Raw genomic sequence first — 144179 nt, forward strand, 5'->3', positions numbered from 1 at the left:
CTGTCTTCACTATAGAGGATACAAAAAACATTCCAGTAATGGCTATAATTCAGGAGGTGGAAGGAAGAGAGGAACTTGGTGAAATTACAATCACCAGGGAAGTGGTACTGACCAAACTGATGGAGCTGCGGGCTGACAAATCCCTGGGTCCTGATGGGCTTCATCCTAGGATCCTAAAAGAGGTGGCTAGTGAGGTAGTAGATGCATTGGTGTTAATTTTTCAAAATTCGCTGGATTCTGGAAAGGTTCCATCAGACTGTAAAGTAGCAAATATAACCCCTCTTTTCAAGAAGGGAGGGAGGCAAAAAACAGGTAACTATAGGCCAATTAGCTTGACATCTGTCATGGGGAAGGTGTTAGAATCGATCATTAAGGAGGCTATAGCTGGGCACTTAGAAAAACTCAAGGTAATCGGGAATAATCAGCATGTTTTTGTTAAAGAGAAATCACGTTTAATCAATTTGTTGTAGTTCTTTGAAGGAGTAACATGCACTGTGGATGAAGGGAAGCCTGTTGACGTACTGTACTTGGATTTCCAGAAGGCATTTGACAAGGTGCCACATAAAAGGTTATTGTGCAAAGTAGGAGCTCATGGTGTAGGGGGTAACATATTAGCATGGATAGAAGATTGGCTGGCTGGCAAAAAAGAGAGTATGCAGGAATGGGTCCTTTTCTGATTGGCAGGATATGACGAGTGGAGTCCCGCAGGGGTCTGTGCTGGAGCCTCAACTTTTAAAAATTTATATCAATGATTTAGATGAGGGGAGCGATGCCATGGTAGCTAAATTTGCAGATGACACAAAGATAAGTAGGGAAATATGTTGTGAGGAGGACATAAGCAGGTTGTAGACCGATTTGGATTGGTTGAGTGAGTGGGCAAAAATCTGGCAGATGGAGTATAATGTGGGAAAATGTGAAGATGTTCACTTTGGCAGGAAGAATAAAAAAAGCAGAGTATTACTTAAATGGGGAATGACTGCAGAATTCTGAGGTGCAGAGGGATTTAGTTGTTCTGGTGCATGCGTCACAAAAGGTTAGTATGCAGGTACAGCAGGAAATAAAGAAGGCTAATGGAATGCTATCCTTTATTACAAGAGGAACTGAAGATAAAAGTAAGGCTTCAGTTATACAGGGCATTGGTGATACCACATCTCAAATACTGTGTGGAGCTTTGGTCTCCTTATTTAAGGAAGGATGTAAATGCATTGGAGGCGATTCAAAGGAGGTTTACTAGATTGATACCTGGAATGAGCAGGTTGTCTTATGAGGAAAGGTTGGACAGACTGGGCTTGTTTTCACTGGAGTTTAGAAGAGTGAGGGGAGACTTGATTGAAGTATATAAGATCCTGAACGGTTTTGACAAGGTGAATGTGGAAAGGATGTTTCCTCTTGTCGGTGAGTCCAGAACTAAGTGGTACTGTTTTAACATTAGGGGTCGCCCTTTTAGGACAGAGATGAGGAGAACGTTTTTCTCTCAGAGGGTTGTGCAACTTTGGAATTCTCTGCCTCAGAAGGTGGTGAAGGCAGGGTCATTGAATATTTTTAAGGCGGAGGTAAATCGATTCTTGTTCGGCAAGGGAATCAAAGATTATCGGGGGTTGATGGGAGTGTGGAATTCGAGACAGAAACAGATCAGCCATGATCTTATTAAATGGCGGAGCAGGCTCAATGGGCTGAACAGCCTACTTCTGCTCCTAATTCATATGGTCGTATGGTATGTTGACTTGGGAGACGATGTTGACCTTGGACCGCATATCCTGCCAATAAATTTGAAGTATTTTGCGGCGACAGCATTGGTGGTATTTTTTCTCCAATGCCTCAAGGTGCTTGCTGTAGATTGTTCAGGGCTGGAATTTTACGGCCCCCAAACAAGCAGGCTGGTGGTGGGGGGGTGTAAAATTGAGTGGGAGGCAGGGTGGCTGCTCCCGACACCCTCCCACCCCCGCTGCAGTTTTATGCGAGGCAGCGGTGGCAGGAATTGCCCTGCCCACCCACCCCAGGCCAATCAAGGCCCTTAAGTGGCCAATTTACTGACACTTAATGGCCTCCTCTGACCGCTGCCGGTATTTTACCCTCGGCAGCCGGACGGCAACAGCCTCAAGAACCCCACCTGGTAAAACCAGAGTCTCGACATAGATCTTGATCAATGGGGAGTGATGTTGAGCAATGGGAGTGGGTTGAAAGAGGACCTTATTTGTACCGGTGTTTGAAGTAAGGCCCATCCTCTCATATGCTTTGGTGAAGGAGTCAACAATGACTTGGAGCTCAGCCTCCGAGTGAGTACAAGCACAAGCATCGTCTGTGTACTGAAGCTCGATGACTGAGGTTGGAGTGACTTTGGTTTTGGAATGGAGGCGATGAAGGTTGAATAATTTCCCGTCAGCCCTATAAATTATCTGCACTCCTGTGGGTAGGTTGGTGGAGGTGAGGTTCAGAATTGCAGCCAGAAAGATGAAGAAGAGAGTTCGTGCAATAACACAGCCTTGTTTCACTCCAGTCTTCACTGAGATTGGGTCTGTGGTGGTCCTGTTAGTAAAGATCACAGCTTGTATGTCATCATGTAGTAGGCGAAGGATGGTGATAAATTCCTGACAGCAACCGAATTTGAGGAGGACTCCTTATAAACCCTCATGATTGATGGAGTCAAAGGCTTTTGTGAGGTCGTGCAAGGCCATATACAGTGGTTGGTGCTGCTCTCTAAATTTTTCTTGGATTCGCCGCGCAATGAAAATCATATCTGTACTGCCTCTCCGTGGGCGAAATCCACATTGCGACTCTAGCAGGAGCTCTTTGGCCACTGGGAGTAGGTGGTTGTGGAGGATCCTTGCAATGATCCTTCTTGTAGCAGCCAGCATGGAGACTCCCCTGTAATTACCACAATCGCACTTGTCTCCTTTCTTGAATGTGGTCACATTTACAGCACCACTGAGATCCCTCGGTATGTGCTCCTCTTCCCATATGAGGAATATTAGGTTGTGCAATCATGCCAGGAATATAAAGAATTCCATCTGCTCCAGAGGTCTTGTTGTTTTTCAGCTGATGAAAGGCTTTTTCCACTTCATTCTGGTTTGGGTTAGTGCCGAGACTGAGTCGGATAGTGTACTGAGGGATGGAGTTGAGGACAGTTGGGTTAAAGACAGATTCGCAGTTGAGGAATTCTTCGAAATGTTCCTTCCAGCTGGCGATTATTGTCTCTCTATCCTTGATGAACTGTCCTCCATTCTTGGCTCTCAGCGAGGTGGCCCTAGAGTGTTTGGGCCACAGATAGTCTTGAGAGCGCTGAAGAACACACACATATCATGGTTGTCTGCAAGCTGTAGGATCTCTTGTGCTCTTTCCACCCATTATTTGTTCTTTATGCCTTGGGTTTTTATAGTACCATTGCCTTAAGATGGCTATAGGCTAGCTGCTTTTCTATTCAAGTGTGGTGATGCTTCCAGTCTATAAACGCTTTGTGCTTACATTCAGTTAGCTCCTGTATCTTGGTCATTTTCACCAAACCAGTCTCTCTGTTTCATGGTACAGAAGCTAGGAACCTCTTTGCAGGTGCTGATTATGGTGGACTTTAGAGTGGACCATGCCTTGTGGACACACTGCGGCTCCTGCTGGCTGGGACTAGAGAGGTTTCCTGTCAGGCACTGGCTGAGAAGAGCTGCCTTTGTGGGATCTTTGAGACCTTCGATGTTAATTTCCTTGCGGCAGTGTTTCTGCAGCTGCTGCTGTTTAGGGGCTAAGTTGAAGGAAATAGTCGATCAGATGAGGTGGTGATTGGTCCAGCAGTCGTCAGCACCTGTCTTGGGGCGATGATACGGACATCCCTACAATCTCTTGCTAAGACAATGATATAGTCAAGCAGGTGCCAGTGCTTGAATCGTGGGTGTTGTACTTGTCTCTCGGATTAAACAGGACGTTGTTTATGACAACGTCATGTTCTAAGCATTTTGTAAAGAGAAGGACTCCATTGAAGTTTTCTTTCCCTACTCTTTCCTTGCCAATCACACCCTTCTACAGGTTCATGTCCTTCCTAACTGCAGCATTAAAGTCACTAATGAGAATTAGCTTGTTCTCCACTGGGACTCGGTTCAGAGATTGCTCAAGGTTAGAGTAGAATCCCTCTTTGGCCTCAGCTGTTGGGTCTCGGAGAGGAGCCTATGCTCAGACGACAGTGGAGTACTGATTCCTCATTAGGGTCAGCTGGAGGGTCATGAGGCGCTTGTTTCTCCCACAGGCGGAGTCACTAAAATTCCAGACAAGCTTGTTCTTTATGGTAAAGTTCACCCCATGAAGGCATCGTTCCTGTTCCAGATTGCCCTTCCAGAAAAAGATGTACCTACCCCCTTGTTCCTAGAGCTGGCCTTCTCCTGCCTGTCGTATTTCACTCAGAGCAGTGATAACGATGTCATAGAACCTGAGTTCCTGAGCTATGATAGAAGTGTGCCGCTCTCGGTCTGTCGGTGTTGGGGTTGTCCATGAGGGTCCTGATGTTCCAGGTCCCGAACTTCATGTGTGCGTGAGATCTTTTAACGTCAGGTGGTCGTTACACACCAGCTACCAATGGTTTGAACAGAGCAAGGTCTTGATTCAATGGCAAGGAAGTCCAAGATGGTAGGAAACGAGGTTCTGCTGCTTAACATTAACACAGTTGACACATAGGCATATGCAGGGTATGTAAATAGGCACAGGGACACACACATTACCGATACCCCTACCCTGATCTATCCTTAAAGCCTCTTCATTCCCTCTCCCCACACACTCACCCACACTCAAGCATACCTTGCCACCGGGACTGTTCCTCCGAACCCCTACTACCACCTCCACTGATGCCCCGAAACTCACCACTGGGAACCGGCCCCCCAAGACCAAAGAAAATCAAAAGTAACCATGAAAAAACTCCTACACACCTAACCATAACCCCCTCAAAATAAACCTAAACCTAAATCTAACATGAAAATCTTAAATCTTAAAGATCTACAAAGATCTTAAAAACATAACCCCAAGAAACATTAAAACCCTAAAACCTAAGTCCAAGAAAAATCCTAAAATCTAAAACATAGGGGAAACAGATACATTGTACTTACTAGGAAATCACAGGGATGGTCCTTGTCATTTCTATCCATTAATTTTAATGAACAGAAGGTCATAGGGAATGTTCCCAGGAATTTCTTGATATATACTCCCAACAGGCTAGACTCTCTGGCAGGAACAGGCTTTCATAAAATTGGCCCTTATATGTAAATTATGTGCAGATTATAATTGTAATTGTTTTGTTTGGGTGTTTTTAATTGTTGCATTATATTCCATTGTTCATTGGTTCTATTGGTCTCCTATTTCGTAATAAGTGTTTGAGCTGATTTTTATATGTTAGGTTTTGAATTCGGCTAGTGTAATCAAGGTTTCTAACAAGGAAAATGATGGAGCAACAGCCCCACTACACAATGTTTTAATACCATTGAGATAATGACATTGGGACACTGTCATGTTGCCCTCTTTACTATGCTGTACGATTATTTTGTTCATTTTTTCTAGTTGTACAATCAATAATTGCTTCAGCTATTTTGCACTTTTGCTCATTGCTTTCAGATTGCTAAAAGTAAATAATTAGCCAGAAGATACATGTCATGGACCAGTAGTTTAAGGGAAAACAAACACTCAGTGGCACCAGTCACATAACTCATGGGCACCGAAGGTGTAAATTATGCTGCCCTTGACATAGAATTACATAGGGGTGAAATTTGATTTCATTGCGTCCGTTTTCTGAGAGAAAATGGGTGCAAAGATGCCCAATTTAGGGGGCCAACCTGCTGTGCACTTAGTGTCAGAAACATGTGCAATGCTATATTAGTTTGGGATCTGTACTGGTATCCCATGCAGCTGCCTAAAACTGGCATTAACCCCACTGAGTATCCTAAGAAGGGGCAAATGCCTGTTTTAGGACCCAAACCAACAACTGGTTTGTATTCATCACAGCAGGTTTCAGGCCTTCTGCATTCAGGATTATTTGGAGCTGCCAGGAGAGGCCCAGCAGGTGCCTGCAGCTTGCTAGCAAATGAGACCCAAGGCCCAATATTGGATGGGCCTTGGGTCTACTCATCTGGCATAGGATTTGTTCGCTGTGCTCAGTTTACTGGTGTGAACCAATGTCTAGGCCCAGAACTCTAAGTGTGGCCTAACCAAGGTTCTGTATAAAATTAACATTACCTCCTAGCTTTTGTATACTATTCCTCTGGAAATTAACCGAAGTATTTTGTTTGCACTCTTTATGGCCTTATACAAGTAGCTTATTTCCCATAAACCAACAGTCCCTGTGGTTTAAACTTGTTTGATGGGATTACTACAGTAAAAATCCTGTGGTATATGGAGGATATTTAATGAAGGTTCATCAATCTTTAATTCATAAACATCTCTGTATTTGATGTTCCCATCCATCTACATTTTTCTGAATATGAATTTGTGTATAGTCCAAGATATATATAGAAATAATTATTACTGCAGCCTTTCACATTTCAAATGATTACATTACAGTTCTGGATGATTAGTTTCATATGGCTGACACCCACCACCATTGTTATCAAAATCATTGCCTCCACCTCCCTACATTCCTAAGGTGGAACCTGGTGGCTCCACTGGAATCCCACCCACCGATGCCCTTCAGTGCTGAGAATGCCAGAGTTTACAAGGTCAGTATGAGGGCTCCTCATTTGTATGGGTCAAGTAGTCAATTCGGGCACATCTCCTGTGCCTACCTGCCTATGCATATCAGACATTCCAGCCCCATGTGGGGGGTAGGGCAGTGGGGGTGTTATCCGCTACGTCCCGCCCCATCAATGGTCCTATTGACTCTGCGAGCAAGATCTGTCAACATTTAAATAAAATTTTTTGGAGTCCAGGCTTATTTCCTGACCTGGAGCCACTGGTGAGGCCTACATATGCCCTTGTGGAGGCTGATATGCCTCCATTCACTCAGCATATCAGTTTCTCCTATTAAGCAGCTCCTATCACAGCTGCCTTTTGTCTTATAAGAGGTGGATTTATTATAAGGTGGGGAGGAACCTCCTGAAAAGCAGGAGACAGATTTACAAATGACTGCAGAGGCAGGACTGGAAGCGGCTAGGCAGAAAAATCGCTATGGGAGAGCGGTGTGCTGGTTTGTGGACATTTTTTCTGCCTCTGAGCCATTTGCAAGGAGGCCAGGTCTGCAAGCGGCATATGGCAAATTCAAGCAATTAAAGGGCCTATTAAGAACTCTCTCCTGCGCCAACTAAAGTTGTCCAGTCGGCAGGCAGGATCTCCATGGTAGCCAAAACTTGGCCAATGAGAATGGACAGCCTCCTGGTGGCAGACTGGGAGAGGGGCAGGGCTCCAGAATAATTTAAAGCCTTGCCCCCACCACCACCACCACTTCTGTTGGTGCAGAAAGATGGCCACAGCCCTGTGGTGGCCACTTTTATTTCTAAAACTTTTAAAAGTTCTGAGAGGGAGTCTCTCTCTTCCTTACCTGCATTGGCAGGCTGCCACTCTTTCAGTTTTGGAGGGCCTTCTATTGACCTTCTAGCATCGGGAGCCCACCCGCCATCCTTAATTGGACAGCAAGCTGCCCTCTAGCCATTTATTGGCCTTTCCTTTGAAAATCAGGTCGGGTGATTATTTCCGACATGGTACGGAGTCAGGACCCTGGATTTGACCCCAGAACAAAAATCCTGCCCCAGTTGTCTGCCATAGTTCTTGGAGTTCCACCAGAGTTATGGTGACTCCTGAGGAACATTGGTCCATCTCGTGAAATGAAGGGATGGAATCTGATATAATCTTACTGGTAATTTGAGTAGAAAATAAGAAATAACATAAGAAATAGGAGTAGGAGTTGGCCATTTGGCCCCGCCAGCCTGCTTCACCATTCAATAAGATTGTGGCTGATGTGATTGTGGCCTTAATTCCACTTTCCTGCCTGCCCACGCCCCCCCCCCACCACCGCCCCCATAACCATTTACTCCCTTGTAGATCAAAAATCTATCTAACTCAGCCTTGATAAGGATTGCAAGTATAAAAATAAAAGGAAAGTATTAAAGCATAAAAGAAAGCAAATATTTCTATAACTGTATAAAACACGTGTAAGACAGCAGCTGGAGTACTGAGTACAGTTCTGGTAACCGCATTGCAGGAAGGATGTGATCACACTAGAGAAAGTACAGAAAAGATTTACAAGCATGTTGCCCAGAAATGAGAATTTTAGCTTTGAGGAAGAATTGGATAGGCTGGGTTTGTTTTCTTTGGAACAGAGGAAGCTAAGAGGAGATTTAATTGAGGCGTTTAAAATTATGAGGGACCTGGATAGAATGGATAGGAAGGACCAATTTCCATTAGATTTAGATTTAAAGTAATTGGTGGAAGGATTAGAGGGGAGTTGAGAAATGTTTTTCACCCAGAACATCGTGGGGCTCTGGAACTCACTGCCTGAAAGGGTAGTAGAGGAAGAAGCCCTCAGTGCATTTAGAAAACATTTGGACATACATTTGAGGTATCGCAACCCACAGGCTATAGAACAGGAGCTGGAAGGTGGGATTCGACTGGATAACTCTTTTTTGGCTGTCATGGACATGAGGTATACAAAATTATGAGGGGCATTGATGGGATAGATAGGAAGAAACTTTTTTCCTTAGCGGAGAGGTCAATAACTAGGGGGCATAGATTTAAGGTAAAGGGAAAGAGGTTTAGAGGGGAGTTGAGGAGGAATCTTTTCACCCGGAGGGTGGTTGGAATCTGGAATACACTGCCTGAAGAGGTGGTAGAGGCAGGAACACTCACGACATTCAAGAAGTATTTAGATGAGCACTTGAAACGCCATAACATACAAGGCTATGGGCCAAGTGCGGGGAAATGGGATTAGTTAGGATGGGTGCTTGATGGTCGGTGCAGGCGCGTTGGGCCGAAGGGCCTGTTTCTGTGCTGTAAAATTCTATGACTCTATTTGTCTTCATCACATCTGGTGGAGTGGATAAATCCCCTCAATTTTAATTTCATTGTTTTTTTTTTAAAAGGGACATATAAATGTTGCAGGCTGATGGTTATAAACAGGCATGGTAGTAGAGATTGTGGGGGTTAGGTAGAGTATGCTGTTCATGAGCTAGTATATTATAATTAAGAAAATTATTCATGTGGGTTGACACTCACAGATCTAAGTAATAGTTTTATCAATCAGTAATTGTCACACGAATATTCTTGGTTGCATGTGCCCCTCAACAATTTCCTCTTTCTTCTGCTTTGTCAAAGCTGCAAACTATCTCTCCACGTCCCCTTGTTGAACAGTTTTCCCCTGTGGAGCAAAATTATGTAACTATTCGCAGGTAATTTTTGCCGCCTTATACCAGCTATAAAGCTTATCCACCGATTGTCCAGACATTGGAATGTCTTTCAGCATGCCAGTTGCATGTTACCACAGAATTTGTGTGGTGGCATGAGCTTTATTTGTATCTGTGTTCCACCTCTGTTCAGGGCTTTCTTCATGATGTGTTTGCCTCAGCACTTCGTGTCGATTCTGATTCCCTAGAGGCCAGCATCTAGTCTGCCTGCCCCTTCAAGTAGTGATGGCATTGTGACCAGCTGCACAATGCCGGCATCATGACTGGGGTATTAAGCATTAATTTGCATTATTATGTTCCTCTGCTGCCTTACGACCCACACATTGATGGAATATTTTCCTATTCATACGTGCCATGGATTGCTGGTCGACAGAGGTGGCAACGGGGCTGTTGCTTGTTATCAGTCAGGTCCTGCACTCTTGTAAAGTCTGTACTATTACATATTCTTGCCTGATTTCCATGGGAAAGTGCTGAAAGTATTTTTTCTGGCAAACAAGGCATCTGTTCCAAAAGCAAAACACTACAGATGCTGGAAATCTGAAATAAAAACAGAAAATGCTGGTAATACTCATCAGGTCTGGCAGCATCTGTGGAGAGAGAAACAGAGTTAACGTTTCAGGTCTGTGACCTTTCATCAAAACTGGATGAAGTTAGATATGTAGAAGATAGGAGAGATGCAATTATAAAAGTGATGATGCAAGGCCAAAGAGAGTGGTAATGGGACAATTAAAGAAACAAAAGATGTGTCTAGAGGAAGTGTCATTTTAATTCTCTGCTCCACTCTCACTCTGATCTCTCTGTCCTTGACCTCCTGCACTGTTCCAATGAAGCTCAATGTAAGCTTGAGGAACAGCTCCTCATCTTTTAATTAGGCTCTTTACAGCCTTCTGGACTCAACATTGAGTTCAACAATTTGAGATCATAATCATCGGTCCCATTTTTTGTAGGGTTTTTGTTTTTGGATGGTAGCTGTTGGTAATGATTCTGCTTTACACATTTACATCTCCTCTAGACACATCTTTTGTTTCTTTACTTGTCCCATTACCACCGCCTTTTGCCTTGCACCTTCATCCCTTTTGACATTTAATTTCTCCTGTCTTCCACCCTCTCACAGACTCTCCCTTTTGTTCTTGCCCCGCTCCCCCCACCGCCCCTGACTTTCCCTGCCTCTGTACTTGCTTTAAACCTGTTACATCTCTAACTTTTTCCGGTTCTGACGAAAGGCATAGGTTACTTGTTTTACCGAAGATTGGCTAATGCAGCAAATGTTATCAACGCCGGCTGGAGTAACTGGTCATGTAAAACTTTAATGCTGTGGTAATCTTCACAACTGTCAATATAGCTGTTCTTGTGGTCAATTTTGTCTTCAGATTGGGTTTCAATAGATGGTACAATTCTGTGACAGCTTCCTTTGTAAAGTGTAGATGGTGGCATCCCATTGTAGACATCCCTATATCTTAAGGCTGAACGACTGGAACTGGACTGATGTGTGGGCATCAGTCTCCTCAGATTCAAACTAATTTGCCTTTGTTGCCTTTGGCTGAACTCTTCAGTCACCTCCAAAACCATCACTGCCTTTGGGATGTCCAATAGAATATGATTTGCATGTTGAAAATAGTGTTAACAAAACAACTACTGTCACAGTGCTGTAGCAAACGGTATCTGCTAAAGAAGCATTGAAATTCAATAATACAACAGCAAACACCAGCAGAAAGTAATGTACCAAAGATAATGCATTTATAGCTATATGAAAAGTAAACAAAAATGAGAATTTGCAGAGCTATAGCACTTACATTGTCACTCATACCTTTAGAAATCAAACCTCTGAAGGCTGGAGAATAAATAGCTATAAAAGATAGTGGTGTTTTTAACGTGTGACCAATTTAGAAAAGTATAACAGTGAAGAGGTATAATGAGGCCCATTCTGTGCAAGGCCTCCAAAAAGCACAGAAAATTCAACACTGCATAAATCGGGCACTTGGGCCAAATGGCCTGATTCAACAACCCACACTCACAGAATGTGTAGGAATGTATGATTGCAGAATTGAACCAGATATCAGAAGGCTTTTTGGAGTGGAATATTTAGGAGCAATGGCTACAGTTCTGATTTGTTTACAGACTTTTTCTAGTAATTTGACTTTTTTCTCTTCAAGTGATGAATGCTATGAAACTGAGACAAACTGGTTTACTGCCAGTCTATTGTAAGGGTTGTTGCTTAACAGAAGAGCTTGTAATAAGTTATTTATTGCTGCTAAACTAACCATGCCAAAAAAATCTCCCTTTGTCTATTTGCTTGTGGTGCACAAAGGCAGTGATAAATGTTTAAGGTTTATTTTTGACTGTTAGCATTGAAGAATTTTCTGAAATTTTAATTCAACTTTTCTGATTCTATTATGCAGTGCTTCACTGAATTTTATTTGTGTAGATGAAACATTACATCTTTAATGTAATTTACAGATACACCAAGACAAAGAAAGGTGAACACGAGCACTGGAAGACAGACTCTGGCAAGGCCTTACTGAAAATATCATGTGATGTCTGCTAGTCGCACTCACTTGCTTCACGCACTTTGTAGAGTTTATTTGTGGATAAAACACATATTTTGTCAAGGGTGGGTTAGACAGATTTTTGATCGACAAGGGAGTCAAGGGTTATGGAAGGCAGACAGGACAGTGGAGTTGAGGCCACAGTCAGCTCAGCCATGATCTATTGAATCCGAATTGAGCAGGCTCGAGGGGCTGAATGGCCTACTCCTGCTCCTAATTCTTGTGTTCTTGTGTTCTATATTTTCTGCAACAGAAAGCCAAAATCTATGCAATAGAGTTTATTGAACTTACATTAAAAACAAGATAATATATTAAAACAGAAGGTTTTCAAAAATCACTGGAGAAGAAACAATTCAGAATGTCAAATGCTTTTTTTTTCATTTGTTCGTTCAGGGGATGTGGGCATTGCTGGCTAGGCCAGTATTTGTTGCCCATCCCCAAGTGCCCTTGAGAAGGTGGTGGTGGGCTGCCTTCTTGAACCGCTGCAGTCCTTGGGGTGTAGGTACACCAACTGTTAGGAAGGGAGTTCCAGGATTTTGACCCAGCGACAGAGAAGGAACAGCGATATAGTTCCAAGTCAGGATGGTGTGTGGCTTGGAGGGGAACTTGCAGGTGGTGGTGTTCCCATGCATCTGCTGCCCTTGTCCTTCTAGGTGGTAGAGGTCACGGGTTTGGAAGGTGCTGCCAAAGAAGCCTTGATGAGTTGCTGCAGTGCATCTTGTAGATGGTACACACTGCTGCCACTGTGCATCGGTGGTGAAGAGAGTGAATGGTAAAGGTGGTGGGTGGGGTGTCAATCAAGCGGGCTATTTTGTCCTGGATGATGTCGAGCTTCTTGAGTATTCTTGGAGCTGCACCTATCCAGGCAAGTGAAGTGTATTCCATCACACTTGTAGATGGTGGACAAGCTTTGGGGAGTCAGGAGGTGAGTTACTCGCCGTAGAATTCCCAGCATCTGACCTGCTCTTGTAGCCACAGCATTTATGTGGCTGTTCCAGTTCAATTTCTGGTCAATGGTGACCCCCAGGATGTTGATAGTGGGGGATTCAGCGATGGTAATGCCATTGAACATCAAGGGGAGATGGTTAGATTCTCTCTTGTTTGAGATGGTCATTGCCTGGCACTTGTTTGGCACGAATGTTACTTGCCACTTATCAGCCCAAGCCTGGATATTGTCCAGGTCTTGCTGCATGTGGACACGGTTTACTTACCATTTTATTTAGACTATTAGTTTGATAACACGTCCATTTTTATAATTGCAATAATTGTACATGACTATCATTCTCAAATTTTAGCATTAAAAGTTAGGAAGATTACAAAGGTTAAAAGAAAATTAAAGATCATTAAATCATTAACAAAAGAGTGAATAAAACATGGTATAGTAATATTTCACACAAAAATAGATTATAACAAATAAATATTGAAGAGATATCAGGTCAGAGGAACTTTCAGTCCATTCCTGGGTAAAACTGTGGTGGATCCAGAATTGGCTCAGGGACAGGAAACAAAGGGTAGTAGTCGATGGATGTTTTTGTGAATGGAAAGCTGTTTCCAGTGGCATTCCACAGGGCTCAGTGTTGGGTCCCTTGCTGTTTGTGGTATATATTAATGATTTGTACTTAAATGTGGGAAGCATGATTGGGAAATTTGCTGATGACACAAAAATTGGCCATGTAGTTGATAGTGAAGAGGATAGCCCTAGAATCCAGAATGATATCAATGGTTTGGTTGAATGGGCGGAAAAGTGGCAAATGGAATTCAATCCAGAGAAGTGTGAGGTAATGCATTTGGGGAGGGCAAATAAAGGGAGGGAATACACAATAAACAGAAGAGGGGTAGAAGAAGTGAGAGACCTTGGAGTGCATGTCCACAAGTCCCTGAAGGTGGCAGGACAGGTAGATAAAGTGGTGAAGAAGGCATATAGAATGCTTTCCTTTATTGGCCGAGGTATAGAATACAAAAGCTGTGATGTAATGCTGGAACTGTATAAAACGCTGGTTCGGCCACAGCTGGAGTATTGTGTACAGTTCTGGTCACCACATTACAGGAAGGACAAAATTGCTGTGGCGAGAGTACAGAGGAGATTTACAAGAATGTTGTCAGGGCTTGAAAGTTGCTGCTTTGGGGAAAGATTGGATAGGCTGGGGTTGTTATCCCTAGAACAGAGGAGGCTGAGGGGTGACTTAATTGAGGTGTACAAAATTATGAGGGGCCTAGATAGAGTAGACAGGAAGGACCTGTGGCCCCTAGCGGAGAGGTCAATTACCACAGGGCACAGATTTAAGGTGATTGGTAGAAGAATTAGAGGGGACATGAGGATAAACTTTTTTACCCAGAGGGTGGTGGGTGTCTGGAATTCACTGCAAGGAACAGTGGTGGAGGCAGAAACCCTCAATTCTTTTAAAAGATACCTGGACATGCACCTGAAGTGCTGTAACCTGCAGGGCTATGGACCAGGTGCTGGAAGGTGGGATTAGATAGTGGCTAGTTTGTTCGGCCGGCATGGACATGGCAGGCTGAATCACCTCCGTCTGTGCCATAATTTTTCTATGGTTCTATGGTATTCTCCACTTAACTGACTCAGAAGTGAAAGCCTGGCTCAGTTGATAGTACATACACCTCTGAGTTGGAAGGTTATGGGTTCAAAGCCCACTCCAGGATTTGGATGTATAACCTAGCCTTATGCAGCAATGCAGATGTGTTGTCAGAAATGTTTCCTTTCAAATGAGACCTTAAATCAAGGTCCCATCTGCCTGTTTCAGTTGATGCTATTCAAAGAACAGGTGAGTTCTGAGCAAACCAGAACAAGTGACTTGAGAGTATTCACTGAAGCTCACTCCAGACGATCTGAAAAAGGTCAAACTTGAAAATGGCTGCCTTTCACACTGACAAGCATACATGAAGAAATGAATGAGCTGAAAGGGAAAATCATCTGCCTGTGTTGTCCAATTAAATTTCGAACAGATAATAGCAAGTATGAAAGCTGCAGTAAATCTGAATATAATTGGGAATATTGAGAATTTCAATTGTAGAAAGGCTAGTGGATAAGTCAAGGACAACTGGTAGAAGATTGATTACCTTTGCAAAGGCCTCAACTGAGCTTTCCCCAATTCTCAAAAACTCTTTTGGAGATGATTTCCATTGTACAGTCTCCTCCCTTTTTTTTTCCTTTCATGGAGTGTGGGCATTTGTTGCCCTTCCCTAATTGCCCTTGACAATTGAGTGGCTTGCTCAGCCATTTGAGAGGGCAGTTAAGAGTCAACCATATTGCTGTGGGTCTGCAGTCACATATAGGCCAGACCAGGTAAGGACAGTAGATTTTCTTCTCGAAAGGACATTAGAGAACTAGATGGATTTTCACAACAATCAATGATAGTTTCATAGTACTATTACTGAGACTAGCTTTTAATTCTAGATAGTTATTAATTGAACTCATTAATTAATTGAATTTTAATTCCACCTGCTGCTGTGATGGGATTTGAACTCATATCCCCAAGGCATTGGTCTGGTTGCTAGGTTATAAACCAACTGATAGTACCACTACACCACCATCTCCCTGTTTGATGTGATGTGAGCTGAAGAGCCATGTAAATCCCAGAAAAATTACATAAACACTGTTTATATTGTTTCTTTTCAATGGTTTACACAGCTCTTTCATTGAAGTTACTGTGGATGAGAAGGAGAACTTGCATTGAAATTCACCTCCAACGTGTTCACAGCTGAATATTCCAGAGGTGTAATAAGGCACATAATTGGCATTGATAGTAATAGCCTCACATTGACTGGATACTTTTATGAATGGTTAATGTTTATCATGTAATAAATTCATTTTCCTTTTACAATGTGCATTATAGATTTATCTTTGTTGAAATCCATATATGTTTCTGGACAGTGATATTAACATAAGCTTTAGTGACGTCACTGTGCCTGTGCTATAAATGTGAAATGACTTTGTTCAATGTTTTTGAAAAATATATAGGTTGTGGGGCTTAAGTCTAACAATGTGGTGATTACTGCAACATATCAAGTACCGAGGGTAGGAAAACCTTTGCAAAAACCAACTAGCCCAGGAGAGAGGGATAGATTTTCCTCTTCATTGCTTGGATGGTAATCTGTTGTAGAGACCATTCAATTTTCATTGCATTGAAAAGGAAAGATAGGAAATCAAGGGGCTTTTATAATGGGTGAGTGATCCACTCCACCAGATTAGCACCCATGCGACGAAGAGGAAAATTTACCTGAGGAAAGACTGTAGAATTGTTGTCAGTGTAAAGGTTATGGCAGAGAGTGCTTCCTTAAGATAAAGGCTTGGAGTGGAATAAACTTAGTGTTTTGGAATTGGAAGATGTGAGTGATGGGAACTGGAGCACTTTTCAATTGTTTACAGCTAGTGACATGTACAACAAGGATAACCTCAGGAAAATATTCTTTCTACTCTCCCTCAACAATGTGCTTTAACTCTAACCTCAGAACAGCAACCCAAGTGTGTGGTGATGGTCCTGCGTCTGGTACAAGCCATTCTTGTGGTCAGCCTGCATGGGACCATTTGTGCAATTTAATGCCTTACCATGGAAGTTTTGTTCTTTAGATCTGTGCGAAAAGGAGCTAGATTGAAGGTCCCCAAAATAATTTTGTCCTCATGCCCAACCTACCAGTCTGTGCTAGATTCAAAAACAAGATCGAAAAAGTAAAAGGTAGTTGATGTTTTTCAACTGCTGAAAGCCTGTTTCTTACCTGATCCAAATTTCAGATGGGGCCTGTAAGTGGTGAGCAGCTTTCCTGCCTATTTTGGGCAGGAGGTTGCTTAAATATGCAAATTGGGATCCTATGCTAGTTGCAGGACCCTGTTTGCATTTTTCAGGTACAAGTGGACAGAGTCTACCCGAATTTTGTTTGGGAGAATTTTTGTGGGCCAGAGGAGCAGAAGGACCCCATAAAAATATTGTGGCCTGCTGCCAGTCTGTGCTAGTCACCCTTCACCTCTCCTCCTGTGCCTCCACCCACCCCCCCACCCTGCCACAACCCCACAGTGCTGGGGCCAGCCGAGTTACCAATTTACTGCCCTCCTACAATGAGCAAGCTGCAGACGGCTACTTGTTTGGCTCTTGCAACACACAACAAATAGTTTGGGCCTCCCAATGCCAGCCTCAGGCAGGTGGCATGGCTGTTCCACTAACCTTTTGCCCATTTTGGGAGGAATCATAGAAGCAAAGAATTAAGTTGACAATCCACCCCTAATATTTAACACCATCATGAAATAAACGGTTCTACTAGAAATACTAAACTACTGTAGAAAAAAATGGCCATCTTAGATTTAAAAGTAATTCAGACTAATATGATTGAGGAACTTTAACCACACACTATTCTACTTCTTCAACAATGTAGTTTACACTTCTGTTGTCATTTACGTTAAATTACATCAGCCATTAATCTGCCATTTGTTTTTATCATAACAAATGTAAAATCCACGATTTTAGTATGTATAGAAAGAGAATAAGGAATTTGTTAAACTGATTGTATTGCAGTGATCAGAGACTTCAAATCAAATAGAATATATGAGAATTTATTTAGTGGAGATGGGTGACCTGTGCATTTAATTCTCCATTTTGTAAATTATTTTCTTCGACAACAACACCTTGTATTCATAAATTACCTTTGACAAAGTAAAACATCCCAATGTACTTCACAGGAATGTTAAACCAAATTTGCCACCAAGCCACATAAGGAGACATTAGGGCAGATGGCCAAAAGCTTGATTAAAGAAGTATGTTTTAAAGAGCCTCTTAAAAGAGGAAAGAGAGGTAGAGAGGCGGACAGGCCTAGGAAGGGAATTCCAGAGCTTAGGGCCTTAACAGCTGAAGGCAGGGCCACCAGTGGTGGAGCAATTAAAATCGGGGATGCTCATGAGACCTGTATTAGAGGAGAGCAGATATTTCGGAGGCTTGTGGAGTTGGAGGAGGCTACAGAGAAAGGGAGGGGCAAAGCCATGGCAGGATTTGAAAGCAAGATAAGAATTTTAAGATCAAGACATTGCTTAACCAGGAGCCAATATAGGTCTGCGAGCTAGGGATAATGGGTGAATGGGACTTGGTGCAAATTCAGACATAGGGAGCAAAGTTTTGGATGACCTCAAGTTTACGAATGATACAACATGAAACACCAGCCAGGAGTGGGTTGGAATAATCAAGTCTAAATGAAACAAAGTTACGGATGGATTTCAAAAGCAGATAAGCTGAAGCAGGGACAGAATCAGGCAATGTTACAGAGGCAGAAAAGTGCGGTCTCAGTGATGGCACGATGTGTGGTCGGAAGCTCATTTTGAGGTCAAATATGACACCAAGGTAGTGAACCATCTGGTTTGGACTCAGACAGTTGTCAAGGAAAGAAATGGAGGCAGTGACTAGGGAACATAGTTTGTGGTGGAGTCCAAAGACAACGACTTTGGTCTTCCCAATATTTAGTTGGAGAAAATTTCTGCTCATCCAGTACTGGAAGTCAGACAAGCATTCTGGCCATTTAGAGACAGTGGAAGTGTCGAGAGAGGTGGTGCCACCAGTGTACATGTGGAAACTGGTGCTGTGTTTTAGGTTGATGTCACGGAGTGGCAGTATGTAGATGAGAAATAGGAGGGGGCCAAAGGATATATCCTTGGTGGAACATCAGTGGTTATGGTATGGGAGCAGGAAGAGAAACCATTTCAGGTGATTCACTGGCTACAATAAGAGAGATAAGAATAGAACCAGGCAAGTGCCGTCTCACCCAGCTGGATGATGGTGGACAGGTATTGGAGGAGGATGGCATTAGTGGAAACCTGATTGGTAGGATTTAAACATGGAGTTCCAGGAAGGATGGGCACGGCTTTGGGAGGTGACAACATGTTCAAGTATTTTGGAGAAGGAGGAGAGATTGGAGATGTGGCGGTAGTTTGCAAGGACAGAAGGGTCAAAGGTTGTTCTTTTTAGGAGAGGGGTGATGACGGCAGATTTGAAAGGGAGATGAGCAATACCTAAGGAGAGGGAACTGTTAACAGTATCAGCTAACATCGGACCAGAAAAGGAAGTTGGGTGGTCAGCAGTTTAGTGTGAATAGGGTCAAGGGAGCAGGAGATGGGTCTTGTGGGCAAGATGAGCTCGAAGAGGGCTTGAGAGAAGGCGGGAAAGAAACTAGAGTACAATACACGTTCAGGGCTAGGACCCGGGGCAACCTTGAAGGAGGTTTGGGCCAATGGGCTAAGGAAAGGGAGAGAAACAACAGAGGCAACTGTTTGGATGGTCTTAATCTTTGTGACAAAGAAATTCATCAGCTCCTTGCACTTATTGTTGGAGGTGAGGGTGGAGGAAACAGGGGAGAGGGGTTTTAGGAAGACAGTTCTTCTGCCTCATTAACTTCTCCCATGCGGCTCCAACAACACTCAAGAAGCTCGACACCATCCAGGACAAAGCAGCCCGCTTGATTGGCACCCCATTCACAAACATTCACTCCCTCCACCACCTATGCACAGTGACAGCAGTGTGTACCATCTGCAAGATGCACTGCAGCAACTCACCAAAGATCTTTCAACAGCACCCTCCAAACCCATGACCTCTACCACCTAGAAAGATAAGGGCAGCAGATCCACCACCTGCATGTTCCCCTCCAAGCTATACACCATCCTGACTTGGAACTCTATCACCTTTCCTTCACCGTCGCTGGGTCAAATTCCTGGAACTCCCTTCCTAACTGCACTGTGGATGTACCTACCCCACACCAACTGCAGCAGTTCAAGAAGGCGGCTCACCACCACCTTCTCAAGGGCACTTAGGGATGGGCAATAAATGCTGTCCTAGCCAGCGACGCCCACATCCCATGAACGAATTAAAAAACACAATAATCTCTAACTGATCGAACAGTTAAGAAACCTGTTCCTGTACTTACAGCAATGGCACTCTTCAAGCAGTTGCTAAAAAAAATCATGGGTGAACTCATGCTGCAGTTTCCCTTTCCTCAGGAGAAGTGCACCTCACCTGGCTTGATAGTTCCCAGCTAAGAATAATAAGTCAGTGTAGACAATGTCCTGGGAAGCAACCACATTCTAGTACTCCGTGGTACAATAAGTATGCACTGCGCCAATGGACCGCCTAACTTGCTCCAAGCTTTAAGAGATATTAATGTTTAGTAAAGCAATTCTACTTAGTGATGGTATCATTAGCCCATGTACACAGAGCATGCTGGTTGGCTGATTTTGAATTTATGAAATTGACAAGTTGGCTTTTTAAAAAGGGAAATTGCAGCTTGAAGTGCTAATTATCAATAAACAGCAGTAATCACTAGGCATGAAAGCTTGTATGCATTTTATGTGATCCATTTCTTAATACCCAAATGCCTTCAAAGATTCATATTTGAATAATTATGAAGCATCAATTAAAGGCTAAGGCTTTAGTAGCCCTTTTAGAATGATCTGTCTTTCTATTTCAGGTCAGTTTCGTAAATTGAAGTATCGACTGTCAAGCAAGCTCTGTAGAGTACTTGGAAATGGGCCACCTATAAATAGGTTACTCTAATATTACTTTTAAAAGAAAAGTGATGAATATGATCACGATAAAAATAAAATGAGAAAATTATGACAAAAATTCAGAGGACAAAGCATGATTTACACCTTGGCATTCGATATAGGTCAGTTGGAAGTTTGGAAAACAGGATATTGTAAAAGTTTAAATTATAATGAAAAGATATTTTTTCTGTGACCTATTCCAATATTCTTGGTATAATTTTCATCTGATATACAAATTGGAAGGATTTCACAATGTAGACAAATGCACACAAGGCACACTGTGTTTTTGAGTTACCGTGTTTCATCTTTCAGTGGTGTTAAGGATGCAGGTGAATGCCTTACAGTTGGGAAAAAAAGAAAAGGAATTGTCCTGGAATCAAGAATTCAGCATATTAGGCAACCTTCAGAATTATTTGCCCCTGATGCATAATAGTTACTTACACAAATAACTATTGTCCTTCAAGAAGAACAAATCATCTAAGATTTGAGTCATGCTACTGATCAAAAATGTATTTTACCTATTAATAGAGCTGTCAGCCATCTCATGCTTTTTGTTCAGACATCTTTGCATTCTGAGTTGGGGATGTCATGAGAATATTCATGAATATGAATGTGCATGTGAATGATATTCACTGTGGAAACATTTGTTATGAAATAATATACAGTTAAATAAAATTGGATGGTAAATAAACAGCAAATATGATGATGTACCTGGATTCCTACAGGTGATCAAAAAGTAGTATCAAACAACTGAACTCCTGCCTTCACAGTGAGAACACACGCACAAAACACTCTTTCAGCTGATACTAATAATCTCATCAGAATGCAAAAGCACCAACTGTGTTATAAAACCAATGATCTGTTATATTCTGCAAGAATTTACTAAAGCATAATGTCATTTCCTATAGACTGAAGCCCTTCAAAGAAAACAGGACTAAAAAAATGTTTACATCAGCTAAACATAAAGAGGTTTAGCAAAACATTTCTCTAAAAGCATCGCACATTTTAGTTAATAGCTATTGTAATAGTATACATGTTACATTCACTTTGCTGGATAATGTAGTACAGGCATATAAAAATATTGCAGAGCACATACAGTATATAACAGTTTAAAATAAGGTTATCAGTTCAGGTACAGTAAGTTCCAGGATGTGCTGAAATTTATGGTACTTTGTCTACATTTTGAACTGATAATAATCCTTTCAGTTAGTGCAATAGCAGGATAAGCTCTCTGATAGTAAAATTATGATTTTATATAATATAGTCAATTCTTCTCAAGAACAATTTTACTTTTCCAAGATAAACTTGCTCTTTGCTGAAATTGGTCTTATAATGATTCACCATTGTGCTGCAGCTAATTGAGATTAAATTCAGTATCCAAGGGCAAATTGCTTTATAGACACTTGATTTTAAATCCTAAAACACAGAACAATAATGATACACAACCAGCAGAATCTTTACTAGATAGCTGTCTTGGACACTCGCATAGTTATATTGAAGTAAGATTATACATCAAAATTTGAATTCAAGTAGTAAGGATTTTTTTGTATCCAGTAGAAAATTAACAAGATTCTTTTTAAAAATGTCAATTTTCAGGTTGGATAAACAAAATGATGGTTGCTATTTGGTGTACTGTAATGTTAACAATTTTGCCACACTTTCACTTTTGGATAACGATGCAGTAAGAAGATAATAGGAATGGGTAAGTAAAAACAAGAAATGTTGGAAATACTCAGCAGGTCTGGCAGCATCTGTGGGGAGAGAAGTAGAGTTAACATTTTAGGTCAGTGACCCTTCATCAGAACTGGCAGATGCTAGAAATGTAATAGGTTTTAAGCAAGTAAAGAAGCGGTGGAGCAAGAGATAACATAAGTGAAGGTGTTGATAGGAATGGGTAAGGCCTAGTTATAAACATTAATTTATCAAATTCAGAAAATTCAGTAATGTTCTCCAACCTAAATTAAGAGCATTAGAACAAATCAAGGATCAGAAAAGTTCAATCAGTCCTCAAAGCTTGACTGTCCAATTCACTCAACTGCATTTTGAATACCCTAATGCCTTTGACTCTATGGCTAGAAAATCTGTGACCTCTCTGATGTGCTCCTGCTGTAATTTCAGTGGGTATACTGGGTCCCAGCCTTGCCCTGCACTTTCTGAAGTGTCCTCCGTCAGCCCCAGACAAGGCCATTTACATAAGTGGGTGTGGAAGCAGGATCCCTACATCAGGAGTTCTTATGTCTCTGTACTACAAAGATAGTTTGCCTATGTACGACCTACTAGAGGCAGTACTCTCCATTTTCAACAGCCCCAATGGTCTGCATGCTTCAATTACAATTTACGGCCTATTTGGTAGTCGGAAGCCTAAGATGTATCCACCATTCTGATGTTAATCAGTGGACTTGACCCCTGCGTACCTTGATGAGGTGAACGGCAGAGATCTAGAGTGGGCCCATCGTAGTATTTACACTCAGATTCCACCCTGCATCCTCTGAATTTTTGGGTTCTATAACTTTACCTGAGAGTTTACTCCAAATATTTAATCATCCTTTGAGTAATGACATTTTTTTCTAATATCAGTTTTAGGTTTACTTTAAGTTTACATTTTAATTTAAGTTTAAGTGTATCCCTCTCTTTCTGCTGCCCTGACTTAACTTGATTGTGTTGCATTGTCCTTATTTATAGCATTTAATACTTTACATACCTAAATGAGATACCTGCTTAAATTAGTCTTATTTTTGCTCCTCACTCGTCCCTTTTACACTCAGGGTCATCATTGCTGCTTTTCTGCACACTTTTGCCAATGCATGTTTGTCCATTTTTGAGGTATAATTATCACAGTAATGTACAGTTAACGACAACGTATGCCAGCCAAGAGCGACGTCTCAATTCATTCCATCTTCGCTGCCTTCGGAGAATACTTGGCATCAGGTGGCAGGACTATATCTCCAACACAGAAGTCCTTGAAGCGGCCAACACCCCCAGCTTATACACACTACTGAGTCAGCGGCGCTTGAGATGGCTTGGCCATGTGAGCCGCATGGAAGATGGCAGGATCCCCAAAGACACATTGTACAGCGAGCTCACCACTGGTATCAGACCCACCGGCCGTCCATGTCTCCGCTATAAAGACGTCTGCAAACGCGACATGAAATCGTGTGACATTGATCACAAGTCGTGGGAGTCAGTTGCCAGCATTCGCCAGAGCTGGCGGGCAGCCATAAAGACAGGGCTAAATTGTGGCGAGTCGAAGAGACTTAGTAGTTGGCAGGAAAAAAGACAGAGGCGCAAGGGGAGAGCCAACTGTGCAACAGCCCCGACAAACAAATTTCTCTGCAGCACCTGTGGAAGAGCCTGTCACTCCAGAATTGGCCTTTATAGCCACTCCAGGCGCTGCTTCACAAACCACTGACCACCTCCAGGCGCGTATCCATTGTCTCTCGAGATAAGGAGGCCCAAAAGAAAAAAAAAGAAATTATTTCATTATTTTCTGTTTCTTAACATTGAGAGTAATGATTCTATTGTCCCTTCCAAGTCTCTCTTCCTGTGTTAATTTAACTCCGTTCTTTGTATACTTATCTTGTTCATTTGTTCTTCCAATATACAATACAGTACATATATTAGTTTACAGTCAACCTGGTTGAGTGTTTTATAATTAAATGTATATGTATTTGAGTCATTTTCTGATTTCGAGCTTTCAGAAAGAGCCTTGCCTGTCTGCAACACATTTCAGACATTTGGGTGTGCTCTGTGTGTGTATCTCTCAGCCAATAATACCATTACCCTTTGTGGTATCTTGCTATGTACAATTTGGTCAACAATGATTAACTTCAAAATTAAATCAGTAGCTGTGAACAACTTTTGGACATGTGAAAGGCAATATATAAATGCAAATTCTTTCTTTAAATTTTACTAATTTGCACTCTTGTGAGGAAGTTTATTTATTGGAAGCACATATCAGGGACTTGAATGAGAAGGTAATTGAGCTTCTTGTCAGGAAAACCCTATATGCCAAATGGGAAGCTGCCTGGTTTAAATGTCAAACAAAGCTTGGCAGTTAACTGTCAGTCAACATAAACTGGTGCATTCTCCATGGCAATGCCTCTACCAATCAGAGTCCACTTGCCAACCAATCAGCACTCTCTTCTCATCTAGTATAAATTTGTTGCTTCCCTTACATTGGTATTCTTGTGAATTATCCTGGTGAGTGCAAGATAAAAAGCTTAAACAAAATACCTCTGTTTTCAGCAATACTCAAATGTGAAATATTAATTTAATGGGTTGAAAACTTACCTTAGACTTTAAATGAAAAAAAACCCTACAAGTAACATTTTAAAAACTAGCAGCCAAGATGGCCACTGCCATTTACATCTGAAATATCAGAAGATTGGACTGGAGACAAAAAGTCTAACAAGAAGCCCAGCCAGGATTATGGCTTGCTCTAAGTGATTGAATTACCTAGAATGGCTTCATTAGCATGGCAATCAAGGCCATCCCCACCCATTTACTTTGAAAGAGACAATGCCTCCAAGTGTGAATGGACACCCTGGGGCACGTAGAACCTTGAATTTCATTGGAAGATTCCATAAAAACCTCATTAGAAACAAAGGGAATTGAGAAGAACCATGTGACTGCCTGTTCATTCTGAAGAAACACCTTTTGTTCCACAGCAAAGAGACAAGGAGTAACTGAGCATACAGCAGCAAAGAAGGCTGCTGATCCCCTGTCTCTCTCTCTCTCTTCTTTCTCTGTCCCCAGAAAACATCAAGGAAAAAACTGTCTGTAACTGGGGCACCCTCCAAGCCTACAGACTGCTACAGCCAGCAACCAGGGGAAGAGAACAAACTACAAGTTCTGCCTTCAGGAAAACCCTGAGAACAGCAAGCCAGCCAAAATACACTTTGACCAACCAAGAACTTCAAAAATACAGCCTCAGCTGAGGACTACTGGATCACCCACTTTACAGACTGTATTTAAGTTCCATTTATTCTGGACTTTAATCCAACCACCAAATCTGTTTCAATCTGTAATCTATTTGTGTATGTGTGTGTGATTCTCATGTGAATGTATGCATGAATGTGTAGCGCATTTTTAAATAGGGTTAGAATGTTAGGTATAATAAACTTATCTCTTTCTTGTTTAAACTCAAGAAAACCTGTCCAATTGGTTCTTTCACGAGCACAGTAAAGATAAAAGGTAAAATACTCAGAGGCAGTAAGCACAACCAATGTTTAAAAGGAATAAACCCTGTTGCGGTCAAACAAGAGGAAGGGCAAGAGGGGAGCCTGAGAGCCCCTCCTCACCTAGCCGTTACACTCTGAAGGTTTTCTAGCCATTAATACTTGTAAAACCCTGCATGGTCTGCTGACCTTGGTGTCTGAATTTCTATAGTATGCTCCCCATAGGCAAAGCTTCACATTAGAAACGAAATTCATGAATTGTAACTTAATTTATTTGTCTCCGTAGCAAAACAATTGTAAAAATCATTTCTGGTCCACTGCACACATCAAGAGGTGGGCAGCACAAAAAATCAGGGCCTAAATCTAAAAATATGCTTCACATTAATTCTCCCTGGGAACTCCTGAACCGTTGAATTTTAAAAGGCTGCAAATGAGGGCAAAAATTATATAAAAGTTCAAAATTGATTTTAACTGTTATCAACAACAATATCCTATATTTATATAATGCCTTTAATGTAATGAAATGTCCTAAGGCACTTCACAGGAGCCAGAGATTTCAGGGAATTGTAGGGCGGGAGGAGGTAATAAAGATAGGAAGGGGCATGAAAATTTTAAACTCGAAGGATTGCTAGATCAAGAGCCAATGTAGGTCAGTGAGCAAACGGGTGACGGGTGAATGGGATTAATGTGGGTTAGGATACTGACAGCAAGGTGACTTGGTGTGAGTTAGGATATGGGCAGCAAGGTCATAGAGCCATTCAGACCATTGGATCCAGGCTGGCTCTCCACAGAGTTTTTCAGTCAGTCCCACACCCCCGCTTGATTCCCATAGCCCTGCAAGTCTATTTCCTTCAAGTGGCCATCCAATTTCCTTTTGAAGTCAGTGATTGGTAAAGACTTCCTTCCCTAAAGGACTTTAGGTAAACCTGATGGGTTTTAATGACAAAATAGTAGTTTCATAGTCATCATCACTGATTCTAGCTTGGTGATTTGGTGCAAGGTAGGATATGGGCATCAAAGTTTTGGATGAGTTCAGTTTTCTGAAGGATGGAAGATGGGAGACTGGCCAGGAGAGCATTGGAATAATCAAGCCCGGAGATAACAAAAACATGGATGAGAATTCAGTAGCAGATGAGCTGAGGCAGGAGCGGAAACAGGAAATGTAATGGAAATGGAAGTAAGCAGTCTTGCTGACCAGATGGATTTGTGGTCGAAAGTTTATGTCAGGGTCAAATAGATGCCAAGGTTATGAATGGTCTGGTTCAGCCTCAAACAGTGACAGGAAGAGGGATAAAGTTGGTGGATAGGGAACATAGATTGTAGTGGGAACCAAAGAAAGTGGCTTCTGTCTTCCTAATATTTAGTTACAGGAAATATCTCTTCATCCAGAACGAGATGTTGTAAAAGCAGCATGACAAATCAGAGACAATGGCAGGGTTGAGAGAGGTGGTGGTAAGGTAGAGCTGGGTGTCATCAGCATGAGTGTGGAACCTGGTGTTGCATTTTTGGGTTATGCTGACAAGGACAACATATAGATGAGAAGTGGGGGGCCAAAATAGATCCTTGAGGGACTATGTAGATGTGATTAGTGTGGCTTAGGTTAGCTGATCCCCCTGGCATGCCGTCTTTTAGCTTGTAATACTTCAAACATGAAATACTGTTTTGAGGTCCATCCAAATCAACCCCCATTATTAAACTTACTGATTGCAAAGCTACCACTTCAGTGTTTTTTAATGTATTCATGGGAGGTGGGCAACACATACATGTTGCTTATCTTTAGTTGCTTTCAGAACGTGATGCGAGCCTTCCTCTTGATCCACTGCAATTATTTTGGTGATGGTGCTCCCATGATGATGTTGGGTAGGAAATTCCATGATTTTGACCAAGTGACAATGAAAGAGCAATGATATATGCCCAAGTCAGGTAGCATGTGACTTGGAGGAGAGTGTGCAGGTGATGGTTTTCTCCTGATATTTCTGCTTTTGTCCTTCTTCATGATAGAGGTTATGTGGGTGGGAGGTGCTATGAAAGTAAGTATGACAGGTTGCTGCAGTGCATCCTGTAGATAGTACATATTGCAGCCACAGGGGTAGAGGGGTAGATATTGAATGCAGTGACAAACACAGATCAAGTGAACTGCTCAGTCCTGGATGATGTGGAGCTACTTGACTGCTGTTCTGGCGGAACCCATTTAGACAAGTGGTGAATATTCCATCACACTCCTGTCTTGAGTCTAGTAATTGGTGAGGAGGCTTTAAATGCTTAGAATGGGAGTGACTTGTTACAGCATACCAAGCCTCTGCCTTGCTGCTGCAGCCAGTATGTTAATATAACCAGTACAACTAAACCTCTTGTCAGTGGTGTCCCCAATATGTTGATGGTGGAGAACAACCAGGATGTTGTTAGGACCCATAGTGTTGGCAGGCTGTGAAGAAAGCAAATAAAATGTTGGGAGGTATAGCGAGAGGTGCAAGAGTAAGAGTCCAGAAGGCTGTGTTGCCTGCCCGGTGCCGGGGTTTGGGACATCTTCTCGGGTTTGGAGAAGAACTTGCAGTGGGAGGGTGAGGATCCAGTTGTCGTGGTCCATGTGGGTATCAATGACATAGATAGGACTAGGAAAGAGGTTCTGCATAGAGAGTATTAACAGCTAGGGGCTAAATTAAAAAGCAAAACCTCAAAGGTAATAATCTCTGGATTATTACCTGAGCCACAAACATATTGGAGTAGGGTAAATAAAATTAGAGAGTTAAATGTGTGGCTCAAAGATTGGTGTGGGAGAAATGGGTTTTGATTCATGGGGCACTGGCACCAGTACTGGGGAAAGTGGGCGCTGTACCATTGGGACGGTCTTCACTTGAACTGTGCTGGGACCACTGTTCTGGCAAATCGTATAACTATGGCAGTAGAGAGGGCTTCAAACTAAATAGTGGGGATGAGGGAAGTCTGATAATTTAGAGGGAGAGGAGAAGGCAAGAGAGCAAGATAGCATTAAGGGAATTGATAAACTGAGTGTGGCAGAAAGGGAAGATTGGAGGGAAGCAAAGCTGGTAACAGGAAGTAGAAAAGTAGTAAGTGGAATTCAAAGACAGACGAAGCAAAGGCAAGCATCAATTAGGATCAGAATGGGAAGAATGTTAAAAAGATAAAGTTAAAGGCACTCTATTTGAATGCACATAGCATTCACAACAAGATAGATGATTTGAAGGCACAAATAGAGGTAAATGGGTATGATTTAATTGCCAATACAGAGATGTGGTAACAGGTGACCAAAACTGGGAACTGAATATTCAAGGATATTTGTCATTTCGGAAGGATAGGCAAAAAGGAAAAGGAGGTTGTGTCGTGCTCTTAATAAGGGATGAGATCAGTAAATTAGCGAGAGAGGATTTTACATCAAAGGATCAAGATGTAGAATCAATTTGTATAGAGCTAAGAAACAGCAAGGACGAGCTAACATTGGTGGGAGTTGTTTATAGGCCACCAAACAGTAGTGGTAATGTTGGGCATGGTAGATATCAGGAAATTAGAGGTGCATGTAACATGGGTAATACAGTAATAATGACCAGCTTCAATTTACATATAGACAGGGTAAACCTAATTCGCACTAATAATGTAGAGGATGAATTCTTAGAGTGTGTACGAGATGGGTTTCTGGAGAAGTACATTGAAGAACCAACTCAAGATTGGGCTACTTTTGATTTCGTATTACGTAATGAGAAAGGGATAATTAATAACCTTGTTGCAAAGGAGCCTTTGGGAAAGAGTGACCATAATATGATAGAATTTTACATTAAGTTTGAAAGGGATATAGTTCATTCCAAAACCAGGGTCTTAAATCTGAACAAAGGAAACTATGGAGGTCTGAGGAGCAAGTTGGCTATGGTGGATTGGGAAAATACACTAAAAGATTTGACAGTAGACAGGCAATAGCTAGTATTTAGTAAGTATTACATGGTCTACAACAAATATACATTCCTCTAAGACACAAAAACCCAACAGGAAAGATTAATCAACCGTGGCTAACAAAAGAAGTTAAAGATTGCATTAGATCAAAGGAAGTGGCTTATAAGGTTGCCAGAAAAAGTGGTAAGCCTGAGGATTGGGAGCAATTTAAAATACAGCAAAGGATGACCAAGAAGCTGATAAAGAAAGGGAAAAGAGAATATGAATGCAAGCTAGCAAGAAATATAAAGGTGGATTGTAAAAGCTTCTTTAGGTATATGAAAAGGAAAAGATTGGCAAGGACGAACGTGGGTCCATTATAGGCAGAGACAGGAGAATTTATAATGGAGAATGGGGAAATGGTAGAGAAACTAAACAATTACTTTGTGTTTGTCTTCACGGAGGAAGATACAGAAAATCTTACAGAAATACTAGGGAACCACAGGACTTTGTGAAAATGAGGAATTGGAAGAAATTAGTCTTAATAAAGAGATAGTACTTGAAAAATTAACTGGAATGAAGGTTGATAAATCCCCTGGACCAGATGAGCTACATCCCGGAGTGTTGAAGGAGATGGCTATAGAGATAGTGGATGCATTGGTGGTTATCTTTCAAAATTCTATAGATTCTGGAAAGGTTTCTGCTGACTGGAAAGTAGCAAATGTAATCCCACTATTTAAGAAAGGAGGGAGAGAGAAAACGGGGAAATGCAGAACTGTTAGTTTAACGTCAGTAGTTGGGAAAATGTTAGAATCTATTATAAAGGATGTGATAACTAGACACTTAGAAAATAACAATATGATTGGACAGAGTCAACATGGATTTATGAACAGGAAATCATGTTGACAAACATGTTGGAGTTTTTTGAGGATTTTACTTGTAGCATAGATAAAGGAGAACCAGTGGATGTGGTGTATTTGGATTTTCAGAAGGCTTTTCATAAGGACCCACACAGGAGGTTAGCAAACAAAATGAAAGCACATGGGATTGGGGGTAATATACTGGTATGGATTGAGAATTGGTTAAAGACAGAAAACAGAGAGTAGGAATAAAAAGGTCATTCTCAGAATGGCAGGCTGTTACTCGTGGGGTACTGCAAGGATCAGTGCTGGAGCCACAGCTGTTCACAATCTATATCAATGAATTGGATGCGGGGACCCAAATGCAGTATTTCCAAATTTGCTAATGACACAAAACTAGGTGGGAATGTAAGTTGTGAAGTGTATGCAAGGAGACTTCAAGGGGTCTTAGGCAGGCTAAGTGAATGGGCAAGAATATGGCAGATGGAATATAATGTGAATAAGTGTGAAGTTATCCACTTTGGTAGAAAAAACAGAAAGGCAGAGTATATCTTAAATAGTGAGAGGTTGGGAAGCGTTGATGTCCAAAGGGAACTATGTGTCCTTGTTAATGAGTCACTAGAAGCTAGCATGCAAGTGCAGCAAGCAATTAAGAAGGTATGTTGACCTTTGTTGCAAGGGGAATTTGAGTACAGGAGTAAAGAAGCCTTGCAATTGTACAGAGCTTGTTGAGACCACACCTGGAGTATTATGTACAGTTTTGGTTTCCTCATCTAAAGAAGGATATACTTGCCATAGAGGGAGTGCAACAACAATTCACCAGAATAATCCGTGGGATGGCGGGATTGTTTTTTTTTAGAACATTACAGCGCAGTACAGGCCCTTCGGCCCTCGATGTTGCGCCGACCATCTGACCTACACTTTATGAGGAGAGATTGAGGAAACTGGGCCTATATTCTCGAGAGTTTCGAAGAATGAGAGGTGATCTCATTGAAACTTACAAAATTATTTCTGGACATGACAGGGTGCATGTAGATAGGATGTTTTCCCTGGCTGGTGAGTCTAGAACCAGGGGATGTAGTCTCAGAATAAAGGGTAGGCCATTTAAGACTGAGATGAGGAGGAATTTCTTCACTCAGAGGGTAGTGAATCTTTGGAATTCTCTATCCCAGAGGGCTGTGGAAGCTCAATAATTGAGCATGTTCAAGACAGAAATCGATATTTATCTGGATACTAATGACATCAAGGTATATAGGGATAGCGAGGGAAAGTAGTGTTGAGGTAGATGATCAGCCATGATCTAATTGAATGGTGGAGCAGACTCGATGGGCTAAATGGCCTGCTCCTGCTCCTATTTTGCTATGTTTAAGGTGATGGGTGATGTTGCAGCTGTAACTGTCCTTGGTGACGTTGTGTCTAGAGCATTGCACTCACTTTTACACTTTGTATTGCAGGAAAGATGTAGAATTATTGCAGGAAGTCCAGAGGGGACAGTTGGAGGGTGGTGTCGAGGCTGGTTCTTAAACTTAGGGAGCAGAGTTATGAGGAAAGATATTCCACCTGAAACTCTAGTGCCTGGAATGTAGGAGGCCGGGGAACCTGACAGAGGTTTGAAGATTTTCTATGGAATGAACCTTTAAAAGCTGAAACTAATCATACTCTTGCAGATGCAGAGCCACAGGAAGTGTTTCAGAACTTTTCATCAAACTCAACCTTTTTTTTAAAAAGATCTTTTTTTGTTTCTTTGCCTTGTGCTGTTCCTCGTTTCTTCAATTTGTTCCCTTTCGTTCTGTTTCAACTTTACTTGCAGTGCTTCCATCCAAAACATGTCACCAAAGGACAAGCACAATGGAATTTCCAAGATAGCAAGGACATGCATGGAACACCACCCTGCAACCCTCACCCCACCCCACTCCCCAATGAATGCATTAATGAGGTTTGCATCACAGAGCAGCACAAGCCTTCTGCACTTCTAACAAAAGAACCATCAAGTACCAATGCACAGGATCCGTCAAGGTGACATAGTGGAATCTCAGCTTCTATGTTACCATGACAGCAGCTTACACTTTGATATCTTGTAGCTCCTAAGACAAAGATGGAAGTTGGTTTTGGAAGAACTCCTTTTCATACGTCCTGTATTAATTTGTTTCTGTTCTACTGAACTCTTGTAAATGCATCCAATGACCTAGCAGACAATAATGGGCTTTATTGGGAGATATTTAAAAATATATACTAATTATTTAGAAGTGAAAGTTGGACACAAATTTTTGTTCCCAGAAATAAATATTTCTAATAACAATTTCAGAACATTGACCTGATGAGAAACTTGCCTAATACTTGCTCGGTTATCTTTCCAATCCTTTCTGCCTGATCTGTGCCTGTACAACCAGCTCAGTTGATCAGAAAACCCACCGTTTAATCTCCACCTGAAAACTGCACTATAATAGTTCATGCGGTCTCTCAATGGGAATCAGAATTTTCCAGTAGTTGAAGTGAGAACTGATCTTCTGCAGCTAACCTACACCTTTGGAGGCATCTCCAGCGCTAAAAACTGTCGACTTGAAAGTAACTAATTTTTCCTAAGCTGAAGCACATAAACCAAGGACATCAAGCTTCCAATAAATGGGTCAGTGAAGCTGAACAACACACCTCATCAGCTGAAGATCGTTAAGCCTGGGCCAACGAGTGGATTTTCCACTTAAAAAATGATGTGCAGTATATGAGGTCAAAATTACACAGGAGTATTGTGCCAAAAAAATTGTTTTTGTATATTAAGTGATATAATAACAGAATGCAAAGACAACTGAAACAAAGCCTGATAGCTTGCTAATTTGATCTTGTTGATTGTTGGGAGCACAGAAACAATTGGAGAAATTGTTTTGTGATTTTGGCAAGGAAGTCACAGATTTCTCATAGTCTGATGCTTTCTCACATACAGTAAGTGTGCATTTGAAGAAAAAAATACAGATGTTGGACATCTGAAACAAGAACACAAAATGCTGCCAATGCACAATCCGGACAATTAGCAACTGAAAGAGAAAGGTAATATCCTTCAGCATCAATGACCAGACCTAAAGCATTAACCCATGAATGAATAAAACAAAACATATTTCCAAAAATCCAGTTGCTCTAACTCATCTGTCTTCCACTGCAAGATTAAAATCTTACTCAATACATCTGGACTTCCTAATTCCTCTTGTGTCATTTCCTATTTTCCAGTAATCTCTTGCCATTAGTATCGTTGTAAAACACTGTGATCATTTTTGCTGCAATAAATTTTGTACAAGTGCAAGTAACATTTGTTTTTAATGATCTTGGCGCCCAAGACACAAAAGCAATCCACTGGACCAAACCATTGCCTTTGGTTTATGACCAGATTCAATTACCAGCTTTCCCTTGATTTCCCACATCTCTACAAATATTATTATAAAATAATTTGTAAAAACAATAAAACTAATTATTTGAACAAATGTATAGTTAAATTCACCTGCTGAGCCTTAAATAAAAATAAGCAACAGATCCATCAGCATCTCAAAGATGGGTTCATGCTTTAGGTCTGGTCATTGACCCTGAAGGATATCACCTTTCTCTTTCAGTTGCTAATTGACCGATTGTGTGTTAGCAGGATTTTTTGTTCTTATTTCAGATGTCCAACATTTGCAATTTTCTTCTGATTCACACTTACTGTATGGGGGTTGAAGGAGAAAACATCAGGTTATGAGAAATCTGTGACTTCCTTGCCAATATCACTAGCAAGGTCAGCATTTATTGCAAATCCTTAATTGTCCTAGAGAAGGTGGTGGTGAGCTGCCTTCTTGAACCACTGCAGTTCATGTTGTGTACATCCACCCAGAGTGCTGTTAGGAAGGGAGTTCCAAGATTTTGTTCCAGTGACAGTGAAGGAACAGCAATATAGTTCCAAGTTAGGATGGTGTGTGAACTAGAGGGAACTTGCAGGTGGTGTTCCCATGCGTCTACTACCCTTGTTTTTCTAGCTGGTCGAAGTCGTGGGTTTGGAAGGTGCTGTCGAAGGATCCTTGGCAAGTTGCTGCAGTGCATCTTGTATATGGTACACATTGCTGCCAATGTGCATCAGTGATGACAGGAATGAATGTTTAAGGTGATGGATGGGGAGCCAATCAAGTAGGCTGCTTTGTCCTGGATGGTGTCAAGCTTCTTGAGTGTTGTTGGAGCTGCACCCATCCAGGCAAGTGGAGAGTAATCCATCACACTCCTGACTTGTGCCTTGTGGACAGGATTTGGGAAGTCAGGAGGTGAGTTACTCACTGCAGAATTCCCAGCCTCTGACCTGCTCTTGTAGCCACAGTATTTATATGGCTGGTCCAGTTAAGACTCCTCAAATCCTTAATTCTCAACAGTGAATCCATAACAATTAGTGAATCCTGGGAAGATTTTTATTTTTATTAAGATAACGTGAAAGGCCAAGACCAATAGTACAATCAAGGTTGAATAAATTAAATAAGAGTGTAAGGGGCTGCAAGTTTGACTCCAAGGACTGAATTTTCCATGTTGGGTCACAATCCTGACATCGGCCACAATTGCGGGTTGAGAGTCCAGAAGTGGACGTGGCAGGATATCTGTTGCAATCTTCCTGGAGGCAGCCAATTAAGAAGTCACCTCAAGAAGCCCCATTCAATTAAGGACAGCAGGTGGACCAGGGAAGCGCCAAACCCACTGGGAGAGGTTGGCACTGCTGGGATGAGCAGGAGACCACGAGAGTGCCTCAAAATGAAAAATTAAAATTCATGCATGGCCACAGATGTCAGGCCATTATTGTGGAGGGGGAATCTCCTCCACAGGAGGGCTTGTGGCCACAGCTTTGGCTGTCGCATCCCTATAGGTCCATGCTCGGGTAAGTGAGAGGGGGCACGATGCTCCTGCCGGCCTGCTGCCTCCAGTTACATGCAGGGCTTCAGCCTCAGTGGGTGACCCATCTGCTGTCTGGAAGATCCCAGCGACACCATCAACTTTCCCCTATTTGGGCCATTATTGGGCCTAATTGACTACCTGCCAACATCACTTGGAGGCGGGAACTCATCAGGTGGCCAACCGATGTGCTATTTTCTAACTTTACTCCTGGTCCCGCCTCCTAACCACCTCCACGATCCTAGGAAAATTCAGTCCAAGTGTGCCCATTTGCCTGTTGTTATAAGGCAACTGACAACATGGGGCCCACTTCTGCCAGCATATAATATAGGTCTACATTACATTAGAGGTAAGGGACGACATCATCCTTACTGTCACACCTCTTCCAGTAACATCACCATGGAAAGCAGATGGGTGGAAAGAAGTGCTCGCAGTTACATCCTGGGCAATTTTGGTTTCCAGATGGCAAGGAGCAGAAATCTGGTGGAATTGGGATGCCCATGCTCAGATTGATCCTCATGTTGGAGAAACTGAGGAATTTCAGGACTGAAGTTTTAGCCTGAAAGAATGCAATGGGGGAGTATTTTACAGATTTGGCTTCCCTGAAATTCTGTTAGGGGGCATTTAGCTCAGTTGACTAGAGCATGGTCTAGAATAACATCACCAGCAAGAGTTCAATCCACATACTGGCTGAGGTAGTTCTTGAGGCCTGCCTCCTTGCCTTGTCCCCTAATAACATTAGGGAATGAGCCATGATTAAGAGCCCTCAGACAATGAAGATGCTACAGAGAGAGAAATTCTGTTGGGGGATGATGGGTGGGTTTTTTATTCTTTCACGGGATGTGGGCAATGCTGATAAGACATTTATTGCCCATCCCTAATCGCCCTTGAGGTGGTGGTGGTGAGCTGCCTTCTTGAACGGCTGCAGTCCACCTTGTGCGGGTACACCCACTATGTTGTTAGGAAGGGAGTTCCATGAGTTTGACCCACGACAGTGAAGGAACAGCGATATAGTTCCAAGTCAGGATGGAGTGGGATGGAGGGGAACTTGCAGGTGGTGGTGTTCCCATGCATCTGCTGTCCTTGTTCTTCTAGGAGGAAGAGGACGTGGGTTTGGAAGGTGCTGTCAAAGGAGGCGCGGTAAATTGCTGCAGTGTATCTTGTGTATGGTACACACTGCTGCCACGATGCATCGGTGGTGAAGGGAGTAAATGTTGAAGGTGGTGGATGATCAAGTGGGCTGCTCTATCCTGGATGGTGTCGAGCTTCCTGAGTGTAGTTGGAGCTGCATCCATCCAGGTAAGTGGAGAGTATTCCATCACACTCCTAACTTGTGCCTTGTAGTTGGTGGACAGACTTTGGGAGTCAGAAGGTGGGTTACTCTCTGCAGAATTCCCAGTGTCTGACCTGCTCTTGTAGCCACGGTATTTATGTGGCTGCTGCAGTTCAGTTGGTAACTCCCAGGATGTTGATAGTGGAGGAATTCAGTGATGGTAATGCCATTGAACATCAAGGGGGGATGGTTAGATTCTCTCTTATTGGAAATCGCCATTGCCTGGTACTTGTGTGGAATGAATGTTACATGCCACTTATCAACTCAAGCCTGAATGTTGTCCAGGTCTTGCTACTTATGGACAAGGACTGCTTTAGTATCTAAAGAGTTGCGAATGGTACTGAACATCATACAATCATTAGCCAACATCCCCACTGCTGAACTTATGATGGAGGGAAGGACATTGATGAAGCAGCTGAAGACGATTGGGCCTAGGACGCTACCCTGAAGAACCTGTGTCCTCACAATATTAGCCTGGGTCTCTGGATTACTAGTCCAGTGATATTACCACTACTTAACAGTCTCCGCAGGTGATTGGCAGAACTCCAAAAGAACAGGTGAATGGCTTAAATGACCATATTTCAGAGCTTGGCCGAAAATTTTGTGCAGTCTGCTGACTCAAATTTCCAATATGAGCTCCCAGTGTGTAAAACTCTGCATAGGAAGCACAAATTCATAAATTTGACCTTTAAAAGACTGCCTTTGCATTGGAAGAAATGTGGGAGAAAGTGAGGCTAGGAATATTAATAGTTGAAGATGGACAAACAGAATCACTGAAGATGAGGGATGAGAGCTGTTGGCTATACTATTGACAGAAGAGTCGAATGAATGGAGATTTCGTCCCTAAAAGTCCACGGGGTCTCCATTGTACAATCTCCACAACTTCAGGGAGAAGGTGTGGGGAAAACCTGGAACCTATACCGAGACCTGGATTTGTCATGTCCTGGCCCTGCATCAAAGATTCCTGAATGTCTTATTGGGATGAAGCCTCCAGAAACCCTAAACCAGGATCTGGGGTGAGTTCCCATCCCCTGAGTCTTCACTGGTTAGCAGAGGTCTACTTAGTGAGGCCAGGAATACTTCTCTGACAGGAGTAAAAGTGGAGCCCACCTGGAGGGTCCAAGCTGAGAAAAGGAAGCATTTAGAAAAAGGTGGGGGACATCCTTTCAACCTAGGCACCTATTCTGGACTTTTGGGCTTGTTTTACATGAAGGGTTAATTAGGATATTTCGTCTGGTCACAAACTGTTGTCTTGGGTCAGAGGTGAAAATTCCCATCTGGGAATGGGTTTTTCAAGGCATTTTGTAACCTCCATCACAAAGTAGAGAAATTTGTGTTTGTTACATTTTACAAGTTAACACTCCTGTTGGAGAACTTGACATTATTCAGAGTATATACGGAGGGTTTAGGTGCAAAGTTTGTCAAAACCAGACAATTTTCCATTCATTAAAATCTAATGAATTATAAATCATGCAGGTTGTCCTGAACTCAATGACCAAGTTCCCATTGTGCCCTTCCACCACCTGAAGCTCTGCATCAGGAATGTTAATTCTTCTAATGGATCTATAAGCACAAAAATCAAGGCTGATGCTCCAGTGCAGTACTTTGGGAGTGCTGCATTGTTGGAGATCCTATCTTTCAGATGAGATGTTAAACCAAGACCCTGCCTGCCCTCTTGGATGGATGTAAAATGGTACTATTTTCAAGAAGAGCATGGGAGTTATCCCTGATGTCCTGGCCAATATTTATCCCTCAACCAAAAAAAAACAGATTCTCTGGTTATTATCACATTGCTGTTTGTGGGAGAGCTGTGAGCAGATTGCCTGCCCCGTTTCCTACATTACAACACTTCAAAAGTACGTCACTGGCTGAGAAACCACTTTGATGTCTAGTGGTCGTGAAAAGTGCTATATAAAACCAAGTCTTTCTTTCTTTCTATAATGTATCATGTATTAAAAAGAAAACATTAGTAGCAGTCAGTAGAATGGCTTTTCACACTCTTCGGGGTAGAAGCACTTGATCCTAAATCAACCTAATTACTTAACTCTCTTTGATAGGTCCTCAGCAGTGGAACATTTAATGTTTTATCACAGCGAACAATTTATCTGGACAGTTGCTTCCCAGTGCTCTTTATCTGTGCTTAGTGCAAGAATCAAGTCTGTATGAACCAAAATATGATCTTATACATGAATTGGAAATAGAAACACCATTCTGACAGACTGAAGTTGATCTTGACTTTGTGCGATAGTGTAAAACAAGTGATAATGAATCAGTAGCCCGAAGAAAGCAATCTGGGGTCAATCAATATCAGTGTAAGAGATTTTCCATATGCATATTAGTAAAGGGGGCATAAGCACACTGGCTTTCAAGTGTGAATTCCTGATATGCATTCCTGTTGTACAAGGATCTGTGGTGGGAGCACTAATACGCAAATTTGTACCGCAGCAGGTTTTCATTTGATTTCAGAGGAACACTACTTTGAAGTGCTAATGATCACATGCAATGCAAAAGCAGAAGTTGCTGCTTTTCAAAGAGCTGCTCTTATCACACATAGCTGTGAAGAAAGAATTGCATTTAGACAGTGCCTTTCATAACCTTAGGATATCCCAAAGCACTTTATATCCAATTAAGTACTTTTGAAGTTCTTTCTTTCTTTCTTTTGGGCCTCCTTATCTTGAGAGACAATGGATACGCGCCTGGAGGTGGTCAGTGGTTTGTGAAGCAGCGCCTGGAGTGGCTATAAAGGCCAATTCTAGAGTGACAGGCTCTTCCACAGGTGCTGCAGAGAAATTTGTTTGTCGGGGCTGTTACACAGTTGGCTCTCCCCTTGCGCCTCTGTCTTTTTTCCTGCCAACTACTAAGTCTCTTCGACTCGCCACATTTTAGCCCTGTCTTTTTGGCTGCCCGCCAGCTCTGGCGAACGCTGGCAACTGACTCCCACGACTTGTGATCAATGTCACAGGATTTCATGTCGTGGTTGCAGACGTCTTTAAAGCGGAGACGTGGATGGCCGGTGGGTCTGATACCAGTGGGTCTGATACCAGTGGCGAGCTCGCTGTACAATGTGTCTTTGGGGATCGTGCCATCTTCCATGCGGCTCACATGGCCAAGCCATCTCAAGCGCCGCTGACTCAGTCGTGTGTACAAGCTGGGGATGTTGGCCGCCTCGAGGACTTCTGTGTTGGAGATACGGTCCTGCCACCTGATGCCAAGTATTCTCCGGAGGCAGCGAAGATGGAATGAATTGAGACGTCGCTCTTGGCTGGCATACAGTGGCGCAGTGGTTAGCACCGCAGCCTCACAGCTCCAGTGACCCGGGTTCAATTCCAGGTACTGCCTGTGTGGAGTTTGCAAGTTCTCCCTGTGTCTGCGTGGGTTTTCTCCGGGTGCTCCGGTTTCCTCCCACAAGCCAAAAGACTTGCAGGTTGGTAGGTAAATTGGCCATTATAAATTGCCACTAGTATAGGTAGGTGGTAGGGAAATATAGGGACAGGTGGGAATATGGGATTAGTGTAGATTAGTGTAAAATGGGTGGTTGATGGTCGGCACAGACTCGGTGGGCCGAAGGGCCTGTTTCAGTGCTGTATCTCTAAACTAAAAAAAAAACTAAACATTGTCCAGGCCTCGTTGCCATAGAGCAAGGTACTGAGGACACAGGCCTGATACACTCAGACTTTTGTGTTCTGTGTCAGTGCGCCATTTTCCCACACTCTCTTGGCCAGTCTGGACATAGCAGTGGAAGCCTTACCCATGCACTTGTTGATTTCTGCATCTAGAGACAGGTTACTGGTGATAGTTGAGGCTAGGTAGGTGAACTCTTGAACCACTTCCAGAGCGTGGTCGCCAATATTGATGGATGGAGCATTTCTGACGTCCTGCCCCATGATGTTCGTTTTCTTGAGGCTGATGGTTAGGCCAAATTCATTGCAGGCAGCCGCAAACCTGTCGATGAGACTCTGCAGGCACTCTTCAGTGTGAGATGTTAAAGCAGCATAGTCAGCAAAGAGGAGTTCCCTGATGAGGACTTTCCGTACTTTGGACTTTGCTCTTAGACGGGCAAGGTTGAACAACCTGCCCCCTGATCTTGTGTGGAGGAAAATTCCTTCTTCAGAGGACTTGAAGTACTTTGAAGTACGCAACAATTAGTAGCTACACAAAGCAAAGCAAACTGTTGTAATGTAGAAAAAATTACTTGTCTGTAAGTTCGCAACAATTAGTAGCAGCTGCACAAAGCAAATCATGTTATCTGCTGCATTATGCATGATCCATACTCTCATCAAATTCCAACATGGGTGTGGGTTCTATTGTTACACAGTACTAATTAATTTTAAGGGTAAGTTTTACAAATTTGCACACTGATGTGGAGATTTGTGTGCTGCGATGTGTACCAAAATTTCAGTCATGGAGATCAGCACATCCTGCAGGATTTTTCCATTTTAAACTCATTGCCAGAAGTGCAAACTCATAAAATCTACACTTTAATCTTGCCAAGTTTGGGTTGAAACATACTTTAAAGAGATTAGGAGAATGATTTTCCGCTGTTGCACTCCCAGTGGGAAGCCTTGACTGCCAAGGACATGCATCATAAATTTGTGCCGTGCATGATTTTCAACTATTTAAATTAATTGTCTGAAAGTCGTGCTCAGTGCTCACCTGGAATTCCGACTATCTGAAATGAGCACAAACAGCCTCAAAAAACACTTTTATAGTATTGCCAAAGTGATTGTGGCACCTGCACCAAAACATCCCATTGTATTGTCACTACATTAGCTATCACTTAGCACAGAAGGATCAGCAATACACAGTGAACCAAGGTGAATTGAAGATGTTGGCACACATTGGAATTAAGGTTAGTCTACATATTTCAGCGTGTCGGCTGGTTAAGCAATTGGAGATATAGGTTATGTGCTCAACACGTGGCTGATGTTAGTTCTGTCGATTTTATCTCAAAGCGTATTGAATCTGACCATTGCTGCTTCATAGAACTCAAAGAAATGAGCTGCAGCAGAGCACAGAAGTTAGTGGGAACATTCTTTTGTCAGTTACAACATTCCATGATATCTGATGTCAGAGGAAGGCATCATCATCTGAGATTCATGGATTCTAAACTACCTATTGGCCTCAATTCAGTCCACTGTGGAGTGAATGACAAGCCCAAATTTTTTGTAGTTTCAGGGAATTAAGGGTAGTCTATCTATTTCAGGGTGTCAGCAGGTTAAGCAATTGGAGATATAGGTTATGTGCTCAACACGTGGCTGATGTTAGTTCTGTCGATTTTGTCTCAAAGCTTTTTGAATCTGACCATTATTGCTTCATGAACCTCAATGCGTCAGTATCATCAGTGGAACCATTTGTGAGAGGTACTCCAACCATGCTGGCCAGCTCTGTACCTGCAGGTACCATTGATGATGGTTGCTGTTCAATGGCACACTGCACATAGAACAACCAAAGAACAGTACAGCACAGGAACAGGCCATTCGGCCCTCCAAGCCTGCGCCGATCTTGATGCCTGTCTAAACTAAAACCTTCTGTACTTCCAGGGACTGTATCCCTCTAATCCCTTCCTATTCATGTATTTGTCAAGATGCCTCTTAAACGTCATTATCGTACCTGCTTCCACCACCTCCCCCAGCAGCAAGTTCCAGGCACTCACCACCCTCTGTGTAAAGAAGTTGCCTCGCACATCCCCTCTAAAAACGTTGTCCCTCGCACCTTAAACCTATGTCCCCTAGTAACTGACTCTTCCACCCTGGGAAAAAGCTTCTGACTATCCACTCTGTCCATGCCACTCATAACTTTGTAAACCTCTATCATGTCGCCCCTCCACCTCCGTCGTTCCAGTGAAAACAATCCGAGTTTATCCAACCTCTCCTCATAGCTAATGTCCTCCAGACCAGGCAACATCCTGGTAAACCTCTTCTATACCCGCTCCAAAGCCTCCACGTCCTTCTGGTAGTGTGGCGACCAGAATTGTACGCAATATTCTAAGTGTGGCCTAACTAAAGTTCTGTACAGCTGTAGCATGACTTGCCAATTTTTATACTCTGTGCCCCGACCGATGAAGGCAAGCATGCCGTATGCCTTCTTGACTACCTTATCCACCTGCGTTGCCACTTTCAGTGACCAGTGGACCTGTACGCCCAGATCTCTCTGCCTGAGAATACTCCTAAGGGTTCTGCCATTTACTGTATACTTCCCACCTGTATTAGATCTTCCAAAATGCATTACCTCACATTTGTCTGGATTAAACTCCATCTACCATTTCTCCGCCCAAGTCTCCAACCGATCTATATCCTGCTGTATCCTCTGACAATCCTCATCACTATCCGCAACTCCACCAACCTTTGTGTCATCCACAAACAAGCAATCCTATTTGCCAAGTGGTGCTGGTAGATTTTAAAATACCAACAAGACTAGCTTCCTTCATGCTCTGTGAGGAAACAGGAGACAGGTTCACCTGCTCATTCTCATACAATTTCCTCTGTATCCAAAGTGCTTCTCCCTCAGCTTGTGAGGCTTGCTGTCCTGATCATTTGGCTTGCTGCTCTATCGGAATTTAAGCATATCTGTGGAAAGAGAGGTAATAGTAGATTAGACATATCATTGGTATGCAGGCATACTGGGGCAGAAATTGGTATGCTTTATGGCCATTTTTGGGCATGAAATGGGCACAAAATGTATCAATGTAGCAGTGGGACAGCAAATGCCCAATCTGCGCAGGTGTTGGTCCCACTTGCGAAATTAATGCAGACCATTTTTAGGCACCCCAGATTGGTACCTAAAACAGGCATTAAACCCTTTAAGTATGTTAATGATGGGCCTAATGTCTGTTGAAGGAACATTCCACAAAATTTGTTCCTTATGAGTGGGGCAGGCCTCTTTAGGGCAGGATTCTTCAGCAGCCACCATGGCCGCCAACTAAAGGTGTGTATAAAAACCTTTCTCTGGAGCCAGAAGGAGTGCTCCTTCTGACTTCACAATCCTGGTGATCAACCATCACCCACCACCACCCCCTCACAACCCATTGTGTGATCCAAACTCTCTCTCAGAACCTACCTGAAATTTATTTTTTTCTGAGGCACGAACTGCCTGTCGAGGCATGATCAGCACCCTGAAGATGATGAAGAGGCCTGAGGCCCAAAACAGGCCCTATTAATTTCTACCTCTTCATGTTGTTATCCATGACTCAAAACAATCATTGTTTTACATGTGCTGAATACATGTTCAGTGGTAGAGTTAAGCAATGCAATTGAAAATAAACCAACAGGAATATGCTTGTGTCCTATACCTTATCTATTACATGCCCTCTATGGACTCCCTGCCTTAAAACTCCATTATTCTCTCCAAAGCTGGTAAGTGATTCCTAGTATTTTGTGTCACTACCTGTTCTGAGGTGTTCTTCTTGGTTGAATGCCACATTCTTCTCTAAGAATAACAATATGCATTGAATGAGTGGTATTACATTAGCAATTATTACTACCCATATTAGTGGCCAAATTTTTAATGAGCTTTCGTGACATTCCTGTCAGCTACTTTAACAGAGGTATTAACCCATCACACCAGTAGAAATTTCTAGCCTGTATGTCGTAAGCAGTTTAAATACAGTATGTAGTTTATAGCCTTATGCAAGGTTTAATTCAATTGGAAGTATCTGGGCACCGGAATTTATAATAGCTGACCAACTGCATTGACATTGTCAGTAGCCTGTGTGTATTGTGGTAAGCTCTCATCAATTTTTTTCATGGCTTCCACTGAACAGCAGATAAGGGACAGAATTCATCCAGCTAGTCTTAGTTTTGCAGCCACAAAATCAGGCAGGTGTACCTCCATTATCATAGCTTAGTTTCGTGAACTCATTTATTGCATTTAGAGAACTATTCACGCCTTTCATATTCTGAGAGACTCCCTGGCACTGAAATCCCTGGCTTAGACAGAGAAGCAAAGAAAACACCAGCCTGGGTGCACCAGTGGAAATGCAGAGGAGCAAAATCTCCATCCATCCATCTATCCTAGACTCTGTTCCAAATAGTGTGTACGGTTTCATTTGTAAGTTTGGGTGCTACACGCCAACTAGGGTACTTCAACTGCACCCGCTGTGGTCAGAATGTTAGAAGATTGCCTTGAGTTAGGAAGAGCGCGACGAAAATTTGTTTACCCATCTTCTGTCCCAGTGCAGAAGTGGCCTCTTTGGAGAGATTATTGATCCCCTCTAGGATCATTAAAGACTTTGCAAGAACAATAATTTATTTTATTTGTTCATGGGATGTGGGCTTCGCTAGCATTTATTGCCTATCCCTAATTGCCCTTGAGAAGGTAGTGGTGAGCTGCCTTCTTGAACTGCTGCAGTACTTGGGGTGTAGGTAGACCCACACTGCTGTTAGGAAGGAAGTTCCAGGATTTTGACCCAGCAACAGTGAAGGAACAGCAATATAGTTCCAAGTCAGGATGGTGTGTGGCTTGGAGGGGAACTTGCAAATCGTGGTTTTCCCACGCATCTGCTGCCCTTGTCCTTCTAGGCGGTAGAGCTCACGTTTTTGGAAGGCGCTGTTGAAGGAGGTGTGGTAAGTTGCAATGCATCTTGTAGATGGTACACTCTGCTGCCACTGTGAGTTGGTGGTGGAGAGAGTGAATATTTAAGGTGGTGGATGTGTGCCGATCAAGCAGGTTGCTTTGTCCTGAATGGTGTCGAGTTTCTTGATTGTTGTTGGAGCTGCACCCATGCAGGCAAGTGGAGAGTATTCCATCACACTCCTGACTTGTGCCTTTGAGATGGTGGACAGGCGTTGGGGAGACAGGGTGTAAGTTACTTGCCACAGAATTCCCAGTCTCTGAGCTGCTTTTGTAGCCACAGTATTTATATGGCTGGTTCAGTTCAATTTCTGGTCAATGGTAACCCCCAGGATGTTGATAGTGGGGGATTCAACAATGGTAATGCCATTGAACATTAAAGGGAGATGGTTAGATTCTTTCTTGTTTGAGATGGTATTGTGCAACAAGATAGGATTAATTGATGATCTCATAGTGAAGGCACCCCTAGGTAGCAATGATCATAATATGATTGAATTTTACATTCAGTTTGGGGGAGAGGAGAATGGGTCCAAGACTAGCAATTTAAAGTGAAATAAGGGCATGAAAGCACAGCTAGCTAAAGTAAACTGGTAAATTAGGTTAAGGGATAAGTCAGCAGAGATGCAGTGGCAGATATTTAAGGGGATATTTCAGAATATACAGAATAGATACATTCCAACGAAAAAGAAAAGTTCCAAGGGGAGAACCCACTATCCATGGTTAACTAAAAAGGTTAAATACAGTATCAAATTTAAAGAAAAAGCATATATTTGTGCAAAGATGGGTGGCAGGTCAGAAGATTCGACAGATTATAAAAAACAGCAAAGAATGACTAAAAGATTGATAAGGAAGGAAAAATTAAAGTACGAGAGAAAGCGAGCTAGAAATATAAAAATAAACAGTAAGAGTTTCTATAGATATTTTTAAAAAGAAAACAGTTAACAAAGTCCTATAGAAAGTGAGTCTGGGGAATTAATAAGGGAAAATAAGGAGATGGCAGATGAATAGAACATGTATTTTGCATCGGTCTTTACTATAGAGGATATAAGCAACATCCCTGAAATAGCTGTAATTCAGAAATGGAAGGGAGGGAGAAACTCAAGAAAATTACAATCACCAGGGAAGTGGTACTGAGTAAACTGTTGGAGCTGCGGGCTGACAGGTCCACCAGTCCTGATTGACTTCATCCTAGGGTCTTAAAAGAAGTGGGTAGTGAGATAGTTGATGCGTTGGGTTTAATTTTCCAAACTTCCCTAGATTCGGGGGAAGGTCCCATTAGATTTCAAAATAGCAAATGTAACTCTTTATTCAAAAATGGAGGGAGACAGAATGCAGGAAACTACAGGCTAGTTAGCTTAACATTTGTCTTTGGAAAAATGTTAGAAGCTATTATTGAATACATTATAGCAGGACACTTAGAAAAATTCAAAGTAATCAGGCAGAGTCAACACAGTTTTGTGAAAGGGAAATCATATTTAACCAATTTATTGAAATTCTTTGAAGTAGTAACATGTGCTGTGGATAAAGGGGAACAGGTGGATGTACTGTACTTAGATTTCCAGAAGGCATTTGATAAGGTGCCACATCAAAGGTTATTGCAGAAAATAAAAGCTCATGGTTTAGGGGGTAACATATTGGCAGGGATAGAATATTGAATGGCTAACAGGAAACAGAGTAGGCATAAATGGGTGTTTTTCTGGTTAGCAAGATGTAACAAGTGGTGTGCCGCAGGGATCAATGCTGGGGCCTCAACTTTTTTACAATTTATATAAATGACTTGGATGAAGGGACCGAAGGGTTGGTTGTTAAATTTGCTGATGACACAAAGATAGGTAGGAAAGTAACTTGTGAAGAGGACTTAAGGAGGCTACAAAGGGATATAGATAGGTTAAGTGAGTGGGCAAAGATCTGGCAAATGGAGTATAATGTGGGAAAATGTGAAGTTGTCCTTTTTGGTAAGAAGAATAAAAAAGAAGCATATTATCTAAATGGTGAGAGATTGCAGAGCTCTGAGCTGCAGAGGGATCTGGGTGTCCTAGTGCATGAATCACAAAAGGTTAATATGCAGGTAGAGCAAGTAATTAGGAAAGCTAATACAATGTTATCGTTTATTGTGAGGGGAATCGAATACAAAAGTAGGGAGGTTATGCTTCAGTTATACAGGGCATTGGTGAGACCACATTGGAGTACTGTGTAAAGTCTTGGTCTCCTAATTTACGGAAGGATGTAAATGCGTTGGCAGCAGTTCAGAGAAGGTTTACTGGACTAGTACCTGGAATGGGTGGGTTGTCTTATGAAGAAAGGTTGGACAGGCTGGGCTTGTATTCGCTGGAGTTCAGAAGAGTAAGAGGAAACTTGATTGAAACATACAAGATCCTGAGGGGTCTTGACAGGGTGGATGTGGAAAGGATGTTTCGCCTTGTGGGAGAATCTAGAACTAGGGGTCACTGTTTAAAAATAAGGGGTCGGCCATTTAGGACAGAAATGAGGAGAAACTTTTTCTCTCAGAGGGTTGTGAGTCTTTGGATCTCTCTTCTGCAAAAGGCAGTGGAAGCAGAATCTTTAAATATTTTTAAGTCTTGGTAAATGGATTCTTGATAAGCGAGGGGGGCTTGTGGGGGGTGGGTGAAAAGTTATCGGGGGTAGGCGGGAATGTGGGGTTGAGGTTACAAACACATCAGCCATGATCTTATTGATTGGCAGAGCAAGCTCGAGGGGCTGCGTTGCCTACAGCTGCTTCTAATTCGTATGTTTGCATGTATGGTCATTGCCTGACACTTGTGTGGCATGAATGTTACTTGCCACTTATCAGCCCAAGCCTGGATGTTGTTCAGGTCTTGCTGTATCTGGACGCGGGCTGCTTCAGTATCTGAGGAGTTGCGAATGGTGCTGAACATTGTGCAATCATCACGAACATCCCCACTTCTGACCTTATGATGGAGGGTAGGTCATTGATGAAATAGCTGAAGATGGTTGGGCCTAGGACACTACCCTGAGGAACTCCTGCAGTGATGTCCTGGAGCTGAGATGATTGACCTCCAACAACCACAACCATCTACCTTTGTGCTAGGGTGTGACTCCAACTAGCGTAGAGATTTCCCCCGATTCCCATTGACTACAGTTTTTCTAGAGCTCCTTGATGCAACACTGAGTCAAATTCTGCCTTGGTTTCAAGGGCAGTCATTCTCACCTCACCTCTGGAGTTCAGCTTTTTGTCCATGTTTGGACAAAGGTTGTAATGAGGTCAGGAGCTGAATGGCCCTGACAGAACCCAAACTGAGCGCCAGTGAGCAGGTTATTGCTGTTTGGCGCTTGATAGCATTGTCAACGACCCCTTCCATCACTTTGCTGATGATTGAGAGTAGACTGATAGGACAGTAATTGGCCGGGTTGGATTTGTCCTGCTTTTTGTGTACAGGACATATGACATACTTGGGCAATTTTCCACATTGCCAAGTAGATGCCAGTGTTGTAGCTGTACTGGATCAGCTTGGCTAGGGGCACAGCTAGTTCTGGAGCACAGGTCTTCAAGTACTATTGCCGGAATGTTGTCAGCGCCCCTAGCCTTTGCAGTATCCAGTGCCTTCAGCCGTTTCTTGATATCACATGGAGTGAATCGGATTGGCTGAAGACTGGCATCTGTGATGCTGGGGCCCTCAGGAGGAGGCCGAGATAGACCATCAACTTGGCAATTCTGGCTGAAGATGGTTGTGAATGCTTCAGCCTTGTCTTTTGCTGACGTGTTGGGCTCCCCCATCATTAAGGATGGGGATATGTGTGGCCTCCTCCTCCTGTTAGTTGTTTAATTGTCCACCATCATTCATGCCTGGATGTGCAGGACTGCAGAGCTTAGATCTGCTCTGTTGGTTGTGGGATCGCTTAGCCCTGTCTATCACATGCTTCTTCTGCTGTTTGGCATGCAAATCGTCCTGTGTTACAGCTTCATCAGGCCCTCACCTCATTTTTAGGTATGCCTGGTGCCTGGAATGCCCTCCTGCTCATTGAACCAGGGTTGGTCCCCCGGCTTGATGGTAATAGTAGAGTGGGGGATATGCCTGGCCATGAGATTACAGATTGTGGTTGAGTACAAATTCTGCTGCTGCTGATGGCTCACAGTGCCTCATGGATGCCCAGTTTTGATTTGCTAGCTCTGTTCAAAATCTAACCCATTTAGCACAGTAGTACTGCCACACAACACGATGGTGGATATCCACACTGTGAAGACGGGACTTCGTCTCCACAAGGACTCTGCGGTGGTCACTCCTACCAATATTGTCATGGACAGATAGGTTGGTGAGGACAAGGTCAAGTATGCTTTTCCCTCTTGTTGGTTCGCTCACCACCTGCCACATACCCAGTCTAGCAGCTATGTCCTTTAGGACTCGGCCCGCTCGGTCAGTAGTGGTGTTACCGAGCCACTCTTGGTGAGGGACATTGAAGTCCCCCACACAGAATACATTCTGTGCCCTTGCCACCCTCAGTGCTTCCTCCAAGTGCTGTTCAACATGAAGGAGTACTGACTCATCAGCTGAGGGAGGGCGGTAGGTGATAATCAGCAGGAGGTTTCCTTGACCATGTTTGATCGGATGCCATGAGACTTCATGGGATCCAGAATTGATGTTGAGGACTCCCAGGGCAACTCCCTTGCTACTGTATACCACTGTGCCGCCACCTCTGGTGGGTCTGTCCTGCCGGTGGGACAGGACATACCGGGAGATGGTGATGGCAGTGTCTGGGACATTGTCAGGTATGATTCCGTGAGTACGACTATGTCAGGCTGTTGCTTGACTAATCTGTGAGACAGCTCTCCCCACTTTGGTACAAGCCCCCAGATGTTAGTAAGGAGGACTTTGCAGGGTTGACAGGGCTGGTTTGCTGTTGTCGTTTCCGGTGCCTAGATCGAGGCCGGTTGGTCTGTCCAGTTTCATTCCTTTTTATTGACTTCATAGCAGTTAGGTACAACTGAGTGGCTTGCTAGGCCATTTCAGAGGGCATGTAAGAGTCAACCATATTGCTGTGGGTCTGGAGCTACATGCAGGCCAGACCAGGTAAGGACAGCAGATTTCCTTCCCTAAAGGACATTAGTGAACCAGATGGGTTTTTACAACAATCAACAATGGTTTCATGGCCATCATTAGACTAGCTTTTAATTCCAGATTTATTAATTGAATTCAAATTCCACCTTCTGCTGTGGTGGGATTTGAACCCATGTCCCCCTGGGTCTCTGGGTTACTGGTCCAGTGACAATACCACAGGGGCAATTGCTTGTGTATGCTTAGATGCATTTTTGAAAAACAAGTCAAGAGTACATCCAGCCCTGAGGCCATTGGCCATGCTGCACTGTGTCAGGCAACCATGACTTGCAAGAATTATCCTCTGCTAGAGACTAAAAATTTCCACCATGCCTATGGTGCACCAGGGTTCCATGAAAATGGAAAATCCTGGCTGGAGTTCTCGGCACATTCTGGTGCACCTCCTATAACACGAACCCAGTGCAGTTCCCTGAAATCATGCATCCCTTTAAAAACAACTGCCTATGTATTGGATGTTTCTTCTCTGAGCCTTGGGCCAGATAACGAAGTATAACTGGTTCAGCAATGCCAACTTGATTACAGGCATCTATCAACCTCTTGTTTTTCTTTTAAGCTGGTCACAGGTCCTTCCACCAATACTTATACATTTATGTTTGTTTGCTAATATTTTCCTCCCCCTCCTTTTTCTGATTCTATTCCACTTTCAGTTTTTACTCCTGATGAAATGTACATCCAAAATATTGACCTGTCTGTTCTCTCAGCCGATGCTGCCTGATGTGCTGAATGTTTTTCACATTTTCTGTTTTTGTTTCAGATTTCCACCACCTACAGTATTTTGCTCTTTATTGGAATCTGATGAATGATGTTTTTAAACTATTCTGCTTTTCTTCAGATTCTAGAAGCTCAGCCTCCATGATGCAGCAACTGGTATAACTGCTGTTGAACAGTTTTTGTAGCCTGGTGGCAGACTCATAAACCAGGCTCCAGAAACCAAAGAAAAAATAGTAGAAATGCATTTTAAGGCAGCTTGCTGGAGGACCCAAAAAAATTAAAATGAAACATTTTCTCATTTTAGAATTTGAAAGCCTGAGGGAAGTGTGGGAATCTCCTCCATTCCAAATTAAAATAATTGTATTCTGGATCTCTGAGGCCAGGAATATATGATATCGTCTGACCCCTCAGCACTCCCTGAGGCCTTCAAATGCAGTCCCTACCTTTATAATTCACTTTCTGCAGTAACATAGCACCAAAACTTGTTACTTTGATTCGAGAAAGAGAGAGCGAGAGAGAGAGACAGCAGGATTAAGGGTTAGTGTGAACAAGAAAAGAAGATAGGGCCACTAACATTGCACTCCCATCCTTCATCACCCAAAACAGAAGTACCAGGGATTAGGCACATCCAGTGTGTTAGTTATGTAGATTTTCAGAATGAGGAGATTGTGAAAATTGCTTTTGCTTGTTCAATTGTTTATATCATGCAGATTTATTTAGATAATTAGCTTACTTAGTTTGCCTTGAGTAATAAAAGTTTCATCACTGACAACTGAGGACTTTATATCTGTTTGTATCGTTAATGAGACTATCAAGGGACCTATCTGGATAGCTTTCTGCTTTGAGAGTGTATAGATTATAATGTGACAAAATCCCTGTTTAAAACTCTCCTTGAAAACCCTGTGATGAAAATTTGTGTTGGTACAATGGCAATCCGATTAATCCAGTAAGAGTACATAAGAAGCTTATAAAACAGCTATAGTCAGAATACTGTCCCCACCATTTGTGAGAATGGCAGCCATTGGGCAGAATTTTGGGTATATTGGGTGACAGAGGTGGTAAAGTCTCAGAAATTGACGTCAGGACGGGTTCCTGACCTGATCCTGCCCTCTTCTGGCTTTCTCCAGGGCGGCATTGAAGGCAAGCAGGGAACCTCATTGTATCTGCCGGGTAAGTAATTAAAAAGTTGTTGAGGTTGTTAAGAAGCCAATTATGAGCTGCCTTAGCCCTGAATCATGGACTAGTTACATCACAAAAGGAAGCCATTTGGCCTATCATGTCTGTGCCGGTTCCCCACAGGAGCAACTCAGCTAGGCCCACTCCCCTGCCCTTTCCCTGCAGTCCTGCAAAATATTTTCTCTTCAGGTGTTTATACAATTCCCTTGTGAAAACCACAATTGAATCTGCCTCTGCCATACTCTTCGGCAGTGCATTCCATATCATAACTACTCTCTGCGTAAAACAGATTTTCCTCAAGTCGCCGTTGGTTCTTTTGCCAATCACCTTGTATTGGTGTCCTCTGGCTCTCGATCCTTCCGGCAATGGGAACAGTTTCTCCCTATCTAATCTGTCCAGACCCCTCATGATTTTGAACATCTCTATTAAATCTCCTCTCAACCTTCTCTTCTCTAAGGAGCCCCAGCTTCTCCAATCTAACCACATAACTGAAATCCCTAATTCCTGGAACCATGCTTGTAAATCTTTTCTGTGCCCTCTCTAAAACCTTCACATCCCTCCTGAAGTGTGGTGCCCAAATTGGACACAGTACTCCAGTTGAGGTCAAACCAGTGTTTTATAAAAGTTCATCCTAATTCTGGGTACTGCCTGTGTGGAGTTTGCAAGTTCTCCCTGTGTCTGCATGGGTTTCCTCCGGGTGCTCTGGTTTCCTCCCACATGCCAAAGACTTGCAGGTTGATAGGTAAATTGGCCATTAGCAATTGCCCCTAGTATAGGTAGGTGGTAGGGAAATATAGGGACAGGTGGGGATGTGGTAGGAATATGGAATTAGTGTAGGATTAGTATAAATGGATGGTTGATGGTCGGCACAGACTCGGTGGGCCGAAGAGCCTGTTTCAGTGCTGTATCTCTAAACTAAACTAAACTAAACTAACTTCCTTGCTGTTGTACTCTATGCTTCAAAGCCCAGGATCCCATATGTCTTTTTAGCCACTTTCTCAACTGCTCTGTCATCTTCAATGATTTGTGCACATATACTCTGTTCCTGTCCCTGGATTTCCCAGCCATGGAACCTGTTTCCCGACCTGTCAGCAACTCACCAGGGTCACTGAGGTGAGTGCCAGGCTGGAAGAGCTTCTTCAGTGAAACTGACAAGCTGGGAAGTCTTTGATCAGTGAAGCTGAAGCTGAAGAGCTCCAGCCATGGCCAGGTGAAGGCTGCTGTTCAAAGCATTTCTATTCTCAAAGAGTACTATTGCTGCTTGACAGGTGATTGCCAACTTCTTGGAAGAGACTTCACCTGTCTAGCACTTCACTTAACTTCAGTTGCACTTCACTGCTGCCAGCCTTAAGCATTGCATGGGAGCAGTTTCTGCAGCTCCACCTCCCACCTTTGCTGAGGTTCAGGAGCAGAAACCACACCACTGCCAACAGCTCCAGCAGCAGCAGGGGCAACACCAGCAGCAGCACCTGTTGCCTTCTCTTCAGCAACCTGCCCCTCCAAAGGGCTGATGGGATGGACATTGAGATCTATCTGGAAGGAAGTGGGATTCCCCCCGCCCCCCAACAGACACAGGACCAGTTCTCTCGGCATGTCTGCGAATCAGTGCCTCAGGAGGCTCAGGATCTCACAGCAGATCACTGCTGACATCTGCAGCCTCTTGGAACAAGACCTCCTTCCCAGTGGAGCAGCTGGGCACGCATTGCCAATGGCTGACAAGGTGCCTGTTACTGGAGGGTAATCCCCTCGTTTTCTACTGCTAGGAGAGTGCTCATAGTGGCTCGTGTGGAGCGGAGGGAAGGACAACATTTATAAAGGGTGACTGTGAGGTATGGGTGTGAGAGGGCAATTGGATGAGGGTGAGGGTAAGTGTGAGTGTAGGCTGCTCAAATGGGGATGTCAGAATCATAGAGTTATATAGCAAAGAAACACGCCCTTCAGCCCATTGTGTCCATGCCACCCATCAAGCACCTATCTATTATAATCCCATTTTACAGCACTTGGCCCCTAGCCTTGTATGTTATGGCATTTAAGTGCTCATCTAAATACTTCTTAAATGTTGTGAGGGTTCCTGCCTCTACCACCCCTTCAGGCAGTGCATTCCTGATTCCAACCACCCTCTGGATGAAAATATTTTTCCTCAAATCCCCTCTAAACTTCCTGCCCCTTACCTTAAATCTATGGCCCCTGGTTATTGACACCTCCACTAAGGGAAAAAGTTTCTTCCAATCTACCCTAGCTATGTCCTTCATAATTTTGTATATCTCTATCAGGTCTCCCCTCAGCCTTCTCTGCTTTAAGGAAAACAACCCTCGCCTATCCAGCCTCTCCTCATAGCTGAAATGTTCCAGTCCAGGCAACATCCTGGTAATCCTCCTCTGCACCCTCTACAGTGCAATTACATCCTTCCTATAGTGTGGTGACCAGAACTCCAGCTGTGGCCTAACTAGTGTTTTATACAGCTCCATCATAACCTCCCTGTTCTTATATTCTATGCCTCGGCTAATAAAGGCAAGTATCCCATATGCCTTCTTCACCACCTTATCTACTTGTGCTGCTGCCTTCAGTGATCTATGGACAGGTACACCAAGGACCCTCTGACCCTCTGTACTTCCTAGGGTCCTACCACCCATTGTATATTCCCTTGCCTTGTTAGTCCTTTATTTTCCTTTATCTAGCCCACCAGTGTTTATTCATGGTGCCTCTTTGCTCTCCTAATTACTTTTTAAAGTACCCCCCTACACTTTCTATACTCCTCTCGGGCCTCTGCTGTTTTCAGCCCCCTAAATCTGCCATAAGCCTCCTTTTTTTCCTTATCCAATCCCCTATATCCCTTGACATCCAGAGTTCCTTGGACTTATTTGTCCTACCCTTCACCTTTACGGGAACATGTTGGCCCTGAACTCTCACTATTTCCTTTTTGAATGACTCCCACTGGTCTGATGTCGACTTTCCTATAAGTAGCTGCTCCCAGTCCACTTTTGCCAGATCCTGTTTTATCATATTGAAATCGGCCTTCCCCCAATTCAGTACCTTTACTTCCGGTCCATCTTTGTCCTTTTCCATAACTACCTTAAATCTTACAGAGTTATGGTCAATATCCTTGAAATGCTCCCCCACTGACACATACCACTTTTGTCCGGCTTCGTTCCCTAAGATTAGGTCCAGTACGGCCCCTTCTCTTGTAGGACTTTATATGTGCTGGCTCAAAAAGCTCTCCTGTATGCTCTTTAAGAATTCTGCCCCCTTTAAGCCTTTTGCACTAAGACTATCCCAGTTTATATTGGGGAAGTTGAAATCCCCTACGATTATTACCCTATTATTTTTACACCTCTCTGAGATTTGCCTACATATCTGATCCTCTATCTCTCCCTGACTGTTTGGAGGCCTGTAATACACTCCCAGCAAAGTGTCTTTTTGTTTTTAATTTTTAAGTTCTACCCATATGGCCTCATTTGCAGAGCCTTCGAAGATATCATCCCTCCTTACTGCAGTAATTAACTCCTTGCTCAATAGTGCAATGCCATCTTCTCCTTTACACCACCTCCTCCTTTACACCACCACCCCGCACTCCCACCTCAACCCCCACGACTCCCCCCCCCACCGTCATGCCTGAGGATTCTATATCCTGCAATATTGAGCTGCCAGTCCTGCCCTTCCCACAACCATGTCTCTGTGATAGCAATAATATCATATTCCCGTGTGTTAATCAACACCCTCAATTCATCTGCCTTACTTGTAAGACTCCTTGCGTTAAAATAGATGCAATCCAGCCTTGCATTATTCGCTTGTGCCTTAACAGGTCTATATTTACTCTGTCTTCCAGACTGACTTCATTTCTCTTCTATATTTGGCTGTGCATCATCCCCTACTGTACCTCCACTCTGTATCCCATCCCCCTGCCAAATTAGTATAAATCCCGCCCCCCCCCCCACCCTCCCAACAGCACTAGCAAACCTCCCACCAAGGATGTTGGTCCCATGTCGGTTCAGGTGCAACCCGTCCAACTTGTATCGGTCCCACTTGCACCTGAAACAGACCTAGTGATCCAGGAAACTAAAGCCCTCCCTCCTGCACCATCTCTTCAGCCATGCATTCATCTGCTGTATCCTCCTATTTCTATACTCACTAGGAGGAGGTGCCTTGAGAGAGAAGAATGAGTGGAGCAGCAAGATGTATTGTGCTGTGCAGGAGGATCCTGGGCATGTCAGATTGTCAGACTTGACACCCAAAAGTGCTATGCCATTCACTTTAACTGCCCTCCTGAGGTCCTTGATTCTCTTGGTACATTGTCTCTAGGTTGGAGGGACCACTCTTGTTCTGCTGACTTCCTCAGCCACTTTCATCCATGACCGCTTGGTTGACGGGGTTGTCCTCTTCCTCCCATCCTTAGGAGAGCTCACCTCACTGTAGCTCCTCAGGTCCCTCAGCAGGACCTCTTGATAAGAGTGAGAGATGCAGGGAGTAATGTTCCCAGGTCTCCTCTCTGTTCCTGTGTGTGCTGCAACCTGAAAAATCCAAGTGCTGGTGAGCTTCATCCTGTGGTCCCTTTAATTAGAAATCCTTCTTTTGGCAGAATGGATGCACCATCCCACCTGCCTCCCTCATGGTCAGAGAGCCCGGAGGCAGGATGATAATTGATTTGCTTTGGTGAAGAGCAACTGCTGGGCACACTATTCAGAGGGTCGTGATCCAAAGCCAAAAATGACCCACCATTGCAGCAGGGACTAAGGTGAGAAGTTTTTGCCCAATGTCTCTGTTCCCCCAACTCCCCCTCCCTGCCCACCAACTCAACACACTCCTCCACAAACACCGTTCCTTCACTGCCCTCCATTCCCCCTCCCCAGCCACTGTCTCAGGTTCAACAAGACTGGCGTCTGGAGGGAAGCTCATTGCAGGGGAGGTCCATGGTTTCCTTCTAGGGCTTGGAGGTACACTCTGGCTCTCACAGGCCCATAAGTGAACATAAAAAAATTAAAATTACTTAATTTTCTGCACCTCTTTTGGCTTGGATATGCTTGCCCCACCAGATTTTAGAGTCATAGACCACAAAATTCGGTTGCATAGCGCCCGTATTTTTGGTGCTATGGGGGCCCTTTCGGTTTCAAAATGTCATCTGCGGCATCTGGTGCTGGTCATGCCGGATGCCATTTTGGTTAGGGCGTTAGCACAGGTGTCAAGAGGTGTTGCTGGAAGTATACAGAATAGACAATCAGCATGTAAGACTAATTTGACAACTGCGCTGCCGTTTTCAATCTCAATGCTCCAACTAATGCCCTCTCTTAACCGTACACAGTTGAACATGCATTCAGCAGCAAGAAGGACCACCCAGTCCATACCACCAGCAATATTTAAAGGGATCATCAACTATTTCAGGTTAATTGCTGATTGGCTTTTGCTGCAATTGTAGAAGCGGTCGATGGTTTCTAGAGTCGTTTAAAGTTGCAACAGTCTACAGGGAGTGGTGTGGCACCTGCTGAAGGACTATGTCCTGACTTCAAGGATTCTGCACAAGCCACTTCTTCTCAGACATAGCTGCAGTAGTAAACATTCCCCTTGGACTACAGCATGACAGGGAGAATGAGCAGACGTAACACAGAGCAGGACAAGCTGCTGAAAGAGCAGAGGAGGGTGTGGAGGGGAGAAGGGCTCTCAGCAAGAGGAGGAGGAAGGAATTCTGCAATGGGCACAACCTCTTTCTGGCCAGGCTGTCCGTGATCGACTCATCATGGTTCCAGTGAATGCAATCCCAATTCCCCTATCCCCAACAGTCCCTTCCTTACCTTCCCTCTGTTACTGACCATCATCTATTGAATAGTGTCCTCTTGGCCACAATGCTAAAGTAAAAGCCACCAGAAAAGAAGCATTTCAAACCAACTTTAAAAATCAAACCATCCAATATTTCATGCAAAAGTCAACTGATCACCCTTGTGCATTGCCTTGGTGCCTTTGCCTGTCCTAGTGCTTCTACACTGTGCTACCTCAGTGGCTGCAGCATGGCTGTGGAAGTCTGCTGACTTTCAGTGGGGGAGGCTGCAGATGGCCTTGCAGAATGATCTCAAGCAGCTCTAGCCCTAGAAGGGACACCTTCAGACTGCACCATCTTGGAATGGGTAGCAGCAGTTTGAGCTGGCTGGCTGACAGGCAACAGCAAGGAATGACAGTGGTGGGAGAATGTATGCTGTCATCCTGAGAGAGGGCAGCAGGTTTGTGTACCATAGAGCCATTGTCACTCCCCTTAGGTGGCTCCTCAGCATTCCTCGAAATCTACTGGAGCATATGTTGCTGGACTCCTGTGAGACCCTGCAAGTCCCTGTGAACACTCATATCCACAGTTATGATGGCAGTATTCTGAGCTTTTATGGGATAAAGCTGAGCTTACATGACTCAGTCTGAGCTTCCACTGCAGCACCTAGATGTTGGGTGGCTTCTGCTTGTGTTGCAATCGAGGACCATCAGACATTGCATCATGGTTGGGTCCAAAAGCATTCTCATGGAGTTGGTCACCACTTCCATGCTGTAAAGGATGGGGCCCAAGCTCTGTGCAAAGCCCTGTGCAAAGCTGGTTCCAGTCTCCTTAACATTGCCTGCAGGCTTTCTGGCAGGCCTGACAATGCACCAAGCATTCATTGTGCATACCCATCTGCCTTTTTCTGTAGGCCACCCCAGCAAAGTCTTCATCTGAGTCCTCTGCAGCAGAACTTGTGTGTGACCTCGCCCTCTGACGAGCTGGTACCTGAGCTACCCTTTCCCCTGACCTGGCTGCAGGCCACTCATGCCCAGTGTCTCACCAGGTGCAGATCCTGCCTCTAAGCTAAGTCTAAAATGCACACAGTGTCAGTATCTGAGGCTGATGGTTGCGGGTGTGAGAGTGGGTGAGAAAGACTGTTTCTTCTTTATCACTATCTTCCTGCATTTCCACCTCTTGCTCTTCCACCACTGGCAAGTGGCTGTTCTTGAGTTTCTGAAAGGAGAAATGCACAAGGATAGGTTGTGATGAGGGGATGGTGGTGGAAAGCAAGAGACCCATACTTATACCATGAGAGGCTTATAAATCAGAAGAGATCTGGAATGAGGGAGTAGTGGGGTGTGAGGAGGAGGCTTAGGTCCAGGGATAGGCAACGACATGTTGCACCATGGACATTTGACAAAATTATTGACTCAGCCACGGGCACGGGGGCAATTAATCTGTATATAAAGTGTTTAGCTATCCTAATGCCATCAGAGCACAGTCCAATTTAAAACACATTTCTCCCTATAACTAAAGTAATTAAGCGTACAAACATCAATGGAAAGCAGCACAACTTTAGTCAGCTTTTGGGTTTTCCGGTGGGCTTTAAAAAAATAGTCCTGAATCTGCCCGAAGTTCGGAAACCGCTGTTTCCACTCCCAGCACCTGTCAGCTGTGAAACTGACATTGCAATTTTTTTTAACGTAGATCTGGAGGAAGACGACAATGGGAAATTTCTCATCTCTGAAATTACCAGTCATGGACCTCAAAGTTTTTTACCACAGACACTGGTGTCCGTGTATGGACACATTGCTGACACTGCTGAGGTATGAGCATACCGTCATCTTCATTGATTCTAGCCTCACCACTGGTCATAGAATCATAGATATTTACTGCACAAAAGAAGGTCATTCAACCCATAATTTCTGTGCCAGACAAAGAAGAGCTATCTTGCCTCATCCTACTTTCCAGCTCTTGACCTGTCGCCTTATAGGTTCAAGTACTTAGCCAAATAATTTTTAAATGCGATGTGGATTTCTGCCTCTACCACCCTTTCAGGCAGTGAGTTCCAGATTCCCTATAACCCTCTGGGTGAAAAAGTTTCTCCTCAACTCCCCTTTAATCCTTCTACCAATTACTTTGAATCTATCTCTGTGGTTATTGACCTCTTTGTGAATGGAAATAGGTCTTTCCTATCCACTCTATCTAGGCCTCTTATAATTTCATACACCTCAATTAAATCTTCCCTTGACCTCCTCTGTTCCAATTAAATAACCCCAGCTTATACAATCTTTCCCCATAGCTAAAATTTTCCATTCCTGGCAACATCCCCATAAATTCCTTCTGTACTCTCTCGAATATGATCACATCTTTCCTATAATACAATGATCAGAACTGTATGCAGTACTCCAGCTGTGACCTAACTACTGTTTTATGCAGCTGTAGCATAACCTCCATGCTCTTACATTCTATGTCTTGGTTATAAAGGAAAGTATCCTGTATGTCTTCTTGACCACCTTATCTAGCTGTCCTCCTACCTTTAGAGATCTGTGGACATGCACTCCAAGGTCACTCTGTTCCTCTACACCTTTCAGTATCCTACCATTTATTGTGTATTCTCTTGCCTTGTTTGACCTCCCCAAGTGCATTATCTCACACTTCTCTAAATTGGATTTCATTTGCCACTTTCCTTCCCACCTGACCAGTCGATTGATATTTTCCTGCATTCTACAGCTTTCTTCCTCATTATCAATCACACAGCTAATTTTTGTATCATCTGTAAGCTTCTTAATCATGCCCCAGCATTTAAATCTAAGCCCCCTACATTTAAGCCTTAAATCATGGCCGCTGCAGCGGTGGCGAGCACATTCTCCTCCATGGGAGTAAGGAAATGTAGTCATGTGTGTCCTCTGCTGTGTAGGTGGTACTGCCTCTGGTTGTGTGCCATCTTGTCCTGCAAAAGAGAGGGAAGTGTGTCAGTGAGTGTGGTGCAATGTATTTGGTCGATGTGCCTGCATTGGTTGACTGCATGAAAGCTGTGAGATGTGGGTGTGAGTCTTACAGCAATGCAAAGTGCAGTGAGTTGAGGGTGAGTTGAAGCTATAAATGTGAGATATGAGGCATAAAGGAGTTTGTAGATAGATAAGTGAAGGGGCTGGTGGCTTGTGCTCCAGAACTAGCCATGCCCCTAGCCAAGCTGTTTCAGTATAGCTACAACATTGGCATCTACCAGGCAATGTAGAAAATTGCCCAAATATGTCCTGTCCACAAAAAGCAGGACAAATCTAATCCAGCCAATTACTGGCCCATCAGTCTACTCTTGATCATCAGCAAAGTGGTGGAAGGTGTCATTGACAGTGCTGTCAAGCACCACTTAAACAGCAATAACCTGCTCACTGATGCTCAGTTTGGGTTCTGCTGGGCAGGGCTGTCCAACATACTGCCCGCAAGCCAGGATCCGGCCTACCAAAGGTTTCCATCCAGCCCGCAGATGTAAACCGTACCTGGGGCAGTTCCTCATACTCCCCAGGGGTCCGTGACTGGAGATGAGATATTCCACATTGTCAGAGCGGCTTTTAAAAAAGATTGCAAGTCAGTTTCATAGCTGACAGATTCTGACAGTGGAAACAGCAGTTTCTGAACTTCGGATGGATTCGGGGTTTTCCGGCGACCTTTCAAAAAACTCCAAATCTGTCCGACGTTCAGAAACTGCTGTTCCCGATGTTGGATCTGTCAGCTGTGAAACTGACTTGAGATTTTTTTTAAACTGATCAACTATTTGCTGAGTGTTCCCGCTCTCTGCAACTGTCAGAGCGAGAGAGAGAGAGAAAAGGGGGCAGAGAGAGAGGGGGTCAGAGAGAGAGAGAGAGGGGGTCAGAGAGAGAGAGAAAGGGGGACAGAGAAAGAGGTGGGGCAGAGAGGGTGGCAGAGAGAGAAAGAGAGGGAGAGAGAGGGGCTGAGAGAGAGGGAGAGAGAGGGGCTGAGAGAGAGGGAGAAAGAGGGACAGAGAGAGAGGGAGAAAGAGGGACAGAGAGAGTGAGGGGGAACAGAGAGAGGGCAGAGAGAGAGGGAGAGCGAGTGATCAAGATCACTCCTGACAGAATGACATCTATCCGGAATACATCACATCACTACAAGAAGTGTGCAAGCAAACACTGACTACTTGTGCAAGCAAAAAAATGGCAGGTATCTCACTAAATTAGTGTCCAACATAGTGACCGGAAAGTAAGTCAATAAATTAGTCTTCTCACTTAAAGCATCTTCACAAAAATGCACCACTGTTGTTGTTTTAATTAATAGTAAGATAAATTTTAATGCCTTTATCTTTACGAAATTGTCTCACTGGCCCCCCATGTAAGACAAAAATTGTAATGTGGCCCCTCACGTGAAAAGGTTGGACAACCCTATGCTAGAGCTACTCTGCTCCTGATCTCATTACAGCCTTGGTCCAAACATAGACAAAAGAGTCAAACTAAGGAGGTGAGGTGAGTGACTGCCATTGACATAGGCAGAATTTGACTGAGTGCGGCATCAAGGAGCTCTGGCAAAACTGAAGTCAATGGTAAACTCTCTGCTGGTTGGAGTCATAGTTAGCACAAAGGAAGATGGTTGTGGTTATTGGAGGTCAATCATCTCAACCCCAGGACATTGCTGCAAGAATTCCTCAGGGTAGTGTCCTAGGCCCAACCATCTTCAGCTGCTTCATCAATGACCTTCCCTCCATCATAAGGTCAAAAATGGGGATGTTCACTGATGATTGTACAATGTTCAGTCCCATTCGCACCTCCTCAGGAACTGAAGCAGTCCGTGTCCATATGTAGCAAGACCTGGACAACGTTCAGGCTTGGGCTGATAAATGGCAAGTAACATTCACGCCACACAAGTGCCAGGTGATGTCCATCCCCAATAAGAGAGAATCTAACCCTCTCCACTTGACATTCAATGGCATTACCATCACTGAATTCCCCCACTATCAATATTCTGGGGGTTGTTATTGATCAGAAACTGAACTGGAGCAGCCACATAATTAGAGTATTTCTTAAATGGTGAAAGACTGGGAAGTGTTGATGTCCAAAGGGACCTGGGTGTCCTTGTTCATGAGTCACTGAAAGCTAACATGCAGGTGTAGCAAGCTATTGGAAAGGCAAATGGTATGTTGGCCTTTATTGCAAGAGGATTTGAATACAGGAGGAAAGATGCCTTGCTGCAATTGTGTGGAGCCTTGGTGAGACCGCTCTGTACAGTTTTGGCCTCCTTACCTAAGGAAGTATATACTTGCCATAGAGGGAATGTAATAAAGTTGCACCAAACTTATTCCTGAGACAGTGGGATTGTCCTGTGAGGAGAGATTCAGGAGGCTGGACCTGTATTCTCTAGAGCTCAGAAGAATGAGAAGTGATCTCATTGAAACATAAAAAATTCTTAGAGGGCTCGACAGGGTAGATGCAGGAAGGATGTTTCCCTTGGCCCGGGGCTCTAGAACCAGGGGACACAGTCTCAAAATAAGGGTAGGCCAACTAGGACTGAGATTAGGAGGAATTTCTTTACTCAGAAGGTGGTGAATCTTTGGAATTCTCTACCCCAGAGGGCAGTGGAGGCTCAGTCATTGAGTATATTCAAGACAGAGATCGATATATTTCTACATTTAAAGGCATCAAGGAACATGGGGATAGTGCAGGAAAATGGCATTGAGGAAGAAAATCAGCCATGATCTAGTTGAATGGTGGAGCAGGCTCGAATGGCCAAATGGCCTACTCCTGCTCCTATTTCTTATGTTCCTTCTGTGGCTACAAGAGCAGATCAGAGGCTGGGAATTTTGCAGCAAGTAACCACCTCCTGACTCCCCAAAGCCTGTTTACAAGGCACAAATCTGGGGTGTGATGGAATACTCTTCACTTGCGTGGATGAGTGTGGTCGAACAAAAATCAGGAAGCTCGACACCATCCAGGGCAAAGCAGCCTGCGTGATCGGGACCCCATCCACTACCTTAAACGTTCATTCTCTCCACCACTGATGCACACTGGCAGCAGTGTGTACCATCTACAAAATGCACTACAGTAACTCACCACACCTCTTTCGACAGCATCTTCCAAACCCACGACCTCTTCCACCTAGAAGGACAAGGACAGCAGTTGCTTGGGAACACCACTACCTGCAAGTTCTTCTCCAAGCCACGCACCGTCCTGACTTGGAATTATATTGCTGTTCCTTCATTGTCGCTGGATCAAAATCCTGGAACTCCCTCCCTGAAAGCATTGTGGGTGTACCTGCACAAGATGGACTGCAGTGGTTCAAGAAGGCAGCTCACCACCACCTTCTCACAGGCAATTAGGAATGGGCAATAAATGCTGGCCTTGCCAACGATGCCCACATCCCATGAAAGAATAAAAAAATTTGAGCCATGTGTGAGTCTGGTGGTTCAGCTGTAAGGTGTGGCATTTGAAAATGAATTCCGTGACCTTGACCACGCATGTGTAATCATTCAACTTATTGCGGCAATGCATTAAGGTCCATATTGCTTGGATTGACTGTGACAGCTAACTGCTCCCATTGTATTCTCAGAGTTTGTCAGGAAGGCCTCCTGGTCCCTTGTGAATGGAGGCTATCTCTCCTCCTGTCCACCTCCTGCACTAAGACCTCCAGTGCTGTGTCTGAGAACCTTGGAGCATGTTCCCTGCCCTGTTTGCACCATTAGTCACTCTTCTTGAAGGTCAGACTTTCTCTCCCAGTCATTTCCAGCACCTGCTTCAGCCAGAATGCACTTTGCCTTTGAGAGGTGCAGACTGGCTTTAAGTAGTGCAGGCTGATTTTAACCGGTGCTCACCTTGCATGAATTTGGGTCCCAAGCTGAGGTGTGCAGCCACTCAACAGCGCTTTTAGTAGACTGCACACTACTACCATTTGAATTAGCGGGCAGCATCGGAAGAAATCAGGCTTGGGTTAATAGCACATTGTGATCCCTATACCAGTTATTTTTTTAAAGAGATACAGCACTGAAACAGGCCCTTCGGCTCATAGAGTCTGTGCCGACCATCAACCACCCATTTATACTAATCCTACATTAATTACATATTCCTACCACATCCCCACCTTCCCTCAATTCCCCTACCAATACAAGGGGCAATTTATAATGGCCAACGTACCTATCAACCTGCAAGTCTTTGGCAGTGGGAGCACCCGGTGAAAACCCACACGGTCACAGGGAGAACTTGCAAACTCCGCACAGGCACTACCCAGAATCGAACCCGGGTCGCTGGAGCTGTGAGGCTGCGGTGCTAACCACTGCGCCACTTGCCGCCCCTTCTTAAGGGCTATTGAATTTTGCCCCCATGAATAATACATATGGAAGGTGTTACTGTGCCTGTATCAGCTCTTTGAAAGAGCTAGTCAATTAATCCCACTTCCCTGCTCTTTTCCTATAGCACTAGAATTTGTCCAATTCCCTTTTGAACGTTATTGGATTTGCTTCCTCCAGACAGTATATTCCAGATGATAATATCTCACTGTGTACATCTTTTTTCCTCATGTCACCTCTGGTTCTTTTGCCACTTCCCTTAAATCTGTGCCCTCTTGTTACCAACTCGACTGCCACTGGAAATAGTAATAACAGGACATTTGGAAAGTCAAAACATAATCCATCAGAGTCAGCATGGCTTTTTTAAAAATTCATTCATGGGATGTGGGCGTTGCTGGCCAGGTCAGCATTTATTGGCCAGGCCAGCATTTATTGCCCATCCCTAATTGCCCTTGAGAAGGTGGTGGTGAGCTGCCTTCTTGAACCGCTGCAGTCCATGTGGGGTAGGTATACCCACAGTGCTGTTAGGAAGGAGTTCCAGGATTTTGACCCAGCGACAGTGAAGGCACGACGATATAGTTCCAATTCAGGATGTTGTGTGACTTGAAGGGGAACTTGCAGGTGGTGATGTTCCCATGCATTTGCTGCTCTTGTCCTTTCAGGTGGTAGTGGTCGCAGGTTTGGAAAGCACTGTCTAAGGAGCCCTGGAGCGTTGCTGCAGTGCATCTTGCAGATGGTACACACTGCTACCACTGTGCCTCGGTGGTGGAGGGAGCGAATGTTTGTAGATGGGGTGCCAATCAAGTGGGCTGCTTTGTCCTGGATGGAGTCGAGTTTCTTGAGTGTTGTTGGAGCTGCACCCATCCAGGCAAGTGGAGAGTATTCCATCACACTCCTGACTTGTGCCTTGTAGATGGTGGACAGGCTTTGGGGAGTCAGAAAGTGAGTTACTCGCTGCAGGATTCCTAGCCTCTGACCTGCTCTTGTAGCCATGGTATTTATATGGCTACTACAGTTCAGTTTCTGGTCAATGGTAGCCCCTAGGATGTTGATAGTGGGGTATTCAGCGATGGTAATGCCATTGAATGTCAAGGGGAGATGGTTAGATTCTCTCTTGTTGGAGATGGTCATTGCCTGGCACTTGTGTCGCGCGAATGTTATTTGCCACTCATCAGCCCAAGCCTGTATATTGTCCAGATCTTGCTGCATTTCTACCCAGACTGCTTCAGTATCTGAGAAGTCACAAATGGTGCTGAACATTATGCAATCATCAGCGAACATCCCCAATTCAGACCTTATGACTGAAGGAAGGTCATTGATGAAGCAGCTGAAGATGGTTGGGCCTAGGCCACTACCCTGAGCAACTCCTGCAGTGATGTCCTGGAGCTCAGATGATTGACCTCCAACAACCACAACCATCTTCCAGCAGAGGGTTTTCCCCGATTCCCATTGACCTTAGTTTTGCTAGGGCTCCTTGATGCCATACTTGGTCAAATACTGCCTTAATGTCAAGGGCAGTCACTCTCACCTCACCGCTGAGTTCAGCTCTTTTGTGCATGTTTGGACCAAGGCTGTAATCATGTCAGGAGCTGAGTGGCCCTGGCGGAATCCAAACTGAGCGTCACTGAGCAGGTTATTGCTAAGCAAGTGCCGCTTGATGGCACTGTTGATGACACCTTCCATCACTTTGCTGATGATTGAGAGTAGGCTGATGGGGCGGTAATTGGCTGGGTTGGACTTGTCCTGCTTTTTGTGTACAGGACATACCTGGGCAATTTTCCACATTGCAGAGTAGATGCCAGTGTTGTAGCTGTACTGGAACAGCTTGGCTAGGGGTGCGGCACGTTCTGGAGCACAGGTCTTCAGTACTATTGCTGGAATATTGTCAGGACCCATAGCTTTTGCAGTATCCAGTGCCTTCAGTCGTTTCTTGATATCAGGCGGAGTGAATCGAATTGGCTGAAGTCTGGCATCTGTGATGCTGGGGACTTCAGGAGGAGGCCGAGATGGATCATCAACTCGGCACTTCTGACTGAAGATTGTTGCAAATACTTCAGCCTTTACTTTCGCACTGATGTGCTGGGCTCCCCCATCATTGAGGATGGGGATATTTGTGGAGCCACCTCCTCCAGTTAGTTGTTTAATTGTCCACGATCATTCACGGCTGAATGTGGCAGGACTGCAGAGCTTAGATCTGATCCGTTGGTTATGGGATCACTTAGCTCTGTCTATCACATGCTGCTTATGCAGTTTTGCACGCAGATAGTCCTGTGTTGTAGCTTCACCAGGTTGACACCTCATTTTGAGGTATGCCTTGTGCTGCTCATGGCATGCCCTCCTGCACTCTTCATTGAACCAGGGTTGGTCTCCTAGCTTGATGGTAATGGTAGAGTGGGGGATATGCTGGGTCATGAGGTCACAGATTGTGGTTGAGTACAATTCTGCTGCTGCTGATGGCCCACAGCGCCTCATGGATGCCCAGTTTTGCATTGTTAGATCTGTTTGAAATTTATCCCGTTTAGCACGGTGGTAGTGCCACACAACACGAAGGAGGGTGTCCTCAATGTGAAGGCGGGACTTCATCTCCACAATGATTGTGCGGTGGTCACTCCTACCAATACCGTCCTGGACAGATGCATCTGCGGCAGGCAGATTGGTGAGGACGAGGTCAAGTATGTTTTCCCCTCTTGTTGGTTCCCTCACCACCTGCATACCCAGTCTAGCAGATATGTCCTTTAGTATTCGGCCAGCTCAGTCTGTAGTGGTGCTACCGAGCCACTCTTGGTGAGGGACATTGAAGTCCCCCACCCAAAGTACATTCTGTGCCCTTGCCACCCTCAATGCTTCCTCCAAGTGTTGTTCAACATGGAGGAGTACTGATTCAAAAGCTGAGGGAGGGCGGTAGGTGGTGATCAGGGGAAGGTTTCCTTGCCCATGTTTGACCTGATGCCATGAGACTTCATGGGGTCCAGAGTTGATGTTGAGGACTCCCAGGGCAACTCCTTCCCTACTGTATAACACTGTGCCGCCACCTCTGCTGGGTCTGTCCTGCCGGTGGGACAGGATATACCCAGGGATGGTGATGGCAGTGTCTGGGACATTGTCTGTCAGGTATGATTCCATGAGTACAACTATGTCAGGCTGTTGCTTGACTAGTCTGTGGGACAGTTCTCCCAACTTTGGCACAAGCCCCCAGATGTTAGTAAGGAGGACTTTGCATGGTCGACAGGGCTGGTTTGCTGTTGTCATTTCCGGTGCCTAAGTCGATGCTGGGTGGTCCGTCCGATTTCATTCCTTTTTTTTTGACTTAGTAGCGGTTAGATACAACTGAGTGGCTTGCTAGGCCATTTCAGAGGGCATGTAAGAATTAATCACATTGCTGTGGGTCTGGAGCCAAATGTAGGCCAGACCAGGTAAGGACAGCAGATTTCCTCACCTAAAGGACATTAGTGAACCAGCTGGGTTTTTACAACAATTGACATTAGACTAGCTTTTCAATTCCACATTTTTATTAATTGAATTCAAATTCCATCTTCTGCTGTGGTGGGATTTGAACTCATGTCCCCAGAGTAACCCTGGGTCTCTGGGTTACTAGTCCAGTGACAATACCACTACGCCACCGCCTCCCCTTTATGAAGGGTAAATCGTGTTTGACTAATTTGCTAGGGTTCTTCAAAGCTGTGACAAGCAAAGTGGATAATGGGGATCCTGTAGATGTAGTATCTCTGGATTTCCAGAAGGCATTTGATAAGGTGCCGCACAAAAGGTTAAGATCACATGGGGTTAGGGGCAATTTATTTACTTGGCAAGAGGATTGGCTAACCAACAGAAAACAGAGAGTTGGGATAAATGGGTCTTTTTCTGGTTAGCAAGATGTAACTCGTGGGGTGTCACAGGGTTCGGTCCTTGGGCTCCAACTATTTACAATCGATATTAATGACTTGGATGAAGCGATAGAAGGTACTATAGCCAAATTTGCAGATGACACTAAAATAGGTGGGATAGTAAGTTGCAATAAAGAAATAAGAAATTTACAAATGGATATGGATAGGTTCGGTGAATGGGCCAAAATTTGGTAGATGGAGTTTAACGTGGATAAGTGTGAGGTTATCCATTTTGGTCAGAAGAATAGAAAGGCAAATTATTCTCTAAATGGAAAGAAACTTCAGAGTGCTTCAGTGCAGAGGGATCTGGGTGTCCTCATGCATGAATCGCAGAAAGCAAGTATGCAGGTACAAGTAACAAAGAAGACAAATGGAATTTTGGCATTTATTGCTAAAGGAATAGAATATAAAAGTAGGGAAGTGTTGCTGCAACTGTACAAGACATTAGTGAGACCGGACCTGGAGTATTGTGTACAGTTTTGGTCCCCTTGAGGAGGGATGTAGTTGCATTGGGGGGAGTTCAGAGGAGGTTCACGAGATGGATTCCAAGGATGAGGGGTTTGTCTTATTAAGAGAGATTGAGCAGTTTAGACCTTTACTCTCTGGAGTTTAGAAGAATGAGAGGAGATCTAATTGAGGTATATAAGATGATTAAGGGGATTGACAAAGTAGACATAGAGAGGATGTTTCCACTTATGGGGCAATCTAGAATGAGAGGTCATAGTTTTAGGATAAGGGGTAGCAGATTTAAAACTGAGATGAGGAGAAATTACTTCTTTCAAAGGTCGTGAGTCTGTGGAATTCACTATCCCAGAGTGCAGTGGATGCCATGACATTGAGTAAATTTAAGGAGGAGATAGACAGATTTTTAATTAGTAATGGGTTGAAGGGTTATGGAGAACGGACAGGAAAGTGGAGTTGAAGCCGAGATGAGATCAACCATGATCGTATTGAATGACGGGGCAGGCCCAAGGGGCTGAATTGCCTACTCCTGCTCCTAGTTCTTATGTTCTTTGTTTACTCTTTCAAAACACTGACAGGGTTTAATGGCAGATCTGGCACTAGCTGGTACCAACACAATTTTTAGTTAAAATGGCATTGTGGTCCTAACAGTATCATTGGGCCCAGATTTTAATCAGAGCAGGATGTGTTGGGAACAGAGCAGCAGGTATTTTAACCACCTGATTGCCCTTCCCCATCAGGCAGGCTGGGTTAAAATCAGGGCTTAAATATCTAGAGTAAATGGGGCAGAACGAAATTGAAACCATACACTCTCTATGGACTAATAAAGAAAGAAATTACATTTATATGACATAGTATTATGTCTTCATGACACCTCAAAGAACTTTGCAATGAGCAAAGTTACTTTTGAAGTGCTGTCACAGATATTATGTAGGCAAAAGTGGTAGTCAATTTGTGCACACCAAGGGCCTATAAACAGCAATAAATAAATGAATAAATGACCAGATAGTCTAGCCCCGAAATTTCTGATGAGTCATTACCCACAACGGAGGAGGACTCCCACCTACCACCTGGCAGTCAGGTGGAAGGGAAAGTGAGGCTAGTCCTGCACCATGGCTCCAAAGCCTTCATTTGGGAGGTCACAAATTTCACAGACCAGCTCCTTGCAAAACCGTTTCCGGAAACACTGTTAGTCTGACAGGTACAGTTACATCCTCTGGAGCTTTTAGATGTATTTATAGAGATATTGCTGAATACATCATCTCCTTATCTGATGTTGCCTCACTGACCTGGTATCCAATATTGCTTCCTGCTCAACTTTTACCTATTCCTCTAATTAACATAGATAAAAAGGGACTTTAAATGGCCTGCAGAAGCGTGGCTGGATTTCAGTTTGCATGTGTTACTTGATTTCCTTAAAATAGTCAAATATCTACCAATCTTACAAATGCACCCCTTTTTCACCTTTATATTTAAACCTCAAGGTTAAACAACTATTATTGCTTCACTTACTGACCGTGTTCAAACTTGTAACTTACCTGGCTCATAGTGCTCAGTTTATGTGGTGGCAAGTGGCAGCAGACCTTCATCCAAAAAATGTGCCTGTGTCACCATGACATCATCTGGACCTCATTAACATAGGATTTACAAAGTGGAGGTGCTAAGTGCAGGAACAGGAATCTGCCATTGGGGCACACAGGGGTTAATTTAACTTAGCCCACCTGGGGGGGGGAAACGGTGCAAATTCACCAATTTTACACTCTATTGAAGCCAGGATGACACATTTAGAGGTTCAACCACCTCCGCTCATGTTATCTGTCACTTACCATTATTCTGATCACTTTTCCTGGTGGCCGATCTCTCTCTTAGTGCGTGCGTGCTAGACTTTGCTAAATTCATGAAATTCACACAGCTCAGATTTAAGTGGACCACGCTGAATATCACCAACATAACAAAACCTAAGTGATAGAGCAGGTTACAAAGTTTTTTGCCGTGGGAACCACCAACTTTTGCATTATTCTACCCACTTAAAACACATCAATAAAATAAAAGATTTTTAAAAATAATGGGCGGGAATTTTCTCACTGGCACTGGTACTGCTCCACCATTGTACTTTCACTGGAAGTGTGACAGAAACCCAGGCAATAATTTTAACTACGACAGGAGTGGAAAACAAGTGGCAGTGGATTGGCTGCCCTTTCTGCACCCCACATGATTTGCCTTGCATTGAAGTCAATGGAAAAGAAAATGAGGTAGGGTGTATAATGCTGGCTGACTTGCTACTACCCATTTTGTGCCCCCACTGAAGTTGAAGGTTATTCGCCCATTTTACACATCTATATAGGCATTCCAATGCACCCAGTGAAGTTACAATGCTGGAGTCACACCAGCATTATCGAGAAAATTCCAGACCATTATGTTTTTACTGTTTAATTTGGCATATTCAAATAACAACAGATACCCATAAATAGAAAATTGTATTTGTAATCAGGTTTATTTCACATGTACAATGATTAAATTATTCACTTCCACTGACAAAATAAATGTAGCACTGTTGCCAGTCAAATATCCTCCAGGTACCCTACAATAATACCAAGACATCATTGCTCGCACATGTTGTCATGTAAACAAGTGAGGACCAGTTAGACAGCAGGCACTTCTCCACTGCATCATTCAGACCAATTGAAACGTCCCAGATGATAAATTTCTGTAGTTTAGCCGGGTGTTTTTTGTATAATTTCTGTCTACCCAAACAAATGAGAACACACTGAAGCTAAATAAAGCATCTAAGGGAAATGCACAAGAAAATCACAAAGAATTCAAAGCAGTACCGACATTTAAAAATTAGAACATTACTTTTCTCTCTTTGTTCTCAGTCTGCTTTTTACTCTGAAGGCTTCTTTGTACTGAGTTTTGATTTTCTCCATCAGTTTCTTTCCTCCTTTCTCTCTGATTTTCTTTGATTGAATTGCTTTTCTCGCTTTATAGACTGCATTGCTTGGTTCATGGAATAGGACACATGAGGCATCATTTTCATTGAACTATTGTTGTTTGATATGCAATGATAGTGCTTGTTGTTTAGCTTCCCAGTACTGTCCTTCTTTCACAACCCCAAGTGAAGGAAATTATACAACACTGAACAAACATCACCTTGCAACAACAGTGCTTCTGGTGACACCTAACTTAAGCAATCAAAATGCTCCCTGAAGGCATAACCATATTCACAGCAGCAGAACCAATAGTTTCTCGATGCTTTCCGATGTGAACATGGCCTCTATTATGTCTTGATATTGCTATAAAATACATGATTATAATCTAAGGTAAATCCATCACACTCTTAGTTGTTTATGACTTTAAAAAATTAGTCTTTTTAGTAAATTTTAAGCTGCACAAAGATGAGGAATTTAGGGTTGAAGAATGGAACATTTGTTTCATTTTTTGACATCCAGTATCAGCCTGAACATTACCAGCGCAGGTAAAGCCCAACAGAGGTGATTCAATGATCCATTGCTCTCACTGGGAAAAGGTGCTTATATTGCAAAATCACCTCTCACACTCCTTTTATTATGCCCCAATAATGTGCCTCAACCTTGACTGGACCAGTATAATATCTTAACTTGTCACACTGGCCATTCTTAGGAGCCTTCTAATGAAATTCCAATTTAATGCCAGTTTTTTGGGCTGTTACCTTGGATTAGACTGCCTGAACTCATTTAATTTGAGAAAACTAGAGAGAAGAGACTTTCATCACATCAAACTGGTATGAACTTGAACCAGGTTTGCAGTAGTGAAAGGCCAGAAATGTTCTTGCAGCTTCTCTTTCTCTGCTGTTGTAATTTCCACTGAACGTGTGGCAGAAATCTTATTGGTGTGAGAAATGGGGATCCTGCCTCACCTCTGGTGGTTACAACAGTAGAATGTGAACTGCTCCAAAGATATTCCAAGCTGGCGTTTATGCTATTACATCACTCAGTCCCACTTCGGACTTATTCTGTCTTACCATTTATTACTTCTACTTATATTAAGCTTATACAACTCAAGAAGTCCTTATAAAAAGGGCAATTGACATCACGGCTGGAATTTTATGGCCCCCCCCCCAACAAGCAGTGGGGGGGGTGGGGGAGGTGCGGGGTGGGTGAGGTGTAAAATTGAGTGGGCAGTGGAGGGGGCCGTTCCTGACTCTCTCCCGCCCCCGCTGCAGTTTTACGCGGGGTGGCGGGGGCGAGAAACGGCCTGCCCGCCCCAGGCCACTCAAGACCCTTAAGTGGCCAGTTAACTGCCACTTAAGGTCCTCCTCCAGCTGCTGTGGGTATTTTACCCTTTTGGAAGGCCATGTACACAACATCAACAGCATTACCCTCATCAATCCTCACTGTTAACTCATCAAAAAACTCCAGCGCGTTAGTTAAACATAATTTGCCCTGTAGTTGCTGGGCTTATCTTTACACCCTTTTTTGAATAAGGATGTAATATTTGCAATTCTCCAGTCCTCCGGCACCACTCCTAAGTCTAAGGAAGACTGGAAAATTATGGCCAGTGCCGCTGCAATTTCCACTCTCACTTCCCTCAGTATCCTTGGATGCATCTCATCCAGTCCTGATGCCTTAACAACTTTAAGTACAGACAGCTTATCCAATACCTCCTCCTTATCAATTTTAATCCCTTCAAGTGTCTGAATTGTCTCCACTTTCACCATGACCTGTGCAGCATCTTCTTCCTTGGCAAGGACGGATGTAAAGTATCCATTTAATACCTCAGATATGCCCCCTCCTGTTGTATGATAGCTTTAAGAGTGATGGCCCTTTAATAAATTCTTTTTTCCAGGCTAGCTGCTTTGACCAAGTGTAACATGTGCTTGACAGTTTTCTTTGTTTTTTCTTTCAACACTCTGCTTGTATGTTTCGACAGCTGTTCAATAGGCAGCTCAAAGTTTCTCCTCTTTGTTTTTTCTTTTCTGGAGTTTGTTTATCTCCTTCACTTTCAGCTTGACTGCTTTAATGGAGACTCTGCTATATTCAGGGGTTTGTCATGCTTTCTTTCCACTAGTCATAGAGAGTCATAGAGAGATACAGCACCGAAACAGGGCCTTCGGCCCACCGAGTCTGTGCTGACCAACAAGCACCCATTTATACTAATCCTACATTAATCCCATATTCCCTGCCACATCCCCACCATTTTCCTACCACCTACCTACACTAAAGGCAATTTACAGTGGCCAATTTACCTATTAACCTGCAAGTCTTTGGGTGTGGGAGGAAATCAGAGCACCTGACGGAAACCCACGTGGTCACAGGGAAAACTTGCAAACTCCACACAGGCAGTACCCAGAACTGAACCCGGGTTGCTGGAGCTATAAGGCTGCGGTGCTAGCCACTGCGCTGCCCACTATCTGACTTTTTTATCTCCTTCACACGCTTTTCATGGTTTTCCCCATTTTTCTTTCTCGTTCACACAGAGCCTTTAGAAAATAAATTTTTAAATAACTCTTCAAAGGCTTTTTTTACCAGGATTTCTCTATCGTCAGCACAATGACTCACCTGATCACTTGCTTTTCAGCTATGCTTCCGTTCTATGGAGCTGTTCTCAGCTTTCTAAGATATGTAGCTTTCTTTCACTCTTTTCAGGTACTTGTTCTAAAGTTTCTTCACTTGGTGCTTCAAATTTTCTCTTCTGTTTTCTGTATTACTTTTAAATTTTGTTTGCTATTTTACCCACAGTCTTCAAGCTTATATCTTGTCTTTTCCCTATGGCTGCCACTATATCATGAGTTTCTTTGTGTTATCTTAAGCAACACAATGAGGTGCATGAATTCCAGTTCCTTGATGATCTCTAGAAGTTTAATTAACAGCTAAACTACTACATGCAATACAGAGCAAACTATATATATATATATATATATATATATATATATATATATATAGAACCTTTGCCCAGAGTGTTACAGTGCAGAGTGACTATGGCTTCTAGTCACATAACTACATCCTGGTACTTAGCTCATTAGCATACTGAGTTCTTAAAGGGACATCACTCTTAAAGTGATCCATACAACACCTCTGTCCATACGTAAATCCCCTTTTTGGTCCCTAATCAGCCCCATTTCTCATTTTACCACCCTTTTACTATTTATATGCCTATAGAAGACTTTTGGATTCCCTTTTATGTTAGCTGCTAGTCTCTTTTCATACTTTCTTTTTGTTTCTCTTATTTGCTGGCCTGCGTCTTTTTCTAGTACCTGCTTTTGGTCCCCCTCATCCCTGCATATGTGTGATCCACTCTCCTCTTCAGGTCTCAGACTCCCTCCCTCCCTTGTTCTTTTCTCATTAGACTCCCTTCTCCCTTTGGGATAAGGAAGAGTACACTGAATTCAATTTTAAGTTTCAGCTTTCCCATTCTCCATTGCATGAGCTAAACCACTCAATAACCAGAGAAAGTTAATAAACTTTACCGCTTCAGGCAAGATTCATTTGTGTCTCAGGTGCTGTGTGGTCTTAAGTAGGCCAACATCCAGAGGGTGAACAGTTATTGTGCCATATTTTAACTTAGTTGTGGAAAAGGGCATAGGTCTGGTTCTTCTACACTGAGGCACTGCACTGGGTAATGCAGCCCCATTATTGTAATGGCACAGTTTCATTTCCATAAATGTATGCAGAAAACTAACTGCTTGAACAAAGGGCAGAGTAATATACATGAGTGCAAACATTGCCAGTTCAAACCAAAGAACTGAGTCAGCCTGACTGTGTATATCTAACATCTGATTCATTGTTTTGTATTTTGTCATCTTACACTTAATTTCCTTTTCTAAGAGAAACACTCCCCATTTTGACATTAAGCATTTTTGAGCTTTGTTTCTGCCTAGCTTTAGCCAGTTACAATACCATATAAATAGATGCATGACCAGGAATAAGTTTCAGTTAATTTGAGTCAATCAATCCAAACTGTTCTCACTTGCTCACGTAAAACAGGGTCAAGTGAAAAAAAAGTTGTTGCAGGATGATTGAGCACCATGTTGTCAAGGCTTTATAACAATAAGCTAAATCAGTCACTGATAACGCATATTGAGAGCAAGTGTGTAGCCACGGATATCCATTGACAGACTGCCTGCAAAAGAGAAATGCAGTTGCTCCAGAGGAAAACACTACATGGGTGTAATGTACTGCATGTGTTACTGATGGAGCTGTACATAGCAGCAGAAAATGAAATTGCCTTTGGTAGAGAAAGAAAGCAGGCAGAAAGAGGACAAGCTAAATGTATGTAAGGTTTCCATAGGGAGAGCGGAAATAGGTTGTTAGCTCTCTGAAGTTTTTTTTTCTTATTGACACCCTGAATGAATACTTAGTTTTAAATTCAACTTGGCCTAAAGAATGACACAAAGCATAGCCACACACAGTCATTTAAAATTAATATGTACCAGCAGCCCTCAGAAATCATACAATTGCTTCAAGCAACAAATATTTATTAAAACCCGGAAAAAATATATGCGGCAAGTCTGTAATAGTTTTTTTGAAGCAAATTAATTAGGAGTAATGCAGCATTTGAATGTACAGTGCAATGGGTTGATTGGGGCTAGGTGTCACAGCTTGGATAGAAACTAGTTTCAGTGACTGCTCTTCACTCAGTTTGAATCAAGCCCGAGGGAAAATGCTAAAGGTCTATTCTCAAATGTGGTTTTTAAAGAAGCAATTCATGATCGCTATAGATACCACTTTTTAATGATTCATCAGCATATAGTGCATACAACTCAACTTGACAAATAAGAATTACTTACCTTCTGGCTTTTATAATGGCTCAGCCCTGAAACAATCAATAGATATTGCATTCAAAAAATCCATCACTTCTCTCCGAGGACTCTTACAATTCTAGGTGCCTGGACCTGCTGTGATCCAAATGCTGTCCTGTTGTGTGCCTTATCCAGTGCCAGAAATGATGGGGTCTCAATAAGGCTGGTCACTGAAATGGATATTTTGTAAAATATTATCAATGGAAAAATAGAATGGTCTGGGCAGTGGGGTGGGGTAGAATTATAACAATGTAATTTAATTGTGGTAACATGAGGTTGTGGTTAAATCCTACAGCATTAAAAATAGGAAGATAGATGGAACTACTCTAGCATAAAGGACAGCTGGTGAATGAGAGAGAAAATGGAGGGAAGCAGTGTGTTCTCCCTTTTCTCAGCTGCAAGCATATTCTGACATGTACAAGGGCAAGGAGAAAGGTAAATTGGGACGAGTCCTTATTGAACATCTTAGACTTATCTCAGGGACCTTGTGACAAGACTGACCCAAAAGTGCTAATGTGTTGCTTTTCATCATATGGAATATTCTAGCAGCTTTCCTCCTTACCTTAATGAGTACACAAAATCCCTTCAAAAGTTCAGTTATGAAATATAATCTGAGTTCATATCGTATAACTGCATATTTCTTCAGTTTTACTTATTTGCACATGTCATTGGGAAAGTTCTGGATCTATTATTAAGGAAGTACTAACAGGACATTTTTAGAACATCATAATACCATTAGGCAGAGTCAACATGGTTTTGTGAAAGGAAAATCGTGTTTGACAAATTTATTAGAGTTCTTTGGGTGGATAAAGGGGAACCAGTGGATGTAGTGTATCTGGATTTCTAAAAGATATTTAATAAGGTGACACATAAAAGGTTACTACACAAGATAAGAGCTCATGGTGTGGGGGGGGGTAAAATATGAGCATGGGTAGAGAATTGGCTAAATAACAGGAAACAGAAAGTCAGGATAAATGGGTCATTTTCAGGTTAGCAAACTGTAACAAATGGGGTACCTCAGGAATCAGTGCTGGGGCCTCAAATATTTACAATCTATATTAATGACTTGGAAGAACGGAGCAAGTGTATTGTAGGCAAATTTGCGGATGATACAAAGATGGGTAGGAAAGCAAGTTGTGAACAGGACACAAAGAGCCTGCAAAAGGATATAAATCGGTTCAGTGAGTTATAGAGTTATTTATGGCAGAGAAGGAAGCCATTCGGCCCATCGAGTCCGTGCTGGCTCTCCACAGAGTTATCCAGTCAGCCCCACTCCCCCGCTCGATCCTCATAACACTGCAACTCTATCTCCTTCAAGTGGTCATCCAATTTCCTTTTGAAGTCATTGCTCGTCTCCGCTTCCATCACCGTTGTGGGCTGCGGGTTCCAGGTCATTACCACCCACTGCGTAAAAAAGGTTCTCCCTCATCTTCCCCTGCAACTTTTGCCCAAAACCTTCAATCTGTTTCCCCTAGTTCTTCTACCATTCATTAATGAGAACAGTTTCTCCTTGTCTAACTTATCTAAGCTGTCATAATCGTTTGCACTTCTATATCCCCTCAATCTCCTTTGTTCTAAGGAGAACAAACCCAAATTTTCCAACTCAACCTTGTAACAAAAATCCCCCATCCCTGGAACCATTTTGGTAAATCTCCTCGACAGCCTCTCAAGGACCCTCACATCCTTCTTAGAGTGCGGTGACCAGAACTGGTTGCAATACTCTAGTCGGGGCCTAACCAGAGCTTTATAAAGGTTCAGCATAACTTCCCTGCTTTTGTACTCAATGCCTCTATTTATGAAGCCCAAGATCCCATATGCTTTACTAACCACTGTCTCAATATGTCCTGCCACCTTCAAAGATCTAGGCAGTCCTAGATCCCTGTTTCTGCATACTCGTTAGAACTGTGCCATTAAGTATATATTGCCTCTCCCCATTCCTTCTGCCAAAATGCATCACCTCACACGTGTCAGTATTAAATTCCATTGCCACCTCTCTGCCCAGTCTGCTAGCCTATCTATGTCTTGTTGCAGTCAGATCATATCATTCTCACTGTTTGCTAGACCTCAAAGTTTGGTGTCATTAGCAAATTTTGAGATTCGACTCTGTATTCCAAGATCCAAGTCATTTATATATAACAAAAAAAGCAGTGGCCCCAGCACTGACTCTTAAGGAACACCACTGTCTACCATCCTCCAGTAGAGTGGGCAAAAATTTGGCAGATGGAGTATAATGTGGGAAAATGTGAGGTTGTCTGCTTTGGTGGGAAGAATAGAAAATCAGAATATTATTTAAATGGAGAGCAACTGCAGAATGCTGTGGTACAGAGGGATCTGGTGTCCTTGTATATGAATCACAAAAAGTTAGCATGCAGGTACAGCAAGTAATTAGGAAGGGGAATGGAATATAAAAATAAGAAAGTTTTGCTACAACTGTGAGACCACACCTAGAGTACTGCAATAAAAACAAGAAATGCTGGAACCACACAGCAGGTCTGGCAGCATCTGTGGAAAGAGAAGCAGAGTTAACGTTTCGGGTCAGCGACCCTTTATCGGAACTCTGCTTCTCTTTCCACAGATGCTGCCAGACCTGCTGAGTGGTTCCAGCATTTCATGTTTTTATTTCAGATTTCCAGCATCCGCAGTATTTTGCTTTTATCCTAGAGTACTGCATACAGTTTTGGTTTCCTTATTTAAGGAGGGATATACTTGCATTGGAGGCAGTTCAGAGAAGGTTCACCAGATGATTCCTGGGATGAAGGGCTTGTCTTATGAGGAAAGGTTGAGCAGGTTGGCCCTATACTCATTGGAGTTTAGAAGAATAAGAGAAGATCTTATTGAAACATATAAGATTCTGAGGGGGCTTAACAGGGGAGATGCTGAGAGGCTGTTTCCCCTCATGGGGGAATCTACAACTAGGAGGCTGTTTCAAAATAAGGGATCTCCTATTTAAGGAGATGCGGAGGAATTTCTTCTCTTAGAAAGTCGTTAATCTTTGGAATTCTCTACCCTAGAGAGCAGTGGAGGCTGGGTCATCGAATATATTCAAGATTGATCTAGACAGATTTTTGATCTACAAGGGAGTCAAGGGTTACAGGGCAGCCAGCAGGAAAGTGGAGTTAAGGCCACAATCAGATCAGCTATGATTTTATTGAATGGCAGAGCAGGCTCGAGGGGCTGTATGGCCTTCTCCTGTTCCTCTTTCTCATGCTCTTATGTTTAGTTGCTTCCAGGTCCTAGATGTGTATTTTGTGAGATTTAATTTGTGTAATAGACACTTAGGACAGGATTTTTATTCAAATGTGAGGGCCGGAGTGGGGGCGGGCAGTCACTTAAACCCACTCCTTGGGTGGGCGTGCTGGTTTTGCGCCGGGAAACGGGCCTTCTCAAAGTTTAAGAGGCTCCAACAATAGCCAGACGAACCAACACACCCGAGATGGCTAAATAGCCAGATAAGCCACTTATTGAGCTTGTTGTTAGCTCATTAAGGGACAGTTTTGAATTTTGTTTTGGAGGCATGGGATCCACACAGAGTGCAAACCATGACAGGGAGGAGGAAGCACAAACAAGGTGGGAAGCCAGTCAAAATGGTGGGACAGCAACAAGAGACTCCATTAAAGAGGGAAGGCTCAGAAAAGATCCTCATTCGCAGGCAACCAGTTGTACAGAGTCAGGAGAATTATCTGTCCTATCTCCTCACTCTTGACAAGAGCATCTTTGTGGTGGGGTGATTTGACTGGGGGAGGTGTATGGGTCCTGCTGTTTACGGACCTCATGGGTTCATGAGAAGAGGGTTCAGGAAGACTACCTTTTAAAAATATTCTTTCACAGGATGTGGAGGTCACTGGCTAGGCCAATATTAATTGCCCATCCCTAATTTCCCTGAGAAGGTTGGAGTGAGCCACCTTCTTGAACTGCTGCAGTCCATGCTTTTTTTTATTTGTTCATGGGATGTGGACGTTGCTGGCTAGGCCAGCATTTATTGTCTATCCCTATATGCCCTTGGGAAGTTGGTAGTGAGCTGTCTTTTTGAACCGCTGCAGTCCATGTGGGGTAGGTACACCCACAGTGCGGTTAGGAAGGGAGTTCCGGGATTTTGACCCAGCGACTGTGAAGGACCGGCGATATAGTTCCAAGTCAGGATGGTGTTTGGCTTGGAGGGGAACTTGCAGGTTCCAATGCATCTGCTGCCCTTGTCCTTCTAGGTGTTAGAGATTGTGGGTTTGGAAGGTGCTGTCAATAAAAAAGAAGGAAACATCTAACAGGAAATGGGATTAAGCTACTCTGAGATAGCATCCATTAGCGATGAGAAGCAGTATCTCCAGAAGCAGAGACAGACCCCTAGGCAACAGGGCACAGGGGCAGGAGGGCAACAAGTGTCTATTGCCAAAGGAGAAGCTACCTGGACATGTTGGAGTGTCAGTGCCGCAGAAGGCTGTGCCTGTCCAGGCAGATGGTTGCTGACCTGTGTACTCTCGTTGCAGGTCATCCGAAGGTTCACAGGAACTGTCACCATGGCCTTCCTAAAGCTGTAAATGTCACAGTGGCCTTGCACTTTTTTACAACTGGGTCCTCCCAAGCAACGACACCAGACATTGGTGGCATCTCGCAGGCAGCAGCACTTCATTGCATCATGGAGGTAATGGATGCTCTGTTCGAAAGGACAGGGGATTACATTGAATTCAAGGTTGCTAACAGCACTCATGCTCAAAGGGCAGTGGGATTTGCCTCAATTGCTTGATTCCCTCAGGTGCAGGGGATCATTGATTGCGCCCATGTGGCTATCAAGGCACCAACTGACCAGCCAGAGAAGGGATACCACTCTCTACCACACTAGCTGGTATGCAACCACAGCAAGAGCTTTATGCAGGTATATGCACGTTATCCTGGAAGCTGCCATGATGCCTTCACCCTTTGGCAATCACAGATGCCGCAACTCTTCAAAGAGCAATTGGAAATCCGTGGATGGCTGTTAGCGGATAAGGCTTATCCTGTGAGGGGATGGCTGATGACTCCGATGCATTATCCCACCATGGCGGCTGAGAGACTCTGCAAGCGATGCCACCTCAGCTCAAGGGTATTCACTGAGCAGGCCAGCAGGCTCCTGAAGATGAGGTTCTGGTGCTTTGACTGGTCAGGTGGCACCCTCCAGTACACTCCCTCAAGGGTCTCACACATTGTGGTGGTCTGTTGTGCACGTCATAAGAGTGGATCTTGAAGAGGGAGAAGCGCTGGAATGGCACAACTCCTCGAAGGAGAAAGAAGAGGAGGAACATGACAAGGACAAGGAAGGAGGCTGAAGGAGAACTAGAGAATGGTCTCCATGCTGTGCAGGGATGTCACTATGATAGACTCAGGAGGCAGATCACTCATCAGGATGGCATGGACGCTAGGGCCACTCTGATCCAATCATGTTTCAACTGAGTGATACTCAGTCTGCAGGACATTTGGAGAGAAGCGTCTCCTTCATCTGAGTGAGAGCAAATATCTGTTAAGAACAAAAGTCAGCAACCTTCCAATGGCACAATCACTGCAATGCTCCAGATTCTCCACCTGGCACGCTCCTCCCCAACACACCCCTTTGCTTTGCGGACCCTTATTTCCCCTTCACCTGCCTTTCACCATGATGAAATGACTCAGAAGTTTGCTTTAGTGAAACAACATGCCCAGTGCTTTAACGAAGCATATGTCTTATGCATTGACAGTTCGTTGCACGGGGAAGATTACCATGCATTTCCTGAACCTGGGGATGTTGAGATCTCTTCACCCTGTCTATGATGGGTGCCCATTTCTCCTCCTCCAACATCGCTGTGGCTTGCCACTCTGGCCAGATCAAGGGTCAACTCCTTGAATTGCATCAGTGTCATGAGCTGGGAGTCCTCACTGTCTGGGCATGCCCTCTCACTCCCCCTAGCATTGTTCTCCTGTTTGGCCTGTGAGGTGAAGAAAGATGCCGTTTGGACAATGCCCCTCTCCCTCACCACTTGCAGCTTTTCGTTTGCATAGAATGCTGCAGACTTCCCTGTAGCCCACTATTCAATAGCACTAGGGTTACGAACTATGCTTATAGGTCACCAGTGCTGTGCACACATCTCTCCCATTGGTCAGGAGAACTCAAGATGCCCCTATCATTTGCATTCCGGTGACTGCTGAACAGAAGGCATGCCATCTGGATCAATCTTTGGACTCACCTTGCCAGACCTAAGCAGGTCATTGAAATGTTCCCTGCACTTGATCCTGTTCCTCCTTACCATTCCTCTGCTGCTGACCTCATGAGCCACCTCCAACCAGACCTTCTTGGTCGGCTTTACAGGATTTCTATTGCCACTGGCAGGGAACAAGATGCCTCTCTGCGCTGTCACTGCTCCAGCAGCACCTCAAGTGAGGCATCAAAACAATGGTGGGAGGGTTGCCCTGGCACAGGTGCCCTCCCTGCCTGCTGCCCTCTGCTCAGCTTCAGCTTCCATTCTTGGGATGAACGGCAACCTCGGCAATGGTGGCTGCTCACTCTTTAAATGAGGCCCACTCCTCCCTATGTTCCATCCTCCCTCCCGCATCCACCACCATTAATTGGGTGGTGAACGCGACTCTAGACCAATTAACTGCTGTGCCAATTAACATTGCAACACGTTCACATTGCCAACGTGGTGCAGGGCCAGAACACAGAAGTGAACATGACGTCGGGAACCCGACCCCGAAATGGAAATCCTGCCTTTCCTGGGGAGTCATTGACTTCAGTGAGTGATTGGATAATTCAATAGCTCCTTGGTTAGCGTTAGGCCATGGCTGAACAATACCAAAATTCGGTTAATTTCATGGGGAATGTGACTTCAGGAGGAGTTACAGGACCTTAAGTTATTTTTTGAGTTTCCTTCTTGCTATTTCTTATTTCCATACTGGTATGACTTCTCCTGATATAATTGCTATGAGGTATACTTAGTCAAAAATATTAAAGCATGTAATGGCTATTAATTGCACAGAGAAAACATTTGATTGTGGAACTGTATTTGGTGCTTCAAAAGCACAATAAATATATAGGGCCACACTGTGGCATTAAACAGTGTGTATAGTTTAGAGAGAGAGAGATACAGCACTGAAACAGGCCCTTCGGCCCACCGAGTCTGTGCCGACCATCAACCACCCATTTATACTAATCCTACTCTAATTCCATATTCTTACCGCATCCCCACCTGTCCCTATATTTCCCTACCACCTACCTATACTAGGGACAATTGCTAATAGCCAATTTACCTATCAACCTGCAAGTCTTTGGCATGTGGGAGGAAACCGGAGTACCCGGAGGAAACCCACGCAGACACAGGGAGAACTTGCAAACTCCACACAGGCAGTACCCAGAATTGAACCCGGGTCGCTGGAGCTGTGAGGCTGCGGTGCTAACCACAGGGGGGAAAAAGGCTATGTTCTGCACTGTTTCACTTCAGGAGCCCTGGAGCATGGCTGTGTGACGAGAACATCACTGGATTCAGATGGTTATATTGAGTTCTAATGAAAGCATTTCGAGTCTTTGTCTTGTCCTCCCTGTCTGAGGTTGAGACCAGATTACTGGAGCAACATCAAGGAGAACAGCACTGATGCTCATCTGCATGCCTGACCTAGCAGTACTTAGTAATATGCAAAGATGTTAATCCTCATGAAAACAAATATTAAAAAGGAACATTGTCAGAATTGTTTTGGTTGGAAACTACAAATTTTTATTGTTACGGCCAGGTGAGAAAGGGGTCTAGAATTCACAAACGCAGCCTGGTTTAACCGTAACAGGGGTTTAATTTTTACAAACACTGTTTTTAGCTCCCCCTCAGTGAATCCTTGATCACTGCTTTGCAATTGTAAGGCAAAGAAATCAAATCAGACTGGTTTTCTTGGATTTAAACAAGAAAGGTGGAAGTTTATTAATCTTAAAGTCTAATTTGGTTAACGACTATAAATATGAGATGCGACCACACTAGCATGCACACACGATAAACACACACACAGATAGAGACAGAAAAAATAGAAAGAATAAAGGAGAACAGTTTGAGGCAATAGCTGGGTTGTAATTACAGTCCTTTGAGTTCAGTGTGGAGTTTTTGGTTGCCGGTAAGTCTTGCTGTTTATTGAGGCCCAGTGCACGCTTCAACTTGTTTCGATGTAGGAGTCTTTTTATCTCTTGAGGTTTGAGCGACTTCATTGGGTCCATAGGTTTGTGTGAGGGAGAGAGAGTCAGCCAGCAGAGAGACTCTCTTATTCCAGGTTCAGTTGCAATCTGCAGTCTGTCTTCAAAATGTAGTTCATAAAAAGCCTAGACCAGCAGTTTAGCCATGTGACCAGCTGGTTTAACCACTCCTGCGTTTGTGTATTCTATCATCTTAGCAGACCCTGGAATGTGAGCTTCCTTACACCTTCAATGTCTGGTGAACAATATCCATTTGGGTTAATTGAACCAGGGAGTAGTTGCTTTGTCTCCAGAAGCATTGTCTCTTCTTATGCAAATGTCCTCCAGCCAAATGTCTGGTGATCTCTTTAAACAAGTCATTTCTTCACTCCAGCAATAGTTTAAAATTTATGTTCACATGATGAAATTTAATATGCAGGTGGGGGTCTTCATGGCATTCTGTATAAACAAGGGCCAATTTGAAGCCATCTAAAATCGTTCTGCCCACAAGAACAAAGAGGACTAGTCACATTGACTATACTTACCACAAATTCAGAAGATATATGCAGCTTTTATTATTTCTGAATCCTCTCGAACCCATTCTTTTTTTCAAAACAGAGTACATAAACATCAAGAAAAACCTCACCATTAAGCATTGACATGTTTTTTATTCAAACAACAAAGAACAGTACAGCACAGGATCAGGCCATTCGGCCCTCCAAGCCTGCGCCGATCTTGATGCCTGCCGAAACTAAAACCTTCTGCACTTCCGGGGCCCATATCTCTCTATTCCCATCCTATTCATATATTTGTCAAGATGTCTCTTAAACGTCGCTATCGTATCTGCTTCCACCACCTCCCTGGCAGAAAGTTCCAGGCACTCACCACCCTCTGTGTAAAACCTTTGCCTCGCACATCCCCTCTAAACTTTGCCCCTCACACCTTAAACCTATGTCTCCTAGTAACTGACTCTTGCACCCTGGGAAAAAGCTTCTGACTATCCACTCTGTCCATGCCACTCATAGCTTTGTAAACCTCTATCATGTCACCCCTCCACCTCCGTCATTCCAGTGAAAACAATCCGAGTTTTTCCAACCTCTCCTCATAGCTAATGCCCTCCAGACCAGGCAACATCCTGGTAAACCTCCTCTGTACCCTCTCCAAAGCCTCCACGTCCTTCTGGTAGTGTGGCGACCAGAATTGCACGCAATATTCTAAGTGTGGCCTAACTAAGGTTCTGTACAGCTGCAACATGACTTGCCAATTTTTATACTCTATGCCCCGACCGGTGAAGGCAAGCATGCCGTATGCCTTCTTGACTACCTTATCCACCTGCGTTGCCACTTTCAGTGACCTGTGGACCTATACGCCCAGATCTCTCTGCCAGTCAATACTCCTAAGGGTTCTGCCATTTATTGTATACCTCCCACCTGCATTAGACCTTCCAAAAGGCATTACCTCACATTTGTCTGGATTAAACTCCATCTGCCATTTCTCCGCCCAAGTCCCCAACTGATCTATATCCTGCTGTATCCTCTGACAATCCTCATCATTATCCGCAACTCCACCAACCTTTGTGTCGTCCGCAAACCTACTAATCAGACCAGCTACATTTTCCTCCAAATCATTTATATATACTACAAACAGCAAAGGTCCCAGCACTGATCCCTGCGGAACACCACTAGTCACACCCCTCCATTCAGAAAAGCACCCTTCCACTGCTACCCTCTGTCTTCTATGACTGAGCCAGTTCTGTATCCATCTTGCCAACTCCCCTCTGATCCCATGTGGCTTCACCTTTTGCACCAGTCTGCCATGCGGGACCTTGTCAAAGGCTTTACTAAAGTCCATATAGACAACATCCACCGCCCTTCCCTCATCAATCATCTTCGTCACTTCCTCAAAAAACTCAATCAAATTAGTAAGACACGACCTCCCCTTCACAAAACCATGCTGTCTCTCGCTAATAAGTTCATTTGTTTCCAAATGGGAGTAAATCCTGTCCCGAAGAATCCTCTCTAATAGTTTCCCTACCACTGACGTAAGGCTCACCGGCCTATAATTTCCTGGATTATCCTTGCCACCCTTCTTAAACAAAGGCACAACATTGGCTATTCTCCAGTCCTCTGGGACCTCACCTGTAGCCAATGAGGATGCAAAGATTTCTGTCAAGGCCCCAGCAATTTCTTCCCTTGCCTCCCTCAGTATTCCAGGGTAGATCCCATCAGGCCCTGGGGACTTATCTACCTTAATGCTTTGCAAGACACCCAACACCTCCTCCTTTTTGATAATGAGATGACTGAGACTATCTGCACTCCCTTCCCTAGGCTCATCATCCACCAAGTCCTTCTCCTTGGTGAATACTGATGCAAAGTACTCATTTAGCACCTCGCCCATTTCCTCTGGCTCCACGCATAGATTCCCATCTCTGTCCTTGAGTGGTCCAACCCTTTCCCTGGTTACCCTCTTGCTCTTTATATATGTATAAAAAGCCTTAGGATTTTCCTTAATCCTGTTTGCCAATGACTTCTCATGACCCCTTTTAGCCCTCCTAACTCCTTGCTTAAGTTCCTTCCTACTGTCTTTATATTCCTCAAGTGCTTCATCTGTTCCTAGCCTTCCAGCCCTTACAAATGTTTCCTTTTTCTTTTTGACCAGGCTCACAATATCCCGTGTTATCCAAGCTTCCCGAAACTTGCCAAACTTGTCTTTCTTCCTCACAGGAACATGCTGGTCCTGGATTCTAATCAGCTGAAGTTTGAAAGACTCCCACATGTCTGTTTAGTTTAGTTTAGTTTCGCGATACAGCACTGAAACAGGCCCTTCGGCCCACCGAGTCTGTGCCGACCATCAACCACCCATTTATACTAATCCTACACTAATTCCATATTCCTACCACATCCCCACCTGTCCCGATATTTCCCTACCACCTACCTATACTAGGGACAATTGGTAATGGCCAATTTACCTATCAACCTGCAAGTCTTTGGCATGTGGGAGGAAACCGGAGCACCCGGAGGAAACCCACGCAGTCACAGGGAGAACTTGCAAACTCCACACAGGCAGTACCCAGAATTGAACCCGGGTCGCTGGAGCTGTGAGGCTGCGGTGCTAACCACTGCGCCACAGTGATTTACCCTCAAATAGCCGCCCCCAATCTAAATTCTTCAGTTCCTGCCGAATATTGTTATAATTAGCTTTCCCCCAATTTAGCACCTTCACCCGAGGACTACTCTTATCCTTATCCACAAGTACCTTAAAACTTATGGAATTATGGTCACTGCTCCCGAAATGCTCCCCCATTGAAACTTCGACCACCTGGCTGGGCTCATTCCCCAATACCAGGTCCAGAATGGCCCCATCCCTAGTTGGACTATCTACATACTGTTTCAAGAAGCCCTCCTGGATGCTCCTCACAAATTCTGCCCCATCCAAGCCCCTAGCACTAAGTGCGTCCCAGTCAATATTGGGGAAGTTAAAATTACCCACCACTACAACCCTGTTACCTTTACATCTTTCCAAAATCTGTCTACATATCTGCTCCTCTACCTCCCGCTGGCTGTTGGGAGGCCTGTAGTAAACCCCCAACATCGTGACTGCACCCTTCCTATTCCTGAGCTCCACCCATATTGCCTCGCTGCATGACCCCTCTGAGGTGTCCTCCCGCAGTACAGCTGTGATATTCTCCTTAACCAGTAATGCAACTCCCCCACCCCTTTTACATCCTCCTCTATCCCGCCTGAAGCTTCTAAAGCCTGGAACATTTAGCTGCCAATCCTGTCCTTCCCTCAACCAAGTCTCTGTAATACCAACAACATCATATTTCCAAGTACTAATCCAGGATCTAAGTTCATCTGCCTTACCTGTTATACTTCTCGCATTGAAACAAATGCACTTCAGACCACCAGTCCTGCTGTGCTCAGTAACATCTCCCTGCCTGCTCTTCCTCTTAGTCCTACTGGCCTTATTTACTATGTCCTCCTCATTTACTTCACTAGCTGTCCTACTGCTCTGGTTCCCACCCCCCTGCCACACTAGTTTAAACCCTCCCGAGTGACGCTAGCAAACCTTGCAGCCAGGATATTAGTGCCCTTCCAGTTTGGATGCAACCCGTCCTTCTTGTACAGGTCCCATCTTTCCCTGAAGAGACCCAATGGTCCAGATATCTGAAACCCTCCCTTCTACACCAGCTGCTCAGCCACGTGTTTAGCTGCACTATCTTCCTATTTCTAGCCTCATTGGCACGTGGCACAGGGAGTAATCCAGAGATTACAACCCTAGAGGTCCTGTTTTTTAACTTACTACCTAACTCCCTAAACTCCCCCTGCAGGACCTCATCACTCTTCCTGCCTATGTCATTGGTACCGATGTGTACCACAACCTCTGGCTGTTCACCCTCCCCCTTCAGAATGCCCTCTGTCCGTTCAGGGACATCCTTGACCCTGGCACTAGGGAGGCAACATACCTTCCTGGAGTCTCTTTCACGTCCGCAGAAGCGCCTATCTGTGCCCCTGACTATAGAGTCCCCTATAACTATTGCCCTTCTGCGCTTTGTCCCTCCCTGCTGAACAACAGTGCCAGCCGTGGTGCCACTGCTCTGGCTGCTGCTGTTTTCCCCTGATAGGCCATCCCCCCCAACAGTATCCAAAACGGTATACTTGTTAGAGAGGGGATAGCCACAGGGGATTCCTGCACTGACTGCCTGCCCCTTCTAGCGGTCACCCATCTATCTGCCTGCACTTTGGGTATAACCACTTCTCTAAAACTCCTGTCTATGACGCTTTCCGCCACCTGCATGCTCCTAAGTGCATCCAGTTGCCGCTCCAACCGATCCACGCGGTCTGTGAGAAGCTGCAACTGGGTACACTTCCTGCAGATGTAGTCGTCCGGAACGCTGGAAGCGTCACGGACTTCCCACATCTCACAGGTGAAGCACTTCACCCCTCTAACTGACATTTCTATCACTAATTAGTTAATTGATATAAAATAAATAAATACTTATTAAATCCTTACTAAATTATGATACACTTCACTATGTGGTCCCTGGTGCTAGATTTCTACAATAAATATTAAATGCTGTCTAAATACAGTAATCTCCTCCCTCTGGTTTAGTTACTCTACTTATTAATTAGTTAATTAGTGTTTTAATCAATTTTTATCAGTTTTATTTTCAAATTCGGTACAGATTCCCTACCAGCCAATCAGGTCACAGCTTTCCTGTGCCGTCACTTTTTCAGTTTTTTTTTCCCACCCGAGGTAACTTACCGGTCTGGAAGTCCACCCTCCGAGTCTGCTCCGAGAATCCCCGAGGTAAGTTTTTTATACTTACCGCTCCGGAACTCCGCCCTCCGAGTCTGCTCCGAGAATCCCCGAGGTAAGTTTTTTATCCTTACCGGTCTGGAACTCCGCCCTCCGAGTCTGCTCCGAGAATCCCCGAGGTAAGTTTTTTATACTTACCGCTCTGGAACTCCGCCCTCCGAGTCTGCTCCGAGAATCCCCGAGGTAAGTTTTTTATACTTACCGCTCTGGAACTCCTCCCTCCGAGTCTGCTCCGAGAATCCCCAAGGTAAGTTTTTTATACTTACCGCTCCGGAACTCCGCCCTCCGAGTCGTCCATGGGATTTGGGCATCACTGGCTAGGCCAGCATTTATTTCCTATCCCTAATTGCCCTTGGGAATATGGTGATGAGCTGCCTTCTTGAACCGCTGCAGTCCATGTGGGGTAGGTACACCAACAGTGTTGTTACATGAAGGACAATGTATTATGATCTATTTTTCAAAATATGACTGTCAATGTAGGCTCCTGAGCTCAAGTGGCACTGTGAGATTTAGTCCATTTATTAGAGTGTTTTGAAAAGTTGTCTGTGATTCTTTTTTAAAATCATTGACTGGAGAACAGTGAATCGACCCTAACAGTAATTTTTCAGTTCTGATTTTGCATTTTAGTCTTGCAATTGCAGCAGTTAAGCTCAAGTCAGAAATCAGAGAAAATAATAACAGGTATTATTGACAATTCATCACTGATGAGAAAGTTGTGGTACCTCTCTGTACAGAAGATGTTCACTCAAGGGCATTTAGGGATGGGCAATAAATGCTGGCCTAGCCAGCAACACCCACATCCCACGAACATAGGAACATAGGAGCAGGAGTAGGCAATTCAGCCCTTCGAGCCTGCACCACCATTCAATATGATCATAGCTGATCACCCACTTCAATGCCTTTTTCCCATAGTATCCCCATATCCCCGAATGAACAAATGAAAAAAAAAGCACTGTTTGATTTTGAACAAGCTTTCCAACATTGATGTTGAGAATTCTGCTTTAGTACACTACCAGCTGTTTGGTTATGGTCTTGGAATTGAGGGAGGAGCACAGACTAGACGACCCATGTCTATTGTCCCATCTGGAGTGAGATACGGAAGGAAAGGGATTACCTGGTCCTTTTGGAGCCTAGTCCTTTGATATTGGCCTGGTGAGTACATGGTTGATTCCAGCAGTTTGGAACACCTCAGGCATATTCCAATTATCAACATAATCTTAATCATAATCATCAGCAAGAATCTAATGCAGGGACAGCAGGAGGCACCTTGTGTTTCCATAGCAAACATGACAGAGAATGATCATCTAATCCTGAAAATAGATAGTTGGTGGAGCTCCACTACTGAAAATGCAATGCCAAATAAATTTCAATGACCTCACAAGGCTAGCTAAGGTAGACCTCCAAACTCATCTTTCATTACTCTCTACTTAGCCCTGCACTATCTGTAGACCCAGTTTTCACGCTTCCCTCCTCCATATACTATCACCCTCCTCCAATCACTGCAGCACATGTCACTCCACCGCCTTCTGCTCCTACTGCCTAACTCTGCTTCTGTTACTGTTTTCATCATTATTTCTCTCGTCTCCTCATACCATTGTTATCTTTCATGCACCAGCAACACTATTTTACCCTGACATAGATATCCTCAAAATATCTCACCATGCTAATAGCTTGCACAAGCTTGCAAACAATGAACAGAATTTTAACCTTTTCATCAGTACACATCAGGGAGGGCAAGAGTGGGTCAGGAACCCAAAAGATAGTGGAGAGAGCTTTACTGTAGCTTTTTAACTCAGCTACAGCGTTAGCATCCCATTTCCGGGTTTCCCAACCAATCGGAGTGGGTGGGCGTAATCATAACAACCATCTAAGTGTTAAAGCCTCAATATTAAAAGGAACCTGGCAGGGGTCAGAATGGATTCGTCTGCAACTATCAGGACAAAGACAGGAGCTTTACTAATGGAGTCTCAATGGGGGAAGGCTGCCAACAGCCCTCCCCAACCAGTTCTCGAAGACATCCCTGGAGATCATGCTGCAGGCTGTAAGGGCCTGCAGAGAAATATTATTCCTGGAAGATGGGAGTAAGAGGCCAGCATCTGAGAGCAAGCAGAAGTCACGGAAGGGGTGAGCAGCAGGAGTGTGGTCCCATGATCATGGATACAATGCCGAAAGAGCTTCAATGACCACATCAGGGCAAGAGGAGTGAGTGGATTGCCATATTTAAGTGTCAACTCCCCCATACTGTCTTCACACTGTTCCTGCACACCACCCCCCAGACCAATACATCTTGCAAGTCCACCCATGCCTCACTATCAAGGCATGTCCTCACCTCCCCATTTGAACAGCCACCACTGACACTCACACTCATCTTACCGCCATCTCACGTCCATCCCTCACAGTTACGGTCCACAAATGTCGTCATTCCATTCTCTCAATGCATTCCATTTCCCAGACTCATAGCTATCTTCTTTCTCCTTGCAGGAGGAGAGCGCAGAACTCCAGGGAGAGGCAGAGAACTGGGGGTGACCCTCCAGTCATCAACGCCCTCACTGCTGCTGCAGAGGAGGCCCTGGAGATCAACAGAGTGGTGGAATGCATGGCCATTGGAGATGGAGAGATGGGAGTCTACCAGACACCAGTGATGGAATTAGATATCACACAGCCACATGATACATAATAATCACTCATGTTGAATTGATGTCAGCAGCCACTGAAATATGATGATCTTCACAATGATGACTTTGAACCCTTTCCGCTTGTCAGTTCTAATTCATGTCTTTCACCTCCCACAGGTCCTTCAATTGTAATACAGGAGACGGTGGTGGAGGAGGCTGAGAAATCCTCAGAAGAGGTTGTGCACTCTGAGGAAGCATCATTACACAACTCATGTGCACCCTCCACCAACATATGGCTGTCAAGGCAGGTAGATGGGTTGTCACATGGTGAAGCACGTATCAGAAGTAAGCAGGAACGAGTGTTGGAGACAGGAACAGCTGGACACAGATGCTGAGTCTGAGGGGTCATTAATGAAGAGGACTATTCTGGAGCAGAAAGTGTGTGAGGTTCCGTCAGTATTTCCAGAGGCACTATACACCACTGGAGAGAGATTGGAGGGGTCTGTCTCTAACATGAGTGCGATGTTGTCTCAGGCCTTTTCACTGACCTCCACCTCCATGGAAAGAGAGGCCACCTGCACAGAGCATCAGACATGACAGGCAATCGAGTGCATGCTGATCCTCACCAATGGCCTACATATTCAGTCAGCCAGTTTAAAAAGCTTTGAGGAAAGCCTCACCTTGGCCATTCAGCACCTGACTGTAGTGCAGCAAAGTGCTCTCCAGCTCTCGGCTAGCAGGGAAGTGCGAGTGGACCAGGAAAGGGAGCTGGAGGAAAGGCACAAGGAAGTAGGGCCTCACCGCTCCCACTCCTCCCCCTAGCCTCCACCCCACAAACGCTCAGTCAGAGACACACATGCTGACTCCTGTCCGGATGCTGAGGCTGCTCCTGCACAGATGCAGGTGGGGAAGTCTTTGGCGCGGCCCTCATGGGTTCCAAACCCCAGAGGACATCTACCATGGGCATCTGAGCAGTCAGAGCAAGGAAACAAGTAGCCTGCCTCTGGCTCTGCCGGAGCCACTGGGGTAGCACCATATAGGAGTAATAGGAAAAGGAAGAGTAATAATTTGTAGTTTTACAAGGGAAATCACTTGGATGTCAGAGTCCGAAAATGTGTCATTTTGTGTCAATGTTTATGAACCATAAAGCTTTATTTCAAGTCTCCATTATCCAGTCACCTCCAGTGTAGACCCTTGCCTGTCCAGTGGCCATCAGCCTTGAGGAAAATGATGCGTTCAAAGTAGAAGACGGGCAACAAATGACAGGGAGATGAAAGGATTATTGACTGTGGGAATGCTCCATGTTGGGATGGGGGGCCCAGTAGGTTCCACAATGGTGTACCATAAGGCTGCACATCCTCAGGTTAGCTGAATCGTGCCTGTACAAGTCTGTCACAGGCATCTCTGGCAGCTAGGTGAGACCCTGGCCACCTCTGGCTTCCCCTCTTCCTCCTACTGCTCATCCTCTTGCTTCTCCTCCTCTGAAGATGCAATGGTCCTCACCTTTCTCCTCCTGCAGCTCCAGTATGCTCTGCAGCACTATGTTGTGCAAGGCAGAGTTGATCATTACCATTCTAGACACACTTGCTGATATATACTGAAGGGTGCCCCCAGAATTATCCAGGCAACACCATTAGCAACACCAGCAGCAGCAGCAGAGGCTTTCTCCTCAGTCACCTGCTGCTCCACAGGACAAAAGGGATGAAATCAGAGCTGTAGGTCGGTGGAGGCAATGACCCCAACACAGGGTATACAGGCAGAGGATCAGCTTTCGAGACATAACTGAGCACCAGTGCCTCAGAAAACTCAAACTTTCATGGCAGGTCGTGGCTGACATCTGCAGCTTCCTAGAACAAGACCTTCTTCCAAGTGGAACATTGCCATTGGCGGTCTGATCGCCACTGGCCAGAATTTCTTCACCTCTAGCTCTTACGGGAGTCTGCTGGTGACATCTGCAGAATTTCATAATTTTTCTGCATCTTCCAGTTGACTGATGCCATGTTTTCCAGAGCTGCCAATTACGACCACTTTGCAACTGATGAGGTCAGTCAGAACACGAGGGCCCTCAGATTTGCTGCAATGATTGGATTCCCACAGGTACAGGGTGTCATAGACTGCATACCTGTAACAACCACGGCACCCTCAGATCAACCAGGAGTATTTGTCAATCAAAAGGGATTCGCTCCATTCATATTCAGCTGCTATGTAGCCAATGAAAGGTTATCATATATGTCTGTGCAGGATATCCAAGGAGCTGCCACAATGCCTTCATTCTGCATCAGCCACAGACCTTTGCACTTCCAAGCAGAGTTAGCAGACGGCTATCCAAATGCTCCTAACATACTTTGATTTCCCTGTCATTGATTTGAACACTTGTTTCTTCAGTATATGGATGAACAGTGTCGCTGGTGCTGCTGCTGCTGGAGTTGCTGATGGTGTTGCTGCTTCTGGTGTTGCTGCTGCTGCTGGTGTTGCTGCTGCTGGTGCTGCTGCTGCTGCTGGTGTTGCTGCTGCTGCTGCTGGTGTTGCTGCTGCTGGCATTGCTGCTGCTGGTGCTGCTGGTGTTGCTGCTGCTGGTGTTGCTGCTGGTGTTGATGCTGCTGGTGTTGCTGCTGCTGCTGGAGTTGCTGCTGCTGCTGTTATTGCTGGTGCTTCTCCTCTTGCTCCTCATCAGAAGTCCAAGAGAAAGCTACATAAGCTGCTCCCATGTTGCTGTGAAGGCTGACAGCAGGGAAGTGCAGGTCTAGTCAAAAAAGTCCAAAGTAGCAGAAGTGACCTCCAAAGTCTTGGAAATCACCTCAAAAGCGGTGAAAGCACACTCTCAGAACAAGTCCTGTGAGTAAAGGCCTTCCACTTCAGCAAAGAAACAGCTGTCCTGGTTCAGTGGTTAAAAGACTGCTGTGCTCTCACCTGGTTGACCCTGGCGAGTTTCAGGCAGTCCAGGAAACCAGTGTGCTTGCAGTTAAAGCCAGAATCCAGGGGTTAAATGCTCAGTCAATTGGCATTTTGTATATTTAAATTGTGGACCCATCAGTTCCATAGGGATATCCTATGCGCTTCTAAACACACCCCAGTTAAATGCAGAAGTCAGCAGGTTCCTGCTGGCTCTCAAAATGTCAGCATTTTTTGATGTTTTATCTCCACTGCACACATGCATACCTGCCCTCTCTTGCAGGTTAGAATTTCCTCCAGCAGGAGGGAGCAGGCAGCAACAGGTTTCGCGACACTGTTCATCCATATACTGGAGAAACAAGTGTTCAAATCAAAGACCGGGAAATCAAAGCATGTTAGGAGCATGTGGACAGCAATTCCACAGGCTATAAACTCATTTTTTTCCTCATTCCTTTCTCACTTAAATCTCATCCACACAAAAGTTCCACACAGCCCTCAAGGAGCAAGAAAGAACAGGGCAGCACTGCAGGCAGGGAAACATTATTTGACTGTACACTCGCAGACACCAGCTCAGAGAATGGCATCACACATGGTTCAAAGTGCAGGCTACTGAAGTTTGCTCAGGAAGAAGCACACAATTGGAGCACACAGGAAGAAGGGTAGGGGTATAGGACAGCTCAGGAAACAGCTCACAAGATATAGAGTTTGCATCCAGGTTCCTGCTGCATCGCTGAATCCCACACTATCAACATCCTGGGGGTTATCACTGACCAGAAACTGAACTGTGTCATGCAGACTCCCACCTGCCAAGAATGAGGCATTTTAATTTTTTCATGAATATTGATGTTAAACTGTTGCTGGAGTGAAGAAATGACTTGTTTGAAGATCACCAGATACTGGGCTGGAAGGACATTTGCAGACTAAGAGATGCTGCTTGTGGAGACAAAGGACTATTCCTTGCTCCAATTAACCCAAATGGATTTTGATCACCAGACATTGAAGGTGTAAGGAAACGCATTCCAGAGACTGCTAAGGTAAAACAAACCACAAACCTCGCAGGAGAGACTGTTCCAAATAAGGAGCTAGTCACAAGTCTAACCTGCTGGGCAACAGGGGTTTTTTTTAATTGTGCCACAGAGAAAGCCAGAAGGCAGTGTGCAACTGAAGCTGGAACAAGGAAGTCTCACTCTCTCACTTTCTCTCAAGCCACCGGATCCATGGGAGACACGTACACCTCAAGAGAGAAAAGACTCCGACATCAAAACAAGTTGAAGCATGAACTGGCCCCCAACACATTGCAAGACTTATCGGCAACCAAAGACCCCTCATCGAACTTGTGGAGGCAGAAAAATTGTGCCACAGAGAAAGGCAGAAGGCAGATAGTGCCTCAAACTTTTCCCCTTTATTCCTTCTACTTTTTCTGTCTCTATCTGTGTGTGTTTATTGCGTATGCATACTAGTATGGTCGCGTCTCATAGTCGTAGTCGTTAACGGGATTAGAGTTTTAGATTAATAAACTTCTACTTTTCTTGTTAAGGAAGAAAGACTTTTCTTGTTTAAATCTAATGAAACCTGTCTGATTTCGTTGTCTTACAATTGAAGCAGTGCACAAGGATTCACTAAGGGAGAGTTAAAAACACGTGTTTTAAAATTAAACCCTGTTAGGGTTAAACCAGGGAAAAGCTGAGTGGGAACCTCTGAACCCATTCTCACCTGGTTGTAACAGAAATTTGGGGGCTCATCCAGGATTTGACCCATAGACAAATGAGAAATTGGAAGTGGGAAGCCAAATTGATCCCAAACAAAAGAGAAAAGATTTCAGTACAGGTTTTCTTGTGGCTGTGTGTGCTAGAGTACTAACATGTCTGTAACTGAAGCTAGTAGCTCCCCAAGCCAGGTTGAAGTAACTTGGGATAAGTTAAAAGCACTGTCAATGGAGGAGTTGAGGAAAATGGCTGAGCGGTGTGGGATCACTGTGCGTGGCAAGGCTAGGAAGTCTGAACTCCTAAGACTGGTGGCCAACCATTTTTCCCTTGAATCTGAAGAAACAGAAGCAGGGTTAGAAGTAGACCTAGAGAGGGTATTGCTAGCAAAGATACAACTGGAATAGAAGAAACTTGAATAGAGAAGAAAGAAAGAGAGAGGCAGGAGAAAGAAAAAGAGAGACAGGAGAGAGAGAAAGAGCTTTTCAGAAGGAACGCGAAGAAAAATAGAGAGGAAAGAGAGAAAGCAAGAGAGGAGAGAGAAAGAGAAAGAACCTTCCAGAAAGAATGCGAAGAGAGAGAGCTGAAGCGGCTTAAGTTAACTAGGGGTCGACACAGTAACCCCAGTGAAAGCATGGCCAATATGGAGGAGCATAATTCGGGGCTGGGTACAGAATTGTTAAAACTTTCCCAACTGATCCCAAAATTCAATGAGGGAGACGTGGAAGCATTTTTCTGTCTTTTGAAGAACTGGCAAGGCAGTTAAAGTGGCCAGCTGAGGATTGGACTCTGCTGATACAGAGAAGATTAGTAGGAAAAGCCCATGAGGTTTATTCCATGTTGCCAGATGAGAATTCATCAAATTATGAACTGACAAAGAATGCTATCCTTGGGGCAATTGAGTTAGTACCAGAAGCCTATCACCAAAAGTTTAAATCCTCTAGAAGCAAGCTAATCAAACTTATCCGGAGTTTGAGAGAAATAAGCAGCTGGCTTTTGATCAGTGGCTGAGGGCTCTTAAAGTACAGCTCTTAAAGTATGAGAATCTCAGAGAAGTAATTTTGCTAGAGGAAGAGCAAAAGGCTCATACAGCCCAGCAGGCAGCAGTCCTGGCCAATGAATTTACTTTCATTTATAAGTCGGTTTCCCAGGGGAAAACCTTTCCTAATTACCCCCTCAAACCGAAAAGGACAAAAGGTGGGAAGATGATAAATGCCCAAGCAGTCCTGGGAGGGAAAGAAAAGTAGGAGACACAGGGGGACTTCCTCCAGCCAAAAAGGAAGCTGCTGTGAGCAAGACTGAGACCCAGAGACCTATGTGCTTCCGTTGTAATAAAGCAGGGCATTTAAGAGCTGACCGCTGGAAACTAAAGGGAAAACCAATGGGGTTAATCAGGGCACCCCCGATCAGTGAAGAAGAAAGGACCTTGATGGAAAGCACAGCAGAACAAGCTATAGCTTTAACTGCAGTAAGATTGAGACCCAGGAAGCTTACTACTAAAAGTGAAAGAAAGTTTAATAGGATTCCTGAAGGTTATCAGGGTTTTGTGTCTGAAGGGAGAGTAACCCCATGCTCCACGTGTGGGGCAAGCAAGCCCATAGTAATCGTCAGGGACATAGGGGTCACTAGATCCCTTTTACTGGGGAAAGGCCTGACCTTTTCCCCCAGAGAGTGCAGAAAACTCCAGAATGGTGGTTAATGGTATTGGAGGGCAGTGTATGCCTGTACCATTACACTGGGTGCACTTGGAGTGCGACTTGTTTCGAACCAGTGACCATAATGATTGTCCTTAGTTTGCCTGTCGACGGGGTTGACCTGCTCCTAGGCAATAATTTGGTAGGGATGAAGGTGGTACCTTCCCAAGTAGAAAAAGAAAGACCCCGCGGGAGGTCAGAGAGACAGGGCAGTGGCAGGAGACAGTCCCCTGCAGTTTCCCTGAATGTGTAATGAATGAGGCCATGATTAAACCTGCTCCCCCGGAGCAGACTGCATTGGCACTGCAGGCAGAGGACCATGAGGTCTGTCTATCTGAGACTTTCTTTGGAAAGTTAGAAGACCCAGGGAATGAATTAACCAGCTGACCCAGTATTGAGAGAGTTCGCACAGGCTGCCCAGTCTGAAAGTGAAGCAGAGGGAGTCCCTGATTGCTACTATTTAAAGAATGAGGTACTGGTGAGGAAATGGAGTTCTCCTCACAGACCTGAGAGCAAGGAGTGTACAGTGCTTCACCAGTTAGTGGTGCCGCAGAGATACTGGAGAGAAATAGTAAGAATGGCCCATGTGATTGCAGTGGCTGTACATGTTGGTATACAAAAAAACAAAGCCCGCATAAGACAGCAGTTTGACTGGCCAAAACTCCACAAAGATGTGGTGGAGTACTGTAGGAGTTGCCACATGTGTGAGGTTGAGGGTAAACCCCAACCTACAGTGCAATCTGCACCCCTAAGTCCTGTATCGGTGTTTGGAAGACCCTCCAGCAGAAGGCTGGTGAACTGAAAGAGACCGCTGCCGACAACAAAAGGGGAGAGGCAGACACAAGGCTGGCAACACATAAGAAAGGAACAGGGAAAAAGGGAAAAAGAGGGCAGGTTAAAGGAAGTCTGAGGAGAATCCCAAATGAAAACCCCTACTGTCCGGTCAGCCAACCACGAAATGTTTGAAAAACTGGACCCCACATCCTCCTATGTAAATGCACACACTAGAAGCACTCCACCAGAGTTGCTAACAGCATTTACAGGCACCTGCAGAGACAAAGAAAGTCCTCAAGAGGGCAGAGAAACTGTGAAGTTAATGCCTCACCTAGGCAAAGTGCCGCAGGGGTGGGCAGTAGAATCTGGACAAATACCTGCGGGAGTGACCCAGAGGACAAAGGGAAGATTAGCAAAGAATCCACCCCCACAGTCAGGAACAAAGTGAACCAGCTATCCCCTGAGGTGAAAAGCCCTTGTATGACTCATCAAAACACCAAGATTTCAGAGTGGAACCGCACACTGCTGCCACTCCTGAGCAGAACTCCAACCTAGGGCTAATTAAACTTAACCCTCCCCTTGCAGACTTCAACAAAAAAAGACCTTAGGCAGTAATGGAAATATGCAAACTGAAAAAAAACTTCCCCAAAAACCACATGTTTATTGGGATGCCAGAAAGGGCTGTTTAAAGCAGTACTGCTGCAAGAAAAGACAGGCTATACCAATTGTTAGGGTTCTGAATGAATGAGAGAGATGCATGTGTGTTTTCTTGTCCTTATCTTCTCTCTCATCCTTTTTAACAAAATGCTCTATGAAAAAAATTGCATTTCATTCCGTTGCGGGTGGAGGTATCATGCATGCCCACACCTGCCAAGAATGAGGCATATTAGTTTTGTCATGAACATTGATTTTAAACTATTGCTGGAGTGAAGAAATGACTTGTTTGAAGATCACCAGACAATGGGCTGGAAGGATATTTGCATATTTGCTGCTTGTGGAGACAAAGGTCTATTCCCTGCACCAATTAACCTAAATGGATTTTGATCACCAGACATTGAAAGTGTAAGGAAGCACATTCCAGAGACTGCTAAAATAATACAATCCACAAACCTCGCAGGAGAGACTGCTCCAAATAAGGAGCTAGTCACATGACTTAGCTGCTGGGCAACCTGAGTTTTTTAAAATTGTGCCACACAGAAAGGAACAGAAGGCAGCAACAAGGAAGTCTCTCTCTCTCTCTCTCTCTCTCTCGCTTTCTCCCAAGCCACCGGACCCATGGAAGACATGTAAACCTCAAGAAAAAAAAAACTCCTACATCAGAACAAGTTCAAGCGTGAACTGGTCCCCAACGAATTGTAAGACTTACCGCCAACCAAAGACTCCACATTGAACTTAAAGAACTGTAACTACCAGATATTGCCTCAAACTTTTCCCCTTTATTCCTTCTACTTTTTCTGTCTCTATCTGCGTGTGTGTTTATCGCGTATGCATGCTAGTGTGGTCACGTCTCATATTCGTAGTCATTAACCAGATCAGAGTTTAAGATTAATAAACTTCCACCTTTCTTGTTTAAACCTAATGAAACCTGTTTGATTTCTTTGCCTTACAATTGGAGCAGTGAACAAGGATTCACTGAGGAGGAGCAAAAAACATGGTGTTTTAAAATTAAACCCTGTTAGGGTTAAACCAGGCAAAGACTGCGAGGGAACCATTGGACCCCTTCTCATCTCGTCATAACAACTGGAAAAACTATTCAAATACTGTGGCTACTAGAGCAGGTCAGAGGCTAGGAATTGTGCGGCGAGTAACTTACCTCCTGACTCCCCAAAGCCTGTCCACCATCAACAAGGCACAAGTCAGGAGTGTGATGCAATACACTCCACTGCCTGGATGAGTGTGGCTCCAACAACACTCAGGAAGCTTAACACCATCCAGGACAAAGCAGCCAGCTCATTTGGCACCCCATCCACCACCTTAAACATTCACTGCTTCCACCCCCGACACACAGTGGCAGCAGTGCATACCATCTACAAGATGCACTGCAGCAACTCACGAAGGCTCCTCACCAGCACCTTCCAAACTGGCATCCTCTACCACCTAGAAGAACAAGGACAGCAGATGCATGGCGACACCACCACCTGCAAGTTCCCCTCTAAGCCACACACCACCCTGACTTGGAACTATATCGCCGTTCCTTCACTGTCGCTGTGTCAAAATCCTGGAACTCCCTTCCTAACAGCACTGTGGGTGTACCTACCCCACATGGACCGCAGTGATTCAAGAAGGCACCTCAACACCACCTTCTCAAGGTCAATTAGGGATGGGCAATAAATGTTGGCCTGGCCAGTGATGCCCACATTCCATGAAAGAATTTTTAAAAAGACATCAAGGGCTCACAAGACATAACAAGGTTGATGATCCATACAGAGCTTTTAAGTGCACTGGGCTGCCTCTAACTGACTTTGTGCACAAAGTTGGAAAGCATGGAGCACTCCAGCTCCAACTTGTATAGGGTCTTCATGCATAGTATCGAGAGCTCAGACTTCTGCCAGTTCAGCTCTGAGGTCCAACATCTCCTCAGGTTTTTAAAGGCTGTAGGACAGCCCTGTTAGAGACTCTGGGCAGGCTGTTATCTGTCCTTGGAGATGGTAACGGAGGTGGGGATAGGCGGAGCACAGAAAATGGCAAGGGGTGGCTTCGGGCAGCATTCCACTTAATGGCCACTTCCTACCTCTGCTTCGATTTTACTGGTCAGAGGGGCGCCTGCCTGCCGCTGCATGGAGACCTGGTGGCCTCCTAGCTGGCTTGGGGGGTGGGGGGGGGGGATCCCTCCTTTGAAGGCAATCCATGGCCCGTGGAGGGCCCCCTGGCGACGATGGGAACCCCCACGGCAACACTCCTTCCCACCCTCACCAACACACTGCCCACCCCCTCGACGGGGCCTGCCTGACTGGCCCCGTCAACCACGACCCCACATCTACGTCTCGGGGTCGCCGATATTTTGTCCACTGCCAGCCTCCTATAATACCGACAGTGGCCACCATGCCCAATTGTGCTACTGATACTGCAGAGCTGCCCACCCTCAGATTGGCTGGCAGCTCTGCAGGTGGGAGCTTGTCCCTTAAAGGAACAGTGTCCCTGAAGGCAGGCATTTAATTGGTTGCCCACCATGAAATTCCACCAGGGGTCCGACAGAGGGATGAGGCGGGGTCTACTCCCGCCTTCCAGCCTGTCACCAGGACCCTTGTCACCAGGTTAAAATTCCAAACTTTGAGAGCCTCCCAGCATACCTGCTATGTTTTTGCATAGAATATTGGGAGTATTAAGGCTCAGCACACTGAGAGTGGCATTGGGAAAGGTACCTGTTGTCTTCTCTCATGATGACAGCACACATCTTCTCCCATCAGCCTCACAACCAGCGCCCTAGTATCAGGTAGCCAGCTGGGCCAAACTTCCCCAGTTAAAGCTGAACCCCAGAAATCTGCAGCCAGGTTGCCAATGGCCAGAGTATCTTGAGGCCACCCATTACGAGTATCTCAAGTGTCCTTAGCAGAGGCTAAGGTGGAGCCTTGCACCTCCCAAGCTGTAGCTGTTGGATTATCTCTTTCTGGATTATACTGTATAGAATATAAGAGCAGGGAACTGCTGGAACTGTATAACTCATTTGTTAGGCCACAACACGAGTACTATGTGCAGTTCTGGTCACCTCATTACAGAAAGGATGTGATTGCACTAGAGAAGGTGCAGAGGAGATTTATGAGGATGTTGCCAGGACTGGAAAAATGCAGGCATGAGGAAAGATTGGATAGGCTGGGGTTGTTCTCCTTGAAACAGAGAAGGCTGAGGGAAGATCTGATTGAAATGTACAAAATTTTGAGGGGCCTGGATAGAGTGGAGGTCTATTCACCTAAGCAGAGAGGTCAGTGATGAGGGGACATATGTTTAAAGTGATTGGTAGAAAAATTAGAGGGGAGATGAGGAAAACCTTTTTCACCCCAGAGGGTGGTGGGCATCTGGAACTCACTGCCTGAAAGGGTAGTTGAGGCAGAAACCCTCAACGCATGCAAAAGGAGTCTCGATATGCACCTCAAGTGCTATAATCTGCAGGGCTACGGACCAAATGCTGGAAGGTGGGATTAGAATAGGTGGATCGTTTTTCGGTCGGCACAGACACATTGGGCCAAGTGACCTCTTCCTGTGCCTTAAACATTCTATGATTCTATAATTCTAGATTAATACAAGTGAAGCTGAAAGGCAGGCATAGAGGTTGAACACAGAACTTTAATAGAGACTTGTTATTGCTTCAGCTTACACGTGCTAACTGACTGTGCTGGAGAACTGAATCACATGATGCAGTGAGGGGACACAGTGAGAAGAAACATTTGCCTGAGTGAGACATTGCCAGAGTGAAGCTGGAATTTGATGCACGTGGTAAGTTCTGGTAAGTTTTCGTCAAGCTTAAATTTTAAATTAAGAGTCAGGCTTTGAAATCTCCTGGTTAGGTAAATAGCCTTGTTAAACCAGAAGCAGTCAGTGGCCGTTATCTGTCAATCAGTTGAAAGTAGTTAGGTTCAATATGTGCTAATTATTGTAGCGGAAGCTGAGCTAGTGAGTCATCAGAATCTAGATATAAAGCAGACCAATTCTTAGCTGAACACAGTGCAGGGACGCAGTAAGAAGATATATTTGCCAGAGTGAGACATTGCCAGAGTGAAGCTGGAATTTAGTGCATGTGGGAATTCGGGGCAGAGGAGGAAGGAGGGTCTCCTTTTCCTTTCTTTTGTTTTTAGCCTTCAGCAGCTGGTGAGTCTTCTTTCCTTGACTCCAAGGGAGGTGATTGGTTGGTGAGTGCTTTATTATTTATCTTTCAAAACTCAGGTAATTTTATAAATTGTAAGGTTTTTATTTGGTAACACTAGTTAAGTTTAGTAGATTGGGAAACAGTGAACGAGTTAATTAAGAAAGTGATTAAGTAATTAAAGTGAATTAACTAATAGCATATGTAACAATGGCAGGACAGGTGTTATGTTGCAGCTGTGGTATGTGGGAGCTTTTGGATGCCAAGGCTATCCAGGGTAAACACATCTGCAGAAAGTGTAAGCAGCTAGAGGAATTCTGGATCAGGATTATTGATCTGGAAGCCAAACTGCAAACACTGCACAACATAAGGGAGGGGGAGAAATACCTGGACATTTTGTTCCAGAAGACGGTCACACCTCTTAGAACAGGATCATCTCTTTTGGTCGGCAGTGAGGGACAGGAGGATGAGACCATGAGTGAGGCAGGTAAAGGGAATGAGCAGACAGTAGTGGAGGAGCCTCAAATTCTGCAATTGTCAAACAGGTTTGAGGTGCTGTCAACCTGTGTGGACAAAAGCGAGGTCTGCAAGGTGGATGAGCAGACTGGCCATGGCACTGTGGTACAGGAAGCCATTCAAGTGAGGGGAGAAAAAAAGTTATGTAGTGGTAGTAGGGGACATTATAGTAAGGGGGATTGATACTGTTCTGTGGAGCCGAGAGCGTGGGTCCAGAAGGCTGTGTTGCCTACCTGGTGCCAGGGTTCGGGACATCTGCTCAGGGCTGGACAGGAACTTGGAGTGGGAGGGGGAGGATCCAGTTGTTGTGGTCCATGTAGGTACTAACAACATAGGTAGGACTAGGAAAGAGATTCTGCTTAGACAGTATGAGGAGCCTGGCACCAAATTGAAGAGCAAAACCTCAAGGGTAATAATCTCTGGAACATTACCTGAGCCACATGTCAATTGACAGAGGGCACATAAGATTAGTGATATGAATACATGACTCAAACACTGGTGTGGGAGAAGTGGATTTTGGTTCTTGGGGCACTGGCACCAGTACTGGAGAAAGTGGGGGCTGTATCGTTGGGACGGTCTGCAACTGAACCGTGCTGGGACCAGTATTCTAACAAACCTTATAACTAGGGAAGTAGAGAAGGCTTTAAACTAAATGAGGGGGGGTACGGTGGGGGTGAGGAATTAAGCCTGGGTAAATGTAGCAAACCATGGGGTAGTGTCAAGACAGGAGAGCAGAATAGTAATATGGAAAATGAAGGTCAGAGAATGGCAGGAAGGGACAGAGAGAAAAAAATCTAAGAACACACCAACAGTCAAGACTAGATGTGACAAAGATAACAAAAAGACAAAACTAAAGGCTCTGTATCCGAATGCACATAGCATTCATAACAAAGTAGACTAACTGATAGCGCCCATTGAAGTAAATAAATGTGATCTGATAGCCATTACGGAGAGGTGGCTGCAGGATGACAAGGATTGGGTCCTGAATATTGAAGGGTGTATGACGTAGGGGAAAAAGGTCATTAGTGGGAGTGGTCTACAGGCCCCTGAACAGTAATCACCATGTAGGATGAAGTACACAAGAAGAAATATTGGATGCTTGTGATAAAGGGACGGCAGTAATCATGGTTGATTTTAATCTACATATAAACTGAAAAAATCAGATTGCCAATAGTAACCTGGATGAGGAGTTCATAGAATGCTTTCGAGATAGTTTCTTAGAGCAGCGCGTCTGGAACCAACCAGACAACAGGTTATATTAGACTTGGTATTGTGTAATGTGACAGGATTAATTAATGACGTCAGAGTAAAGGCACCTCTAGGTAGCAGCGACCAGAATATGATTGAATTTTACATCCAGTTTGAAAGAGAGAAGACTGAGTCTAAGACTAGTATTTTAAACTTAAACAAGGGCAACAATGTGGGCATGAAAGCTGAACTAGCTGAAGTGAATTGGGTTACTGGGCTAGGAGATAGATCAATAGAGAAGCAGTGGCAGACATTCAAGGGGATATTTCAGAACACTCAAAAAAAACACTAGCTAGAAATGTAAAAACGGATAGCAAGAGTTTCCGCAGGGATTTAAAAAGGAAAAGAGTAAGTAAAGTGAGTGTTGGTCCTCTAGAGAGTGAGATTGGGGAGTTAATAGTAGATAATAAGAAAATGGCAGATGAAATGAACAAATATTTTGCTTCTGTCTTTACTATAGAGGATAGAAAAAACATTCCAGAAATAGCTATAAATCAGGAGGTGGAAGGAAGAGAGGAACATGGTGAAATTACAATCACCAGGGAAACAATACTGAGCAAACTGATGGAGCTGTGGGCTGACAAGTCCCCGAGTCCTGATGGGCTTCATCCTAGGGTCTTAAAAGAGGTGGCTAATGAGGTAGTAGATGCATTGGTGTTAATTTTTCAAAATTCACTGGATTCTGGAAAGGTTCCATCAGACTGGAAAGTAGCAAATATAACCCCTCTTTTCAAGAAGGGAGGGAGGCAGAAAACAGGTAACTATAGGCCGGTTAGCTTGACGTCTGTCATGGGGAAGGTGTTAGAATCGATCATTAAGGAGGCTATAGCTGGGCAGAATCCATCATTAAGGAGGCTATAGCTGGGCAGAATCCATCATTAAGGAGGCCATAGCTGGGTACTTAGAAAAACTCAAGGTAATCGGGAATAATCAGCATGGTTTTGTTAAAGGGAAATCATGTTTAACCAATTTGTTGTAGTTTTTTGAATGAGTAACATGTGCTGTGGATAAAGGGGAGCCTGTTGACATACTGTACCTGGGATTTCCAGAAAGCATTTGACAAGTTGCCACAGAAAAGGTTATTGCGCAAAGTAGGAGCTCATGGCATAGGGGGTAACATAATAGCATGCATAGAAGATTGGCTGGCTGGCAGAAAACAGAGTGAGCAGAAATGGGTCCTTTTCTGATTGGCAGGATGTGACGAGTGGAGTCCCACAGGGGTCTGTGCTGGGGCCTCAACTTTTTACAATTTATATCACTGACTTAGATGAGGGGACCAGTGGTATGGTAGCTAAATTTGCAGATGGCACAAAGATAGGTAGGAAAGTATGTTATGAAGAGCACATAAGGAGCTTGCAGACCGATATAGATAGGTTGAGTGAGTATGCAAAAATCTGGCAGATGGAGTATAATGTGGGAAAATGTGAAGATGTTCACTTGAGCAGGAAAGATAAAAAGGCAGAGTATTACTTAAACGGAGAACGACTGTGGAATTCCGAGATGCAGAGGGATCTAGGTGTTCCAGTGCATGAGTCACAAAATGTTAGTATGCAAGTACAGCAAGTAATAAAGAAGTTTAATGGAATGCTACCCTTTATTACAAGAGGAATTGAAAATAAAAGTAAGGATGTTATGCTTCAGTTATACAGGGCATTGGTGTGACCACATCTCAAATACTGTGTGGAGTTTTGGTTTAGTTTAGTTTAGAAATACAGCACTGAAACAGGCCCTTCGGCCCACCGAGTCTGTGCCAACCATCAGCCACCCATTTATACTAATCCTACATTAATCCCATATTCCTACCACATCCCCACCTTCCCTCAATTCTCCTACCACCTACCTATATTAGGGGCAATTTACAATGGCCAATTTACCTATCAACCTGCAAGTCTTTGGCTCTGGGAGGAAACCGGAGCACCCAGCAGAAACCCACGCGGTCAGAGGGAGAACTTGCAAACTCCACACAGGCAGAACCCAGAATCAAACCCGGGTCGCTGGAGCTGTGAGGCTGCGGTGCTAACCGCTGTGCCACTGTGCCTTCTTGAACCATTGCAGTCCATGTGGGGTAGGTGCACCCACAGTGCTGTAAGGAAGGGAGTTCCAGGATTTTGACCCAGCAACAGTGAAGGAACGGCAGATATAGTTCCAAGTCCGGATGGTGTGTGGCCTGGAGGGGAAGTTGAAGGTGGTGGTGTTCCCATGCATTTGCTGCCCTTGTCCTTCTAGGTGGTAGAGGTCACGGGTTTTGAAGGTGCTGTTTAAGGAGCCTTGGTGCATTGCTGACGTGCATCTTGTAGATGGTACTCACTGCTGTCACGGCACATCGGTGGTGGAGGCAGTAACTGTTTGTGGATAGGCTGTCAATCCAGGTAAGTGGAGAGTATTCCATCACACTCCTAATTTGTGTCTTGTAGATGATGAACATGATATTGCATCACTTCCTGCTATGACATACATATCATCATAAACTTATCTTTAACTGATTATATTTAATATTCTAACAAATACATTATCACAACAGTAGCCATCCAGTAAACCACCTTGTAGGAGCACTAGAATAGGTAAATGAACAAACCAGACAGACACGTACACAGGGGTAAAAGCAAAATACTGCAGATGCTGGAAATCTGATAAAAACAGAAAGTGCTGGAAATACTCAGCAGGTCAGGTAGCATCTGTGGTGAGAGAAGCAGAGTTAACGTTTTAGGTCAGAACTGGCAAAGGTTAAAAAAGAATTAGGTTTTAAGCAAGTGAAGGAGTTGGGTGGGGGGGGTGCGGGGTGATGTTGGTGGGGAAGAGAACAAAAGGGAAGGGGTGTGATAGGGCAGAGGGCAGGGGAGTTTAAATAACAAAGCTGTCCTGGGACAAAGGCAAAGAGAGTGTTAATGCTTCTGGTGAAAGAAAAAACATTAGTCCACAGAGAGTGTTACTAGCAGAATAATGAGCAGCTCTGTCTACATGAAAAAACAGGCACAAGGTTAAAAAATAGAGAGAAGGAGGAGAAGAGGTGACTTAATAGAGACATATAAGATAATCAGAGGGTTGGACAGGGTGGATAGTGAGAGCCTTTTTCCTCGGATGGGGATGGCAAACACGAGGGGACATAGCTTTAAGTTGAGGGGTGATAGATATAGGACAGATGTCAGAGGTAGTTTCTTTACACAGAGAGTAGTAGGGGCGTAGAACGCCCTGCCTGCAACAGTAGTAGACTCGCCAACTTTAAGGGCATTTAAGTGGTCACTGGATAGACATATGGATGAAAATGGAATAGTGTAGGTCAGATGGTTTCACAGGTCGGCGCAACATCGAGGGCTGAAGGGCCTGTACTGCGCTGTAATGTTCTATGTTCTATGTTCTATAATAACATATAAAATATTTCAGAGCATAACTGGCCTCTTTTATATTTTTCTTTTTTATTGTTTTATTTTATTTTTTACCGTGTGCCTGTTTTTTCATGTGGACAGCGTGGCTCATTACTCTGCCATTAACACTCTGGACTAATGCTTTGTCTTTCACCACAAGCATTAACACAATCTTTGCCTTTGACCAATGACAGCTTTGTTATTTAATCTCTCCTGCCCTCTGCCCGATCACACACCTTACCTTTTGTTCTTGTCCCCACCAATCCTCCCCCCACCTCACTTCATTTGCTTAAAACCTAATTCTTTTCTAACCTTTGCCAGTTCTGATGAAAGGTCACAGACCTGAAACGTTAACTCTGCTTCTCTCTCCACATATACAAGGGTGACTTGTAGCTACCCATGATCAATGCAACCATTTGCCAAATTAAAATCGGATAATTTTGGAGTAGAACAGTAAACTCTTTTTACAGATTGCTATTGGTCTTCATATTCTTAGTTGTGTTACAGGAACAGCCATCAAGCTGTACTGTCTTAAAGCAGTCAGATAGTAGGAGTAAGGACTGGGGCAGATGGAAAGAAGGCCTGTTGGTACTCTGTGGGGAGGTATGATTTTGCAGGAGAATTTCTCCTCAATTATTTGCTGCTACAGCTCTGGCAGCTCACAGCTGGGCTTTGCTATTCCTCTGCATCCTTCAGTTCCTCATCCACTTCTTTATCTTCCTTCTCTGCTTCTTCTTACAAGGTAACTCCCTATTGGATGGCAAGATTGTAGAGCATGCAGCAAATGATTATGAATCTTGACACTCACTTTGGGCTGTACTGAAGGACATTTCCCCAGATGCCCAGACAGTGAAACCTCTGCTTCAATTCACAAAGCATTTGATCTATGAGAACCCTGGTTGTTACATGGTTCTGATTGTTCCTGACAGGAGTCATGAGCTAGTTAGTGAGGGTATATTCAAGGTCCCTCAACAGTCATCCTGTCACCTGACGGTCTGGATGGCACAGATCGGGTATTTAGGACTGTATCGGGTTATATTTTCTTTCATTCCCTTGTGGAAAATATTCTCATTTGAACAAGCGGCACAGTGGCGCAGTGGTTAGCACTGCAGCCTCACAGCTCCAGGGACCCGGGTTCGATTCCGGGTACTGCCTGTGTGGAGTTTGCAAGTTCTCCCTGTGTCTGCGTGGGTTTTCTCCGGGTGCTCCGGTTTCCTCCCACAAGCCAAAAGACTTGCAGGTTGATAGGTAAATTGGCCATTATAAATTGTCACTAGTATAGGTAGGTGGTAGGGAAATATAGGGACAGGTGGGGATGTTTGGTAGGAATATGGGATTAGTATAGGATTAGTATAAATGGGTGGTTGATGTTCGGCACAGACTCGGTGGGCCGAAGGGCCTGTTTCAGTGCTGTATATCTAATCTAAGCACCTCAAATTTCTCTTCCCTTCCCCCATCATCTTTTCATCTGACTGCCTGTCATGTTCAGATTTCTTTGAATATGTTTTGAGTGATGTATCACTATGACTTCTTGGTGTGACAATGAGTATTTATAACTAATGATGAGTCTCTGTACCATGTCATATATTATCTCTTACTTTTCAAACTTTCAATAACATTCTTAATTGGAAGAAAGGAGAAAAAATAATTGAAAAGCTACCAGAATTTTAGAAAAATGCTTTTCATTACACAACAATCAGAAACATAAGGTAATAATTCTCAATATTGGGCACTGCTCAATTCAAACCTTTTCAACATTTCCATTTACCATCAAAGTTCAGTATGAATAAAATAAGTCAGTCGAAGATACATTGAAGAATCAATAGGTATGAGTCAGCTCTTACTGTTTTCAGTAGTGTGAAAGTCTCTGCAGAATGTGATGAACCACACTGCACTATCTGTACAGTGTGTATAAGTGGTTCTGTCACTCATTTTTCTGGCTACTGTCTATACTGGCAATCTTCATATCTACTGCAGTTTTACAACTGGAAACCTAAATGTGACAGAATCTGTTGCTTTCTGTATGTTTGCGTTCCATCTGGCAAATCAAAGCTGGCATTATCTGTCATGTATCATACGAGCTTATGCCTGGCTTCAGCAGGTGGAGGTATAGGGACATTGCTGAATTCTGTAGCTATGATCCTAAACTGATTATTTAGTGTTACTCGTTAGAAGCTGTATAAATGACCATTCCAATGACAAGCATATTGTCACCCACCTTCAGGCTTCCTTTCACAAAATCACAATCAAAGCATTTATGTTATTTTTGTAATAGTTTAATGCTTATTGTGATAGTTTTGTATCCTATTTTGCAGAAATATAAATGTACATTTCAAGACTCTTCCACGTGAGATGGTGATACAACACAACTTAAATAGCAAAATAATTTACAGTTAAGTAGAATTCAAACTAAGGATGTTAGTTTGTTTAAATGGTGCAACAAATGGAATTATGAATCGCATTGCTTTACAAATTACATGATTACTTTTTGAGGAGGTGCTGAGTGATGGACAATGTCATCTTAATAAATGGATAGGTCACTCTTTCAAAATGAGCCATTGTTTTCATCTTGATAACAAAAAGACTATCAGAATTTAGAACTTACATTAGGGGCATCTTCTGGGGTACGGGTTACACAGACACTGACTCTCACTATGGTATGAATCCCACACTCACTGACTCTCACTGGGGTACAGGTTCCACACACACTGACCCTCACTGGGGTACAGTTCCACACACACTGACTGTCACTGAGGTACAGTTCCACATACACTGACTCTCACTGGGGTACGGGTTCCACACACAATTACTCTCATAGGGATACAGGTTCCACACACACTGACTCTGGGGTGCGGGTCCCCACACACACTGACCCTCACTGGGGTACAGTTCCACACACTGACTCTCACTGGGGTATGGGTCTCATGCACACTGACTCTCTCTGGGGCACGGGTCCCACACTGACTCTCTCTGGGGTACAGTTTCACACACACTGACTCTGACTGGGGTACGGGTCTCACACACATTGACTCTCTCTGGGGCACGGGTCCCACACTGACTCTCTCTGGGGTTCAGTTTCACACACACTGACTCTGACTGGGGTACGGGTCCCACACACATTGACTCTCTCTGGGGTACAGTTTGACACACACTGACTCTCTCTGGGGTACAGTTTGACACACACTGACTCTCTCTGGGGTACAGTTTCACACACACTGACTCTCTCTGTGGTACGGGTCCCACATACACTGACTCTCTCTGGGGTATGGGTCCCACACACACTGACTCTCACTGCGGTACGGGTCCCAGACTGACTCTCTCTGGGGTACAGTTTCACAAACACTGACTCTGACTGGGGTACGGGTCCCACACACACTGACTCTCGCTGGGGTACAGTTTCACACACACTGACTCTCTCTGGGGTACAGTTTCACACACACTGACTCTCTCTGTGGTACGGGTCCCACATACACTGACTCTCTCTGGGGTATGGGTCCCACACACACTGACTCTTTCTGGGGTATGGGTCCCACACACACTGACTCTCACTGCGGTATGGGTCCCACATTTGTGTAACGCAAATGTTACTTGTCACTTATCAGCCCAAGCCTGGATATTGTCCAGGTCTTGCTGCATTTCTACACAAACTGCTTCAGTATTTGACGAGTCGCGAATGGTGCTGAACATTGTGCAATCATCAGCTAACATCCCCACTTCTGAGCTTATGATTGAAGGAAGGTCATTGATGAAGCAGCTGAAGATGGTTGGGCCTAGGACACTACCCTGAGGAACTCCTGCAGTGATGTCCTGGAGCTCAAATGATTGACCTCCAACAACCACAGCTGTCTTCCTTTGCGCTAGGTATGACTCCAACCAGCAGAGTGTTTTCCCCCTGATTTCCATTGACTCCAGTTTTGCTGGGGCTACTTGATGCCATACTCAGTTAAATGCTGCCTTGATGTCAAGTGCAGTCACTCTCACCTCACCTCTGGAGTTCAGCTCTTTTGTCCATGTTTGAACCAAGGCTGTAATGAGGTCAGGTGCTGAGTGGCCCTGGCGGAACCCAAACTGGGTATCACTGAATAGATTATTGCTAAGCAAGTGCTGCTTGATGGCACTGTTGATGACACCTTCCATCACTTTGCTGATGATTGAGAGTAGACTGATGGGGCAGTAATTGGCCGGGTTGGACTTGTCCTGCTTTTTGTGTACAGAACATACCTGGGCAATTTTCCACATTGCCGGGTAGATGCCAGTGTTGTAGCTGTACTGGAACAGCTTAGCTAGGGGTGCAGCTAGTTCTGGAGCACAAGACTTCAGTACTATTGCCGGAATATTGTCAGGACCCATAGCCTTTGCAGTATCCAGTACCTTCAGTCGTTTCTTGATATCACGCGGAGTGAATCGAATTGGCTGAAGTCTGGCATCTGTGATGCTGGGGACTTCAGGAGGAGGCCGAGATGGATCATCAACTCGGCACTTCTGGCTGAAGATTGTTGCAAATACTTCAGCCTTATCTTTCGCACTGATATGCTGGGCTCCCCCATCATTGGGGATGGTGATATTTGTGGAGCCACCTCCTCCAGTTAGTTGTTTAACTGTCCACCACCATTCACGGCTGGATGTGGCAGGACTGCAGAACTTAGATCTGATCGGTTGGTTATGGGATCGCTTAGCTCTGTCTATTGCATGCTGCTTACGCAGTTTGGCACGCAAGTAGTCCTGAGTTGTAGCTTCACCAGGTTGACACCTCATTTTGAGGTATACCTGGTGCTGCTCCTGGCATGCCCTCCTGCACTCTTCATTGCACCAGGGTTGGTCTCCTGGCTTGATGGTAATGATAGAGTGGGGGATATACCGGGCCATGAGATTACAGATTGTGGTTGAGTACAATTCTGCTGCTGCTGATGGCCCACAGCGCCTCATGGATGCCCAGTTTTGCTTTGCTAGATCTGTTCTAAATCTATCCCATTTAGCACGGTGATAGTGCCATACAACACGATGAACGGTATCCTCAATGTGAAGGCGGGACTTCGTCTCCACCAGGACTGCACGGTGGTCACTCCTACCAATACTGTCATGGACAGAAGCATCTGCGACAGGCAGATTGGTGAGAACAAGGCCAAGAATGTTTTTCCCTCTTGTTGGTTCTCTCACCACCTGCCGCAGACCCATTCTAGCAGCTATGTCCTTTAGGACTCGGCCAGCTCGGTCAGTAGTGGTGCTACCGAGCCACTCTTGGTGATGGACATTGAAGTCCCCCACCCAGAGTGCAGATTGTGCCCTTGCCACCCTCAGTGCTTCCTCCAAGTGGTGTTCAACATGGAATAGTACTGGCTCATCAGCTGAGGGAGGGAGGTAGGTGGTAATCAGTAGGAGGTTACCTTCCCCATGTTTGACCTGATGCCATGAGACTTCATGGGGTCCAGAGTGATGTTGAGGATTCCCAGGGCAACTCCCTCCCTACTGTAGGCCACTGTCCCGCCACATCTGCTGGGTCTGTCCTGCCGGTGGGACAGGACATACCAGGGATAGTGATTGCAGTGTCTGGGACATTGTAAGGTATGATTCCGTGAGTATGACCAAGTCAAGCCATTGCTTGACTAGTCTGTGGGACAGCTCTCCCAACTTTGGCACAATTCCCCAGCTGTTGGTAAGGAGGACTTTGCAGGGTTGACAGGGCTGGGTTTGCCGTTGTCGTTTCCGGTGCCTAGGTCGATGCCGGGTGGTCCGTCCAGTTTCATTCCTTTTTATTGACTTCGTAGCGGTTAGGTACAACTGAGTGGCTTGCTAGGCCATTTCAGAGGGCATGTAAGAGTTAACCACATTGCTGTGGGTCTGGAGTCACATGTAGGCCAGAGCAGGTAAGGACAGCAGATTTCCTTCCCTAAAGGACATTAGTGAACCAGATGGGTTTTTACAACAATCAACAATGGTTTCATGGCCATCATTAGACTAGCTTTAAATTCCAGATTTATCAATTAAATTCAAATTCCACCTTCTGCTGTGGTGGGATTCGAACTCATGTCTCCAGATCAATCTCCGTGTTACTAGTCCAGTGATAATACCACTACGCCACCGCCTCCCTTCAAATATTTTGAATGAGGTGAAAGGGTTGGAACAAGGTGAGATGCTCAAAGAAGGTGAAGGTGCCAGAGGAGTAGGGGTGAGATCAAGGTGTGATCTGGCCACTGCAACAGTCTGACAGACAAGTGGTCGAAGATACAGGCAGATGAGGAGGCTTCATTTAGGGGAAAGGTGGCATCATTCCTCAGCCAGGTTTCTGTTAAGGCCATGATGTCAATGCAATCAACAACAATAAGTTCATGGATGGCAAGGGCCTTGTTCACAACTGAATGGCCATATGGAGCAAGATGCATTACGGGACAGTGAGAGCTGATCCACTGGCAGAGTACTGAAGGAATTAGAAGGTCAGTGTACCTGAAGGAGAAAGTGAAGGGAGGCATGACAATAGACAAGAAGGATGCAGGAGGGGTAAAGAGGAAAGAAGTTTTTAAAAATATTTAAATTCAGTAGCAGGAACTATTTTAGGGTAGTCCAACTTTAAGAAAAAATTACTGGTAGCTTGCAATTCTCTTTTAAGAGTGTGAAGTTAGTGCTAGTCATGACATATGCCCAAATACTATGAAAAAAACAAGCTTTTTAAAAAATTCTGTCATGGGATGTGGGTGTCGCTGGCTAGCGTAGCATTTATTGCCCATCCCTAATTCCCCTTGAAAAGGTGGTGGTGAGCTACCTTCTTGAACCGCTGGAGTCCATGTGGGGTAGGTACACCCACAGTGCAGTTAGGAAGGGAGTTCCAGGATTTTGAACCAGCGACAGTGAAGGAACGGCGATATAGTTCTAAGTCAGGATGGTGTGTGGCTTAGAGGGGAACTTGCAGGTGGTGGTGTCACCATGCATCTGCTGCCCTTGCCCTTCTAGGTGGTAGAGGTCGCGGGTTTGGAAGGTGCTGTCAAAGGAGCCTTGGTGAGTTGCTGCAGTGCATCTTGTAGATGGTCTACACTGCTGCCACTGTGCATCGGTGGTGAAGGGAGTGAATGTTGAAGGTGGCGGATGGGGTGCCAATCTAGCGGGCTGCTTTGTCCTGGATGGTGTTGAGCTTATTGAGTGTTGTAGCTGCATTCATCCAGGCAACTGGACAGTATTCTATTACACTCCTGACTTGTGCCTTGTAAATGGTGGACAGGCTTTGAGGAGTCAGGAGGTGAGTTACTTGCTGCAGAATTTCCAGCCTCTGACCTGCCCTGTAGCCACAGTACTTGTATGGCTGGTCCAGTTCAGTTTCTGGTCAATGGTAACCCCCAAGATGGTGATAGTGGGGTATTCAGCGATTGTAATGCCATTGAATGTCAAGGGGAGATGGTTAGATTCTCTCTTGTTGGAGATGGTCATTGCTTGGCACTTGTGGGAGATCACAGTACATATCTGAGTGGTAAACTTCGCACTACCAAGATCACCTTTCAACATTATAACAAGGAGGCAAGTGATCATTTTTCTTCTATTTTGGCTAAAAGAGTAATATTGGTCCCTGTGTTTCTATTTAAGGTGAGAAAATGTTCTACTGCAGGAGTGGAAAATCCAGCATTCTTCACTTTCTCTGAGTAACAGTTGGTTAAGTAACATTAAGTAACAGTTGGTTAAGCTCTCATCAAAGACAACACACCCTTTATTCAGCAAAGTTATAGTAAACCAAATGCAAAGGAAACATATACCTGATGCAACATAGAATATCAAAGCACCATTTATATTTTTAAAATGTATAGATGTCCTAGTCCCAGCATAACATTTAAATTTAGAAATTACTGCTCTGTAAAGGCTTACACTGAACAGAAATTGAGGGAAATGAGGCAATAAAATTGAGGGTCTTACTCAATGCATGTTTCCAACATTGTCAACACTGTATCCTATGTTTCTTGCACAAAAAGCCTCCTGTGTTGAAGTGCCCAATGCAGGCATAACTGAATTAAGACTAATAATACTGTCATAATTGTTAATCTCCTGCACAAAGATCTCAAGACGTCTGAAATCCAGACTGCATTGTCAAGGTCATCATGGCCCTATCTAACACCATTGTGAGAACAGTATCACCACAGGAGACATGGAGAAGTTCACCACAATCTTCTCAGTGCAACTGGGGATGAGGCTTTGTCAGCATAACCCACATGCTGAGAACAAAGATAAAAATGAATGGCATCTATGCTCCCTTTGATGACATTTATTCTCCTTCAATGCTTCTACTTGGAACACCAACTTCTTGGCCATGCCTCCTCTTGGTTTTATTCATGCCTGTAACAATGTCACTATGTATCCTCCAAGGGTTTCTCCTCCTATGCCCAGTTACCATTGGTGTTCCTCAAGGCCCCATTCACAATCCCCTCTAATCATTGGAAATATGCTTTCTTTTGTGACATTTGCAAATACCCAACTTTACCTTTCCACCTCCTCTCCAATACCAAAGTTGTTGTACAACTGCCTGTCTGGGAAAAAATAAATGATCGGATGAATCAATTTTGCTCTAGTTTTATACCGACAAAATGTGAGCCCTCCTTTTTGGATCCTGTCAGCTCCTTGTACTTAGTTCCATTAATTGCCTTGACTGTCACCTTAGGATCAGATTGGTTGTGGAACTTTCATATCTTGCTTAGATCAGAGCTGAGTTTCCCTCCAAATATCCAACCTATCACTAACATCATCTTTCGCATTTTTGCCTGTCTTGACCTATCTTTTTCCCAATTCTAATCCATGCCTTCATTACCTCAAGCCTTGATTTCTCCAATAATCTCCTGCCCAGTCTCCCTGTTACCAACTTTCACAAACTGCCACTCATACCTGATGGGGTGAATTTTATTGCAAGGCCGCAGGTCCCGGTAGCGGCACCAGAAGCGGCTGCCACTTCTGCTCGGTCGCCCAGTGGCCAGCCGCATGTGAACATATGAGGGCTGTCCAATTAACTTAGGACAGGTGCGGGCCCATCCAATTACAGAGCAGAAGCAGGAAACAAAGCACTGATGGCGGCATCAGATGACCCCCGGCAGGTGTTGGCACCATATTTAAAGGGCTGCCAGCCCTGCATTCACTGCTGCCTAATTTGAAGCAGTTCCTGCCTCACTGGCCTCAAGACCACTCTGCTTGCCTGACTGGTCTCAAGATATCTCTGCTTGCCTGAGAACAGCTGATACTTAAGGACATGAATGGGAGCCTGCAGCAACCATGGTTTAATGATGCCTCCCTGCAAGTTGTCCTCCAGGCTGCAAGGGCAGGGCGGGAGGACCTCTATGCAAAGAATGGGAAGAAGAGACCGCCCCACATGATCAAGCAAGCCTGGACAGAGATTTCAGAGAAGGTCAGCAGCCATGGGGTCACCCTCTGAACCTGGGTGCAGTGCCGCAAACATGTCAATGACTTCCTTTGCTCCGCCAAGGTGAGTCCTCCATACTGCTTTCCTCTTTGGGGCTTACATGTGGCAATATGAGAAGGTGCGCTTAGTGGGGAGGGAGTGACCATCCAGTCAGTGGCAAGGGGATCAGGCAGCAGTATTTCCTGTCAGAGGCATGACTGCATCTCAGCGAGAGGTTCCTGTCTATCATTGGTGACCCCCTCAAGGTCCCTCCAGAGTGGCCCATATGGTGGAGGCATTCATGTGTCCCTATCATGGACTGATGGGCTGCCACCAGCATAGCTGTTCTGCTAGTCTTCATAGGGAAACTAAACAGTTTTCCTCCTTGGGCTTGCAGGGGAAACAGGCACACAAATGCAGGGAAAGGGCCAAAACTGGTAGAGGGGGTTCCAGACCTGTATATCCTGACCCCAGTGGAGGAGGAGTCCTTGATACTAGCTGGGTCTCAGGGCAGCCATATGATTGCTGATGGTGACACAGGAATGCCATTACAGGGCAGTTAGTGAATGAGTGCAGGGGCACAAGGGTGCACCTAGCCCACACATGAGGCATAGTGCTCAGAGCTCCACATTAGGCATAGTTGGGATGAGGAAATGGGAAGCCCATAACTCCTCACTGTTTGTGTTCTCTCATGCAGGTCACGGTCATGCAGAAGGACGCAGAGCTCGAGAGGCTGGGAGCCAGTTGGCCACCTCTGATGAGGAGGTGGGATCCTCAGACAGTGTAGCATCACATCATTGTCCCACACCCTCCACCAGCGGAGATACTCTCCCCTCAGTGGGTTTACACTTGCACTTAGATTCAAGGTCACATCCTAGCGAGCAGCTGACTAAAGCTGTGACAGCCAAGGCCCACGATAGTCGGAGGACTATGGGAGGCCAGGCCCATACTGAGCCCCAAGCTGATGATGTGGCTCTGGAGTCGTCGGCAACATGACACCTGCTTCAGTTGCAGTGAGAGGTGAGAGAACATCTGCTGGAACTTCCAGAGACTATGCAACCCGTGAGCGAACAATGGAGGAGCCCATCCAGCCATGTATGCTGCCATGTTTCAGGCATGTGTGCGCATGGCTTCCTCCATGGAGAGTTTGGTGACCCTCATGGAGAGCCAGCTCCAGCAAACACTCATGGATGCCAGAGATGAGCGCAGACATACATGTCATTGCCTTGTCCATGAGCTCTTTGTAGCAGTAGCAAGGTGAGAGCAGGATGAGGCACCTGGAGTCTCCACCAGGTCCTCGTTCTTCTCAGGTCAGCAGGGAAGTACGTGTGTTTTGCAAGGGAGGAGAAGTGGCTGCCATCTGCTTCTGGGCGTTCCTCTCGGGGCACTCCAAGTGTGGACAGCGACTCCTCAGCCCCTTTGCCAATGACCCCAGCATATCCAGTAGCCACAACTTCAGAGGGACATCATCAGCCTGGGGCTCAGCATGGGCCTGGCCTCCCATAGTCCTCCGACTGTCAGGGGCCCTCCAGGCCTCCGACAGCCAGAGAGCATCCCAAGCCATGGGGCAGCACGATTAGCAGCCTGCCTCCACCTCAGCTGCAAGCGCAGGAGGAGAACTTCATAGGAGCACTCGTAAAAGAGTTAAGAAGAGAAACTAGCTGCACTTGGGGTTCATGGGTGTTTAGATTTTGTACATATGAAGGCTTGCTTCTGCTGTGCCGTTCAATAAATGTTTGATTCGCTGATGTTTGGTCATCCTTTCAAATATTGCTGCCTTGTTAGATCTCATCTACAGCCTTGCTCCCTCAATGGGCTGTTGGGTTGGACTAAGCTGCATCTGGTCAGCTCCTCAGCCTTGCCAGTGTTCAATGCGATCCTGAGCACTGGGCAATGGATTGGCGATGAAGGAGGCGACAGCAGATCCGCATAAAGGTGAGGCTTTATTGCACTGATTGTGAATGGGCTTCAGGTCACAAGAAACCTTCACATCCTCCTTGTCAGATGAGGAGTGACAATCAATGATGTCCTCATTGATCAAGTCCTCACCCCTCTGTAGCGCAAGATTGCAGGTTGCACAGAGCACAGCAGATCGCCAAAATACGCGAGACCCTCACTGGGAGATACTGAAGGGCTCCACTGGAGCTTTCTAGGACCATGAATCTCATCTTCAGCAGTCCAATGGCTTGCTCAAAGATTGTTCAGGTGGATCCATGGCTGCAGTGCATAGGTTCCTCACAGGCATGTGCAGCCATGTCTTCAATGGGTAGCCCTTGTCTCTGAGAATCCATTCCTGAAGGCGCACGGGAAGCCAAAAAAGCTCTGGCACCTGGGACTGCTGAAGCATGTAGGTGTCGTGGCTGCTTACTGGGAAACGTGCACACACCTGAACGATCCACTTTCAATTGTTGCAGACTAGTTGGACGTTGATGGAATGGAAGCCCTTCCTGTAGATAAAGGCCGCTGGCTGGTCCATGGGAGCTTTGATGGCCACGTGTGTAGTCAATGACACCTTGCACCTGGGGGAATCCAGTGATGGGCCCAAAGTGATTGGATCTCTCTGCCTGATTGTCCAGGTCAGGTCAATAGTAGACATCGTTGCCAGCCCTCTTGAATAGGGCATTGGTTATCTCCTTGATGCCTCAGCCTGGAAGATCTCACACATGTCCCCACTGGATCCCTGGAAAGATCCAGAGGCATAGAAATTGAGACCCCGGCTGATCTTCAGAGGCACTGGCATTGTGTGTCCACCAACCCCCACAGGTCTCAGCTTGTCCTGAAGCATGGCACAGTGATTGGTAACTGCCTCCCTGGAGAGTCTCAGTCTGTACTGACACTGCTGCTCGGACATCTGGAGATAGTTCAGCCATGTATGGTAGACTCTCTCCCAGGGATCGGCCCTTCTTCATGCAGGAGGCCGTTGGTGAGGCCTTCTGCACCGTGCTGCACCATGTGCACTCAGAGGCTGGCCCATCTGTTGCTCCTGACATTCCTGCTGTGCCCCTGCTAGTGCCTTGACTTCCCCCCTCACTGTGCTGCTCCTCCTCCTTGGGAGGGGGAGCATGAAGACTGTGTGGATTAGACCCATGGCAGGTGGGCTTTCTCCTAGTTCTGCATGTTCTTTCCAACTGACTACCCTCACACCTTTCCCTGTCTAATCCCTAGGGAGCAAGTGCACTGCCCTTCTGTGTCCCTTGCAGCACGTCCCCTCAGTTAATCCTGGCACTTCTACATGCCCTCTTAGTGCTGGCACTGTTAACCCCCTTCTGCCATCATCTGGCAATGCCCTCCATTCACCACCCTCTCTTCCACCACACATTGGCTCTCCGGATGGATAGCTGGCAGGGGCATCACTGAACTCTAACCTACTTGTCACCTCCTTTTATCAGGCGGGGCACTGAAGCCCTGTGGTTCCTGTGTACCTTTGATAAAATTGGAAATGCGCCATAAAATTTAAGTTAATTGCCTCTTTAAGTACCTTAATTGGTGTCTCGCCATGTCGGTATCAGAAGTATGCCCTCCATGGTTCCTGCCGCTGATAAAATCTGTAAGCAAGGCCACAATGTCGGACTTCAGGCTGAATCATCCTGGCCACATTTTACAGCAATGTTTACACAATACAGCTACCCAACCCCCAGGCCTCCGAGCTCACTCTTAGAGGGCTGGCAAAATTCTGGCCAATGTTGGTACCATGGCCATCACCTACACAAAGCCATGTGCTTCCATCAGCTAAGTCTTCGTCAGGGTCCATTGGCTCCCTCTATTCCCATGAATCAATTTCAAGATTCTTGACCTTAACTACACATGCCTTCGCCGCCTTACCCATCCTACATCAGTTATCTCTTTTAACCATGTGCCCACACTCACATCTTCTGTTCTCATCTTGATTCCATTCTTTTGCTGTACCATTTGTTATTTTGCCTGTGCCCTCTGAAACTCTCTCTCAACATTCCTCCACCTTACTTCTCCCCTTCCTGCTTTCAATTGCCTGCTGAAGACTTCCCAAGAACCACTCTTTCAGTCTTGCCTACAACATCATTCTATTTGTCCTTTCCCTCTAGCTCAATATGCATTTTCTACTCCTATTTGTAAAATGCTTAGAGGCATCTGTCTGATGTGAGGAGCATTATTATAAATGCAAGTTATTGTAATTCAACACAACCACAAAGACATTCTTAGCACCATGTACCAATCATGTGAATAAAATTTATTGAATCAACTGAGGAATGTGTTGATGTTGTCAGTGTGTTTAGCCATGGTGCTTCTCATTTCTGCTGGTGCATTGTGAGTGACAGCTACCTACAATCTTCTCTGAAGCATTTTGCAGTGGAAAGAAAATGTACGTTAGCTGATGGTAGGGTTTATTGACAGCCCACTGGGATTCTAATGGACCTGGATCTCCCTCACCTTTCCATTGTGAGGACCCTCTAGAGAAGTCAGCAAAAATAATGCACATGCTGGAAACGGAAATAAAAACAGAAAAAGCTCGAAATATTCCACAGGTCAGATAGCATCTGTGGAACGAGGTAGAGTTAATGTTTCAGGTTGATGACCTGAGTTCTGATGTGACCTCTGTTTCTCTCAACACAGATGTGTTAGCTGATTGGTGCTGCCCATTTTCAACCATCTTACATCATACTGGGTGCTCGATGTGAAGGGAGAGGGAAACCTCAGTTTTACAAATTGTATGTTTGCAGTGCCTGAACTGAAAAATGGTCTTTCCTCAGTCAATACAAACCAATCCACTGGTTTTTCAAGCCATATCAGGTGATAGAAAGGATACTTGTAGACTGATTTCAGTAGAATGACCATTACGGTTCCTTGGGATACTAGCAAATGACTAGACCTAACCCCTATTGAGAAAATCCAAAGAAAAAAAACACGTCAATTTTCAGTTTCGAAATAAATAAGATCATTAATCATACAAGTAAAATTTGTTTCACAACCCAGCATCAACAAAAGAAAAAAACTATTCATTTCTTGTCTGAAATTAATTAATCTCTGTTCTTCTGCATTACTATGATAATTGTTTTCCAGATGTTAATATTCATAGTGGTAAATTTGCTGAATACATTTTTTATTAGTACTGTCATGCTACATTTGTGTGTTGCATCATGTTAATTTAAGGACATGCGAGTGGAACTGAAATAAATCTGCACTTCAGTGATAAACTGTAAATGATTACCTTACATATAAAAAAACTTCTGTTGATAAACATTTGTAATAAAACAGGGACCCTGACTGTCTGAAATAGGCCAGACATGTGCTGATGATATCAACCATTTCATATTGCACAAATATATCTATTGGCATTTGTGACTAGTGGTTATAGCTGTGCAAACATCAGATATTCTATACCTAATTAATCTGACAACATTATTTTAAACTGCACATTCATCTTCTTTCTGCAGGTAATGGGGGAGAAGTTGATTTGCATTGTGATTGTTTAGCGTGCATTATTAAACCAGGGTAACTTATACCAATTTCTCACTGTTGTTTCTCACTCAGTGAAAAAAGCCCAACAATCTGGTCTCCTCATTGGATTTCTCTAGGTTGTTAAGTGAAATAGGAATGTTCGATTACATTACCCTATTTGCGCAGTTGTGCAAACGTGACAGATCTGTTTCTTTCTCCTGTTCCTCAGCTATGTCTTGTTTTGAGTTATCTAAAAGAGAGGAAAGCGAACCAATGTGACAATGTTACATAACTACCATGGTGGCTCCGCCAAAGCATGGAAGGTGCCCAATCATGTTTCCTGATGGTCTGTTTTCCCTCCCTAATTATTTTACAGGCAAGCTGTTGAGGGTTCAGGCGAACCTATATCTGTCACTGGCCCTCCTACTTCTCTTCCCCAACAGGTTGAAACACTCATGAGAAGTGCAGCAATGAAAACACAAATTAATAAACTGAAGAGTTAAAAGATAAGGACAATTTTAAAAGACTGGCAAATTTGCTTTCAACAAGATGGAGGACACAATCACATGATAAATACCACCTCCTGCACTAAAATACAAATCCATGTCCACTAGTACTAAAACCAATTAATCCCGTCTACATTGAAATGAGACAGCTTATCACACATGGATGTGAGCTATACACAAAACGAGCTAAAACAAAAATACTCCCAGACTCTACATCTCCAACTGCCCTTCACTACAATGGAGTATGAACAGCCCCTCATGGGGCCATCAAAAACCACTGTACCAGCCCATCAAGAACTGAGACCTAAAGTCACATGGGTGAAGCAAACACTCAATGAGTTTACCTTTAAAGGTAATCGTTTTGAAGAACAAAGGAGTCTTTCCAGTTTAGCCATCAAGTCTTCAGCATGAGTCTGGTCTCTCTCCAACCACACAATATTGAAAGCTATCTTGAATTCCAGCACAAGGCTGCGAGAGAGAGAGAGACCAATTCTAGCTAACATTTGAAACATGCTGAGACAAGTTGAAAGCCTACTGCAGCAGAGAAAAGAGAGTGCCTTTTAAACCACTCCTCCTCCTGTGAAAACTGAACTAGGAACACCAGCATTGCTTACAAACTGAAGTGATCTGCCAGAAGTCTTCAGCAACCCAACAAATGCAAGATAATCAGCAAACAGACCTGCAACTTTAAAACTTACCTTTCTGAGAGGATCCCATGCGTTTTCCTGAAACAACAGACTTTTACACCTTGAGCTCTTAACACCTCTTACCCTTTCCCTTCTATCTTTCTTCCCTTGTGTGTGACTGTGAGAGTGAATGCGTGCATGGATGGTGTTGCGAACATTTCAGATGATGAATATTGTTCCAGAAATATTTATTCTTCTGTTTTAAACCTATGAGAAAATGTGTCACTGTCTGTTTATTTGGCAAGCAAACACAAGGGCTGAAACACTTGGTATGACCGAGGCAGGAGGAGTGCACTGTTTTTTCTAGTTCCACTTCTCAATGGGTCACAACATATATTTAAATGTTCACACAGTTACCAATACGGTCAATCATAGACTCTACTCTTTATCACAGAATAAAATACACCAACCAGGTTTCTTTAATAAACAACAAAATTATCCGTTTATTATAAAACAAGACATAACCAGTAACGAAGCAGAGCATTAACACACAGATTGAAATATGAAAGTTCCCTTTTACCTAAACCCCCTCACACATGTACACACACCCACTGGTTAACTGGAAAATATAGAGATTTTCTTTGTAGAGCTCTGTTACAAAAAAAAGACAAAAAAGAATACTTTGGCCAAATACTTGCTAATTCTTGAAGAAAAAAAGAGAAGTTATGGAAAGATGTCAGTTGGTCCCTTTTGTGGTTTGGCATCCCAAATACGCATAGACGGCTGTCACTGGGATCTTTCTCTGGAACAATTTGTTCAGGCGGTGTCAAGGATTTATCTGGCAGGTTTTTCCACCGTCTCAGGATAAATGTGGCAACCGGGGTTTCAGGCAGGCCTTTCTGGAGGAATGCATCATCAGTTTCTCTATTTCTTACACTCACTTCTAAGAGCTTCTCAAAGAGTTGGAAAAACTGGGAGGCTTTTCAAAGAGATGGAATAGGGTGAGCTGGGGTTTTGTTCTTCGGGTTGATTTTTAAAACTCCAATTGACTGTCCAAAGCAAAACCAAAAACAATCTCAAGAGTCAAGTCTGCTGACCTCTATAAATTTTGACCTGTCACTTCTCTGTAAACATCTCCCCCAAGGCAAAAAAACTCCTGCTGGGTAATTATCTGAAGACAGGTGACTTCCAGTAAGGGCTATTTACAAACCGAGTCCAAAAGACCGTACTATGACCTCTTTTTAAAAAAAAACAAAGCTCAGCATCTATGGAATCCTTTTCAGTTTTAAAACACAAGTCCTCAAAATTTAACAAAAAATGGAAGTACTTTTGTAACACACTAATAATAAAATAACATTTCTGTGGTCAGTTGGGAGGTGAGCAGTGGAAACCAGCCATGCCATCACCTACCTGTCCATAACAAGGTCTATTTGAATGGCTCTCCAGTATTTTTCAGGGAAAACACTGTGGATAGACCAAGATTCCTGCTGGGTATAAATAGGCGATCTTCTCCAGTGTGCGGAAAGATAAGAAATAGGTATAGCAGTGAAGAGTGAGGCTTGGCAGTCTTTGTTACAACAGCTTAACAGATCAGGATATTTGAATGACTAAAATGTAAAAAGAGCAAGCATGGCAAGTTTGGGAGGTGTGTGAGGGAAGGTGCACTTCCATGTTACAAGTGGCAAAAGGAAGGAGGCAATCAGAAGTTCAAAGTAGTCCGAGAGCATTGTGCGTAAAATGAATAAAGGAGCGCTATACATTTAAAGAGACTGCAAGGAATTTCAAGCTGTAAAGTATCAAAATCAAAATGGAGGAGGAAAGGAGTAACCAATTTACATTTCACCTTTGACTTCTTGATTTCCATTTTGGTAGCGGTTATTTAACATTTTATAACTTAGAGAATCTGGCACAAAAGAGCTTATCTTAACCCTGCCTGCCCAGCGGGAACATTGCAGGTGGGTGATTATAATAGCAATCCGGTACTGCCCATTGTATTACTGATACTGTCAGGCTTGCAGAATCAGTTGCCACTCACTGCAGGCTAACAAGGACCATGATTTGAAAGCCGGTGGCAAACTGGATTGTGGCCAGGAGAAGCAAAGTTAAAATTTTTAGGAGTACTCCTTTGGTTCCTGCAAAGAATCTTGGGCATCCTCCGCCACAGACTGCCTTCCCCCTCTCCTGACTGTGATCATCTCTAGATGCCATCTCACCAATTACCTTAGCGCCGGGAACATTCCTTCAGGTTCCTAGCAATAGCTTCCTGCCGTGCAAAATCACGATCCTGCCTGCCAGCCCTCTCATTGTTTCTGTCGGGTTTGAGCAGGGAGTCTCTCCTAAACAATGTAAATGAGGCCCAAGAATTGCAATGACCCAAGCCTCATGCCGGTGCCATCATAGTTTTTACTGTCCACCCTGCGGCTGCAGTTAAAATTGAGGCTTCAATTTCTCAATTCTTGCTTCCTTCACAAACACATCTAATTGTCTCTTGATTCCATTTATTCCGTCTCATTCAAAAGCCGTTGGGATTATTTATTCCAGAAATCTATTTACTGTTTAGATATAAAAAAGGTTAATCATAAATCATCTTACACTTAACTTAATTTTTCTTATTTATCCTGACTGACCTTTGAACCTGTAACAATTTACTTAAATCCATTTATTTGTGGCTAACTCTATAAGCTAACCAATAATTTTCTATAAAAATTTGAATCAGGCACACTCCATTTCCCTTTTCTGTTTTAAACTTTTACCACTGCTCAGTTACTGCGATAAGGTCCAGAAATGAAACTTGGTAACATTTTTTAAAAATCCTCTTAAAACTTAAAATAATTAAGCACTGAACATTTCAATGTAAGTGGGACATCAATATAAATGGTAACCATCTATTTTAGGCATTTGTTTTTGTAATTAAATTTTGATGAAGTAATAGCTTGCTACCTCTGTGCAGAATTCTCCACACTCTGTATAGATTGGGTGGAATTTTAACTGTCAGGCCCACTTGTAGTGTGGGAGGCCAACAGCTCATCGAGAACACAGAAGTTTCAGCAATGCATTTGTCAGTCGCTTTTTAACCCAGCCACCGAATTTGGATCTGACTTCCAGGTTTCCTGACCAATTAGAGCAGGTGAGCGTGACGACGACCCACATCAGTCTATTTCAGCTCTAATATTTAAAAGGACTATACGAGAGTCATAATTGAACTATTGTAGAAGTGTTATGACAGTCAGAAACTTTGTAGATGGAGACTCAATGTGCAAAGGCAACACCTTGTTTCTAAGTTGCATCCACGGACATCATACAGTGGACTGTAACGGTCCGCCGGGAGATCCTGTTCCCTATGGATGGGAGGAAGAAGACAGCCTCAGGAAACAAGCAGGCATGACTGGAAATGGCTGATGAGGTCAGCAGCATCAGTATGGTGCCTCACTCCAGGACACTGTGCCTCAGAGGTTTAGTTGCTCGATCTGGGCAGGAAAGGTGAGTGGCATGGCACATTTAAAGACAAGTCCCCTCATTCTGCCTTCCCCAGCCTTCTCCTTCCCATCACTCCTCAGACCAACAAATCTTTGTCAAGGCACCCCCTCACATTCCCATCTGAGCAGCCACCACCGACATTCACCCTTATAGCAATGTCACACCCATCTCTTACAGTGATCCTCCACAAATGTTGTCCTTCCATTCTCTCAAAACCTTCCACAGCTCAAACTCATAGATCTCTTCTTTCTCTCTTTGCAGGAGAAGAGAGCACAGAACACCAGGGAGAGGCAGAGAACCAGAGGTTGCTCTTCAGTCTTCTCCACCTTAGTAACTAAGGAAGAGGTGCTGGAGACAAACTGGGTGTTGACGTGCCCGGCCGTTGGCAGCGGAGAGACTGGGTTCTCCCAGCTACCTGGTAGCAGAATTAGATATCACGCAGCCGCACAGTATACAACACTCACTCACGTTGACATTGAATGCCAAGGGGAGATGGTTGGATTCTCTCTTGATGGAGATGGTCATTGCCTGACACTTGTGTGAGGTGAATGTGTGGGTGAGACATGAGAGGGAAGATGGAGAAAGGGTACATGGAACTGGGGACTCTGCTCAAAGCACTTACGTTCCTGATCCCTTGCTGCCCTCCCCCACCCCAACCCCAACCCCCTCAGTCAGAGCCCTGCATTCTGCCTCTGGTCCCAATGGCCAAATCTGCAGGTGCAGCCAGGGCAAACTTTGGCAGAGCCCTCATGGTCTCCAAAACTCAGAGGATGCCAACTAAGAGCATTTGAGTAGTCAGAGCAGGGAAACATGCAGAGTGCCTCTAGTTCTGCTGAAGCCACAGAGGTAGCACCACATAGCAATCGTAGAAAAAGAAAGATAAAGGATTTGTAATTACACAAGGGTATTCAGTGGGGTGTTTAACATGCAATTACCTTATCACATTTCTGTTTAATGTTTATAAGCCATAAACTTTATTTCATACAAAAGCAAAATACAGTGGATGCTAAGAATAAAAACAGAAAATACTGGAAATTCTCAACAGGTCAGGCAGCATCTGTGGAGAGAGAAGCAGAGTTAACATTTCAGGTCCATGCTCTGAGGAAAGGTTACAGACCTAAAATGTTAACTTTACTTCACAGTTCTATTGTCTCATCCTTTCCTTTATGACTGCCACCTGCCAACTGGCCTTCTACCTTTTGAAGAATGGTATGGCAAGAGTAAGGACAAGCAATGGATGTCAGTGACAGGGATGAATTGTTGGTGGGTCGACTATGTGCAGGGGCTGGCGGACGATACAGTGAGCTCAGAATTGGTGTGTGTGATGGAAGCAGTACCAGATTAACTGAATTGTGCCCAAATCAGTCCATCCCTGGTACCCCGGCAGCTGTGAGCAGCTACAGGTTCCCTCGTCACATTAGTCTCCTCCTCCTCCAAAGCGGCAGAGTGCTCATCACCTTCCTCCTTCTGGAGCTCCAGTCCTCTCTGCTGCACAATGTTATAAGCTGCAGAGGACTTTCATTCTGGAAACCTTTCTGGTGCATACTGAAGGGGACCCCCCCAGGGGATCCCCCCACAAACTCCTCACCCCCTGCCTTAGATCTGCCCAGGCACCTGAAGCGCCACTTCAGTTTCCCAATTGCTTGCTCCATTACAAATCTTGTGCTGATGTGACTTTTGTTGTATCTTTCCTTGGTGTCAGTAGTAGGGCTTTTCACATGTATCATCAGCCATGTCTTTAGAGGGTAGCCCTTGTCTCCAAAGAGCCATCCGCTGACTCCTCTTCGAGGTGTCAATATCTGTGAGAGGCTTAATTGGCAAAGAATGAATGCATCAAGGCAGTACCTTGAGTATCTTGCACAGATATGCATGATGATCTTTTAGTGGTTATGGACCATCTGTATACTCTTAGATGATCTGGGGGTGCCTTGATTGTCACATGTGTGCAATCTTTGACTTCCTGGACATGTGGGAATCCAGCCAGTGCAGCAAATCCAAGTGCCGTCTCATTCTGACTGGCCCTGGCAAACGTGGCATCTGTCATCTGTGAAATGCACTTGTGGACAGCAGATTCTGAGATTCGATAAGTAACATCAGTAGATCACTGGAAGGCGCTGGAGGTGAAGAAATTCTGGGCTGTGGTGATCTTGACTGCCACCGGCAATGAGTACCCACCTGGTCCATTTGGAAGAAGGTCTTTTCCAGGAGGCTGCAAATGTCAGCGACCACCTGACAAGAAAGTCTGAGCCTCCTGAAGCACTGGTGCACAGTTATATCCAGGAAACCTATCCTCTGCCTGCACACCCTATGTTGGGAGTATCGCCTCCTGTGAGCTGGAGGTCTGTGCTCATCTCCTCTGTCCTGTGGATCGGTCGGTATTGTTCCTACTGGTGCTGTTCCTGTTGCTATTGATGTTGCTGCTGCTGCTCCTCTTGTTCTTCATCTGGGGTCCAAGTTAGAGCTGCATAAGCTGCTCCCTTGATGTTGTGAAGGTTGACAGCTGAGAAGTGCAGATCAAAGGCAAAAAACTCCAAGGTAGCAGAAATGATCTCCAAAGTATTGAAAATCACCTCCAAAGCAGCGAATGTACACTCCCAGAACAAGTCCAGTGAGCAAAGGCCTCTCACTTAGGCAAGGAAGTAGTCTTTCTTGCATGTCAATTTCCCTGCCTCCTCAACTCCCACTCTCCTCTCATCTTGTTTTACCTGGTGAGTTACAGGAAGCTCGGGAAGCCTGTACACATGGAAATAAAGTCAGAATCCTGGGTTAAAACTGCAGTTAGTGAGCATTTAATATATTTAAATGGCAGACTTGCATGTCCCATGGGCATTTTCCATGCGCTGAAGAACACACTTAGGTTAAAGGTGGAAATCAACAGGTTCCTGCCAGCTTCCTGACACACCGGCAGTTTCTGTTGTTTTAACCTGCTACCCACACAGAAACCCACCCACCTAGGCAGGTTAAAATTCACCCCATTACCACACAGGCTTTTTTGTAAGAATCAAATAATCTCAAGTTGTTACAGTACTCTGGATATAGGGCTTATTTTATACCAAATGCCATGTTGCATTACATACAAGAACATCCGGACGGTTCATCATTTGATGTAAGTAAGCTTTAGCAATTAGTGTTTCTTGACATGAAATAACAGTTGTAGTGAATGTTAGACATACTCCCACTAAAGCAAATATCATTAACACAATTCCTAAATTTCCTTCAAAGGACAAAACTTAAATCTTCTTGCTGTGATTTCAGCCTTACAGTCAGCTGATGGATTTATCACAGAACGTCGGCTCTCAGCTGTAAGTCGTGACTATTGATCATAATATAGAATGCAAACAAAAATAAGCATCCACAATTCTGAATTTCAATTTATGCTGTGATACAAAAAATAAAAGATATGTTCAAAATTTCTTATAATCTACCTTAGTTTGATAAAGGTTTATACTATATACAAATGCACGGAGTGTAAGAAATAAACTAGATGAATTGCAGGCGCAAATTCAAATGGAAGATGATGATGTGGTGGCCATTGCGGAGATGTGGCTGCAGGATGGTCGGGACTGGGAACTAAATACACCTGATTATAAAGTTTACAGGAGGGACAGGGAAAATGGCAGAGGGGGTGGAGTAGCCTTACTGATTAGAAATAATATCACCTCATTGGTGAGGGAGGATATAATGAGGGGAAAGTATCCAGTGGAGAACTTATGGGTGGAATTGAGGAACAGAAAGGATCTAAAACTGTAATGGGTGTTGTGTATAGACGCCCTGGTAGCAGTTCTGAGGTGTTAGATTGTATAAATGCACAAATTAGGCAAGTGTGTAACAAAGGCAGAGTAGTATTAATGGGGGATTTGAACTTACACATAGATTGGGAGAGGCAGACTAGCACCTGTCAGAAAGGTAGTGAATTTCTGGAATGTGTCCTGGATAGTTTCCTACAGCAACATGTCCTAGATGTAACAAGGGGACAGGCAATATTAGATTTAGTTATGAGTAATGAGCCAAATTTAATTAGTAGCCTAACTGTGCGTGAACATTTATCAAATAGTGATCACAACATGATCGAATTCAAGGTAGCGTTTGAAAGTGAAAAGCACGAATCAGCTACTAGAATTTTAGACTTGGGTAAGGCTGACTTTACCGGATGAGACAGAGACTGTCCATGGTAAACTGGGTAGATCTGTTAATGGGTCAAACGACTGAAGAACAGTGGAGAATATTTAATGAAACATTTAATGAAATACAGAGTGAGTATATACCCCTGAGAGGAAAAAGCTCCACTTCACAGAAAAAACAGCCATGGGCAACTAAAGAGATTAGGGATAGCATAAAGCAAAACAAAATGGCTTACAAACATGCAAAACGCAGCACAGATCCGGCTGAATGGGATCAATACAAAGACCAGCAAAGGGTCACAAAGCAGCTTATGAGAGCTACTAAAAGAGATTATGAAAGGAAACTTGCAAGGGACATCAAAATCAATAAGAAGAAATTTTATAGTTACATAAAGGGAAAACGGGTGATCAAGAGCAATGTAGCCCACTAAAAGCTGAAACTGGAGATATTGTCATTGATAATGGGGAAATGGCAGACATGTTGAATAATTACTTTGCCTCAGTATTTACAGTTGAAAAGGAGGATAACTTGCCGGAAGTCCTGAAAAAACTAATAGCCGAAAGGGGTCAGGGACTTAATACATTTTTTTTTTAATTCATTCATGGGATGTGTGCATCACTGGCCAGGCCAGCATTTATTGCCCATCCCTAATTGCCCTTGAGAAGGTGGTGGTGAGCTGCCTTCTTGAACCGCTGCAGTTCATTTGGGGTAGGTATAGGTGCTGTTAGGAAGGGAGTTCCAGGATCTTGACCCAGCGACAGTGAAGGAACTTAAGTAAATCATCAGTGCAAGAAAATTAATGGAACTAAAGAGTAAGAAATCCCCAGGACCTGACGGTTTCCATCCGAGGGTGTTAAAGGAAGTAGGGGAGCACATTGTAGATACCCTAACTATAGTCTTTCAGAGTTCCCTAGATTCAGGAGTGGTCCTTCTGGATTGGAAAGTTGCACATGTCACTCCACCTTTTAAGAAATGTGAAAAGGGAAGCCAAGGAAATTACAGACCAGTTAGCCTGATATCTGTGGTGGGCAAGTTGCTGGAGTCTACAATCAAGGATAGGGTGACTGAATGCCTAGAAAACTTTCAGTTAATCAGGGACAACCAGCATGGATTCATGATGGGAAGGTCATGCCTGACAAATCTCATTGAATTTTTTGAAGAGGTGACTGAGGTAGTGGACAGGGGAGTGTCTATGGATGTTATTTATATGGGCTTCCAAAAGGCATTTGATAAAATCCCACATAAGAGACTGTTAACGAAGGTAGAAGCCCTTGGAGTTGAGGGCAAATTATTGACATGGTTAGAAAGTTGGTTGAGTGGTAGGCGACAGAGAGTGGGGATAATGGGTAAGTACTCCGATTGGCAGGATGTGACTAGTGGTGTCCCGCAGGGATCTGTGTTGGGGCCTAAATTATTCACATTATTCATTAAGGACTTGGATGAAGGCATAGTAAGTCATACAAAGTTATGATGATACAAAGTTAGGCGGCATTGTAGACAGTCTTGATGATAGCATAAAATTGCAAAGAGATATTGACTGACTAGGTGAGAGGGCAAAACTGTGGCAGATGGATTTCAATGCGGGCAAGTGTGAGGTTATCCATTTTGGACCAAAAAAGGATAGAGCAGGGTACTTACTAAATGGGAAGAGGTTAAGTACAGTGGATGTCCAAAGAGACTTGGGGGTTCAGGTGCATAGATCTCTAAAATGCCACGAGCAAGTACAGAAAATTATCAAAAAGGCTAATGGAATGCTAGCCTTTATATCTAGAGGATTGGAGTATAAAGACACAGAGGTTATGCTGCAGCTGTACAAAATCCTGGTTAGACCCCATTTGGAGTACTGTGAGCAGTTCTGGGCACCACACCCTAGGAAAAATATATTGGCCTTGGAGGGAGTACAACGTAGGTTTACAAGAATGATATCTGGACTACAGGGGTTAAGTTACGAGGAGAGATTACACAAATTAGGCCTGTTTTTGCTAGAATTTAGAAGGTTAAGGGGTGATCTGATTGAAGTCTTCAATATATTAACAGGAAAAGACAGGCTCGATAAAGATAAACTATTTCCACTGGTTGGAGATTCTAAAACTAGGGGGTATAGTCTAAAAATTAGGACTAGACCGTTCAGGAGAGATGTTAGGAAGCACTTCTTCACGCAAAGGGTGATAGAGGTTTGGAACTTTCTCCCACAAACAGCAGCTGAAGCTAGAACAGTTGTTAATTTTAAATCTGAGATAGATAGATTTTTGTTAAGCAAAGATATTAAGGGATATGGGCCAAAGACAGGTATATGGAGTTAGGCCGCGGATCAGCCATGATCTCATTGAATGGCGGAACAGGCTCGAGGGGCTGAATGGCCTACTCCTATTCCTATCTTCCTATGTTCCTATGTTCTTGGCTTAAATAAACCAATTCTCAATTTAACATAGAAATGTATTAATATACTGAAAGAAACTTAGAGTTAACAAGAATTTACTAAGCTAGGAAAGAAATTAGCAAGCAGTACCTCAAAAGTAGTAATCTCTTGATTACTCCCAGTGCCACGCGCAAGTGAGTATAGAAATAGGAGGATAAGACAGATGAATGCATGGCTGGAAAGATGATGCAGGAGGGAAGCGTTTAAATTCCAGGTACACTGGGACCAGCTCTGGAGAAAGTGGGAACTGTACAGGCTGGACGGGTTGCACCTGAACAGAGCTGGGACAAATTTACTTGCGGGGCAATTTGCTAGTGCTATTGGGGAAGGTTTAAACTAACATGGCAGGGATGTGGGAATCAGGAGATAATACAACTCTGGAACACCAAGGTGCACAAAGAATTGGAAGAGACATCGCACTCGAGTAGGAAATAGTAAATTATTAAGTGGGGTCAGAGTGAGAGTGTTAGACAGTACCAGAGTGGGGAGTAGTTCTGTATTAGATGGGATTAGACTGAGAAGGACTACAAGGAATGCAAAGACAGGATTCAATGCATGTGTGTAAATGCACAAAGTTTGGTGAATACTGTCGGTGAGCCACAAGTACAAATAGGAGTGTGGGAATATGATGTAGTGGCAATAACGGAAATGTGGCTTAAAAATGGCAAGTGCTTAATATGCAAGGATACAAAGTGTTCAGAAAAGAGACAGAAGGAAAAAAGGGAGGTGGGGTGGCAGTCCTAATTAGGAAGTAATTGCAATGCTGGAAAGGAAGGATGTCCTTGAAGGGACAAGGACAGAATCCATTTGGTTAGAGTTGAGGGACAAAAAGGATATGATCACGCTACTAGGGGTATTCTATAGATCTCCAAATAGTGTGTGAGAGATACAGGAGCAAATTTGCAGGGAAATCACAGAGATGTCCAAGAACTATAGAGATTATATATTAGAAGACTTTAATTACGCAAATATTGATTGGGATAATTTTAGAGTAAAAGGGAAGGAGGGGGAGGAATTTCTAAAATGTGTTCAGGAGAACTTCGTTGATCAGTATGTTCTCAGCCCAACTAGAAAGGAGGCATTGCTGGATCTGGTGCTGCGAAATAAGGTGGGCCAAGTGGAACAAGTGTCTGTGGGGGCGCACTTGGGTAAGAGTGATCATTGTATCGAGTAAAAGCAAGGAACAAAATAAGATAGAATGTATAGATTGGAAGAGGGCTAATTTTAATGCAATGAGAAAGGATCTAGCCAGGGTAGAATGGAACTAAGACTGGCAGGAAGAGCTGTATCGGAACAATGGCTGATCTTTAAGGAAGAGATGTTTCATGTACAGGCTAGGAACATACCAACAAGGACGAAAGGTAGGGGAGCCAAGAACAGGGCTCTTTGGTTCACAAGGGAGCTAGAGATGATGATGAAACAAAAAAAGAGGGTGTATGATGCATGTCAGGTTAACTCATCAAGTGAGAACCAGGCCATAGAAAATAAGTTGAGGGGGAGGCGAAGAGGAAAATAAGACTGGCAAAGAGAGAATATGAAAATAGAATGGCAGTCACCATAAAAGGGAACCCAAAGATCTTCTACCAGCATGTAAATAGTAAGCGAGTAGTAAGAGGAGGAGTGTGGCCTATTAGGGACAGAGATGGTAATATATGCTTAGAAGTGCAGGGCAAGGCTAATATACTCAATGAGTACTTTGTATCAGTGTTCACGAAGTAAATGGAGGCTGACAAAATATCAGTAGAAGCAGAGAGAGTAGAGGCAATAGAAAGGATAAAAATTGATAGGGGGAGGTACTAAAAAGCCTGGTTGTGCTCAGGGTTGATAAGTCACCTGGTCCAGATAGCTTGCATCCAAGGTTTCTAAAGGAAGTGGGGATGCAGATAGCAGAAGGGCTAGCCATAATCTTCCCATCTTCACTGGATACGGGGAAAGTGCCGGAGGATTGGAGAGTGGCAAATGTGACACCCTTATTCAAGAAAGGGTGTAAGGACAGTCCAAGCAACTACAGACCAGTTAGTTTAACATCAGTAGTGGGGAATGTTTTAGAAACAATAATCAGGGAAAATATCAACGGATACTTAGAGCGGTTCGCGATAACTAAGGATAGTCAGCATGAATTTGTAAAAGGCAGATCATGCTTGGCAAATCTAATTGAATTTTTTGATTAAGTAACAGAGAAGGTTGATGAAGGGAATGCAGTGAATGTCGTTTAATTGGATTTTAAGAGGTGGCGTAGTGGTATTATCACTGGACTAGTAACCCAGAGACCCAGGGTCTTTCTCTGGGGACATGGGTTCGAATCCCACCACAGCAGAAGGTGGAATTTAAATTTAATTAGTAAATATGGAATTAAAAGCTAGTCTTATGATGGCCATGAAACCATTGTCAATTGTTGTAAAAACCCATCTGGTTCACTAATGTCCTTTAGGGAAGGAAATCTACTGGCCTTACCTGCTCTGGCCTCTATGTGACTCCAGACCCACAGCAATGTGGTTAACTCTTACATGCCCTCTGAAATGGCCTAGCAAGCCACTCAGTTGTACCTAACCACTACGAAGTCAATAAAAAGGAATGAAACCGGACGGACCACCCGGCAACGACCCAGGCACTGGAAACGACATGGCAAACCCAGCCCTGTTGACCCTGCAAAGTCCTCCTTACTAACATCTGGGGGCTTGTGCCAAAGTTGGGAGAGCTGTCCCACAGACTAGTGAAGCAACAGCCTGACATAGTCATACTCACGGAATCATACCTTACAGATAATGTCCCAGACACTGCCATCACCATCCCCGGGTATGGCCTGTCCCACCGGCAGGACAGACCCACCAGAGGTGTGGCACAGTGGTATACAGTAGGGAGGGAGTTGCCCTGGGAGTCCTCAACATCGACTCCGGACCCCATGAAGTCTCATGGCATCAGGTCAAACATGGGCAAGGAAACCTCCTACTGATTACCACCTACCGCCCTCCCACAGCTGATGAGCCAGAACTCCTCCACATTGAACACCACTTAGAGGAAGCACTGAGGGTGGCAAGGGCACAAAATGTACTCTGGGTGGGGGACTTCAATGACCATCACCAAGAGTGGCTCGGTAGCACCACTACTGACCGAGCTGGCCAAGTCCTAAAGGACATAGCAGCTAGACTGGGTCTTTGGCAGGTGGTGGGGGAACCAATACGAGGGAAAAACATACTTGACCTCGTCCTCACCAATCTGCCTGCCGCAGATGTTTCTGTCCATGACTGTATTGGTAGGAGTGACCACCGCACAGTCCTTGTGGAGACGAAGTCCCGCCTTCACATTGAGGATACCGTCCATCGTGTTGTGTGGCACTATCACCGTGCTAAATGGGATAGATTTCAGACAGATCTAGCAATGCAAAACTGGGCATCCATGAGGCGCTGTGGGCCATCAGCAGCAGCAGAATTGTACTCAACCACAATCTGGAACCTCATGGCCCGGCATATCCCCCACTCTACCATTACCATCAAGCCAGGAGACCAAACCTGGTTCAATGAAGAGTGCAGGAGGGCATGCCAGGAGCAGCACCAGGGATACCTCAAAATGAGGTGTCAACCTGGTGAAGCTACAACACAGGACTATCTGTGTGCCAAACTGCGTAAGCAGCATGCGATAGACAGAGCTAAGCGATCCCATAACCAACGGATCAGATCTAAGCTCTGCAGTCCTGCCACATTCAGGCGTGAATGGTCGTGGACAATTAAACAACTAACTGGAGGAGGTGGCTCCACAGATATCCCCATCCTCAATGATGGGGGAGCCCAGCATATCAGTGCGAAAGATCAGGCTGAAGCATTTGCAACAATCTTCAGCCAGAAGTGCCGAGTTGATGATCCGTCTCAGCCTCCTCCTGAAGTCCTCAGCATCACAGATGCCAGACTTCAGCCAATTTGATTCAATTCCCGTGATACCAAGAAACGACTGAAGGCACTGGATACTGCAAAGGCTGTGGGCCCTGACAATATTCCTGCAATAGTACTGAAGACCTGTGCTCCAGAACGTGCTGCGCCCCTAGCCAAGCTGTTCCAGTACAGCTACAACAATGGCATCTACCCTGCAAGGTGGAAAATTGCCCAGGTATGTCCTGTACACAAAAAGCAGGACAAATCCAACCCGGCCAATTACCGCCCCATCAGCCTACTCTCAATCATCAGTAAAGTGATGGAAGGTGTCATCAACAGTGCCATCAAGCGGCACTTGCTTAGCAATAACCTGCTCAGTGACGCTCAGTTTGGGTTCCGCCAGGGCCACTCAGCTCCTGACTTAATTACAGCCTTGGTTCAAATATGGACAAATGAGCTGAACTCCAGAGGTGAGGTGAGAGTGACTGCCCTTGACATCAAGACAGCATTTGACCGAGTATGGCATCAAGGAGCCCTAGCAAAACTAAGGTCAATGGGAATCAGGGGTAAAACTCTCCACTGGCTGGAGTCATACCTAGCGCAAAGGAAGATGGTTGTGGTTGTTGGAAGTCAATCATCTGAGCTCCAGGACATCACTGCAGGAGTTCCTCAGGGTAGTGTCCTAGGCCCAACCGTCTTCAGCTGCTTCATCAATGACCTTCCTTCAATCATAAGGTCAGAAGTGGGGATGTTCGCTGATGATTGCACAATGTTCAGCACCATTCGTGACTCCTCAGATACTGAAGCAGTCCGTGTAGAAATGCAGCAAGACCTGGACAATATCCAGGCTTGGGCTGATAAGTGGCAAGTAACATTTGCGCCACACAAGCGCCAGACAATGACCATCTCCAACAAGAGAGAATCTAACCATCTTCCCTTGACATTCAACGGCATTACCATCACTGAATCCTCCACTATCAACATCCTAGGGGCTACCATTGGCCAGAAACTGAACTGGAGTAGCCATATAAATACCGTGGCTACAGGTCAGAGGCTAGGAATCCTGAGGCGAGTAACTCACCTCCTGACTCCCCAAAGCCTGTCCACCATCTACAAGGCACAAGTCAGGAGTGTGATGGAATACTCTCCACTTGCCTGGATAGGTGCAGCTCCAACAACACTCAAGAAGCTCGACACCATCCAGGACAAAGCAGCCCGCTTGATTGGCACCCCATCTACAAACATTCACTCCCTCCACCACCGACGCAGTGACAGCAGTGTGTACCATCTACAAGATGCACTGCAGCAATGCACCAATGCTCCTTAGACAGCACCTTCCAAACCTGCGCCCTCTACCAACTGGAAGGACAGGGGCAGCAAATACATGGGAACAGCACCACCTGCAAGTTCCCCTCCAAGTCACACACCATCCTGATTTGGATCTATATCGACGTTCCTTCACTGTCGCTGGGTCAAAATCCTGGAACTCCCTTCCTAACAGCACTGTGGGTGCACCTACCCCCAAATAGACTGCAGCGGTTCAAGAAGGTGGCTCACCACCACCTTCTCAAGGGCAATTCGGGATGGGCAATAAATGCTAGTCTGGCCAGTGACGCCCACATCCCATGAATGAATAATAAAAAAAGGTACCACATAAAAGGCTGTTTAACAAAGTTGAGGCTCATGGAATAGGAGGGTCAGTGTCCAATTGAATAAAAAAAATTGACTGAAGGACAGAAAACAGCAAGTTGTAGTTAATGGTTGCGTTTCAGATTAGAGGAGGGTGGACAGTAGTGTTCCCCAAGGGTCAGTGCTGGGACCACTGCTTTTTAGCTATATATTAATAACTTGGATCTACAGGGTAGAATCTCAAAATTTGCTGACGACATCAAGCTTGGAGCTGTGGCAAACAGTGAGGATGATATGAACTGCCTGCAACAGGACATAGATAGACTAGCAGAATGGGCAGAGATATCGCAGATAGAATTTTATACTGACAGGTGTGAGGTGATGCATTTTGGCAGAAGGAATAGAGAGAAGCAATATATACCTAATGGCACAGTTCTAAAGAGTGTGCAGGAACAGAGGGACCTCGGGGTGCATGTGCTTTGATCTTTGAAGTTGGCAGGACATATTGAGCGAGTGGTTAGTAAAGCATATGGGATCTTGGGCTTCATAAATAGTGGCATTGAGTACAAAAGCAGGGAAGTTATGCTGAACCTTTAAAAAGCTCTGGTTAGGCCCCAACTGGCGTCCAGTTCTGGTCTCCACACTTCAGGAAGGATGTGAAATTCCTTGCGAGGGTGCAGAGGAGATTTACCAGAATGGTTCCAGTGATGGATGATTTTAGTTACAAGGTTAGGTTATGAGAGACCACAGGCTGGTATTTTAAAGCCCTCTGGGTGTGGGTGCGTGGTCGAGCATGATTTGAAGAGCGCGATCTCGGAGGTAGGCAGTAGATCCCGCTGCCTCCAAAATGCAAAGCCATTTTTAATGGGACAGTGGGAGGGAGGGAAGGAAATCTCACACGCCTCCAATTAATTAGCTGTTAAGCTCATTGAGGAGCTCAGTAAAAGGCTTGTCAGCAGCAGTTTTCAATTTTTAAAGGAAGGGGATGGGGAGAATGCCATGTCTGGAACACAACAGGGTGTACAAGAAGTGAAAACAATGCTGGGGACTATGAAGACTCTGGGAAGGGCAGATTAATATAATGCAAAGGCACAAAATAAAGCACAACTGCTCTGAAAGTGCTACAGTGTAGCCATTGCTGGAGCTGGAAGACTTGCTTTTCTCAGTGGTGAGCGGTAGGAATCCGGAGAGGGACGTGAGCCTGCTGACATCATTTGGGCACCTGGGGTCATCAGGGGAAGGTGTGGTCAATGCACAAAACCCAACTGAGGGGGACCAGATGATGACAGGATACTCTGACATTGGACAGAGCAGCCAGGACGAGCTGCAACACATCCAACCTCCTGGACAGCAGCAGGCCAGAGGAGTTCAGTGGGGGGCTGCAAGAGAAAGAAGGTGCTATCCAAGACATTGGGTATACCACCCAAGAGTCAGCCACCGATAAATGACAGATTGCCAGTGCCGTAGGAGGCTGCGCCTAACCAGGCAGATGGTCTTGGACTTTTGTGCTCTGATCCAGAATGACCTGAGGCCTCGTGGTCCCCATGACAGTCGGCAGTCTCTTACCTGCAGTCATCAAGTTCACCATCGCCTTAAATCTCTAGGCAACAGGCTCATTCTAGTGATCTGCTGCAGACCTAGGTGGCATCTCGCAATCAGCAGCTCATCATGCCATCAGGCAGGTCATGGATGCCATATTCTGGAGGGTGAGGGATTGTGTCCACTTTGACACAGATGGGCCAGCGCAGGCACAGAGGCCTTTGGGCTTTGCCGCCATCGATGGATTCCCTCAGGTCCAGGGGGTCATCAATTGTACCCACGTCGCCATCAAGGCACCGACAGACGAACCAGTCAGATTCCTGAACAGAAAGGGCTGCCACTCATTGACCAGAGGAAGTGAACCTTGCAGATTTGTGTCCAGTTTCCAGGCAACTGTCATGACTCTTTCATCTTGTGAGAGTCCCAAGTGCTGTACCTCGTCAGGCACACATCCAGACTCCATGGGTGGCTGCTGGGGGATAAGGGTTATCCCCTAAGGAGGAGGCTGCTGATGCCCATTTGAGACCCAGACACAGAAGGGGAGAGACGCTACAACCAGAGCCATCTCCTAACAAGGACCTGCATTGAACAGGCTATTGGCCTCTTGAAGATGCGCTTCCATTGCCTTGACTGGTCAGATGGTGGCCTCCAATATAAGCCAGCCAGAGTGTCTCGTGTTATGGCCATCTGATGCACCCTGCACAACATGACACTGCACAGAGGCCTGGAGATGGATGAAGAGGAGGAGCTGAATGCCATTCCACCTTGAAGGAGGACTGGGAGGATGAAGAGGAGGAGGAAGGGATGGCTCCAGAGGTGGCTGGAGCCCAGGCAGCGGAGGACACCTGGCTATGCTGTCCCAGACCTCAGGGTAAATTGAGGCTG

Source organism: Heterodontus francisci, chromosome 5 (assembly GCF_036365525.1).
Source record: "Heterodontus francisci isolate sHetFra1 chromosome 5, sHetFra1.hap1, whole genome shotgun sequence".
NCBI classification, from domain to species: domain Eukaryota; kingdom Metazoa; phylum Chordata; class Chondrichthyes; order Heterodontiformes; family Heterodontidae; genus Heterodontus; species Heterodontus francisci.